This window comes from Epinephelus fuscoguttatus, linkage group LG5 (genome assembly GCF_011397635.1).
Source record: "Epinephelus fuscoguttatus linkage group LG5, E.fuscoguttatus.final_Chr_v1".
Classification (NCBI taxonomy): Eukaryota; Metazoa; Chordata; class Actinopteri; order Perciformes; family Serranidae; genus Epinephelus; species Epinephelus fuscoguttatus.
This window is the reverse complement of record NC_064756.1, coordinates 6,645,999-6,760,766: the sequence shown is the minus strand read 5'-3', so window position 1 is coordinate 6,760,766 and position 114,768 is coordinate 6,645,999. Positions and strand designations below refer to the sequence as shown.

Sequence of the window (114,768 nt, the reverse complement as noted above, 5' to 3'; positions counted from 1 at the left end):
CAGCCTGCATTCTGCTCCTCTGCTCTCCTCACTCTACCTGCGAGCCACGCCCCCCTCATCAAGATAACTCCACTCACCTGTGTCCTCATCCATGCATATAAGCAGCTGCTGCCTTTCCCTCAGTGCTCAGATTGTTCTTCGATTATATGCAAGACATTCCAGCACTCGCTCTTGGCTTGATTCTGCAGTACTGACCCTGCCTGTTCCTGACCTGCTTCCATCTTCTCTGCCCTGGTAATCACCTCAGCCTTCTGTCTGTGACTCTGATTCCTGCCTGCCCCCTTCCTGATTCCCGTCTGCTCGGCTCTGTGGCTGCATGGTGCAACACCAGTCCTGCATCCCTCAGACCCCCCTGCAACGGTACAGTCCACAACTCTCAAACTGCTTTCAAGTATTGCTTGCCTGCTCTTGCCACATTCACTCACCACTGGAACCTCAAGCAAGCTAAACCCAAAGACCCCCAGAACTGTTGCATATTTGTGTAAGCAATAAAGGTCATTACCAACTGTCTGCCTGCCTCTCTGAGTGCTGTATTTGGGTACAATAACACTCCGTGACAAAAACATTAAAACCAGTGTTGGGTGAAGTGAGTAACATTGATCATTTTGTTTCAACTTGACGCCCTCCACTCACCCAAACACCACTATGGGCTAAGTAACCCCAACGGTAACGGTACTCCCTGATGGACCCCCCCTCCCCAGCAGAAACATGCACCATGCCACACCACAAAAACTGCTCAGGATTAGCATGAGGAACGTGACAAAAAGCTCAAGGTATCGACCTGGCCTCCACACCTCCCGCACCCCAATCTGACTGAGCATATTTGGGAAGTGCTGGTACCCCACCCAACAAATGACAGGTCTCAAATGATCTGAAACCAATGCCCCTGGCGCCAGACACCACAGGACACCTTCCAGAGACATGTCCACTCCAGGGAGGCCCCATCGTAGATTAGGATTACCTCTGAGGTACCAGCACGTCCCATGGATGCTCGCTCAGATTTGGATCTGGGGAATTTAGAGGCCAGGTTGATGCCTTTAGCTTTTTGTCACGTTCGTCAGACCATTCCTGAGCAGTTTCTGCAGTGTGGCGTGGGGCATTTTCCTGCAGGGGGCCCTTGATCTTGATCTTGATCTGCAGAGGTGTTAGGTGGGTGGAGCACATCAAGTGGCATCCTCATGAATTTCGGGACCAAAAGTCCCCCAGATGTTGTGTGTTGTGTGTTACATTGTAACAAGATGATCAATGTTACTCACTTCACCTGACAGTGTATCTAATTTTTTGGCTGATCCTTGTATGTAGGGATGCAGGATAATATTGGCACGTCATCGGTATTGTCCAGTCATGGCTTTAAAATGAAATATGGGAAAAGGCAGACATTCTTGTTCTTAATTTGCACAGCGAATGAATATTACATACACTGAAAAGTATTCATGTCTCCATCTGCTGGTGGGCCATCGTGATAAGAGTATGCATGCATAATACGACAGAAGAGACTTGATCACTAAAATTAGGTGGGAAAAAAAGTGGATATATTGATATCGGATATCAGTCAAATGAGTTGTTAGGTATCATCATGTTGGATATTGGCAAAACATCCAATATTATGCATCCTTGTAATTATAACCTTTAGAAACTAAAATTAACTAATACAAATTGCAATTTAAAAAGAAATTTAAAAAGAGAAACAATATGCAGCACAATGGGACGTCATATTAAACAAACTGCTCAGTTCCATTAAACTGTCATGAGTGACAGGACATGCAGTTAAGTACAGTATACTCCTGACAACCAGGGTGTGCATCACTCAGAGCCACTGATGACATTTATTTTTAGTGAGCCTGAGGAGAGAAATGTTAGTGGAGTGTCAGAGGGTCAAATTGTAAATCAGAAATATATTGCTATGATCCAGCGTGTATAAAAGTTGCTCAGAAACCACATTCTCAAGGACTTTAGTCGAGAGACAGAGCTGAGGATGGACACACAAGTGTATGACAGCAAAGAATCAGTAAGTAACAGGGACAGTATAAGGAAGATATTCACAATAATGATGACAGATTTTGACACTAATAATAATGGAGTGGTGGGATTTAACCCTGACGACAAAGTGGAGACAGCGGGCAACGAGTCTTGGTGCATTTTTTTCCACTTATAAATCTGGTGGTCAGTCTGCCGCCTGCTTGTCTCTCTGTCTCCATTATCTACATCACACTGCCACTGCATGACACCGCAGAGTGAGCCATCACGCTGCCACGGTCACACCTTCATCATTGCTGTATTTCTATTGAGACACAAAGGGTGTAACATTTAAGGTAAATATTCATAATGCATGAGAGATATTGGAGAATAAAGACAAGAAATGACAGATGTTTACACCAGATAAACTGAATTATATCATTATCAGCATCATGCATCATGCATCAGGATTGTGTGCAGAAGGTTGCACTCCCTGCTCTCACAATTTCCACGTGTGTATAAATGTAAGGTGATGCCCTGGACATTATGGACATTGTTCCCAGCCGTGCACGTGCTTGCATGTCTGTGTTTTGGTGAGGTCAGAGCTTTATATCTGGGTCAAAGAGTTTTTTTCCCCAGTCATGATATTCTATATTCTGTAGAGTCTGACACTGCACGGTCACATTATAATGGTTGTGTGCGTGAGTGCCGTGCGCGTGGCCCCTAGCTCCTTGTGACTGTTAGTAACCCCTATGCAGTCACCTCGAGCCCTACTTCATCTGGCCCGGCCCCCAGCACGCGCCACCTCCATGAGTCCAATCATAACGCAGGGAATGCCTGACCCCCCCTCCCTCCTCCCAACTCGCTATCCATCCTCATACAACAACACGACGCGCGAGTCACTTCCGGGCTCAGACCAGGCTGCAGGGTGTGATATCAGCGTTCAGATGAGAGCCGGTGGATGTTGGGAGTCACATCTGTCCGCAGCTGGATCCTGGATGAACTGACACCTGTGGTAAGTTTCTTGTGTCGGTGTTTGTGATGCGCGTGAGAACCCAGATGTGCGTGATGCTGCAGCTGCGTCAAGTTGCACGAGGAGGACAGAGACAGCTGTAGAAGTCACGAACTTTAGTCTAAAAAGTAAAACATGAGACTTCACGTGTGCCTGAAAGTATTTGATGCTAGTGAATGCAGCACGGTGCCATTTCCTATTTATGTAATTTAATATTATCAGCTGAACCAAAGCGTAGGAAGAGAGTCACCAGTGTAGCCTACTTCATATTTTCAAGAGCTCTATTTAAATGGCATTGTGTTCAATTTTAAAATTTTCGTTAGATACAAGGCTGCATTTGGTTACCTTCATTACACAGTCATACGTCCATTGTTGGTGTGTTTATGGACGAAATTTGGTATTATTTCTTCTGGCCAACACCAAACATTATTTTACCATAAGTATTTATGAGCTCTAATTAGCAGCGTTCAAAAATGTAGCAACAGGAGTTGGAATATTTTATTTTGAAATTCTAAACCGGAAGTTATCATGTCATTGTGGTGTAATTGACTTGTTAATGAGCTTGGATGTTGCAGCTTGAACATCTGTGGCTTATTGCAGAGACCACCATTATAATATCATCTAAAATCAGTTTGTTTTCTTGTCATTATTAAGATTTATTTTATTTTCCTTATGATACATTAGTGTCTGTCAGTGTTTTCATCAGGGGCGTTTCTAGGAGTTTAGGGCAACCTACACAATTTGAGGGGGGTCTTGGGGGCTCCTCCCCCAGTAACTTTATCATCATTATTATTATTATTATTTATTTTCTACATTTTATTTTCCATATTAACTCTGAATTGTGATGTTAAAAATATTGGTCGTTGTCATTATTGATTAGTAGGCTATTGAGTAGAAACAGAATACTTGGGAACTGCTACCAATAATATTTAGTATATAATATTTAATTCTGAGGCACTTGTACTCGAGTACTTATGTTTTATGCTAATTTATATTCCAGTATATCTCCGGAGTGGGCGATATAACGACTATGTACGATATATTGATATATTTTGAAGCACTCCACTCACTTACAAGTTTTCCATCAACACTAAAGCGGGATTTAAACTTGTGTGGCAGATCGTATGCCGTCGCCTACACCGTTGTGAGCATTTATACTTGTGCAGTGGTGCGTCTGTGTCACTCTGCAGTTACACCTCCAAAACACTAGGCAGCTGTGGGGTTTCTGTGAAGTGCTGTAAAGTCTAGTTGATTCAAAACACACATCAAACACACATTAAACACACATCAAACACACATTAAACATGGCTTAATAGCGACAATTTCAAACTCAAGTACACAAATCAGCTTCATTATAACTCGCAGCATTCACAGACAAACACTTGTCTTTATCTGGACACATTTTCCCCACAAATACAACATGCTAACATTATTAGCACAAGACTAAGGCATTTTACATTGTATAAGTTAGCTAGCTAGCTAGCTAGTTAGTTAGTTACTTTTCCTCTTCTGAGGTAAATCCTGTGACAACAGCAACATTTAATAAAGGTAACGTTACAAAATTCAGCTCCATTACAACTCACAAGGTTCACTGACAAAACAACTGTCTTATACTAAACACATTTTCCAAACAAATGTAACATGCTAACGTTATTAGCACGAGTCTATGGCATTTTATATTGTATAAATTAGCCTAGCGACGAGCAGAGATTTCCTCTGCTCATACGAAGCCAGGATAAATCACACACAAGACTTAAAATGCTATTTTTGTGGAGGCTTTATTGTCTTCACAATTTATTGTTTCTTATCTGTGAAATAAAAGTAAATAAAAGCTTTGTTTCCACTGAGGGAAATGGTTTCAGCTTACAGAAACAGACAGGAGGTCTGCGTCACCGCAACGTGTAGTAACATTTCTGGGGAGGTGCACGTCACGTACAACTTAGGCTCTACATTTCAGAGGAAAATTGTACGTTTTACTCCACTACATTTATCTGTCTGCTTTAGTGACTTTGAAAACATAGGTTAATAATACAATATATAATCAACTAATACATGATGATGTATATTTATAGATTAAACTACTACAACAGTAGGCTATATTCAGCATTTAAAATAAGCTGCACCTTCACCAGTGCAAGTGAGGAGAATATAAGTCTGCATTATTTTAGTGTTATAAAACATATACTCTAAGTAAATATATTCGCACAGAGTGATGAGTGAGAAGAGTTAAAGTTTTCTTGGTTTTTATTTACTTCACTTGTTAATTCTGTTGTCAAGAAACTTCTATTGATTTAGTTGTTGTATAAATAACCATACATCTAAATCATTAAGAGACTTTACAGCAGAGAAAGACGGGGTTGGTGACCGGCATGTTTGCCAGTTTGTCACCACAAAGAGAAAAGCTGCAGTCTGATCCACGTAATCCAGCCGATTGTGTTCTGTGCTTTCACTCTCCATGAAATCACACTGAAAACTCTTCAGCTGTTTTGCAAGCTTTTAATTATGTCACCGTTTGAAATGAGCAAATACACTTAATATGTGCAAATCTGTCCTGCTCTCCCACACGCACACACAAACGCACAATCACACCACAAACATCCCCTCTTTCTCTTTCTGTCTCACACATACACACGTGCACACACACACACACAGTCTGACCCTTGAGACCGAGTCGTGTGTTGCTGCGTCGTTTCGCCACAATGGCCATGTTGAACTTTCTGCAAGACTGCAAGGCCTGCCTGCTTAGCTGTGTGGGTGAAGGCACGATGACGTCGCCGCACAAAAGACCTCATTCACACAATCTCTTGAGGAAGCGTACACATACACACACACACACACACACAAACGCCTGCTCACCCCACCACTACACAGACCATGTCACAATATTACTCAATTAATCCAGTGAGTGGAGGCTGCCTGCAAAGCGCCTGCTTATTGCATAAAGCACCCATTGAGCAACTGCTCGGCTACATATTGCAACTATACCTGCTTCTTACTATTAAAGGTAAGAGATTAGACTTATGCTTGTGTGTTGCTGTGGTGCAAAAGAGGGTCTTGACCTTTTACTGAGACAGAGAGGAGTTAGACTTGTTAATCAGATTGTGTGCTTGGATGTTTCAGAGAGACCCGGGCCAAGCGCCTGTTTGTCTAAACCTGGTTTGACCCGTTTCTTCTGGTTGATAAACGGCCAATCAGGGCTGCAAGTGACAAGACAAGTGATTATGATGGATGTTCTACTCACACAGATGTTTATTGCAAAGCAGTGTGATTAAATGTGGCTCTCCATCTTTATACAAAGCTTAGCTGACATGTCGTCACAACTCCTGCCTCCTTCTCTGACTGCATCACCTTATCTCTCTGGCCAGCTGACCAGTGTCAGTGCACACAGTAGTGCCTTCCACTGTTATGTCATACTGTCCTGACATAGTGCTGAAATGATTGTTGATGGAGAATTAGTCATTAGCTATTTTTTTTAAATCATCAATAAATTGTTCAGGACACTTTTTAATCCTATGAAACCTGGAGCGACATCACTTTTGCAAGTATTTTAACCTTTGAACCCTGAACAAATCGATGAGTGATTTCTGTCAAAGACACGGGGAAAAAAGGCATATAGCAACTTGGTAAGAAATGACCCATAAATTGCTGAATAAAAGATTTAGAATTTATTTTTTTAAAAATAGGGAAAATAGAAAAAAGCTAGAGAAAAACTGTATTTATGATTATTATTATTACATATTTAAAATTACATGTTACAGGGTTATTAGACTTATTGCACACTTTTTTTCAGGTCTTGTCCTTGTTTGGTTTTTTAACTTTCTTTCTTCTTTTTTTAACTTATTTTCAAGTTTTGAATTTTCTCCTTTTTACTAATTTCTTGCAAATTTTTGGGGTCATTTCTTTTTTCGCTGCTCATGGCCTTGGTCCCAGGTTTTTAAGAGACATCAGACAAATTTGTTCAGATTTCAAAGGGTTAAGCAACTCTGCCAAACATTTACTGCTTCTCACATGTGGGTATGTGCAGCTTTTTTCAGTTATAAAACATGTAATTTTAAAATCTTCTGGTTTTTGAATAATAGTCAGCCTAAATAAATAATATCACTTAATATCATTGATATTATAATATCAATATAATATAATATCACTTTGTGCAGTAGCATATTGTGATTGACTTATTTTGCAATTCTCTGACTAAGGCTGTTACGAAGGAGTATTAGGGAAAAAACTCGTAATATTATGAGAATAAAGTCATAGTTTTTAAGGAAATAAACAACAACAAACAGAATGGGTTAGAGGATGAACCTGCTTGTGGCAGCTGCTCTTTGTCTCAGGGGTGTTGCCTCGACACATGTAATATTACGAGTTTTTTCTCGTAATATTACAACTAAAATCTTGTAATATTATGGCTTTTTTTCTCATTAAATTACGACTTTATTCTCATAATATTACACGTTTTTTCTCGTAATGTTACGACTTTATTCTCGAGATCTCCATTTTTTTTTCTTCAATATGGCCCTAATACTCCATCGTAGGCTGCAACTAACTATATTTTTTATTGTAGATTAATTTATCCATTATCTTCTTTATTAATCAGTTTAAAATGGTGAAAAATGTCAACCTGTGTTTCCTAACACCTAAGACAATGTCCTCAAATGTCTTGTTTCATCCACAACCCAAAGATATTAAGTTAACTGTCACAGAGGGGTAAAGAGACTAGAAAATATTCACATTTAAAAAGATGGAGTCAGAGAATTTGTTTTTTAAAGATAAAGCTAATTTCGTTTGTGTACAAAAATGATGTGGTGGTCAACAAAAAATTAGTTGCAGTAATCAGAACATGTGGGTTGAAAGCTACAGACTCAGACGCAACAACTTCCAAACAACTTATTTAATAAATATATACAAATTTAAAAAGCATTCACGATTTTTGTGAATATAATATATTGCTACCCTGTTGTTAGAAGGACAGTACATTTGGTGAAAAGTATATAATCACTTGTTTCAGACTTGGAACTCAAAGTTTAGATCTTGGGACTTGTGTCTTGAGACTTATGGTCAAAACACAGCGGTGGTGAACACCGTGAGTCAAAAAATACACCCTTAGTATATTTAAAGCACAACTCAACACCGGCAGTGGCTGGACACACGTCACCAAGCGGCACTTCACGCTACTGTCCTATCTCCAGTCTCTCTGCCCCCTGCATTAAATGCATTTTTCCCCCACCTGCTCTCTGCCCGTACATACCAGCTCCCGTAGCTCTTTTTCTCTGCTACTATGACAGCTCGACTCCTCTCCTCACCACTGAGGCATAAAGAGAACTCTGTAACTGGTGCTGTGTCTTGTGTGTGATGGAGAATGGATGAGGAGAGACTTGTTGAGGTCGAGAAATATCTCGAGCTAAACAACCCATAGTCCCGTCATTATAAAGACAATGGCAAAAAAGATATTGTTTAGCGAGTCACAGCCCTGGAGACTGGCTCTTCAGGTGAGATTAGGGGCTGTCCATGATTTCAGGCTAATGCAAAGGTGTAAGTAAATAATAACTTTGTGTGGCCGTCTGTTGATGAGCTGCAGCGCAACACGTCCAGTGTGTGCTAGAGACGACACTTGACACGACACCAGTGTCTCGGTCCCACATCTGATGCCGTGTGTGGCTCTGAAATGAGCTTTCCAAGATATAAAAACATCATGTATTGAGTTTGATCCTTCAAGTTTGTAACTGAGCGCCTGAGTAACAAACTGTGTGGGTGGAGACTGAAGTTTAGAAGTGGGTGTTTACCATTCAGAGGGTCTAACCAAAGAGATTATGGGAAACCTAGATTCCAGTGTTTCCAGAGACTGACCCTGTGCTGCTTTGATTTTGACCAGACTTTTAGAAATCTCTCTTAAAGAGCACTACTAAATTGCTTGAGTAGCCCTTCACATTCAGTCTAAACCATCTCAAAGGCTTCAGATTTAGTGCATTTAAAACTGTTCTTGCAGCAGACCTCAAACTTCTGCACATTGTAAAAACAACAGTAGAAGACTCTGTAGTCTGCCTGCTCCATGCTCTGCTGATGCTCTGCTCTTTTCATCTGGTCTGATAGTTTGTTTAGTTTTATAGTTTGTTCCTCCTCTGTGGCCTCCAGTCCATCGACCTTGACTCTCTGCAAATTAAAACGAAACCAACGAGCAAACAGTGGATGATAGCGGGCGATGGGGTAGAGCATGTCCTCCACCAGGGTGCAGATTTGGTGAGCTGTGGCATCCCGTGATAAAGCCAGGCATCCAGGCTGGGAAACAAGACACCGAGTGAAACGACAGCGCTGCAGAGTCGGCGTCCCGCAGGGAACAGATGGTAGTCTGGGAGAGCGCTGTTGGTAAAATCCTTCATTTATTTATGAGTCTCAAAGGGACACTTGAGGGATGAGTGTATTTGGGAGAGACAGTGCATGTCAGCGGGCAGTTTTGTGAGGAGGAAGATGTGGTGCTTCAGAGGAGTCTCCCTCATATGAATAATGGATTACTGATGCTAGAATAGACTGCCTACAGAGTGTGTGTGTATGTGTGTGTGTGTGTGTGTGTGTGTGTGTGTGTGTGTGTGTGTGCATGCTCACACCATTTTGACGGGGGGGCATGTTTGTTTATTTAGCTGCATGATTGTAAAGATTGACTGAATAGAAATGTCAGTATGCATTATGGGTATTTCTCACACTGGTTGTTAAGTGTTAGTTTTAAACCTGTTCAAACACACCTAGCCGCACTGATAAGATGCTGTTCAGAACTCTGGACAGCTCCCAAACTCTGTCAGCACCTATCTTGTACGTTACAGTCTCCATCACAACCCAAGTTCATCGACGTCCAAAGATACAGTAGTGGTACAATCAAAACTAGGATGTAAGGTGAATTTTAGAAACAGTCATACAGCTGGGTTGCAGCAACATACTGGTTTAAAGGTATACCGTGATACGAAGGTGACGGTTATCATACTGAGTACATTTGCTTATGTATGATATTGAAAATAATATGCAAGTGGATGTAAGATCTCACCTTTATTTAGTTATTGTCAAAGGGGAGCTTTTTACACATGCTTCCATTTAACAACAAAAAGGTTTCAAGTTTGTGTTATGGTAATAAAATATTTGTTCACCCCAAAATAACCCTGGTTATCGTGCTGGGAAAATGTCAAATCATTGCAACCACAGTTGAAGAGAAAAAATACCAGCAGGGTTCAATGTTTTTTTTTTGTTTGTTTGTTTATGTTTTTTTCTTGCCTGGTCAGGCAAGTAGGTTGGAAATCTACTTGCCTAAAGACTTAAGGTAATTATCATGTTTAATTTTAATTTAACCTGCACAGAACCCAGTTATGCTCCAAACACAAATATTGTAATGGTGGATTTCTACCTTAAATGCACTCATAAATCTCAAAAGCATAAAATAAAATAAAATAAAATAAAAAGATAAAAAATAAAATAATTTAAATTAAATTAAATTAAATCAAAATAAAATGGATTAGGATAGCTTTATTTATTTATTTATTCATTTTGTCCATTCCACTGGACGAATAATCTCATTGCAGAAATCACTTACCAGTAAAAATGACAATAAATGGTTTTAACAGACCTTTTTTCAACAAAAAACATGTTATTATTATTATTATTATTATTATTATAGATTATTTATTTTTTATGAGTAATTTACTTATATCAATGATTAAAATGATGCTTTAAACCACCATGCATATATATTTTGCAAAGTATTTGTCATCACTGCTCAGAATATCTTCAATTTTTGAAGCTTCTCCAGAAAACAGTGTGTTGAAAAACTCCTGAGATGAATATTCTGTGTTCGTAATCAATAAAATGTATTATAAACTGATTGTATCATTAGAAAATCAAATCAGAACTGTATTTCCCTTGTTCATTTTCCAATAATTCAGATCCACTGTCTGTTCCAATGGACGGATATTTAGTAAAAAAATCCTGAGTAAAAGCTATAAATCTTTCATATGATATTTTGACATGTATACTGAATATGACATCTCATGTTTACTTTAAACACAGTTTAAACACAAATTGTGAGCTTTAATGATATGATTTAAAGACTGAAACGTGCCTTGTGCTTCCTCTTTGCCTCACGGTCGGCCATGCTAGTTTAAAAAAGGGGGCGTGGCTCACACTGTGATTGGTTTATAGACATCCCATTAAGTAAGTCTGTGCACTTAGGTGGCGTCAGACGACAGAAATCAGATCTAAACATCCTCGAAATCTTACATCCATTGGATAGGACGGAGGATCTGAACAGGTTCAGTAAATGAATCAGAGTCAGGTTACAGTGTGTGGCAGATGCAAAGCAACAAACATTCTTGCGTATCGAAAATGAAAGTTTGCTGCAAGTTTCTTCCCAAAATTGCAGCCAGCTGCTCAAAACAAAGTTGGAGTATCGCCCACATCCTCAAACGCCACCCAGCTAAACACCTGTTACCAGGATCCTGAAATGCTCTGCTCATACATTTTGTTTTTACCTGCCAATATTTTCAGCGAGTGCCCAATCAGTACCGTGCATCTCACAGCAGAGATGAGAAGGAGGCGAGATGGCTCACCCTTAGCTACTTCCATCATCAGCTCCGGGAAAAACAAGGCATTTTACTTGCAGTCCTTATTGTTGAGCGCTGCATCAAAATCCCCCCTAATCTTACATCAGGGAGTTTAATGGGTACCAGTGTGGCTACTGGATCCACTAAATGGCAGAACACACAATGAGCTGCAGCTTGTTCTTTCTGTGTCCTTATCTGTCCCTCTGTTGGCCCGCGCTTGCCGTCTAGTGGCCTGTATCCTGTCTCACACACTCAAATATGCTCATTCAGAGACCAGTCGTGCACCCTCTCACACTCAGTGTCGTATACAGCCTGTTTACTGTTTCTTTTTTCACTTTCTCTTCTGGTTTCTTCACTTTCTGTTTGTTTTTTCTAATCTCTTCCTGCTGCTTCCTGTCTTTTTGCTCCTGATACTTAACAGTCATGACTGACAGTTACATGTGCTGTACTCATGCTGCATGTGTTCCTAGTGAGTGTGTTGGATACAGGGGCTGGAGGAAGGAGAAGGAACATGTGAAACACAGACAGAGTGGGCCTGTTTGTCACACAGCGGTTTGCAATGCAACATTTTCCCTTCTGCTTTTTGTGAGTGCTGGAGTACATGTGACTGAATGTTTGGTTTTGGTTTCTGAATGAGCTGAGATCCTTGTACTTGTAGGTATCATTACGAGTACAGGGGTAATCTTATTTTGACACCAGTCAAATGCCAGATTGATGTCTTTTATTTTCCAGAAGTGTGGACACCAGGGTGTACGAATCAAGCTCTCTGAAAAAAGAAGGAAGGAAGACAAGGGGACAGAAGAAAAGACGGACCGACGACAATAGAGTAGGAACTTTTCTCACAGCTCGTCTTCCTCCACACTCTCATCTCACTGCTCTCCAACATCGTCACAGCTTCACCAAGATGAAGCAGAAGGAGGACCTGAACCCCATGCTGCTGCTCCTCTTCCACCTCATGGTGTGGATCTACACCTTCATCACCTTCCTGCCCTCCTACATCCTCAGCTGGGTCTCCAGACCCGACGGGGGCTGCTACGGCTCCGAGGAGGAGCGAGCCAAGAGGGCGAAGGCCCGCTCGGTGCTGGGACGTCCCGAGGGACCCTACCGGGCGGTGAGTGCCACCAAGAGGTTGGTGACGTCGCTGCACCCTGGAGTGGACACCCTGGATAAGGTGTTTGAGCACGCGGCCACGAGGTTCCCACACAGAGACTGTCTGGGGACGAGGGAGGTGATCAGTGAGGAGGACGAGCGACAGAGCAACGGGAAGGTGTTCAAGAAGGTAAAGAGTGATGCAGGAAGTGCGGTTATAGAAGTAACAACATACTAATAACATGCAAGGGAACACAATCTAATGAGTGCAGAGATAAAAAGGGCATTAAACACAATATCAGAGGTACTTATTAGCTTTCATTACAAGAGTTGAATGAAAAGATTGATACCACTTCCATATCTGTTCATTGCATATAAAGCTACAGCCAGAAACCAGTTAGTCTAGATTAATGTAAAGACTGGAAAGAGTTAACTTTATATTCAGTGTGCAGATGTAAGCATGTTACTGAACTCCTCATACAACTCTGCAAGAAGTCAAATGAGCTGATTATGCACTGTCAATATCATCCACTACAAGTGCTTTTAGTGGATGATATTGACAGTGCATAATTGCCATGAGTGGTGACATCACGGCCTGTTTCACTGCAGCAGCGTTCTCTCTACATCGTGTACCTGCCTTTCTGCTGCATTTGGTAAGGTGTCCTTTAGCTGTCTGTGAGTATCAGAGAGCACAGAGGACAGATTTGCACAGTAACATGCATTTCATCCTCACATTGAGTGGTGTCAGGGAGTTGTCTTCTAACAGGGCCAATCCCAGTGTTCAGTGGTCTGCCAAAGAAAATCTCAAATGGGCTGAGACCACATCTGCTGCAATACTGGAGCAACTGCAAAAAAATGTTGTCTCTGTTATTTGGACACAAAAACATGGAGAGAAAAAAAAGACCAGGTTGAAAAATATCAACGTTTCCCTTTAAAATTGTCACAAGAAATACACTTCTTACTGTGGTTTCCAGCTGTTTTAGGAGTTAGCAGTTAGGAGGATGAGCGGATGAGATGCCCATCCAGGGAGGTAATGTTATGTTGTCTTTTACTTGTTCACAGCATTGTTTACATAATGGCATGTGCTTTGTCTGTGGACCCGTATTTTCTCCAAAATCCAAAATATTTAGAAACTGCTGATATATTCCCAAGTAAATAAAGTTATCCTCATCCTCTTTCTCTTGGCTTCTTGCCATCTGCCAACAGCTATTTGATGGTGACTTTCAGAACAGAAGCATATCCTAAAGGGGACAATATGGATCGATGTTTTCACTTTGCATTGATGATATTGGATTTTTGATCATTTAATAGTTATATGGATCCAGATCGATGGATCATTACACCCCTATTAGCCACTGGTTGGACAGTGGTGTCAAGGCATTTGTTTCGCTGGGGGCAGAAAAAGGAAGACTAATTACAATCAGTAGATTTAAAAATAAGTGAGAAGGAACCTAGAAAGAAGGAGAGCGGACAGTCAAATCAAAATGGGATTCTTCAAATTGTAAGCAGCCCTCATTTTAACCAGGGAGCAAGGCAAGGATTGACCCCCAGCTATCACTTCCAGAGCAAACAGTCAACCACGGCGCAACTGTCTGACTGAGTTTAACCAGCCAGCATGGGATTAGACACCTGTGCACCTGTCCCATCCTAGCAACCTGAGCCAACATCACAGCCTCTGTTCCTCCTCCTCCCTGTATTAAAGGCATCACTACCTGGTGCACTACTGTTTCCTCCGTCCCATCTGAGGAGAGGAAACAGGATAAAAAGAAGAGTATGAAAAGTAAAGTACAGATTTGGTCCCATCATGCAGGCTAGTGGCACGTTTCACATCCATGTCATGTGCTTCCTTTCAGAAAATCTACTAATTTATTCAAACACCTGATTCACAGATTATCTTGAAAGCTATTTCAGCATTCAGTGTAAACTTTGCCCAGCAGAAAGCTTTGAAACGTATCAGCGTGCTGTTAAGGAGTTAACCAACATTACCCCACTAATCCCAACAGCCTGATCCTTCTAATCCAATTAAAACCCCACTGTTGAAACCTTTAATGCTGCAAGAGAGCGTGTCTTACTATAGCTGTTTACTGTTCCCAACAAGTGGAACACTGTACAGTACAGTCATCGTTACAGTGTGCCTCTTTGTGTGCACTACCACGCAGGAACCATTGGGAGCCAGTATAACCTCACTCATACATGCAGGAAGCTGCTGTGTGTTTGTGGCTGGTACCTGTCATGAGTGTAGCACTGAGAGGTGAAGAGTAAATCCAGAAGCCTGTGTTTATGTTCCTCTTGTGCAGATGATGACCATGAAACACTACAGCATGAGAAGAGGAAGTAGCTGTGTTTGGCAATAGTAAACTGTTGCTCCCTTTCCTGTGTCTTTATAATGTGAAACAGGCCAAACATGTGAGTGTGGGATGTGCTCCTGCGGTAAGATGTACCAGCAATCATGCGTATTGATTCAGTGGCTCAGTACATCCTCTAAGTAGTCACAAAAAGAACTCAGTGTGACACTGAGTGAACACTGGGAACTGAGCCTTTATAAATACGATGATTTGGAACATTGCATCCTTCCTGTATTTATATATCGCACTCTTTTATTCCCCTTGTGCTTCATAACTAACAACATGTCTCTCTCATATCCTCCCGCTTCCCTCTGTCCGCCTGCAGGTGGTTCTGGGTGAGTACTGCTGGCTCTCCTATGAGGAGATCCACACGGCAGCGTCGCAGCTGGGCAGCGGTTTGGCGTCACTGGGGCAGCGGCCAAAAAACAACATCGCCATCTTCTGTGAGACACGAGCCGAGTGGATCATCGCCGCCCAGGCCTGCTTCATGTATAACTTTCCATGTAAGTGCAGCTATGTGTGAGTATGGACACAGGAATACACAGAGGAGGGTCAATGAGTAAAGCTACCACCTCATGTAAAAGGCCGTTTTTGCCCTAATTTTTGGAATAAGGGCAAAAACTGGAACACTTTGTGCATGTAAGTCAATTCTAATGCCATTAGGTAAAGTTAGTGGTATCAATGGACAACTCACAACTGCACTTTTCCTGTGTGGCCCTCAATCACACGCCGGCTCCCTAAATTAGTAGTGAGTCATGAAAACTTTGACCTCTGCACTGTAGAGCACTTTCAGTTTTGGTAATACTGCAACTTTAAAAGCGACTCTGTGTACCCTTTCTATTCAGATTTGGCTTTCCCACTGTGCTTCTTCCAAATGTGTTTGAATTAGGCTGATTTATAGCTATTTCTGTTTATGCGTGCGTGTGTGTGTGCGTGCACGTTAGTGGTTGCAGTGCACAACTTGTAACACGCAGGGCCCAGCTGAGCAAAAGAAGGTCAATTTGTCCCTTCTGCCTCGTCTTACATAAGTATCCCACATCCTTCGCTCCTTTTTTTTCCCTCCATCCGTTTCATTTTCTTGTGATGGAAACTCAAATACTGATACTTTATACATCGTCACCACTTATGCTTTGGTTGTGCTTTTGACAGAAGGCGTATTTTGTACTGGAAAGTAGTTCTTTCAGCTTGTAAAGAAGTAATCCAAAGAGTAAAATGCTGTACCTGTCAGCCTAACAAAGTTTTTGGTTTCTTCAGGTGAACAGGTCAAGACGAATCATTCAATGCTAGCACAAGGCTGACAGCTAAAGGGGATATTTTTATTTTTATATTTAGAATTATGACGTTAAAAAAAAAGCAGATTTTCTTCAGCAAAATGATCTTCTCGGGATAAAAAGACGTTTTCCAAACCTGCAAACTGTGAGAACCCTGAGGGCTCGGTGCAGAATTACTCTTTAACATGTTTCAGCCAAAGAGTACTTTTTCTTACTATGAGCATCCACGGCAGCACTTTAAGCCCATTAATTCTTCGCGATTGTCCTCGCAGCACCCTTCATTTTCCCCGTTTTCTTGAGTTTACGCTCCATTAAACTGACATGCTTTTAAAAAAGCACTGCAAGTCCGAGCCAATAAAGCATCTTTATAAAGCGTCCTTCTCTCTTGCGAACACAAACACTGGCCCGAGGCGGTGCATAACACACAGCGCGGGGGGTAGAAAAGGAGTTAAAGGTTGAGGGAGAGACGGAGGGGAGTGAGGAGAGGGAGCGAAGTGAGGGGTGATGGCGTCAGAAGAGGGGTGAGAGGGTGTACGTGAGCATCTGATGTTGACAGAGGCATCAAGGAGTCAGCCAAAGGCCCCCAGTGAACTCAAACACCCGGTATGTGTGCATGTGTGTGTGTGTGCATCATATATTTACTGTTTATTAGCTCGTTGTTAGACGGAAAATCATCATCAGTGAGTTCTCTGAACTTGTCATATATGTGAGTTAGATAAAAGAGCAGCAGTTACACCACCACACTCTCTGCATGAGGCTGGTGTCACATAAAAACACCATAACTTCAATTTTGGGTGCTTCTAACATCTGAGCGACCTCGTAAAGACCCCGTTTGTGGAACTGAAAAGAGAGTGGCAAAGTTAACACAGGGATGAACATCTTACAAACTCTGTCCCTGCTGAGGAAAGCCTGGACCTCTGTTACGATTTCTTGTGTGTGTGTTTGTGTGTGTGTCGAGCTGGAGCCCAAACGAGTGTTTAGATCTCACGGCTGGAGGTGTCATGGCCCTCATCCACACTCACTCACGCACACACAGTAGCAGAGCAGGAAGTAGTAGAGCTCCATGACGCAAGACTGTGATGTCACTAAGCCCTGTCCCATAAACCCATGTGTCTGTGTCAGCGTGGAGACGCAGGGTTGAGGACCTCGTTACTTTGTGTTGCTCTACCTCTCCTGGCCTTTCTTCCTCTTTTCATTTGTCTATCTATTGTCATTTCCTCATGAGACCGGTGCTCCCTCTTTCTGTCTCTTTCACCCTCTTCCTCTGTGCGTCTCCTCTCGGATGCAAGGGATGACCCGGAGCCAGTTTGCTTCTGGTGCTTTGATCTTTCAACAAACACACACAAACACACGCACACTCGAGCACTTATTCGCACAGAAAAAGCCACTTTTTTTAGTCCCGCTTCACCCAAAAATATTTTGCACTTGAGCTTCACTGTGCAGAGAGTCTACATTTGACACTCGAAGATTGTTTTCACATTCAACGGATTATCGAGCTTAAAGATGTACTATACAAGATTTTTTCAGCTACTGTTTACAAACAGTATTGCCAGTGAATGTGACGACCAACCAGAAAGCATGAGCCCACACTGTAACTAACTGCACTCCCTGAAGAGATATTATCATGTTTTAGGAAAAATTGAAACAGTGATTCCAGAGAGAGGCAGACAGAGGGGTCTACAGTCTGTGTTTGAAGAATATATCCAGGATGTCAAACTGACTCAGCAGCAACAACAGGTTAAAAAGACAAAGATAGTTAGAAGCTAAAGCCGAACTATAGGCTGCAGACCACAGTGTAAAAGTGAACCTCCACATCACTGCTGATCACCACACAAGACAATGAATATAAAGGGAAATTTTGCTGATATTCAACCATCTGTGTGGCATCACAGTGTGTGCAGATCAACAGTGTTTGGCACCGCCTCTGTGCCGCTGCTAGCACCTGGACCTCTGTCACCGGACAGGCAGGGATCACATGGGGAAGTCAATGTGATGACACAGAGCTGGTCGACTATCAGCAAAGTTTCCCTGCTTCCCTTCACTGGTTCCTGTACAGCAGGGACGGTCTTTGTTTCACTGTTATAATCATTAAAGAGCAAAAGCAGCATGTGTATACGTTCAGTAGGCTATATCTTCAGTAGCTAGCTAGCTAACCCTACACTTTTCAGGGTTTGATTTTGGTTTTGGAAGAAAGGGGAAAGGGAAGAAACCAGTGGCGGCTGCTGGTCTTTCAAACAGGGGAAGCTCACGTTAAGTTTACATCATAAAATGTGTCATATTGTAGCGAGGCAGTAACTTATAAAAGGAACATTTAATTGAAGCTGTTTTTCAACCACACTCATGCCATAGAACCACAGCAACACACACTTTAAAGATCTTCAGATGGGTTTAAACACCTGTACTGTGCAAACGGTGAAAATGAGCTATCTCTTATGGAAATCAGGAACTCCAGACGGCACTCTGTCAGAAGACTCCACTCGCTGATGCCGGTGTGTATTTCCAAAGCACTGTCAATCACAAAGGGGTTCAGCCTTTTAGACAATTGCTCCAATCATCATGCAGACACTGAGCGTCCTCTCCCGCCTATACAGTTCCATTAGGTCCCAGGGAAGCTGAGCCTCCCTGGAAGTGACGATTTTGTCACATTTATCCAATGACCATCTCGCTTTGCTGCATGAAAAAAACCTGCTCAGTGCTGTCTCATAGGAATGCTTGGAGGCTCCGCATCCACCGTGCTGACACGAGAATGTATGACAGGGAGGTTGCGTTTGAAAACTGGTGATAAACAGCTAATGTTTGAAGATCATAGTTATGATGTGAAACGCATCCTAGCACTCTTATTTTAATGTAAATTCAATAGTGCATATTTGACCATTTCTTCTATGAAATTTTAGGGGAAGTTCAGCCTGCCTTGTTGTCTCAGAGCAATCGCCCCTGGAAGAAACGTATATCTTTCTCCAACCTCTCCAGGTAATGAGTATCATTAATACACGACGTGCCCCAGGCACAACATTTAGCTCCAAATCCACAAAACAGCCTGAAAATGGAGGAAATCTGAAACGACTGCATTAGAGTCAATGGAGCACAGCTGTGTTGCTGTTGGACCCTGGTCTGAGCCGGCCTGATGCTACGTTATGATTGGCCAGTCTGTGTTCAGGGGCGGGACTTATCAAAGGGTCAATGCCAATCCTTACATTTACATTTTATTCAGTGATGTAGCTTCCTCTTGGATGCATGCTGCCTACGGTCTGACACCTGGGGCCGTATTCAGAGCTTCCTACAAGATGTAGAAGATCTCAGTGCCGACCTCTAAATTATGCTCCACTGAGAAGCGGTCAGAGATGTATTTAGGTCATGCTCCCGAGCCAGCTGGACAGAAGAATATACGTTAGGGGCAGCTATAGATGTTAAGTTACAGATATCTGAGACCACACCTCTTGCCCTTCTTTAGCAGCTGATCCCACTCTGGACACGAGGCAGGAACTGCTCCTTCGTCACATTTCTAGTGCTCATGTGGCTCAATGGGAGCAAATCCCCACAGCCAGGTTCTATAATCGTGAGGAGAGCCTTCAACAGGAGGAGTGGAGGCTGTTATGGGAGCATATTGATGATATCGTATAGGTTTGTGAAGGCATCTTCAAAAGTAACATAGGGGTGCAATGTTGGGGTGTCCATCTCTTTCTCAGTGATCTAATGTCCTCTCGAGGAAACACAACGTGATTTAATCAAACCACATCATATGCTGAAGACACAGATGATTCAGTATCTGCATGCAATACGAGATATCAAACTCTAAGGCCGATGCTCCTTTGTGGACGCGTTAATGCAAGCACACATACCAGGGCTCCATCAGAAATATGCACTTAGTCACAACACACACACACATGCCCGTGCATACCAGTACTGTTTATATCCCCAAAAGAGTGCTTGTCGGGCAGTGAGAGCTTGTGTCCCATTGGCTCGCATGCCGTGCAGAGGCCTCTTGAGGTGCTTGATGATGTCATCGGCATGGGAGGGGCCAAGTCTGAACGACTGAGTGGTGTCGACAGAGCGCACGTACATGTTTTTTTTTTTTCACATAATGCTTCACTGTCTAAAGCATGACTGCACACACACACACGGACCAATCGATAAGCTATAAGACATTATTTATATTATTTATTGAGTCCTCTTTTTCTGTTGGTGTGTTTATCTATGTTTAATCCACTGCACAAAGCAGCCCCTATACATTATAGTGCAGTCCGATACAACAGGTCTCCGACAGAGTCAACACACACACAGCTACAGCCAACTAAACAGAACATTTCAGGTTAACAGAGGCTTCAGATCGACTGTATCTATCTCTGTCCTCTCAGCCAGTCGATGTACTGACTGCGGCTTCAAGCCTTCAGATCTCAGGGGTTAGTTCAGTGACACGTCCCTTGGTTCGGACATCTGGCTGACATTTTGGAAAAGGCATACTGGCATGGAGTCACTGCAGACAGCGAGCCAGATCGTACGTTTATTCCACGAAGTACTGTGTGACTTATAACCAGTAATGTTTTTTTCCTGTGAATTAATTTTGTTGCAAAAGCGTCACTGTCTATTAGTCATGATTTACTCGAACCAAGGTCTATGATATGTGTGTATTTGTATATCTATATTTGTATATTTTTTGAAGTGGTAAAGTTGCAGCTCTGCAGTTTGAATTCAACAAGAGAGAGCAGCTCTCTAAAATACTTTATACCCTTAATTATGTACGACAAAGTGAGTTCAGTCAGCAGGGTGTGATATATCATGTCTAGAAATGATTAACTTTGTCATGATGATGTGTAAATACAATGAAGAAACAAGACAAATGGAATATTTATTTCGTTTTTTTGGTATATTGTGTTTTCTTGTGGGTGTGTGTTGCAGTGGTCACCCTTTATTCCACACTGGGAGGTCCAGCCATCGCTCACGCACTGAATGAGACTCAGGTCACACATATCATCACCAGCAGAGAGCTCCTGGAGACCAGACTCAAGGTTAGAACACACTCCAACACCACAGGAAATATGGCATTTGTTTCAAAGCTCTACGTAGTCAGTGGCATTCAGGCATCTTAAGCACTGTGGCGTAATGGAAACGACACCTCATGTAAACTCCACTTGAGTATTTGGCCTCCATAGAGGGAGCAGCGACACTCGGTCATCTGGCTCTGAATTTGAGGCATTGCCCAGTTCTTCCACAGATGTATCATGTGCAACTGTGCATCGTTAGTTCAGACATTTTATTGTAACAGGCAAAGAACAATAACCAGCAGTGATGATTGGTAATTTGGTAATTAAGTTGAGTATCTAAATCAGAGTCCTGCACAGGTCCATTTTTGAAAACCTGCGCCCGCCCATACCCATAAAGGTCAGTACTAGAACCAACCTGTTACCCATCATTATGTCTAAGTCAAAGCCACACCTGTTCGCACACGTTAATAAAAGTCCCACGACCTGACCTACACCTGTGATTAAATGCACACAATCTACAGTCACTCACATTCAGCTGGGTTCTCCGTTCTTAAATAACAAATCCAGTGGAGGAGACGTGTTTTTTACCCGCTGCACTTGATGCCGGGATGGTGAAAACATGCACACTCACTGGATGCATTCAAGGATCCTTCTTGGGTGTCTTGAACTCAATGTAGGCTACCACCTCATCCTCGGGCTGCAAAGTTCCATGGCTGGAGTCCTCCACATCGGTGCTGAATGTGATGACGGGGTCAAAGGTTCAACTTGTGTCATTGACTTTCAAAATAAAATTAAGTGTGGCTTGATAATAGTGATTTATATGTCAAAATATTACACATATACTGCACATCTTTTCTTCTGAACAATAAAAAGAATATTTTTGATTTTACCCGCTACCCACCCATGCCTAGTTTTTTTTTTTTACCTGGTACACAGCTTTTTGCATGTTACCCGTGGGTAACTGATCTCAATATCAATATTTCTTGCAATAAATAAACAGATATTAAAGTGTTCTAATGTCTGCCTCTCTGCTGCTTTCATACACTGCTGTAATATGAACAAGTTGTTGTTAAATTCATAAAAAAAAGGAAAGTATTTCCAATTTTCTTTTATTAGAAAAAAAATCACATTGAATTACAAAAGGTCTTTTAACAACTTAAAAAATTCCCTGAGTGCAATATCACAGTCCACGATGTGTTTCATGGAAAAAAACTTTCTGCAGCCCTGCGCTAGAGGCCAACACCAGCAACAGCTTCTGGTCCAAAACTATCTTGTCCCAAAAAGCTGAAGGACATAATGAAAAAGTGGTAAGGAAAATGTAAGAGATCCACCCTGTGTGGACAGTCCAGAAAAATATTGCATGGTACTTTTCTGCAAACCATGAGAACAATGTACATTTGCACATTTTCATACGTTCAAATCAACGTTTCTAAAGTGACAGTTTATGAACTGACTTTGTTATCTGAAGGTGGAGGAGATGGTGGGTGGTGTGACACTAAGGCGACACCTGCCAAACTGCAGACCACTGTGTGAGACAGACAGCAAAATCAGTTGCCGTGTTTCCAGCTGCTTTTTAAGCGCCAGGAGCAGTTGCTTTCTACCCAGACGTTGTTGTATTTCCTGCAGGGATAGTGGCACAGAAAGCGGTTGATTTTTCTACCAAGACATCGCTGCTTTTCCTGTCGAGACTGTGGCCCCGAAAACATGTATCTTAAGCCCAAACATGATGTTTTTCTAACCATAACAGAGAAGATTTAGTGCCTAAACCTAACCACACTCTCACTGCAGCACTGTTGAGAGGTAAAGTTCAGACACATCCCTTACATAATAATGTACAAATGTAATATTTTAGTGGTTTGCAAAGATTTTTTGAAGCCGAGCTTGAAGTTTGAAAAATGTTTTCAACAACAAAATTACAGAAAGTCCAAAACTGTCATAAAAAATTTGATATAATCTGAAACACAGCTGTACATGTAAGATTATGTTTTAAGATACATTTCTCTTCATCTCAGTCTACGAAAGCTAAGTAAACTAAGCTGAGGTGGGTCTACATCGCTGGTCCAGAGTCTGTCAGTGCTCTGACATCAAATTGTCTCTGGTCCACCACTATCCATCAGAGAGAATCTGAGATACTGGGACAGTGCTTATCAAGGTGGAGGAGCCACGCAGAGTGTCACCACAGAGACATAAAAACAAGAAGCAGTGCACATGCTTGATATTAAGAGCTTTGGACGGGTGCGATCCCCAAAGACAAATCGTGCTCTGGCAATTCATCTCCTCTTTTATCAAGGTGGTGTAAACTCAGCTCCTCTGCTCACTCTCACACGTCCCCTCTCAGCCCAAATATTGATGAAGACGATGTGCATGGAGTTTGTAGAAAACCTGGTTCTTGTCATTTGTTAACGACGTGAACACGGCACGTGGATGCTTGTTATATTTGTGCTCGTGCTTACATTTGTGTCTGCCAGGATATCCTCATTGAAGTTCCGAGGCTGCACCATATCATCGTGGTGGAAAACACACCGACCTCGTGGCCTGGCTATCCACGTGGCATCAGCGTGCACAACATGGCTGCTGTACAGAAGCTGGGAGACAGGCCGGAGAACGGTAAGCTTCAAATGAAGACGTGTTAAAGCACTTTCAATTAAAATTTTTGTAGGTTTTATTGAAAGTAGTCGGCCAAAACCACCTCAACCAAAAGAGCACCGCCCCTTACACTAGATCAGAAGTATCACTATCAAATGTAAAGCTTCACCCGTGTGTTTCATACTGTGCATCTCTGTTGTTTCAGTAGCTTAGAGGTTAAGTTACACTCCTAACGGGATGGTCGTGGCGGATTTTTCTTGTGGGCGGATTGGTATCAGTCCCATTAGGTCATGTGAATGAGGAAGTGCTCACATCTGTGTCAGATTAAGGTCGATACGACGCTTATTCAGTTAGCAGACTAGATGGATGAGGACAAGTCTTCGCCCCCTCTTTGCCTTCTCTTGTGGCCCCTTGAACCGACTGACCCAAAACAAGAGAAGCTGGTAGTGTCATGTGCAGATAAAGAGAGAAGGAAGTAGGTTTAGGAAGGGAGGACGGAGCACTGGGATATAGGGGAGGATCATGTTTACAGACAGCGCTGTTAACTTCACATGACATCGACTCTCAGAGCTCGCACTCCTACATGCCGCATATCTGTGTAAGAGGAAGAAGAGGGGCTTGTGACTGTAATGTGATCTACTCTCCTTTATGTCTCTGTTTATCCTGCGTTTGGATATTCAGGCCCACTGTGCTCAGAGGAATGAGGAGTACACCGCTGCTCGCCAAGCAAACCACCAACTGGTTTTGTTTCCCACTTTAAACTGATTTGATCTTTACTTCTTGAGTCAGAGGGGAGGCCCAGAGACACGTGACTGTCTCTTCAACTGTCTTCTAGTTCTTGGTTTTGACCTGGATTTTAAAACTCGCAAATGAGCCTTCAACTTCATGCAACAGTGACATGAATCATGAGAAAGAGGGAAGCTGTCCTCAGGCTTCAAGGCAGATGTACTTAATCTTAAACCATGCGTTAGCGCGGACAAGCGGCTGCATCTTAAGTTGTTGTTTACATACTTGCCTATGCACTACACGGGTTACAAGAGGACTTCACCAGAAGGCACAGCAGTGAGCTGCTGGATTTTCACAATGTAAACAATAAACAAAGTGACACTCAAGGAGGTCGCTATATTGTAATTCTATGATTATTGTTTATTCAAGGATCCTCATTAGAAGCGCATGAACGTGCCCCTGGTCACACTGAAATACAGTACAAATATAAAATAGGAGTACAGACAAATTGAGATCTAAAAACAATCAAAATACCAAACTGATACTTAGATTAAAGAAATTAAGGATAATGTAAACACAGACTATATTAGACGAGCCAAACATACGGCCTGTGGGCCAGAACCAGCCCACCAAAGGGTCATATCAGGCCCAGTAGATGACTAAGAGGTGCCAGGTTTCAAGGGCAAGTTAAAATATAAGTCATCAACCCTGCCAGCACAGGGGGCTCCTGCAAAACAATATATGGTCGTCCATCTAAAAGTAGAACCTGGTGCAAGTTTTGCTGCAACACAACAGGACATCCTCCGCCAAGACTCTGTGTTGGCAAGTCACATGCAGTCGCACATTCCTGGTGAATTCCTTTATTGAAAAGACAATGTGTGCCTAATGTTTACCCCGTGACTGTCACAATGAAAGAGTGAATAGTTGTGATATCTTTCCAGAGTTGTAGGATCCTGCCTCATAGTTTTAAAAATTGCTGGGCGTCTGATGAGCTGTCAGATTCACAGATCGTTTATTTTTTATTTCAGTTGTTTATTTCTACAAGGACAGCGCACAATGAAAAGTAATTGCGCCAGAGTTAAAATAAGAGTTGAATACATAAAAAACAAAACAGTACATAAAAATCCGTCAGTGTGAGATAAAATCAGTATGATAAATACAATAAATTCATTCAAGGCAATCATTGGTGGCGACATGTTTGTGCTGACTTTAGCCAAAGCTTGAGGCTGGTCACACTGGACTTCCTGGATTGTATGTCATTGTCTCACCCCCAATCACCGCAGCCCCTTGCCTTGTTTTCAATCAGGACTCTTTTCAGTCTGAACACCAGCTTATATTTGAAGTGAAGTACTTGTTCAGTGTGACATTTCCACCCACTGTCACACTGTGGAGGTGAGAAAGGAGTCAGGGTTTAAACTTACTGGCTCTCTTTTTTATTTGTTGCACAACTGTTTCTGTCACTTTCTCATATGCACAAACAAGAGTATCATCATAAATTCCTTTGCAGACAGATATGTGCGTAAGTGTGTAACGTTATTCCCATTTGTAGGATTTGTTGCACCTTGCCCCTCGCTCTGTTTGCAGGATTTTTCTGCTCCACCTTCAAGTGTAGCTATTTGGAACGGCTACAAACACCTGTGCCTTCAGATGTGTTTGGATGACATGTAGTAAAAACTAGCTTGCACCACAGTCTGCACACACCTTTTAGTATCAACTGAAGAATCACACTTGTATGAGAGTACTTGATTTATTAGGGTACTTGAAAACAGATTCAGATTCAGGCAACTTTATTAATCCCACCAGGAGCAATTTGTTTGAACAGCTTGCCTTGCACACACTACAACACAACATACAGTAACATGTAGACACATAAATAAATGAGTGATAAGATAAGAAAACAGACATAAAGAAATATGCAAAGGTGTTCAGTGGAATAAGGGAATCTACAAACAATAAAAGTTAATAGACAGTTTATCATAAAAGAGATATAAAAACAAGAATTTACAGAGAATTTAAAAGACAAATTGCAGAGGGATAAAAAGATGTTGAATACTGGTTAGTTTTATGAGCAGGTAAAGCATAACGACGCTCTGACTGCAACAGAGAAAATTCACCTGCAAGAACATGTCCGGAAGAAGCTTAAATAGCTGTGGTAGTTTTCTGGAGAGCTTTTTAAAAAGTGTGGGCACGAAGACGGACACACAAGCGCAAGCAAACACAACCACAAGCTGCTCCCTGGTCGCACAGGAGGTGTGAGCGCCCCGGACAATTTGGCTCCTGGAACATGCATTGAATGCAATATCAAGGAAGATTCAGGCCTACAAGGTGACTTGAAGTCCAAAACACTAAGATGAAAGTCCGGCCTGGATTAACTGAAGAAGACATAGTGCCCTCCACATGTGCACAGTTTGAGTTCTGATAAGAGAAAAAATAAACAATGAGATTAAAGAGGAAAGAGTGGGGAGAATGAGAGGTAATGGAAGTGTCAGATAAAAAAGAGGAATAGGTAAATGGGGAAACAATGAGGAAAGACTAAAGTGGAGGAGAGTGAGAGGAAGACAAGAGATGGTGTTTCTGGCGAGCAGAGTCAGACACAAACTCCTCAGTGTGCCAAGACGGGCCTGGTTGTTTAATATTACAGCTGACTATTTTCCATCCACATGTTTGAACTCTTACACAGACTCTATTGAATTACACACACTTTAATATTTTCCTTGGCCTTCGACACCCTCTGCATTTTCTTTTATTTAATCTGTTTATCCAGCACACATGCACAAATGGAACAGACAGATGCATGTGTCTGTGGACAAGGTTTAAACAGTGATATATTTTTGTGCAAGGCTGTGACAGTTCAGTCTGTGTTGTGTGTGTGTGCAAGTTTTGAGGCACTCAGCTCACATGCGTGTTTATACATCTGTATGTGTGTGTGTTTTCAAATTCGCATTACAGCAGCACGTGAGCGAAAGCAGCCGCTGCCCTCAGACATGGCAGTCATCATGTACACCAGCGGGTCCACAGGCATACCGAAGGGCGTCATGATCTCCCATAGCAACATCATCGCTGGCATCACAGGCATGGCCGAGCGGATACCCAACCTGTGGTAGGCAACACAAACTCGTATCTAATAATCCTAATCCTATGTTAAGGAACGTGATATATGTGTGACAGACACTTTTTTCATCATAGTAGTATAGTGAGACCGTACACGCAGCATTTTTTCAGTGATGTTTGGTCAGATTTGTCGTCTAGTTTACTGTCTTTGACCAGATTTTAAGCACAACTTTCGTCGACTCAACAAAGGTTTGGCAGGAAGACATGTTCACATTCCTCAAGGAACAAAAACAGATATTGCATCAGCATAAAAAATGCTTATTTGCTTTCTTGTGAAGAGTATGAGAAGATTGATTCCACTCTCACAAAGCTACAGCCAGCATCTTAGCTGAGTGCCAGCCTATGGCATAGGCAGTATAGGTGAATGCTAAGGGCGCCATCATGCATAGGGGGCGCCAAACTACTATTATTTTGAAATATTACATAAGGACACAACAACATAACTACATAGCAAAGCCTGCTAAATAATAGCAGCAGGAAGAGAGCTGGTTAACGTTTCCTCTAAGCAGCCGGCGGCCCGATGCACAGCTCACAGAGGCTGCACAGATTTACATTGTCAAGTGTTCAAGCTCTGTTTCAGTATTTTTATAGAGTAGATTTCTGTGTTTCCCTGGCACAAAAGAAGAATAAATAATAATTTAAAGCTAGTCCATCCCCATTGGTAGCTTTGTCACCTTCTACCTATGCCAGTCCTCAATGCCTATGTGCAGTTTCACATAGATTGACCACGTCAGTGAGTAGAAAAACGTGGGACAGACAGAACGACTGACTGACAGAATGACACACTGACAGTTTTGCATGACTATGTACAGCATACCACACCATGACTTAGTCATACCAAACATTAGAAAGAAACACCAACATTGGTCCACAGGGGGAGCCACAGCGATCGGTCGCATTTTAGCCATTTTGAAGCATTTTTCTGTTGTTATAGCGCCACCCAGTTGCCAGAGTTAAATTTCTCCAGTCACTTTGAGGCGTCCTGTTCTACATATCTACCAAGTTTAGTAAAAATCCATATGGCGGTTAGGCCTAGATAAGAAATGAGCTCTCTAGCGCCCCCATTTTGTTTGATGGGGTCAATAATGGAGGGGTCCCCTCAGATTATGTGTGGTCATATGCCTACAAAGTTGCGTGGTGATGGGTGAAACCCTTGAGATGTTCTACACCTTTATGTGATGAGCCACGCCCTCCGCAATATTCATTGCCTTATAGAAGCTCAGTTTTAGTAAGTTTTCCAACTTTTGCCAAGAGGGAACTTTAGATATTGGTCCCTAGATTATGTTCACCCAGTTTCATGCAGATCGCTCAAACTTCCTAGGAAGAGATCCATTTGAAGTGTTTTTCAAAAAATTCAAAATGGCGGAAAATCTATATAAGCGGAAGTTATGGGTTCTTGAGGCAAATGTGTTCTTCATGAGGAGAGGCATCTCTGTGCAAAGTTTCATGTCTCTACGACATACGGGGCATGAGATATGCCCATTCAAAGTTTGACATTTCAATCGGTTGCTATAGCGCCCCCCTTTGGCCAATTGATGTAATATTGCTTCATTCACATCCTCCCATGACCCTCTACCACTGTGCCAAATTTCACATGGATTGACCAAGTCAGTGAGGAGAAAAACATTGAACACACACACACACACACACACACACACACACACACAGAGTTTTTGTCATTATATAGTTAGATAAAAGAAACACCAATATAAAAACATCCATATCGGCTGATCAGTGTCAGCCCTGAATTTCAAAATTAGTGCATCAGTAGTTCAATTAGGAAGTTAATGTGTACATTTTATTATTATTTAACAATGTCAGTGTTTTAATAATTATTGATTTATATAACACATGTACAACATGTTACTGAAAGCAAATTAGCACGTATTTTTATCTCGTTTTTTTTTTTTTTTTTTGTTAGTTCGGTTGTTTATTTGCATTTTGGTAATAAATGTGCAGAACTCTGTTGAGTTGCAGCACCAAATGTGCTGGGACCACCACTGGCATAATGACTGGAAACAGGGGAAACAGCTGGCCTGGCTCAGTCTGATGTGACAAAATCAGCCTACCAGCACCTCTAAAGTTCACTGAGCTCTAAAGCTCTTTGACTCAGGTCATCACTGTGAGGTTCAAGACAAAGTTTTTGCATGGACTGGACTGGATTACACATAATTTCTATTACCATTATTGTTCACCCAAAGTGAGCATATATTTGTTTGTTTGATATATATTAAGCCTGAGAATGTTTCCTCAGCTCAGTGTATCTGAAAAGGAAGCCAGCAGTTTCAGCACAGTGACACACAGGACATTAACGTCTTCACCACTGCGTAAATCTCCACTTTGACTCATCTTTGCTGACCCTGGCTATATGCTGTCGGCTATAAGGTCGAGTGAGAGCGATGAGTTTAAGGAGAAATGCCAAATGCTCTTTCGGGCTAATTTCTTGGCCGGGCTTTCCATGTCAACGGAGCACGTGCACAAGTATGAGTCAGCCGGCTCTTACCATCATGCAACAAATGTTTACATTAAAACAAAAAGCGATCTTTCTCTCTGGGGAATGAGACGGGGGTGGGAGGAAATGCAGAAGGAAGGGAGTTCAGTATGAGTGGAGGAAAGAACAGGGAGGGTGGGAGTTGGGGTGAGAATGATGGAGGTTAGAGGGATTACGGATGTCATGATTTTAATCAGACTTCTTATGAAAATAATAGCTTTCCTTTGGGTATTAAGTAATAAGACTGTGTAAGCCTCCTCCTCATGTATACTCTCAATTGCCAACATTTCCATTGAATGTAATTCAAGGAGGATCCAGAAGCACTGGTGTTCAGATAAAAATTGGACCAGTAGATCATTGTAAAGTCTAAGCAAAGGAAAGATGGCCCCCGTTTTGTGCAGATAACCTGATGCAAGGCGTTCATCTGCGAAACATTGCTATCGTATGATATATGACTCCAGAGACTGAAGCTAATGCTTGATTGAGACGGTGCAGATTACTCTCAGAGCATGTCTCAAAGAGTGCATTTGTCTTCACAGTGAGGAGGACACCTACATTGGCTACCTGCCTCTCGCCCATGTGCTGGAGCTCAGCGCAGAGCTCGTGTGTATTGCTCACGGCTGCAGGATCGGCTATTCCTCACCTCAGACTCTAGCTGACCAGGTAACACAAGACTGGAACTGGAATGTGTTTGCTCAAACCATAGCGTGTTGATTAATTTTTAGCTTCCTGTGGTTGCTTGGGTTATGACAGGTTTTCTAAATAGTGATGCATTTAAGAGCCTGTTACGTCCTGGTGTTAACATGCGTTTCAGTGACCTGAACACTAGCAGGCAGCTGAGACATGTCATAGTTCACACCTGCGTCTGTAATGCTTCTCGACCTGACCACCTGAGTTTAAATTTTGTTATTGGCTACGTCACTTACGCTAGAAGGTAAAAGGGTCCTGCGCAAAGTTATTACGACCCAGTCTCACTACGAAGTCGTCAAAAACCAGTGCTTGGTCAGTGACTTCCAGAGTCAGACAAAGGCGAAAACACCTGTCTTTTCACGTCGTTATGATGCACAGTTGGTTGCCGTTATTGTTAAACAGCAGCCAGCAGTGTCAGAGGGAAACATGGCGGGACAACAACGAAAGTTAAGGCGGTGGAAGTCCGAGTAGGGCTGGTGGAAGGGGCGGTGGTTGGGTTCAGTGACCACCGACTTTAACCTGGGAGAACAGTGTTTGCTTCTGCGTGGACAGTGTTTGTTTTTCCTAACTTACCACGTGCGTGTGTTGGCACAACGTAGCCATGTGTGTGTCCGTACAGAAGTGTGTTTTAAAAACAGACAATGCATGTAACCGGCTGAAGTTGACACGGCGTCCCAGAACGTCAGCAACCAACACACCCAGGGTACCTTGCACGTCATATCTGGACATGGGAAGTCCATGACCAAACGTCAATATCTGACGAGGTCGGTGTGAGAATGTGTTGGTTATTATATTGACACTCTCACTAGCATGCTCGCTAGTCACATTAGGGATTGTTTTCACACTGCTGGAGATGTCGTTGTCAGCTAAATTCAATACGTCTCCCTCTAAAGAACAAACTGGTGGATGGTCACACAACACTTCAGACAATCCGTCATTAAATGGGCAAATTATATACACTTTAGGGCTGACCTTCAACTTCATTTTAGAAAATCGAAGCTTCAGAGCTCAGAACAATTTTAAATCGAAGCCTTCGACGACCGGGGGGAGTGGGGAAAAAAAGTCCAAAAAAGGTGGAAAATGTCACCATCAGCACATTATTTTACATCAATAAAATCTATTTTATCATTATTTTGAGTCACATTGTTGAAAGAATTTAGTCGTCTGTGTTCAAGCAGGATAACAGGTCTCCATTCATTGCACGTCGGGCTTTCTATTTCCTTGTCGGAGATGTTTTCTTTTTTAATTACATGATAGCTATTCTCCCTCAACTCACCAGTAAAGAATACCTTTGTCCATTTCAAATAACCCGTGGCAATAATAATATCCCTGTTCTCTGATGTACTGTGAAACTTTTTAAGGCGATTCATGCAACAATCAGACCACATGACTTCTTTACTCAGCCTAATGGGGTTAGGGTTGCGTTCAAGGTCCCCCCAAAAAATGGGAGAAAAAAAACCCGCTGAATATTCGATTTTTTTTTTTTTTTTCACAATCAAATCCCGTGCCATCGAACGAAGCTTCGAATTTTTTGGGTCAGCCCTAATATAGTTAGTGCACCGTCACCAAAACACCCACCACGTTCTGCGCTGATGACATCGTCCTTGTCAAGGCCGCATCATGACACGTTAGCGTCTACACTACAGCAGATACGAGGTCAAATGTGTCCCAGACCACCTCGACAAGTGTTTTGAGCAATCGGAACACAATGCTTCTTGGTGGTCATTTACACTTGTATTTAGTCCACTTGTGATTGCATCATCCAAGATGCATGTCAACACCAGGTGTAAACAGGGTCTGAGAGGCTTGACTTATTTTGTTAGAATAAATCAAAGTTGAAAATGTTAGTTGATTAATCGATCAGTCCATCACCAGAGGATTAATCAGCAACTATTCTGATAATCGTTTGAAGCAATTCTTTGTGCAACAATGTCAAAAACGTAGTGGTTTCATCTTCTCGAGGGTGAATATTTTCCTCTTTGTTCTTTGATAGTGAACTAAATTTCTCTGGAAAATACATTTCAAGTCAAACAAGATGCTCCAAATCGGATCTGTGCAACCATTGTTGTGACTTTTCTTTTTCCCACTCCAAGTCAACCAAGATCAAGAAGGGAAGCAAAGGAGACACCAGCGTCCTGCAGCCCACTCTGATGGCAGCTGTCCCGGTACGTCAAGACGGTACACTCAGCCCAACACTATGCTCTAGACAGTATGTTTGACGAGCCTTAACCTGTACAGTATGTCTCACTGAGTCAGTCTCCCGCAAGTCTGTGTTTCAAACTATGCTGTTTGGCCTCGTCTGGCAGCAGGTCAGATTTCTCTCTGTCTTTGTTCATAGTTCAGCTGTGGTGTAGCAGCGATGGATTCCAGCCGGCCTGGATCTGCTGGATCTGTCTCTGGCCTGACTGTGGTGTAAATACTATCTGCGTCTTACTGCTGGCCAATTTCTGCTCTCCATCACTAAACAATGTGAGGGCTTAAGTATCTGAGGTTGGCTTGCTCTGCTTGTCTTTGAAGTATATTTGAGTGATTAATCCATTCCAGCAGTGATGACGCCAGGATGGTCTTTACTCAGAACCTGGCATCGCTGTATTTGTTTTGTCAATGAAGAGCAGAGTGGGTGTTCCATCATTCTTAAGTGTTTTATTAGTCGAAGAAGGACTTTACAATTTGGGGAAACATAAAAGCTGGGCACGTAGTATGAGCAGAGACGATACGGTACGATACGATACGATACGATATGATACAGTATATTTAAATACCCCCGTTGGGAAATGCTTCGTGGACTCAGAAGCTGCGCAAGTATTTTTACATTGGACGCTGTCTGTCTACACAAATCTATTAAACATGGATCTCTGTTATGCCATGTTAACAAGCCGCACACCAATCAGCTGTGTGCTCAGAGACCTCAGACTGGCAATGTGACCACCGGAAAGATGGGCGAGTACTTACTTCCTTGTTGTTCATATTCATAATAGTACTATCGTGTGTTTACGTATCATTGTTTTAGCTGCTGTACTATATCATACCACCATCTCCTCTTTGTAAAACACGCTAGCACACTACCTCTGCTGAGCATCACACATGACCAGAAACATTGAGCTCCCAGCAAGATGCCACCCCATTTAGGTTTCTGTAATGACATGAGAGGGTTTTGTATAGATCAGTGATTCCCAGCTGGTCCAGTCACGGGGTCCAGATTGCTCCTCAGCCATTAGTTCAAGGTCCACAAAGTTGAATATATTCAGCGTCTGCGAGCTAGTTTGCTGTCTCTGTTAAGTAGCTGTCTGTTCTTTACTCATTCGACAACAGGAAACCGCACTTCAGAATAAAAGCTTGTACCACAAATTCACTGTATTTCAAAATTAGTGTGTGTTTTTTACAAATTTGACATGTTCGCAAGTCACTTGCGGTCTGTTCAGAATGGACCCACGACCCACTTTCGGACTACGACCCACCAGTTGGGAACCACTGGTAAAGATAACTCTTCATTACAACTCTGTGAATCAGAAATCCATTGCGCTGCTTTCAACGTGGCATAAAGTACAAACGAGGTGTCTGACAGAAGTTCAGCTCAAAACGGTGCGCCGTATCACTCGCATACAGTTAGGACGTTCCAGTAGAAAACAGTGCAGTTGAACTGATTCAGTTGTTGACGCTCACGCTGTTTTTAGTTAGGACATGGTGTCATAGGGTATCCACACAGCTATTAATATGGTTGATGGATCATTACACTTAAAGATTTATATTTTCCAATGATTTATGCATTAAATGAATGGTAGCGGGCACTTAAATTGACAAACCACAGATGTTTATTATTTGTACCAGGAGGACAGACACTAACACAAGGCAAAGCAAATTTATTTGTACAGCACATTTCAACAACAAGGCAACTGAAAGTGTGGTTGGACTGGTCATTGGAGCACCAAGAGTGTTTGATTTGCTCATCAATGTCACTTTTTGTGAGCCAACCAGCCACAACTTGGATGGGATGGGACATTAAATAAACGTGCCGCAGCATACTTTGGAAGTGTTGAACTCACTGTGCATGATAGTTCGCACTCAGCATGAACAAATTAGAGACTAACCACCACGTAGATTATTTTACATGCACAAGGATTTCACGAGGAAACAAAACCTACAGAAAATACTAGTTGTGTATTTCTTAAGCCCAGTTCAGACCAATGATTCACAACAAGGCAAAACCATTTCAGAACGTTGCAGAGAAAAGTTGCAGCGGTGTGAACTGGTCTGAGCTCGACTCAGGCCGGCTGATGATGTCACCTGCGACTCAGCTGGTCATATTGCCGGCGGCTGCAGCAGGTGATCCCTCCCCGCCGAGCCCTCTGTTTCCTCACGGTGTGGCGGTATTGGATGGTGGGTCACTGCTGCTGCTCGCTGTATGTGCTTATGCCCCGCCCACACACACACACACACACACATTCTAAATGACTGATTAACTGACACTGCTTACTTGTATTATTGTGTTATTTGTTTCTGTTTCTCACTGTTTCATCACTACTACAAATGCAGCTGCAGCCAGTATCTCACTATCACTATCCTCATTCATATTTTAAGAAGCTACAAATTATATTCAGCCACAAAATAAACCTGAAAAGCTGCAAATCAGAACAGAAGTACAGAGAGTTGTTGCATTGAGATGATACACCGTCTCATCTAGCTGCATTAGTGTGAACCAAACATTGCTGAGCGACACATTGCAAGTAGCTGCCTGTTTTTGTCTCATGTCATCGCGAATCTTTGATCTGAACTGGGCTTTAAACTGCTGTATTGTCCAACTGAAATAGGAATTGGTGGTCTGTTGAAAAGTCCACAGCAGTGATTCAGCCCTAATCCATCCCTCATTCAAAGTACTTTATATGTCTGCTAAAAAGTTCACAGTTGATTCAAAGAGGCGGAGCTATCATAAAGATGGTTCGATTTTATGAATTCCAAACCCAGGTTGAGTAATGTGATGATTTTATATTAGTCAGTGAAATGTACGTAGATATGATGAAACTCTAACCACTGCCGTGAAGACTTTTGAAATTATTAAACCCCCTGACAATAGGAGATTATAATTCCATTGCTCATGTTGGCTAGACTGTGCGCCGGCCGGTTGGAGACAATACGCCCTTGCCGCTGTATTCTCTCCGTCTCTCTCACACCATGAGTTCAGCTCCACCCCCACCCCCCATCTCCCAGTGGTCGTAGTGTAAAGGGCAGAGGGCCCCAGTGTCTGGAACCATTCACAGCTGTAAACAGAACGTGAGAAAGCCCCATGTGGTTATCCCCACGACACACACACTCATACACGCTAACACACATACACATACAAATTGTTTGCTGTGATATGACGACGGGCTGCTGTATGAATCCTGTATCGACTTCCTCTCTCACTGCTTTAGCTTCACCCACAAACACACACACACACGCACACACACACACACACACACAGGGAGCAGCTGGCTTTTATTGTTTTTGGTTTTTGCCCTTTTACCCATTAAGTATGAGTCCAGCTTTTGAAGACTTTGCTGCTTTAGATGATGAAGTGTTCTTGATCTATGGGTTTCAGTTCTTCCCACTGCCGTCCCTTTGACAGGAGGAATCTAAAAAAACCAAGTGAGGCATGTGACAGTGTTCCAGCCAAGAAACAAAATCGTACCAATTCCTTTGATATCTCAGTTCCCAGCACCGTCATGTTCTTATCACCAGTTCACCCCATTTTATCCAGTGTTTCTCTGACTAAGAAAGCCAAGCCAAATACACAAATTCAAATAATTCACTCTCATAATCCCACATTACTCAAAATGCCAAGCACCAAACAGACTGCAGCGCGGCTCAGGCTGCATATTTCTGTCTGAACCCAACCTGAGCCCAAGAGAGCAGGAACAGAGTTTGACCCAAGCCTGACACAGTCAATGTAAGGAAAACAGCCCGCTCCGCTTCTGCTGAAACACGCAGGAGACACTCTTTACACCACCGTGGCCAGTTCCTTGTGTCACTGACAACAAACCGAAAGGTGACCCTCCTCCGTAGGGTGTCTGGGCTCAGCCTTAGAGATGGGGTGAGGAGCTCGGACATCCAGAGGGAGCTCGGACTAGAGCTGCTGCTCCTTCACATCAAAAGGAGTCAGTTTCAGGTATCTGCTTCGGATGCCTCGGGGCGGCTCCTGTTAGAGGTGTTCAGGGTACGTCCCACTGGTAGGAGGCCCCGGGGCAGACCCAGAACACACTGGAGGGATTATATATCTCATCTGTCCTGGGAACGCCTCGGGGTCCCCCAGGAGGAGCTGGGAAGTGTTGCTGGGGAGAGGGACGTCTGGGGTGCTTTGCTTAGGCTGCTGCCTCTGCGACCCAGCTTCGGATAGGCAGATGATAATGGAAGGATGGATGGACTGAACGCTAACGTTGCTCTGTGTCTGCTTGATGTTTAAGTAGGCAATAAATTGCTAACATGTAGCCATAAGCTGGTGATTTGAGGCGGCTGTGTGTCTTTCAGCTTTTTTCTGCCCCCTAGTGGCCAAATGTTGATTAATGCAGCTTTAAGGAATTTGTTGTTTTTTCATTTGCAATACTAAATGCAGTTTTACCAGATCACTTTTTTAGTTTCACTGAAATCTCTTTTACAATGTCTGTTTTTTTTCTATACAATAGTCAAACATAACGATCCTAACTATACCGTGGCCTTAAACCACACCCAGCATTTTAGGTTGAAGAAGTTTACTGCAGTTCTCTTCTGTTTTTCAGTAAGCACATCCAGAGACTGACTCTGGTGGATTCTCTTGGTTTTGTAGGTCACTTGTTGCAAAGAGTCCATTGGGGAGACTTGCTGTTATGCAACTAAATTTAAGAGCATGTGTGTTCCACATTGTACCCATTGGTTTCTCCGGACTTGTGTATAGAAAAAGTTGTTCTGTCCTGTTCTGGTCTTTACGAGTTCTGCTTTTTACGAGCCCCGATCCTCTTAAATTTATTATTTAGTGATTTTAACCATGGACAAATTTTTGTATTTAGTGAAAAAAATCCATCATGTGCTCTGAGACTGGGACAACAGACCCTACTTCAGCTTCCGTGAGCTTTTTTTCTTTTTAACCATCCCAATAAAAGAAAAATATTCTAAAAGCCCTAAATTTAAAAAACAAAAACAACACAATGTCTGTTGGTCTTGACTTCCTCAAGTATACATGTACTTCAGATCCAGTGTTTTGGTTTTGTCTGGCCTAATCTCCACTTTGAGGTGTTAGAGCTCTGGATGGGCCCCATATTAGGAGCTGTTACGGCAGTGCAACTGTGCTTCACCTCATATCTCAAACTTATGTCTTTTCACCAATTCAGAAACAAGACTTGCTGCCAACATTTATCTGTCTGACTGTGTCTTTGTCCGCATTTGCATTATCTCTCTGACATGTCCCTCCTCCTCACTCTATCTTATCTAGTCTTATTTGGCCTTCCTCTGCATCAGTCTCACATGGTGCCTCTGTTTTTTTGCTCTCATTAATTCATTTAGTCTCAACCTTTATCTCACCACTCTCGTCATTTGCCTCTGTCTCATCTCCGTCCCCCTCTGATTCCAGGAGATCATGGATCGTATCTACAAGAACGTGATGACCAAGGTGGAGGAGATGAACTGCGTCCAGCGAACACTCTTCATCCTGGCATACAACTACAAACTGGAGCAGTTCGCCAAAGGATACAGCACACCTCTGTGTGACAAGTGTGTAGATGAGTTCCTACAGATGGCATTCTGACGAGAGTTCTTCATGTTTGTCTCAAGTTAGCATACTGTTCCTGCCTTTTCTCCATCCAGACTGGTGTTCAGGAAAATTCGCTCTCTGCTGGGAGGACAGACGCGAGTGTTGTTATCAGGGGGAGCGCCGCTCTCCGCCGCCACGCAACGCTTCATGAATGTGTGTTTCTGCTGCCCGGTGGGTCAGGGATACGGCCTGACGGAGACCTGCGGTGCTGGAACCATTAGCGAACGTAAGCAGTAATGAGAGTCACAAAGTAGCATATGGTTAGAGAAGACTATATTGAAATAATACTAATTAAATAATCAGGAATATTGAGAGAAACTAATGACATTCCCATCTGCCTCAGCTGTACTTTTTAGTGTTGATTAGTAAACATTAGAATGCTAACATGCACGTTGCATCTGAGGTTGCTAAGCGACCATAACCAGCACCATATCATAGCCTACTTACCAGAAATCCTGAGACCTCTTCCTCCAGGTGTTGTTTAGTAGTGTGTATTTGGCCTAAAATATTATTGGAGTGACAGACGTAAAGCTCTGGCAGCCCTGCACTAAAATGATCAAATTCTTCTTTACCACAGACTGATATTTATGGAAGAAGGGAAAGATGTTTACCAGCTGTGGTTGGTTGTACCTTGTCACGTGACATGCGGCGCACGCTGCTGCTGTCCAAAAGTTGATCTCAGGGCACAGCCGTCATGCCTCAAAAAAAAGGTGCTTAGGAACACTGGAAAAAAGCAGTATCAGTTTAAGTGCGCTCTATATTTACAATATTTTCACCCCTTTGCCTTGCCATCAGACGGCCTTTCTGAAGGGAAACTGAAGCTATTGTCTCAAAGCTATCAGACTCCATTGACAAAATCAACCATTTTACTTTGCAGAAATGGGAGTTGCTGGTTTACGCCTGCCTTGAACGGTCAGTGGAAAGAAAATACACTGCTAAAAAAAAACTTAACACAGTATCATCACAGTATAACAACAAGTGAGTTACACTTCAGGGATATCAATCCGTTTAGGAAGCACAAGACCAAACTGTCAGACTCCATGAGGGTGGCACGAGGGCCTGACGTCCTCTAGTAGCACCTGTGCTCTCAGCCCAGCACCGTGCAGCTCGACTGGCACTCGCCAGACACCACCAGAAATGACAGGTCCACCATTAGCGCCCCATTTTCTTCACAGAGGAAAGCAGCTTCACACTGAGCACATGTGACAGGTGGAAAAGAGTCTGGAGACACCGTGGTGAACGTTACGCTGCCTGTAACTGCTGGCCAGTATACGTTTTGCTGCAGCCCCCATCTGCAGCAGTACATTGCTTAGCCGCCGTGCCGGTAGATTTGATTTATCAAAGAAACTAGCAAAGCAACACTTCACATAAAATAAGCACAGCAGAAATATCAGATGTGTCGGACCACCATGTTTAACTATGTATCTTCAAACGGTACAGTTACGGCTGAAAATTTCAACAGAAGTAAAACAAGTTTCCTGATTTGACACACCTCCAAAATTGAAATCAGTTGCCTGCTGTCTACCCGGATGTGATTCAGTCTTTACCTGCGAAACATCAGGATGCTAGCATTGTCATTGTGAGCTTGTTAGCATGCTGATGTTAGCAGTTAGCTCTATATCCCAGTTCAGACCAGAGATTCACGACGAGATGAATTGAAACAGGCAACTACAGCGCTGTTGTGTAGTGTTCTAAAAACCTGCCAGTTCACACCAATGCAACTAGATGCGATGGTGTATCATCGCTATGCAACAACTATCTGTACGTCTGTTCTGATTCGAGCTTGTCAGGCTTATTTTGTGGCTGAATAGAATTTGTAGCACCTTAAAATACGTTTTAAAACCAGCCGCCGGCGATGTGACCAGCTGAGTTGCAGGTGACACCATGAGCCGGCTTGAGTCGGCCAGTTCACACCGCTCCAACTTTTCTCGGCAATGTTCTAAAACAGTTTCGTCTCATCGCAAATCTTTGGTCTGACCTAAGCCTAACACTCTCTGCCACTGTCACAGAGCCTCTATCATGGCTGTAGGCTCTTAGTCTTGTTTGTCAGCAATAACTCAAAGTGAAAGGACAGCGATATGTCAACAATAACGACTGCTTCTTAACTAGAGTGAAACTGAAGTGAAAGTAAAGTAGCTCTAAATTAAGATTCATTAACTGGAACACTTGCACATTGTTGCAGTTATGGGAAGTTACTGGAGTTTCCACAACCTGCAGCTGCAGATAAAAGCAGTGGCAGGATGTGAAAATGAAAAAGGGCTGGGAAAACAGATGAGAGGAAAGTAAAAAGTAGATATATTGTGCGGGGGTAACAGTAAACAGAGGGGAGTAGGTTATGTTATGAAAAGGAAGGCAGTGGTGTGGAAAAAACAACAGTAGCCACAAGTCATCGTGCACTTTGACCCCAGTTAGCATGAAGCTAGCAGCCTGTCGTGAGCTGTTAAATTAAGACGGGAAAAGTTGTCGACCTTCATCGCAGCTTCTCGTAAATAGGGAAATCATTTTTTTTATGTCTTAATATTGTGTGTAAAAGAATGCCACTCATATCTGTGGCGGTGATAACAGTCCCAGTCATCTGCTTTGAATGTCGTCGCTCATGTATCGGCTTTCACTGCCAACACATTTGTCAAATTGTGGAAAAAACTCCCAGGCTTTCCCAGGCAGACTAAACCAACAGAGCGGCCCGCTGCCCGTCACTCTGCGCTGCGGTCATTTGAGCCAGGAAAACACTGTTCTGTGGACACTCCTTTGGGATGGGGTTTCCATGGCGAGGGAACAAGTGAGGTCGTGTTGCTATGGTATTAAATGTCGTGCCTTGATGCTAGTGTGCTTCCTGATCACGTGTGTTGTCTGTTTTGTTCTAGTGTGGGATTACAGCACTGGGAGAGTGGGAGGGCCGCTGGTTTGCTGTGAGATCAAGCTCAAAGACTGGGTGGAAGGTGAGTGAGAGTCACACACACACACACGCACTGGAGCCATGATGAAATAATACGGTGTAGCATGGACTCACAGGAACAGACTTCTGTAGCTGGTCCACAACCTTGTAAGGAAAACATACTTCTCTTCCTTCCACTCCTGTACAATCTCCATCTTTTTTACATAAGAGATCATAACTCATTTTTATTACGCCCAGTTAAATCTTGATACTTATCAAGTTGAGTTTATTGCCTGCTTGGCGCGCAGAGCAGAAATATAACTCAGAGTAAACACGCTGTTAGTTTTTTATCTCTGCAAAATCACTGCATATTGATCAAAACAACTGAGGGATTGATTTAAAAGAGTTATGGGTTAGAAAATGAGGACTGTATTATAAAGGAAATACAACACCCAAAGTCCTTAAACATGATGCAGGGATACAGTGGAACAAGATTCAAGGTGATTTAAGGGCTATATCAAAACCTGAGAGAATGTAAAGCCTTCTCAGCTGTGTACATCAAGACGAAATGGGAGGAACTGAACACTGAAGAATGGCTTGATATGTGCAAAACACAACACACCACTACAAACTCAAAGACATATAGGGAGTTTGGGTGGAAAAATTCAATACGCTACTTCATTGCACCTAAAATAAAGAGTAAAATAACTGGGTTACAGCAGTCATTTTGGTAAGTATGTGGGAATAGAGAGGCAAACCACTCATATTTTTTGGGAATGTCACAAGCTACACCAATGATGGGAAAAGGGCAGGTAGGCACACCAACATTTACAAACACTTGGCTGGCACTGCACCGTCGTGGAAGCTTAAGAAGCAGTCTCATTCCATCATTATAGGCCACATTGAATCTTTGCATGTTGCTCTTCCTATAGGAGCGCAGTATACAGAGGGGTACAAACTGCTCGACAAAGAGAGATCTTCACATTAACTGAACACATGCTGAATTTGTGGGCAAGCATATTGCATGCGCATACAACTTGCAACACTGCCTGTGGATGTCTTTGTCAACAGATAAACCATTGAAAATATAATGACGGAGATATTTAATCTCATTACGCACTGAGCAACACCTGATAAAAAGAATTCAGGAAATACTAATTTTCTGTCTTTATTTCTAACAATCATAATGTTGCTCTTATTGACATATATTTGATGTCAAAATCTGCACCATGGTCAGAGCAAATTTTCAATAGCTGTTGTAGGCCGGCATTATACAGGCAGAAAACTACCACATCATCTGCAAACATAAGATGATTTATTTAAATATTGCCAACCATACACACTGTGTTACATGCATTCAACTGTTGGGACAAGTCATTTATATATACGTTAATAAGCAAGGGAGACAGAATGAAATGAAACATGAAATGATTCAGATACAGAGCACCCCCGTCTAACCTGCACAGACTGATGAGCACACCAGTAAACAAGAATTCTAATTATCCAGTTAAGGACCCCTCTGTGATGCAATTTAATGAGTAATCTCACTATATAATGAGGGAAAACTCTGTGTGTGTGTGTGTGTGTGTGTGTGTGTGTGTCTGTTCCACGTTTTTCTCCTCACTGACTTGGTCAATCCATGTGAAATTTGGCACAGTAGTAGAGGGTCATGGGAGGATGTGAATGAAGCAATATTACATCAATTGGCCAAAGGGGGGCGCTATAGCAACCGATTGAAATTGCAAACTTTGAATGGGCATATCTCATGCCCCGTATGTCGTAGAGACATGAAACTTTGCACATGAGGAGATGCCTCTCCTCATGAGGAACACATTTGCCTCAAGAACCCATAACTTCCAGTTATATAGATTTTCCACCATTTTGAATTTTTTGAAAAACACTTCAAATGGATCTCTTCCTAGGAAGTTTGAGCGATCTGCATGAAACTGGGTGAACATAATCTAGGGACCAATATCTAAAGTTCCCTCTTGGCAAAAGTTGGAAAACTTCCTAAAACTGAGCTTCTATAAGGCAATGAATATTGCGGAGGGCGTGGCTCATCACAGAAAGGTGTAGAACATCTCAAGGGTTTCACCCATCACCACGCAACTTTGTAGGCATATGACCACACATAATCTGAGGGGACCCCTCCATTATTGACCCCATCAAACAAAATGGGGGCGCTAGAGAGCTCATTTCTTATCTAGGCCTAACCGCCATATGGATTTTTACTAAACTTGGTAGATATGTAGAACAGGACGCCTCAAGGTGACTGGAGAAATTTAACTCTAATTGGCAACTGGGTGGCGCTATAACAACAGAAAAATGCTTCAAAATGGCTAAAATGCGACCGATCGCTGTGGCTCCCCCTGTGGACCAATGTTGTTGTTTCTTTCTAATGTTTGGTATGACTAAGTCATGGTATGGTATGCTGTACATAATCACGGAAACTGTCAGTGTGTCATTCTGTCAGTCAGTCATTCTGTCTGTCCTACGTTTTTCTACTCACTGACGTGGTCAATCTATGTGAAACTGCACATAGGCATTGAGGACTGGCATAGGTAGAAGGTGACAAAGCTACCAATGGGTATGGACTAGTTGCTCATAATTAATGCAATTGAAAGCTTTAGAGGCATCTACAAAGCACATAAACATTGTGGAGATTTAACGATTATATTTATCTAAAATTTCCTTTAAAGCAAAACTACACGTCAGTGTCATGTTTATGTTTGAAACCGAACTGGATGTCAGTGGTAGTGATGTGTTTTTCCAACCTGCTCAGGAGGATTGTGCTATGGAAAAAATGATGATCAGCTTAAAGTGGGAGAAAATGTTTTTGTTAGTAAATGGAAGACACTGATGATTTATGACACAGTGGAAAAAAACATATGGACTAACTGATACGTGAATTTCAAGATACTGAAAATATTTTATATGTATATATGTGCCTTCCTTTAAAAATAGACATTTGTGAACACGACGGTTTTATTTTTAACCATTTTGCTCAGTTTTCCTATTTGATTGTGGAAAGAATGTTGTAGGTTGATATAAATGACACTTATGGTTGTGTACACAAACTAAAGCTCAATAAACATTAATGAACAAAAAAATACAAACAAGTGGAGGTTTGTTTTATTTCATTTTCACTTGCACTCCACTGAATTGAATCCCTGCTTTCAGGTGGTTACCGCAGCACTGACAGGCCACATCCAAGAGGAGAGATTCTGATCGGTGGACCCAACGTAACCATGGGATACTACAAGAGAGATGCCAAAAACCAAGAGGATTTCTTTGTGGATGAGAACGGGCAGCGGTGGTTCTGCACAGGAGACATTGGAGAGTTTCACGACGATGGGTGCCTCAAGATAATTGGTGAGGAGAGGTGGATGGAGGGATGAGGGTCACATGGAGAAGTGTAGCGCAGAGGATATGTACAGCAAATGGAGATTAGTACTCATGCTTTTTTCCAGACAACCTCTCTGCTCCACCTCCATCCATCAGTCTGGCAGGAAGCCTTTTAACAAATCAGATTGTACCTCACTTCCCAGAATTCCTTCACAGCTTTGTTTACTTTAGCCCACCAGAACCCCCAAATTCTCTCTGTTATCTAGATGACACTAGTCAGATATACACAGTTCAGTGGAAAAATGGGTCCTTCCCCCAGCGTCTTCCCTTGTTTTCAAGACACGCAAACATGGCCACGCTTGTGGATGTGCACATGGACGTACACGTTATCACAGGCAGCTGTCTCTGCTGTGTTTGCAGATCGCAAGAAAGACTTGGTGAAACTGCAGGCAGGGGAGTACGTCTCTCTGGGGAAGGTGGAGGCCATGTTGAAGAACTGCCCTCTGGTCGACAACATCTGTGCCTATGCCAACAGGTGTGTGTGTGTGTGTGTGTGTGTGTGTGTGTGTGTGTGTGTGTGTGTTTGTGTGTGTGTGTGCGCACTGATGGAAAAATGATGATTATAGCTGCTCAAACACATTTTTAAAGCTCCAGTGTGTAGGATTTAGGGGGAAATGAAATATAATATAGTAAGTATGTGTTCTTCAGTGTATCATCACCTAAAAATAAGAACTGTTGTGAACCTTAGAATGAGCTGTTTATATTTACAAAGGGAGCTGCATGGTCCTCGTCTGCGGACGTCCCCGTTACATTGCTATGTTTTTACAGTAGCCCAGAACAGACAGACCGAACATTGGCTCCCGGTAGGACTATTCAGATTTTTGTGTTTTCGTGTCGGCCACCGTAGTCAGCCCCTCTGGGATGAGACTGTTATCAGTGGAGGACAGAGAGAGGACAACCAGAATGAGAGACAGCAGTGTTTGCAGCACATGCTTAAATGAGCTCAGCTTGAGGAGACACACTCAGACACACCTGCCTTCAATCAGACCCAAACTCACAGCCACTGACTGAATCCAAATGTCCGCACTTGTAGACTTGCGGACTTTGCGGGCACGTTCACAGGAAGTCCGGGAGTGCTGAGGGCTCCAAATCCACAATTCAACCAGTCCACAAGGGGCCCCAAGCGGGCTTCCTGCAGACTTCCAGAGAGTCCGCTTGGGGTGCAGACTTCACTGATTTAATCACCCACATTTCATTGCAATATGGATGTGACGTTGTGGGTTTTAAACGTATGAATGTGTGCAATAGTTACTGATGGAAGGTTAGGTCTATTAAAATGCTACTTGCTGTAGAGGGACTGAAAATGCATTTTATTTTTGCAGCCTATCAGGTGGTGCAGTGAAATAGGCTCAAAAATTGAAGAAGGTTTCTAATGTCAGTAATACCCAATTTATTGAGTTATAGTCCTTATTTACAAACATTTCTGATTTTGAACACAGCCTGTTATATAGAGATTTTTGTCACAAAAATGAAAATACATGGGATTAACATCTTGTTATCTGCAGGAAGAGATGAGTAGGCACTGTTCATCAACTTAAATGACATAAATATGACAGCAGCGATAGCTGAACATTTCCACGGCAACAAGTAAAACAATCTTGAGGGCTGTCTGTACAGTCTCTGCCCTCACAGACTTTATGTGATGACGGTAAATACAACGTACAACTGAAGTCCTGCCGTCCCAATACTCACACTTCCCTCAAAATTAGCCCATGTTTTTGAGCGTTCTCGCGAAGGGCTAGGGTGGCCCAAACTTTAGGGAAGTGCTTTTCAGCCCTTAAAATCCCCACTTAATTTGAAGGGCCGTACGATGCACACTTACGAACCCATCTCAACTGAGGGGAAGATTGAATTTCCCAGGATGCATTGCGAAACTATCCAGCCAGGCGAGTTTTCCAGGAAGATGGCAGCCTCCATGAGAAAGCCATCGCACAATTCTTGGCAAAGGCGTCTTGTATCTGCTGCGTTTCTTCTCCGTTGATTTGTTAAACGAAGAAGGATGAAGACAGCCAACAAAATAGGCAGTACAACCACTGGAGCTGGCATTTTGGAATAGAGTGCAAGAAGCCTACGTCGATGATACACGTGGCGGAGGTGAACACATCTGTTACGCTAATTTGCATGAAGTGGCGTCCCAGTTTGTGGGTAAAATTCCCTGCCCCTCAACACTACCCCGTCGTCGCTGAGGGGAATCTATCTGGCGAGTGTACTTGAAACCAAGGGGTAAGGTTAAGGGAAGAGAAGTGGGATTGTTGGATTCAGCCCAGTTCCTCCACCCCACACACACAAAACACCTCCCCATAGTGTCAGCCAGCGTGACACTGACTAATACAGCCTGATTTTAATTCAGTTGTCTGTGCTGCAGATGCTGTTTTAAAGATATCTGGAGATTGTAAACTATTCACACTCTGCTCAGGAATGTTTTATTCCCATTCCCTTTTATGGGAAAATATCTCACTCGCTCCAGCCCCTCATTCGGCCGAACATCCACTCACTAGACTACACACAAAAACCAGTGTCACTCAATAACCACACTGTTTTTCTTTCACTTTGATGTTCCTCATGTCGTCTCCACTCCTCCCGCTCTGCAGTGATGAGACGTACGTGATTGGCTTCCTGGTGCCCAATCAGAAGCAGTTACTGGCCCTGGCCGACCAGTACGGCATCCGAGGCTCATGGGAGGAGCTGTGCACCAGTAAAGCCATGGAGGAGCTGGCCCTCAAGATCATCACTGAGGCTGCTCTAGCAGGTATGAGGAGGTCAAAGAGGAGGTTTCACCATGTTGGAACTTTTTAGGGTTGAATTAATGTCTTGTGTTCCTCTGTCGCAGCCCAGCTAGAGCGCTTTGAGATCCCTCGCAAGATCTGTCTGAGCCCAGAGCCGTGGACTCCGGAGACAGGACTAGTGACTGACGCATTCAAGCTCAAACGCAAGGAGCTGAAGACACGTTACCAGGACGACATTGAGAGAATGTACGGCGGAAAATAACAACAAGACCCAGCACAGCATCGTTCCTTCTCAAAGCACAGACCAACACTTGAGTGAACATTCCCAGAACCCTCTCACTGCTCCCTTACATCCCTCCCCATGAACATACGAGCCACAATAACCTGAATCTGTGGTAAAGAAAGAAGGTTAAGGACAGGATGTTACCGACTCCATCATGGAAGCGGCTTCTACTTGAATTTGTAACTAAAGACAGGCTGAAAAAGAAAAGACAAAATGTCCCTGTCCACTGCTGCCTTCACCCTTCTCTGTCCAGGTGTATGACCTCTTTGTGGGGAGCTTTATTGTTCCAGATGTGAGTTATGAAACAGATGGTGTGTTAGCTGATGTTGTCTGTTGAACTCTCTCTGAGTGCCACAGCACGTTGCTTTGTGCCCACCCATGAGACACTAGATTGGTCATTTGTGTAAAATTTATTTCGTACATTTTGATCTTCGTTTAACCTAAAGGATCCACACTCCTTCCTCCTGCAGGTCAGGACACGGTTAATCCTTCTGTTTTTGTCCCCATGTTTTGAGTTCTGTCAGTCGTTTATTTTGTCTCCCACCCACAGTCAGACTTTGTCTCCCACGGGCGCAGGACGTCTCTCCCGTCAGCACATCTTGAAACCAAAAGCACAAAGTCATTCGAGGGTAAATGAGAGCAGGTTGGTGACAGTGCGAACATATCTGGTCTAAAAATCTTTTTATCAACAACATGAAGGTCATCATCCTTTTTTAGGAAAATGAATAAATTGCACCTTGTAGTTTTATTTAAAAAGAAAAGGAACAAATTTGCACTGTTTAGTCTGTTCTATTTTCCTACAGTGATACTTTTTATGTGCTGTACAGAACACATTGTGCACCAATAATGCACATTTACTTGCTTGTATTACAGATGAAATGACTGTGTAATCATTGTCATGTTTGATAAATCTTAGTGCAATAAGAAAATGTATCATATCTGTCCTAATAAGGCATTTGATTACAGATAGGACCTAAATATAACTTTCTCACTGTGCGTGGGCGGGTTGGAGAAATTAGCACACTTTGACAAGTGCGACGTCTGTGTGTGTGTGTGACAAACATTTACTCTGCAGGACTGTCATCACCAGCTTTAAGTCACACATCTGCACGAGTATGACTAAGTGTGAGCGACTCATGGAGTCCATACACGGCACAAACATGGCCCCAGCAGCATCCCTCACAATGTGACACCTGTTGCCTTCTCTTGTGATTCTGAGTCACGCCTTTCTAATTCCTGCCTGATTTTTCATTTGATGTTTCTCCTGACGTGTACGTACAGTATATGTGGATGTGGAGCTGGGATCGGCAGAGGAAGCACATGTATACCCTCGATTTTAACGTAAGCTTTATTGATGTAAACCTGTTTTAGAGCTACACTCCCTCTCTGTACTGAGAGCCTGCCTTGTAACATAAGTGCATCCAGTTATTTATTTGTAATTTGCCTTTGGAAAATATGCCCAAATGAAGTAAATAAAGTGTGTTTGGTCTACATGCAGGAGCATTTTATTGTCTCTGCCGTTAGCTGTAATCTTTTTGTATTCAGCACATCAGCATGGTTGGGTGTGAAATCGATGCCTACGTGACCAAACGACAGACAGATGATGACATTTATTTATGTCTGTATGGCTGAGGGGTGAAATCAGCTCTCACTGATTCAATAATAGCCACGAGTGATCAGAACCTAATCCAATTCAACAATTAATACTCAGCATTTAGAAATCGATGCCTACGTGACCAAACGACAGACAGATGATGACATTTATTTATGTCTGTATGGCTGAGGGGTGAAATCAGCTCTCACTGATTCAATAATAGCCACGAGTGATCAGAACCTAATCCAATTCAACAATTAATACTCAGCATTTATGACAGTGTGGAGACGTACTGTACATTCCCAGAATTGTCACGCTGATGCTTGGCTGTCTGGTGAAAAGGGAAGAGTTCAGTCAAATTAAATCATGTTGAGATCACAGTTTTAAAGGAAGGGGAGCCACCCTTAGAATGACGACAAAAAAACCATCACAGTAAAAATCAACAACAGTTATGTCAACCAGTAAAAACACGTTCTCCACCTGTGAATTTGAGAAGAGCCTGAAGAGAGCTCTGATCAGCTAACAAACTCAAAACACCTGCAAAGGTTTCCTGAGCCCTTAATCTGTCAGCCTGGTTCAGCACACACAACCACATCATGGGGAAGACTGCTGATTTAACGGCTGTCCAGAAGATACTCTGAGAGGGTGACCCACAGAGGGTCGTTGCTGAAAGGACTGGCAGTTTGCAGTGGTCTTGGTGGTCCAGATCAAGGTCCCAGAGTCTGGAGGACGAGTGGAGAGGCACAGAGTCCAAGTTGCTTAAAGTCCAGTGAGGATTTGGGGTGCCATGTCACATGTCTGCTGGTGTTGGTCCACTGTGTTTCATCAAGTCCAAAGTCAACGCAGTGGTCTGCCAGGAGATTTTCGAGCACGTCATGCTTCTGTCTGCTGACAGGCTTTGTAGAGATGCTGATGTCCTTTTCCAGCAGCACTTAACACCTGCCCACAGTTACTGTGCTTGATTGAACAGCCAACTCACCTGACCTGAACTCCAACATTTAGAGGGGTGTGTAAAATACTCATAAGGGATCATCTTCAATAATATTTAATCAGGAGAGACTTGTTCTGAGAGAAAATATTTATTTACATGTGCACATTAGTATGAGAAATGTGAAAAGTCCAGACCCCATCATGACGTCATCTATTCCAGGAGGGTGGTAAAGTTAGAAGATTAGGGAGCCCCCCATCTGGAGTCTAGACACTGGTGGTGTAGGAGCCATTATTTGTCTGCTTATTTTCAGTCTGTCTGTTTGTTTATTTTTCAAGTTGTCACTGGGTGGCAGTGCAGATTAGGGTGGTGGTTTGGGTCCACGTCATGATGGGTGTAATCAGTATATAAGCTCAGGTGTGCTGGGCGGCCATTTTATGCATGGGTGACGGGGAGACTGCACGGTTTTTACCGCTCCCTAAGACGCCACTTTGCACCAGCCAGAACTATCACAATTAGTCAGATCATTCCATAAAACTTTTTGCCACGATGTAAACCTGCTCTGAACGTGACGGTAATAAATGGGAACCTCACCCGACCGTGGGCGTCGCTGTGGACATTCATTCATTCCTCCATTCATTCATTCAGTCGTCCAGTTAAGCACGTCGATGATGAAGAGGGTCAGGATGGGGCCTCTTTTATGTGCACATGTCAGTTAAAGGAGTGAGTTTGTGGAACATCTGTAGTGAGGAACTGAAAAAATAAAGAGAACATGAAGTAGGTTTAAACAAAAGCTTAAAAATAACATATTGAGCAAATATAAAAATAAATGATCAGACTTTTTTTGGTACTTTGTCTCGTTTGCCTGTTTTGATTTGTATTGTTGTTGATTTCTAAATATGATGTGCTGTTAAAAGTGTAGGTGTTAAAAGCTGTAGCTTCAGCCTCCACCTTTTTCAGACTGCAGAAGAGTCTAGTTTATGTTTAATTACTTTACTGTAATGTTTTGCACGGCACTATGTAAGTATCTGCCATTTTCTGTGAGACGCTGTGACTTCATTTACATGAATTTGTAGATTAATACATGATGTTCTCATTTGTGTTTGCAGACCTGGTTAAATTCTAAACTCTATCATTTTTAAGGACACTGAAACCTGCTGTGAGAAGAGGAGAGTAGGTGTATTCATCGTTTGCATAGTACAGAGACTTGATGAAAAATAGGAGGCACTGACAGAGTGCGACTGACTCTATTATTATTTCATTTTTTATCACCAGTTTCTCAGTTCTCTGTAAATATATATTTTCCATCACGTCCCCCTGGGTCTCCCTCTGTTGGCCTCTCAGTTGCTCAGTAACTTTGAAAGTCTGATATACTCATGGGAGCTTTGGTGATTTCATTAGAACCCCTCAGAGGTTTTAATGTTAAAATATGTTTGGAGTTTTTTTTTCTTATTCGTCCCTTCAGGGCTTCCATAGACGTAGGACTCATCTTACAATCTGTCCTCACCACGTGACTCCTGGTCTCTGTATAAATAACTTCATCCATTTGGAAGTGCTGCCAAATTCCAGAGGAGCTGCAGGAAGACACAAGTAGTAAAGGTTCACATGAGACGTAGCGATTCAGTTTGGTGAGTAGACACTTTTTGTTTATATATTTTTATAGACTGTTAGTTTTAAATAAACTACAACATTTAGTGTTGACTTTTGGCAGCTTTTTCTAAACTAGTTTTAAGTGTCTTCTCCAACACAAAATATACAGAGATGCCAAATTAAAACATGGGTACAAAACTTAATAAAATAATTATGATAATATTAATTTAAAATCAACAATATTTTTAGAAGAGTGAGAGTTTTTTAAGTGTCCTGATGGAAACTTAAGAATATACTTGGTATTATTTTTGCTGTTCATTGCGGTGACCAGGTTAATGCATACCAGGTTCACTTTTTGCTCTGCCCACATGACGCCAGTAGTGACATTTCATCATCATTAAACAAATCAAGAGGTTGAAAACATTTTTTGTCTATATTGTCATAGCTGTGTGTGTATGATGACTCATTTTTTTTCCTTCTCATAGTTTTTCATCACTTTGTAATGACTTGTACAGCAAGTCCCACTCACTGGGGACCTAATCTTGTGCGTAAAGCGCGCGCAAAGCGTGCGTAAAGGTGGAAAATATCCTCAAATTTATAAATGTGCCTCTTTATCTTTCTCAGCTCACCTTCCAGGACCTCCACACAGACTGCACTGAAAAAATGGAGCACTTGGAAAACTCCACGGCCTTCCCCAAACGCCTCTCCCTGCACACGCAGAGCACCGCGCACTCCCAGGCGGACAAAAGCGACGGGAACGCGTACCTGTACATACTAATAGTCATGTCTTTCTACGGAGTCTTCCTCTCTGGTATAATGCTCGGCTACTTTCGCTCCAAGAGGAGGGAGAAGAGAAGGACCAACATCTTCACGCGCCTCGTGCACGAGGAGGAGCAGCGGGAGTGGGGCGCGTTCCCCAAGAAGCACAGCCTCACCTTCCCGGTCGTTGCTTCGGGACTGCACTCAGTGGAGGTGTCCCTGCCTTTCTGCGGTGGCCACGGCAACCACTTTGGTCACCTCCACTACGAGGGCGCGCTGCCGTCCCCGCTGGCGTGCGCGCTGTGCATCGAGCAGAGCAGCATCAGCTCACTGTGCTCCTCCGCGGACACGCGCTTCGCCATAGAGGAGGAGTCGGACAGCGGCACGGCGGAGGGGTCTGAGGAGAACATGAAGGGAGGGTCCGAAAACAGCGCGGATGATTCAGGCTGAGAAAACCCGCGCAGAGAAACAAACCTGTGTGTTACACCACCGCGGCCCGAGAGATGAGAAACATCACCTGGAGAGAAACCAGGAGGTTCTCAGGCGCCTTCATGTCAGAGAGGCCCAAACTGTCCAACCATCGGCAACTGCTTTTCTATTAAAAACAACAACAAAACTTCCTCAAAACATAAACATCCATGATATGATATCCATCAAAGGGCTGTAACAAGTCACGCAATGTGCAATGTGATATGTATGTCAGTGATTAAGAGGGGGCATTGGACATGAAACCACATTCAGCCACATGTGGCCATTTTTATTTTCTCTATACATCACTCTAAATGACAAGATACTCATGGTGAGGGTGAAACATATGACTCTAATGGTCATTTCTATGTTAGGCTACATGTTGGCAAAACCTTTAGTGATGTAATTATTCAGTTCAGCTGTGTATGTATCCCAACAGGAAGTTGTATGCAGCAGCTCACCACCTTGGTTACCCACACATGAAAAGCTATATGCTGGAGTCAGTAATGAATACAATAAATACACACAAATAAACACTGTTTAGTTTTATACCATAATATTTCATTGTATAACTTTGACTTGGCCTCATTTGGCGGTGACCCCTCCCTGCTGGAGCCCCCTCCTTGCTGGAGCCCCTCCCTGCTGGAGCCCCCTCCTGACGCCACTCACCCTACAGGGGACAGAATGAGAGACTGACTTCTTTTTTTTTGGACTGAACTTGACTCGCTCTTGCCAACATGGACTTGAGTACTGAAACCTGGAACTCACTTGAAAGATTGTCGAAACTGAAATGTGTTTGTCGTAGCTTGGTGATCGACACTGTTCATAACACAGTCAATGATGTAGGTTTACTTGATGAGAGCAATGCACTGTACATATGGGTTGTATCTGTCACTTCAGAAGGCTTAGTTTCAGATGGAGTCCTTGTAGTGTTTTTGGAGAAAATAAATGCTTATGAACTGATACAAGCCTTTTGGTTTTTGTGTCTGTGCACTATGATGTTTCACCAGCTGGGGGCACTCTTGCAGAAGAATATGAAATGGAGATGAAGTGATGGAACGGCTGACTATCGTTATCTTGTTATTTTTAGAGACAGCCTTCATTAAATCATTAGGATGATGCAGAACAGAGCAGATAATTATTCAGTCATTGCCACCAAAGCACCATAACTCAGTTAAGCATGTTAACTCCTCTTTTTCTTACACACAGACACAGCAGACTGGGTCCCAATTATCCCACTTATGTCCCTGTTTTAAAATGACCACATTTAAACTTTTAATGCCTACTAAGGAGCCTGAAACAGAATAATTTAACCCCTTTTTAGTATTATTTTGTAGGTGTGGAGGTTTATAATCATAGAAAAGTGCCCCTAAAGTAGGAGTCAGCAAACTTTAGTATCAAAAGAGCCATTTTTGGCCAAAAAGACTTAAAAAAAATCTGCCTGGAGCCGAAAAACATATTCGAACCTTATACTGAGGGTAACAGTGAGGCTAAATTCACTCATCAACATTACTGATAGGTCTAAATGAGCCTTTATTGATATGTTTTATCACAAGGTGGCTATTCATGATTGTTTGGTACTTTAACTTTGCAGGGATGAATATGTGCACACACTGTTCAATTTTCAGTTTCTCAAAGACTTTTTTTCGATCTAGAATCCATAGCTAGCTCAGCCAGAGAGAGCCGATGGAAGATCTCCAACATCTTGCTGCACACATTGACAGATCTCAGCGTCCTCAGGAAGTCTGCTCATCCCCTTCTTGTACACAGCGTCAGTGTTGGCCTTCACGTTCAGCCTGTTGTCTATGAGAATGCCGAGGTACTTGTTGAACAGGAAGAGAAGAAGCCCTCCTCTTCCTTCTAAAATCGCTCACCATCGCCCTGGTCATGGTCACGTTCAGCAACAGGTGGTTTCCTCCAGCCCACTCCACAAAATCATCCACCAGTGCTCTGTAGTCCTCCTCCTGTCCATCACTTAAACACCCGACGACTGCAGACTCGTCAGAGAACTGCAGGTGGCATGAACCAGAGTCATACTGACAGTCTGTGGTGTACAAGGTGCACAGGGAAGGAGACAGAACAGTCCCCTGTGGAGCTCCTGTGCTACTCACCACCACGTCAGAGAGGACACATTAAAAACATTTTTCTTATTCTGTGTAGAGGCCTCACATTCTTACAATTCAGAGTATAAGAATCACTCAAGGCCAATGACAAACATGAAAATATTCTTTGCCAAAGCCACAGGGAGCCACTACTCCTGCCCTAAAACATCAAGGACTCCATTTAAAGATCCTCAGACTGAATTATCGCGTGTTAAATGACAGTAACTGAAGCTTCTCTCTCTTCTTTTTCAGTTTCTTTGTCCTGAAAATGAAAAAACAAAGAAACGAAAAAAGAAACAGGGAAGGATGTGAGGATTCAGCTTCAGGTTTTCTGTTCCCCTAAGGTGATGCTCATGTGTGTATTGCATCACCCAGCCCTGCCTCTCCCTCTCACACACATTCACACGCAAACACAGGCTGTTAACGGCACTACAGACTCTCAGTCCCACAACTAACTGCAATGACAGCGTGCCACACCTACATAAGCAACAATAAAGGCCAGAGGGAATACACTCATAGAGTTTATGATGTGTATTGACAGAGTAACAGCCTTTACAGTAGCGGTGTGAGGCAGTTGTCACGGGCCTCAGTGCACGCTGATTACTAGTTATAAGGCCCCTGTGTGTTTTCCCTCCCTTGTGATGACCTCACCTGTGTGTGATTGTCTGTCCCGCCCTGATTAGCCTACCTTGTGTCTCGTTATCCTTCCCCTCACCAGAGTATTTAGTGTGTGTCTTGTTTTCTTTCTGTGCCAGTTTGTCACATGAAAGATAGGGCGCCCACTGATATAGAAGGGTCAGCAACAAAATGTGTCTTAAGCATTTAAAAGAAGTCCCACTTTAGGTGTACACTATGTTGAGAGTATTTTGACCACTTCACTGTTGGACAGTGATTTTCTACAGGAAAATATAGCCGTTCAATCGCTCTCTTCAAAACCAGACTCCACTGAGAAAAACAGTGATGCACGTCACACACTGAGCGAGCCGCCTGTCAATGACGCTGTGGGCTAATGGGCATGTAGCTACTTCCATGTTTCAGATGATACGTCATGTTTGTAGTCGACCAATGAAGATGAGTTTACATATCACCTTGGGTTCGTCCTTCACCTTCTCAAAATGATCCCACACTTTGGATTTCCTGCCCGACATGTTATTAACTAGCCTGTGGAATAACCGCAGGTACCAGCCCTGGAAATTAGAGGCCGGACTCCAGCCTGCTTCTCCAAACTGGGGCCGTTCCAACCACCATCTCCTGTCTTTAATACACTCTCTGTGGTTACGTACACCATGAAACGCCACTTCAAAAAATCTGCACTATCCCTTTGTCAAGCTTCCGAGTCTACACGTGGCGTTTAATGTGATGGCCAGTAAGCTCAGTTTTGGTCTCACCAGAGTCTTCCTCCAGCTGACTTTGGTCTCTTGAGATGGAGCTGCTTTATCTTTGCCACTCTCCCATAAAGCTCTGACTGGTGTGGTGAAGCACCCGGCCAGCTGCTGCACACAGACACAGTGTCTCCAAGGCCTCTGAAGCCTTGAACTCCGTCAGAGTGGTCATCGGTCTGTGGGTGGCTTCCCTCAGTAGTCCTTTGTGTCATTCAGTTTTAAGCTCTGCTAGCGCCGTGACCCCAGGGATGGCAATGTTTGTCTGTCGCCAATTGGTCAGTCCAGTGTTTTGGTCCAGACTGAAACACTTCAACATCCGCCAGATGGATTTCCATGAAACGATGAGTTGGACTTTGGTGATCCCATGACTTTTCATCTGGCACCACCATGAGGCTGACATTTTGGGCTCTTAGTGAAATAACCCGTGTCCACCAAGGCAGCAGCAGAGAAACGGTTTCCCACTTTTTTACAATGGATGTGTGTGCAAACTGCCATCCTACCTTTTCACAAGTGAAGGATGAAATCACTCGCTTGAAGGCTGAGCTCAGGGAGAGTTTCTGTATCTCTCCGTCTGTGTCTTCCTATCTTGCGGACAGATTGACAAAGACACAGACTTGTCGAAGCATTTCAAATCCTATTTCCTGCACAACAATAAACACCCCACAGTAGAAATCACGTACAACAACCGCACAGTGAACCAGCAATTTGAACCGATTTTAGGAATATAGATGCTGCTTGTAAAACTCAGAATGTTGTCATTGTCTCCTCTACCTCCTTGTGCATGTATGTGTTGTATTCAGTCAGCATTAATTGTTAATAGACTGGAAAATTACATTTTGTTCTCTCTGCTCCATATTGAGCCTTCCATTTTAGCGTCATGTGTCCCACATTTGAGCCACTTTTCCATTTTTTTCACAGCTGAAAACAATTAAAATACCCACAGATTCCTTTTAGGCCTGCTTATCAGCAGAGAATTTGGCGGGGACGCACCGCCGCTCCTCCACCAAGGAGCACAAAAACTATGTGCAAGCTGCTTTGTCCTCTTTAATGGTTCAACAACAGCTGTGTGTGTGAGAGAGAGCAATAGCGGGACTTTTTCTCAGGAGAAAGAGTGAGTAAGCGTAAGCAGGGTGAGAATAAGAAGCAGATGTGATGCATGGACTGTCTCCTACACCATGAAGCAGGATGTTTGTCATCGGTGTCCCCCCTGTGGGAGTCGGTGGTGGGGCTTGCATCTAGCCTCAGGCTTCACACATACTCACCATTAATGAGTGTGGAAATGCCAACCCACTATCTTTTTCCATGTTTCTTCCTCCCTCCCTTCTGTCTTATCATTAAACTTCTTTTCATTGAGTTGAGGGGCGTCTGTAGTGTGACTACATAAACGTCTCATATTGTGCTGCAGTTTATTTCCACTGGTTGTCCACAACTTGCAGATGCATGATGAGACAACCAATCACATCTGTTAACAGAATGTGTCATACCTGGCAGCAGGTTTATCCACACCTCCTCACTAAGATAAGGAGCTTCTTTGCTCGGAGTTGCTTTGAGAATTCTTCTAAATCACTCCTAATCTTGGACTCCTTGCTAGAATTTTTTAAGCTAAGTGACGAGCTCTCTGAAAGTGTTCTCGGAGTGTCTGTGAATACAGCCACTGGTCCTTTTTCGCAGAAGATGGCAGAGACCAGAACGGAGCTAAAAGAAAGGAGAACACTGGAGTTACATCCATCAAGTCACAACAAACATCCATCCATTTTTATCCACTTATCTGGGGCTGGGTCGCAGGGGCAGCAGGCCAGGCAAAGATCTCAGACGCCCCTCTACCCAGCGACGCTTTCCAGCTCCTCGTCAGAGAAGTGTGTCCTAAAGTATGGATGCTAATACCCAGAATGCAATGTACAATGACGTTGTAGCCTATTCTCCATAGAGACCAGAAACGGTGCTTTAAAAAAATGTCTTGAAAGGTATTAAATTTAACTGCATGTACCTTATGAGTATGAATGTCTTCAGCTGGTAGTTGATTCTGTTAATGCTTTTGACACATTGGCTGATATGTTCTGAGTGAGTGGCAGCCTTTTGCAGGACATGTGAAGTGTTGTGCTGCACATAATGTTTCCAGAATCCTGATAGCGCACTGAACAATGCATTTGATGTCCAACAGCTAAATGTAAGTTGCTTCCTGACCACCAGGTGTCAGTGTTGACCTGCTTCCTCTAGCACACAATCGGCTCGATGGAGCAGATACTGAAGGATGACAACCTACTGGTGCCTGATTCCTCAAGCCAAAAGACAAAACAGGGCCCACTGCCAAATGTTTAACTTTATTCTGCAGCTCAAAACAAAGTCGTAGCCTGAAATGAAGCAGAAAGCTACACATAAACTCTTCCAACTAACGCTGAATAAAACTGATTGCAAAAGCAACAGTGAACGACGAAGAAGCCAGATGAATAATGACATAGCCTCAGCTGAAAGACACAGCTCATTTTCTGGCGTGGTCAGTAGCTCCAGTGGGACCAGCCTGAGTCAGACAACACAAGTATTTATTTCAGTCAGGAGGGATTCATTCAGAGTGGGAAAATCTGTATTCACTTGTGCATATAAGTAGGAAAAAAACGTAGTTATGTGACCTGGAGTACACGGATGAAGTGCAGACAAGGTTGACCAGTTTTATGCTTTTTTATTTTTTTAATCTCTCATGACTGAAGTCAGGCAGAGTTTAACCACTGTCTGACAACCTCTCAGAGAACTTAATGTTGCACAATAATGAAGACAGATACAGTGGCATTTCATATTGCTGCAATGTCATCGTTATTTAAACTGAGGTTTTAGTTCCTTTTTTGTAAATGTAGGCTACTCATCCAGTCTAGACTCTACTGTGCCTTAATATCAGACCTGTTAGAGCAACATGCCACATCTGTCACAGCCTCTGCTCTCTCAGTGTTTTTCCACTCTCCTCGTACTTGTCTCAACAGCTACACCCACATGAAACACTTTCCAGCACTTCTGACTTGCCTGATTTCCCGATAAAAACCCTGTTTACATTGCAGCCTGTGTCTGTGTTGTGCTCTCCTGCGACGATGTTTCAGTGTGAGTGTTCCCACCTGCTGCAGCTCAGAGGCGCCACACGCTGCCTTGTGTGTGTGTCCTCCTTTCACCTACCTGTCGGCACCTTGATCCATCGCCTGGCCTCTGCTTCCCTGCTGTTCATCCCTCATTGGCTCTGGTGCTTCCCTTGACTGCTCTTTTGGTTCCAGACCCCTCGCCTTCTCGATCACGCCATCAGTAAGCCCCTCTCCGTTACCTCTGCCTGCTAGCAGACTGAACTGTCCTCGTTCTCGGTCCCACTTCCGAATGTGGCCCCTGAACCCAGAGACTGTGTGTGGGCTCTGAGCCCGAAGAACGAACTGTTGCCAGAATATCTTCTTCAGCTCATGTTCCTGTTTACTCTGTGTATAGAAAAGGTCATTATCAACTGTCACTGACTTCTGGAGTGCTGCATTTGGGTTCACTCGTTACAACATCCCGCAAATTAAACCAAACTAAGTTTTTAACTTGAGGTAAAGCACCAATAATTATGTTAACCATTAAGGTTGGTTACGAATGCGTGGAAGAGAGTGTGTGACAGCGACAACAAAAGACAGCCTTAGCCAAACCAGCTGGTTGAGGCCTTGGAGGATGAAAAAAGGAACCTACAGGTGAAGTCACTTAAAGGTGCTGACACGCCAAACCGACATCAAAGAACTAGTGGCAACAAAAGCCAACTGTTGCATCGCCTCACATTGCCCTGTGTCAGTTGCATTTGAAAACATTAAAGTGCGGACACACCAAACCAATATTGGGTCCATGTCACTGGTCCGACAGCCCATTGGTTCGACATCCCATTAGTCCGACGGTCCGTGGTGCTGAACGGCTCACGGTGGGCGTATTTCTACCTTGATGGTGCGCCACGACCAGCTCTGGGTCAGCTGGGAAAGGCTTGAGGCGGAGCAGGCTCACAGCTTATGTGTTTGTCACTTTCTTTTTCATTTTAACCCACACCATGATCTTTTCCTGACCCTAACCAAGTGGTTTTTGTGCCTAAACCTAACCAGACCTTAACCACAGGGCATCATGATGATTTCGGAACAACGGGACTTCAGAACAATGGGTTTAATATGGTTGGAACAATGGGCTGTCGGACCAATGGGCTGTCGGACCAATGGGCAGTTCCCACCAATATCAAAGAACTATGGGCGACGAAAGCCAACTGTTGCATCGCCTCACGTCGCCCTGTGTCATCCGACGGCCAAGTGGCACGTACGTTCTGCGCCTGCGTGAGAGAGAGCAGAGTGAGAGAGTGGTACATCCTGTCAGCCAAGGGGTTTCCTATCTGTGCAGCCGAGCACCGCAGCACCTCCACGGACTATTATATTCAGACGGTCTCGGTGTTTCCTCCGCAGGCTCCACTTCACTCAGCTGCCCGACAAACCCGCTGCTTCTTCCCACTTTAACCTGAATAACAAACCAGGGCTCGGTGCTCCGGTTGGATCCAAACGGAGAGCAAGTGGAGCCTGAGGAGGAAGCCCTGGTTTCACTACACTCGCTACAAGGGCGAGGAAATAAAACCTGAACAGCCAATGAGAGTGATCTCTCTCACCGACAAGCTCCGCCGCCGATTCAACATGCTCAATTGGCCAAAAAGTTGCTAACAGGTGTCCCACTAGTGCCAACGGTGCAGGACACACCGCAAAAACTAGGACGACAGATGCTCACCAGCACCCGACATTGGCCAACAGCTGACCATCGGCCTGGTGTGTCAGCACCTTAAATAGACTGAGGCCTATTTACTCAGGTGTAGGCAGTTTCCTGATGTCCATCCCTGCTCTGCTCGGTGGCTACTCGGTAAAGGAGCCAAACCAACCATATGAGCAAAAAGCATAGGAGGGAGGGATGTCACACAGGTGACAAAAGACGTATCCCTCCAGCCCTGAGCAATGTTACAGGAGAATTTACAATGTTTGTGCCACCATTAGTGTGAATGATTTACTGGTGGTTCCACTGTAGAGGCCGTAAGTGTTATTTAGTGCACACTCAAAAGAGCACGTCATGACATTATGAATACAGTTTACAGTATTAAGTAGACCTACTGTGTAATGTGGTGTTAGCAAAGTTATTATAAGCCTCATCGTTTGAAGGACTGATCTGTTGTCTTGGAATTTTACTCATTATTTTGACACTTCACTTTCCCTTCCTGTTTGTCCAGCGTGTCTGCTACACATGAGAAATGGCAAAAAGGAACCAGCAAAACACCAAAACGGGCATTTTATTTTTAGACGGATGCCATGACTTCATTTTTTTTATTTAAAAAATACATAGCTTTGGATTGGATTTAACAGGCTATATATATAATTTCACAGATTTTTCACCTGTGTTTGTGCTAAAAAAAAAAAAAAAAAAAAAAAAAAAAAAGTTTTGAAGACTGTTGTATCAACTGAATCCGTATTAATAAAAAACACTGGCACCTAACACACAAAGAATTGACCCAAGCTGCACTGAAGAACACATTTAATTAACGGCACTTCAGTCAACCAACATAAAAGTAGAACACTGTCAGTACAATCATTTAACATGTGACAAATTTTCACAGCCAAAGTGAACATAACATTTAACTGGGGCAGCCCCTGCCAGGAGCAACACTGTCAGTCATTTGTATGAAAAATCTCTTTTGCTCATAACTAGAGGCAAACTCACTTTGGCAACAATAACTCTGAGTAAACTTCAAACCACAGAGTGCTTTCACTCTGTCAACTTTCAAGTGACGCAACCTGAGGGGCCAGCCACATCCCTTTGAAAACACCACAAGAAAATGTTGAGTGGAGCAGATGCGAATATTTTTAAGAGGCAACCAGATGAGTTTTACTATTTCAAGTAATCATAGCCAAAGGACTTAACAATGGTGGGGATTTTAAGAAGTAAAAAGACCAAGAGCATCTCTCAGGGGACTCCCCTTGACAAGGGGGTATTGAAATAAGAAATACAATTTCAAACTATGTCTGAGGGGCACACCAAAAAAATACTGATAAGAGCACAAGTGGACGGTTGTGAAACACGACAGGCATTACAGCTCCTTCCTGTATGGAACTACAACCAGAAAAAAAAGATTGTTGAGACATTGTGTTCTTTTCTGTCAAACAACCACCCATAACTAACAAACTGGCCTCTGGGTTTGCTGTAACATTAAGAGAAACCAGCAATCCTAACAGCCTTTGAGCCTTACGATCTGTTTTCATTACTCAGATATGATTTTGCTGATGTATGATTACGACAGGTTGCCTCATGGCTTGTTACACACAATTAAATAGCTACCAACTCAGCGACTTCTCGAGGTTACTTGTGCAATTTTGGACTCAGCATAAAGGGACTTAATTTCTGACGCAAAACATTTTTCAAGTCGACTTCTGCCTGAGGTTTAAAATACCAAAGAATGCAGTTTGGTTACATTCAAAGTGCGAGTATGGAACCTGCCTTTTGTGCACACAGCACATGTATTCTCTCTCGTAGTTACACGTCAGTACATTCTCCATCTCTGCGCGTAGCTCTGGGTAGGAGTTATATGTACAAGGTAACTAAACCAATCTGCAGGTGTGTGCAATCGGTCGACGTTCCAGTCCCTCCAAAGCCCACTTCATCCAACCCGTGTATGTACTGCTGTAAAAATCTGAGGGCTTGTCTCTCAGCTGGAGTCGCTGGACTGGCTTCAATCTGCTTCAGGACTTTCCTACAAGTTTTGTCTGCATACATGACCTGTATTTTTGCTGTTGTGGTTATGGCGGACCTCAGGAGTTGTCCTGCAGCCGCTGACATGTTAACAAGAGCATACTTTGGTTGTTGTATTATTTGTTTGTGGGCTACTTAAAGGAGGACGATCCAGCAGATCTAATAACTCATCCTGGCCATCACTGTCAAGGTCGTCCTGTAAAGCAGCCGTTATGAGCTCTCTCTCACACTCATAACGGCTGTAAAGCAGCCGTTATGAGCTCTCTCTCACACTGACTCAGTGTGACCCCTTAGCCAATATTCTTCCCACAGCCTTCCACTCCTTGGTGACAGGGACGGCACCCTCATTTCTGTCCCCTCTGCTGCAGAGTCCAAGAATTCTGTCGAAAAGGCAGCGTAGGCATCCCTGGCCACGCCATCTGCATCTGAACCTGCATCTGCACTCTTTTCAACTTCAAAGGGTTCCTAAGAACAGACTCGTCTTTGAACTGACTCGTCTTTGAACTGACAAATCATTTCCTCCAACAGATTTTCTCAGTGAAGTCTGAGACACATGTGACTCATAGCCCTCATCATAGTTTGCATTACCACTTGAATGGACAGCACGGTCAACATGATCTGCTAACACAGGTGAGGACGTAGCAAGGGCAACGTTGATGATAACTGGAACAGTGTCATCCAGTTGGCGTGCAGAGGTATACACCTTCTAGGCCACCTTTCAACACCTGGGAGAAAGGATCAACAACTTCAATTGTGGCGCTCATCAGAATCTGTCTGTCTCCGCTGCGCTCCTAAAGTGTCACCGTATTTGTCCATCTTGCCATCTACTTCTGAGTCAGATGTCCTTACGAAACACGTTGTGCTAGAACCGTAGACCGTACTGACTTCACCAAGTTGAAATTCCTTAGGGACATAAATATTGTGAATGAAGTCTTGCCATTTCCCTTTTTACGACTCATCATTTGGAGAAAAAAAAGCTCTTTGGCAAGAATCAAAAGGTCTTCTTTGGTTGAATTCTTGGATACCTCAAGTACCCTGGTGCCCCCACTTTCACGTTTCCTCACTTGTTTTCCCTCATGGATCCATCCTAATTCAATTTTTCTTGAATTCTTTAAAGCATTTTTAGCACAATAACTGCTTTTTTTCCCCACTCTTTGTTTGGGCCAAGGTTTCTGTTAGTAGAACAAACTTCTTATTATGGACACAATCAAAGTCAGAGAGTCTCAATGAGATGATGAGTTACAGAATTTTAATTTTCCCTGAAATAGTTGGCCTAATAAATCATTTCCAGTGTTCAAATACACCATAATCATATTCTGGGTTATTAAACTGTGAATCCACTGAAGTGAAATTAATCTGACCTCGTCTTGTTGCGTTTGGTTTTTGTTTTTCTCTGGCACACCTCGCTGTCAAGGAAAGTCCCAGAAACCTTGTTGTGAAGTTTGCTCTGCCATTTTCCACTCGAACACTTGGGGAAAAAATGATTTACAGGTTAGACTTCATCCAGTTAGTCTCCCATTTAGCAACAGCAACAACTCAGCGAGCCATGGATGTCTTCAGCTAAAGTTAGCTAGTCAGTTAGTTTGCCACGGTTTTAACATTAACAACATAATCATGACTTAATCTCATGTGTAATGATTTGATTTCTACCAAACAAAACACCAAAGCCACTGAGGGGCTGCTACCAGGACTTCTAATTGACGCGTCGTCTGTGGCGGCTCCATTGAATGAATCCATGCGTGGCTCAATTGTAGAGTATTTGCAACAATCGGTCCATTTAACAATGTAGCCTTTGTCGACCTACACAGACTTATTACCATTATAGTGGTATGCAACACAAACAAAAGGCTCAAAGTTAGGCCACTAAACAGCGGTCAAAAAACTGTGTGCTTCTCCTGGTAAGCAGCACACCTGTAGAGTAATTAACTCTTCCTCTACTTGTACCTTCACAGACATCATTGTCTACACGCCACCTACTGTGGAAACCAGTGACCCACACTTGATTGGACACAGATACAAAAATGGCTCTAACATCATGGTTTTTACTTTTTATCTCATAATTTGGCTCTTTATCGCATAATTTTGACTTTTCATATCATAATTTTGATATTTTTAATCTCATAATTATGTCTTAATCTCATAATTTTGACTTTTTATCTCATAGTTTTTACTTTTCATCTCATAATTATGACATTTTATCTTATAATTGACATTTTATCTCATAATCATGACTTTTGATCTCATAGTTTTGACTTTTCATCTCGTAATTATGACTTTTAATCTTATAGTTATGACTTTATTTCACAATTATGTCAGTTTATCTTAATTATAAATTGATCTCAGTTTTGACTTCTTATTTCATAATTATGATGTTTTATCTCGTAATTTTGACTTTTTTTTCTTGTAATTATGAGTTTGACTTCTTATTTCATAATTATGATGTTTTATCTTATAGGTTTTACTTTTTATCTCATAATTACGACTTTTGATCTCATAATTTTGACTTTTTATCTCATAATTATGACTTAATCTCATAGTTTTGACTTTTTATCTCATAATTATGACTTTTAATCTTATAGTTATGACTTTTTATCTTATCATTTTGACTTTTATCTCATAATTATGACTTTTTATCTCATAGTTTTTATTTTTTTATCTCATAATTTCGACTTTTATCTCATAATTATGACGTTTTATCTCATAGTTTTTACCTTTTATCTCATAATTATGACTTTTTATCTCATCATTTTGAATTTTATCTCATCATTTTGACTTTTATCTCATAATTATGATGTTTTATCTCATCATTTTGACTTTTATCTCATAATTATGATGTTTATCTCATCATTTTGACTATTATCTCATAATTATGTTTTATCTCATTATTTTGACTTTTATCCCATAATTATGGCTTTTTATCTCATAGTTTTTACTTTTTATCTCATAATTATGACGTTTTATCTCATAGTGTTTACATTTTGTCTCATAATTATAACGTTTTATCTCATAGTTTTTACCTTTTATCTCATAATTGACTTTTTATCTCATAGTTTTTACCTTTTATCTCATAATTGACTTTTTATCTCATAGTTTTTACCTTTTATCTCATAATTATGACTTTTTATCTCATAGTTTTTACCTTTTATATCTATATGTATGTACTAGAAATTACAAATTAATAGGCACATCGATTTTGAGCCCAAATCATTTCACACGTTTCAGAATATAATGAAACAGGAATAGCATTTCCGTTTAGCCTTCACTCCTTTGTTTTCACTTCCGCCTTTGAAGAGCGCGCGCCTGCTGCCCAATAGCAGGCTACTACTGCCCGCCTCGCGCATAGCCTCACGTACCTCTTCAGTTGAGAATCAGATTGTTTGAGACAGAGGCAGCGGGGTGTGGAGAGACAGCGGCAACAAGGTAACACACCGTTCATACATTCATGCAGTCATTTAAAGACGTAAGAGCTGGAACAAGCGGCAGTTCCTCTGCATCACACAGACACAGCGGGAGGAGAATAAAACTAGAATATAAAACTATATGAAATTTGTTTTAACATTTTCCTGCCTGTCGGCTTCATTTGAAGGAGACCGTGAACGTGCCGCGTGAGGAAAAGAGGAAACTGGCACGTTACAGCGCACCTTTACAGGTTTGTTAAAGCTTCCGTTTCAACGTTTTATTACTGAAAACACACAACGACCTGATGTGGAAGTTGAGAGTCACCTCTGTGTGTGTGTGTGTGTGTGTGTGTGTGTGTGTGTGTGTGTGTATGTGTGCGCGCGTGCTGGACAGGTTTACATTATTGAGACACTGTCACTTTACTCAGCGCCTGATTTGGTAAACTCAACTTCATTTTAAGAGCACCTCTCATACACACATGCAGCCCAAATCATTTCAGTCATTGCTGTAGGATCAGTGTGAACAAAAAGTAATCAGTTACTTTAATTAGTTACTTATTACACTATGTTTGAGTTACTTTCACCTCAGTATAACGAATGTTGATTTTAAATGGATGAGGCTCCAGTGCTGCAGGTCTGACACATTCATGTGTTCACATACAGTGGTTACACCTTTACATTAAAATCCCCAGCTTATATTAATAATAGTGTGATGATACAGAACAATTTAAAAACCTAGACCTTTTAAAATAAATGAGTAACCCTGGCCACAGGGAGGGTTAGAGATGAGATGTGGATAAATAATTGTGGGCCTACGATATGAAACACAATAAAACAAATACTAAGGTTAGCACAACTAACAGAATGGGGTGCGATTAAGTCACAATGACGAGCGCAAATTAATATACTGGAGCTGGAAGGCCGACCTCAGTGTGCCGGTAAATTACAGCAGCATAGAAATGGAAATGGAGCATGGAAACACATCCAAAACATACAAACATAACCCAGATGTGCTGATCACTGGTATGAGGAAAAAAACAGTCCGGAGGCCAGCTCCTTATCCCTGCAGCGTTAGGACGTAAAAGCAGAGCAGGATATTTTGTAGACGTTGCAGATGTTTTAATAGAAACACACTGAAAATGATCATGTACATGTAATCTGCTGATCACCGGTCCCCCTCTATAGTGTAGCGTATAATGACATGGCAACACACAACAACGTTCGTTTTTTTTTTTTTGTCAGCGTGCTGGTGGAAGAGGAGCAGTGTGGATGAATGAAAAATTTAAAAAATCAACAGTTTATTTCGGGTGGTAACGCGCTATGTGATGGTGTAATAAACAATATATTACTGTAGCATGTTACTTATAATGTGGTTAGCACTGTCGCCTCGCAGCAAGAGGGTTCCTGAATTCGAGCCCAGGGTGGGGAGCCCTTCTGTGCCAAGTTAACATGTTCTCCCTGTGTCAGCGTGGGTTTCCTCCAGGTGCTCCAGCTTCCTCCCACAGTCCAAAGACATGCAGGTTAATTGGTGACTCTAAATTGTCCGTAGGTGTGAATGGTTGTCTGTCTCTATGTGTCAGCCCTGTGATAGTCTGGCGACCTGTCCAGGGTGTTCCCTGCCTCTCACCCAATGGCAGCTGGGATAGGCTCCAGCCACCCTGCGACCCCTAACGGGAGAAGCAGTTACGGAAAATGAATCAATAAATAAATACATACATACATAACAGAAAATTATAAAAAATAAAAAGAAACAATAATACTAAAATTTATCAAGAAAAAATACTAGAAACTTCCTTAATCAGACGATCATGTGTAGGGGCGAGGCCAGTAAGGTTGTGAAGGCCACAACAGGGAGGCCGGCATCACAAGGAGCACCAAAGATGTCCGATAAAAAGTTCAGGGCAATGGTCACATTATAATCCTGGCTTATAGTTTCAGTAGAGAGGACTCTTTACACTGAGTTAACCCCTGGCGTCCACATATGGAGGAGGAGTGGACCAGGTGTTAAACAAGATCCCACTGTTCATTAGATAAGTCTGTTTGGTTTGAACAGGGAAGCTTGGATTTTCGCTCACCTGGTTAGGATCTGTAGTACCTATATTTAATGTACCACACAGGGGTAGACAGGCTGCGGCTCTGGAGCTGCACACGGAAAAATATCACATCACTGTTGTAGGCCTAAAGTCATTCTTACATTCTCCACCTGTAAAACAGGTGTAGACTATACACTGAATTAAAAACAAACAAAAAAGAAAGTTTAAACATTATATCAGTGACAGTAAAATGTGCAGCCTGGTGCCTTTTCTTTAAACTTTGTCAAACCTTAGTTAGGGATGTTCCTAATAATAAATACTAATTTCCCTGTCGACTAAACAGAAATTTTAAGTAAGACTCCTCGACTAGTCTGAAAAAAGGAAAACACTCAGAAAACAGTCTAAATTTAGCACAATTTATTAAGTATTTGAAACATTGTCCCAAAAACTATTGTGTGCATTAAGAATCCTTTGAAGCCTTTAATCACAGTCTTCAACAACCATGTCGGATTTTTATGTCAATTTAATCATGAAAAAAACCGTTTGGTTAAAACATTTAAATGTATTGTAGATATATTGATGATATTTTTCTTCTGTTTAAGGGTAGCCAGATGGATCTGATGGATTTTTACCATTATCTTAATAACACTAACAAAAATATAAAATTATCAATGGAAAACTCTAAAGAAAATATCAACTTTTTAGATCTAACCATTTATAAAGGGGATGATGAAAAATTACACACTACACTGTTTAGAAAACCCACTCACCGTAATTCTTTATTGCAGTATGGATCTTTCCATCCACCCCACCTCAAAAACAACATCCCATTCGGCCAGTTTCAAAGATTGACAAGAATATGTGATCAGGATTCAGATTTTCATACACAGTCTCTACATATGACCAAACGTTTTTTGGATAGATCATATAACAAGATAAGAAGGGGGCGGCAGTAGCTCAGTCCATAGGGACTTGGGTTGGGAACCGGAGAGTCGCCTGTTCGAGTCCCCGTCCGGACCAAAATATGGAGCGTGGACTGGTGGCTGGAGAGGGGCCAGTTCACCTCCTGGGCGCTGCCGAGGTGCCCTTGAGCAAGGCACTGAACCCCCCAACTGCTCGTGAGGCAGCCCCCTCACTCTGACATCTCTCCACTTTGTGCATGTGTGTGTCTTTCGGACCTGTGTGTAATTGACAAGCAAGAGTAAAAACATTGAATTTCTCCTGAAACTTATTATTTCAACAGCTCAGACCAAGGCAGCTTCCATTGCACGTTCCCAGCTCCTACAACAATCAAACACACAGAAAAGAAACACTTCGGGCACTTATTTTGTTACACGTCAACTAGCTCAACAAATTAAGATTATTTTGTCTAACTGGGACATCCTTAAAAGTGACCCCTCTCTAAAAGAGGTTTTTCAAGTTCCTCCTCCTTTCTGTTTTAAAAGAGCTCCTTCTATTAAAGACAGAGTGATGCACAGCTATCTCCCAGTTAAGAGGGCAGGCAGCTGGCTTAAAAGACCTACAGGAACCTTTAAGTGTATGCAAACCAGCTGTAATCATTGCTCTAACATCATACAACAGAAGGAATTTATTGATTTGAGGACAAATGAGACACATACAAATAAACATTTCATCAACTGCAACACCACATATGTGGTTTATCGTTTAAGTTGCCCATGTGACTGTTTTTATATTGGGTGCACAAAAAGACGCTTAAAAGACAGAGTGGCGGAGCATAAATATGCCATAAAAACCAAGAATAGAGATTATCCTATGGCACGCCACTTCAGTAACTTTCACAATAAGAACGACAGCCTACTGAAAGTGGAAGGTATTGAATGTGTGGAGCAGTCAATCAGAGGAGGAAACAGACTCAGTAAATTATTACAAAGAGAGACATTCTGGATTTTCAAATTTGATGCTTTGATGTATCCTGGACTAAATGAAGAGATAGATTTTAGACCCATTTTATAAATTCATCTCTGATATATTGTTTGTTGTTCATCTCTGAAAATATTGTTGTTAATTAATGTTTACATACTGCAAGCCCACCTGATGTGAATTGGTGATGTAATTGTCCCTTTCCTGTTTCCAATTACACCATTGTCAAGAGATCTATAGAACAAATCACAACCTCTTACCCGGGTTCACACATTTTCTCTGCCACGCCCGGAAGAAGACCTGGTGGTCGAAACCGGTCAGTGTTTTTTGTTTTTGGCATTGGGTCGTATGTATTTTAACTCTGACATGCCCAATTAAATAAAGGCTTTTTAATATTATTCCTTGGCTCAGTGCGTAGTGTGCCTGGAGAAAGCTCGAGTGGCTTACTCCTCTTTTGAACATGTCGGATTTGAGATCTATAGAACAAATCACAACCTCTTACCCGGGTTCACACATTTTCTCTGCCACGCCCTGAAGAAGACCTGATGGTCTAAACCGGTCAGCGTTTTTTGTTTTTGGCATTGGGTCGTATGTATTTTAACTCTGACATGCCCAATTAAATAAAGGCTTTTTAATATTATTCCTTGGCTCAGTGCGTAGTGTGCCTGGAGAAAGCTCGAGTGGCTTACTCCTCTTTTGAACATGTCGGATTTTAAATGCTGTGTTTTAAGTGCGGTATGAATGTGAACATGACGGCAACTCAGTCGAAAGTTAACCATTACAGGGCTCAACAAAAAGATTGCCCGATTGCCCAGGGCAAGTAAAACTCAAGGTCGGGCATGTAAACTAACAACTCACTTGCCCGATTGAGCAAGTTGCTAAAAATAGTAAAAGTTAATAACTAATTGATAAAATAAATGTATTTTAAAACGTGCTTCTTCTGCTCTGATGCAACGGTCTCTCTGCCTGAAGTCACAGGCACGCTGTGTAACAATGTCCCGCCCACAGCCTCCATTGGTATTATTTTGCGCGACAATTCATATAATAACATAACAATATACTATTTATGGTGTTATGTCATCGTGTCATTTCTGTCTCTATATGGTCACCCGTTAACAATTCTGCTCTGCTCTCTGTATCGCGCACGGCGTAGTTCCGACACACACTCAGGTGAGCACGCTAGAGCGGCTCGGGCCACATTTTCCTGACCAAACCTGACCCTGAGCCTGGTGCAGTTTGTCAGCTGACAAAGTAATTGTTATGGACACTGTGTAAATAACCAACAGACTGCTCCCAGCAAGCATTTTTTGGTTTAAAAACGTCTAATAGCCGTCTACATGAAGACCTGACGTCTAGGCTAAATCACGGCTGAATTTAGGCTGTCAGTGAAAATTTGGTAGACGTCTAACCATAGCCAAAGTGTAGACATCATCAATTATACGGCTATGTAGAGACCATGTCCAAAAAATGGAGATAAACATATTTTAATTACTGTTGACCCTCCATACGTGATTGAATATCATACAGCACGCTATCTGCAATGGCAAAAATTACATTTAATCAATTTCAGAATTAAATCAGCTAGGTTTGGGTTACATGTAGCTAGACTAAATCGGAGCTAAATATAGCCAATACGTTTAAATCACGACTATTGCTTGCTGGGCTGTTACGCACAGACAAACACACTGCTCACACAGCAGCGCAGTACAGCACTCGTGCTGAGCTTGTGTTGCGTTCAGGCGTTGTCACGTAAATAACAACTTCCAACACTTAAATAGGTCATAGCACAAAACAGCAGCATGTCATGTGACTTTTTACTTTATTATATTCAATAAAATTGTATGTTCCTAAATCTTGAGACACCTCATATGTAAGCTAGACAGACATTTCACCTGCTCATTACTGTGCACAAATGTACTGTACATCTGGTGCCAGTAGATACATAGAAACATCCCAGCAGGCTGTGCTTTGCAAGGATACAAAAAAGTTTAACGCATATGAAAATTATTTTTCATGCGTGTGCTTCACCTCCGCTGCTACAACTCCATCCTAGGGGAAACACTGCTGTGTGCGTTTTGTGCAACAGGTGGATGTGGTAGTCTACTGGTAGAGTAGAGAGAGAGCTAAGTAGCGTTGAAGTACAGTAGAGCAGAGCAGAGAGATGGAAGCAAAATATATTAAACCCGGTGTTAATACAGCAGAACTGGAGAGAGGGGTGAAAAATAAATAGAGGTGGGCATGGCTCCAGTAAGGCGCAAAATTATAGACGGAGAACGATTGACAAAGATTGCTGTTATAATGTTATAATTATCATAATTATTTAAGCACTATTTCCAGGTAATTTCTGTGTTTGTTTATTTTTAACTGTCTTTCTTTTCTTTTTTTTCCCCACTAATTTTCTTGTTTTTAATTTTCTCTTTTTACTGATTTCTTATTAATTTTTTGGGTCATTTTTTTCCCCATTGCTCATTGTCTTTTCCCCATGTTTTAAAAGATATCAAGCCAAGGTGCTCAGGTTTCAAAGGGTTAAGTGTCCTTGTACATGAATAAAACACTAGTTGGTTTAATCGACTAATATTTCTGGTCGCGATATTTCGGATGTTTAATCGTTAAGGTGTTTAATCACTTGCATCCCAAACCTCAGTAGTGGTGACTAGTCTTTGGTCTCTTTAGCGATGGATTCCAAACCCAAGAAAAGGGAAATACAGAGTTTACTAGTATGTGAACAGATTTTGTTTGCCCTCACTGACAGTGCTGCAGAGCTTCAATATAGGGCTCAAATATTTTGAAGCTCCAGACTGATGGCTCTGTTACTTGGGGTTGCCGCCCCCTGACCTGAAGTCACTCTGCGTGTGTGTAGTATTTTGAAAATTTGGCACCACCCACTGGTACCATGATAAAAGACATGTAGCAGGCAGACCCGAACGCCCTGTGGACATAAACTGTACTCATAAAGGCTTTCTTCTAGGTCTACCTGATGGCGACCAGTGACTGCTCCCCTGTTATATTTCGAAAAACATCTGATAACGCCTTCTACTTTCAAGGTAAAAGTGACTTCATATTTTACTCCCTCTCTGTAGATACTGTTATATGGTATAAATATTATCACAATGTTCATAAAGTCCTTTTTCTTTTTTTAATGTCTGTGTATAAAACCTGAAATCTTCTCTTTCACTGTCTCTCCATTTAAAGTGGTAACAAAAGCAGGTAAGGCAATTCTTGTGTTGTTTTTAAAATACACACTGTTTAAAAGCATGAAACTGATACACAGTGTTACGCTTTTCTCCTCCATCCTCATTTTTAAAAGAGAATACACAAGAAGTGATTGCAAGTGCATGATGGTAAGACGTGTTTTCCTCTCTTAGATATAGATTTGGAGTCCGACGCTTTTCAGGCCAGTGAACTGCCGACTACAAAATGTTGGGTCCGAAGCAAAGACAACAAAACCCTGCTGTTACTGAATAAGGAGCACTTTGAGGCACAGAATCTGGACAGCGGTGAGCTGTGTCAACCTGGTAAGAGGCAACCAATTACAGCAGAATACTGTGCTTTAAGAGATATTTTCATGGCTTGTTATAACATGAAAATATCTTGAAAAACATTTATTCATTTATCTTAAGACAAGAAACTTTACTCGAAGAAAAAAACTTTATAACAAGAAAAATCTTTTCATGTGTTAAAAATATGGAAGTTTGTCCATAAGATTGCAGTGGTGAAGTGTGTTTGGATTTTGTTCTTTTCCCATTGCATAAGAAGCAGGTTCTTTGCAATAATGAGACCATAGGATGGAAAACATTGCTGCGTGTTGCTTAATTTCCTGACATCATCAGACATTCCTAGAGTAATAATGAGGAGTTCAGGTTCCAGCTGGATTTCAAGTATTAAAATGGTGATCCAGTAGTAGTGTTGTCACGGTACCAAATTTGGGACCCGCGGTACGATACCAGTGAAAGTATCACGATACCACAACAAAAATGAGGCAGATGTGCCTTTTGTCATTTATAAAAAGATAAATCATTTTTCTATAATACATCAATGATATTTCAATGGATTAAATTACTTATTGACTTATTCATACTTCAAAAACAGCATCAATAAGTGATTAACATAGGGGGGATCAAAATAAAATAAATAAGTGAAATAAAAATCAACCAGCCACCCTCCTCCCCTGACAAGTAAAGAACAGCCCCTAAAGTGCGGTGAGGTTTGTGGACCGTTACCTGCCATAAAGAGAGAAATGTGAACGGCTCGTTTCTCCTCTGACACGTCACATACCTGTGTGCTGCCACGGCTTGGCTGTCCAGGTACTTCTGGGCAGTCACGACACCGACGAAGAGGAAATTATTGGACCTGGAGCCGGGCTTCTCGGCCGCCGGTAAGCCGTTATCTTGCGGTGGCCATAGTGCTCCGCGTATTCCTGTCTGTGAACCCACAACCGGCGGGATTCGCCTTTTATTTCTGCTGCTGGTTGAAATCTGTACTCACACAGCGTGCTCCTGAATGATTTCTTTTGCTCGCACAAAACTATTTTTAGTCGCAAATGCAAATAAAATGCTTGCACGTAGAGATCTGTGGAAAACACATCACTGTAGCATATATAAATAAATCTAGCCTACAAGTAAAAAGAGATAAATAACAGGGCTCGACAGTGTGAGCGTTTCACTTGCATTTGCGACTAAAAATAGGTGTGTGCGAACTGTAAAAAATATTTAGGGGCACATGTGCGCATGAAAAAATCAGCCGAAGCAGCCTATATTTTTGTCAATAAAAAAAATATGATAATCTAACCGCAAATGTTAGAGGAACCCCCGCCTTCCCTCTTCCCTCTTCTCTGTGTGACACGGTTATGGGCGGTTTTCCAAGCCACTGTCGGCACAATGAATATAAGTCCCACTGTCGGCAGCGTGGACATAGCCTAAGTCAAAGTGTGGAGGAGATGGACCGGGTGGATCTCCGGGGAAGCCTGCTCCGTTCTCCCCGTAGTTCAAATAATTTCAACTCTGAGTGCAGCGCTCGGCTGGAAAATCAGAGCAGTGCGCGACGCCAAGGGTAGCGATGCCGCTTTGTCAGGCGTTGCTGCCCTCTCCATAGACAAACAATGGGACAGCCAGCGCAAAGCGGTTTTACAGCTGATCATGTGTAGAGGCCTTTAGGGACTGTTTGCCACGGTACCGCTGCTGGGCAGGGTGGAAATAAAGCCCTTTTCACACAGAGCGCGCAAAGCGCAGACCTCCGCCGATGAACCCATTCATTGTGTATGTGCTACTGCGGCGTTTGAATTGAAATTTTTTAATTTCACCGCAACGCGATGTGACGATACCTCGGCGCCGCGCGTCCAATAGCAGAGAAGAGCCTGATGTAGACCCGGAAGCAGTCACCATGGAGCTGTAGCTCCTGAACGAGCCTGTACTCCCCCAAATCCTGTCCTCTGCGCCCTACCCCCCGGTGGGCGCCGCGAAAGCTCTGTGTGAAAGAGGCTTCAGACCTGCAGAGTTTCAGAGGACCTGGGGAATGTTTTAGGATAGTAATAACATTATATAAGATAATCATATTACAAAGATAATATATATAAGATAATAACATTAAAACAAAATTAAATTGCAATACTTTTTCAAAACTTGATGATTTTATCTTTCTGTACATTTTGTATACAAATTCATTAAATAATTTTGCTTGTAAATGTCTATTTGCACCACGTTTATTACAGAAAACACATTATTTGATCAATTTACATTGTGCCCCTTAAGTTCTTTGTGCGCTCCTTACTTTTTCAACTTAGGAGCACATGTGCTCCTTGGGAAAAAGGTTAGCGTCAAGCCCTGAATAATAACTTTCACTGCTTAAAGATACTCAGTAGCTCAGCTAATACCTGAAATGTCACTGGAAAACAAACCACTGCAGCAGCATATTGAGTGCCAGGTGGCCAGCACGCGCCGTTATTGGACGGCGCATGAACACACACCCTCTTGCGATTAGACTTTGAACTTATCCAACAGTAGTGGTACCATGAGGTACCGTGGTACTACGGTACTCCAACGTCATGGTATCATATGTACCGTGGTGTTTTTGTACTACGGTCTACCATTGGTACCAGTATACCTTGCAACACAAAATATTGCAGGTATTTCCTGTCGTAGTCTCTTATTAGCAAGCATCTGAGGAAGTGACTTCCTGGTCTGACTTCCTCAAGTCTCCTATACTATCCAAGTCCACATTGTTAAAGCATTATCTTAATTAGCTGCTGCAAAGGCTGGGTTTCCAACAATGGGTAAAGGGTGGGATATGGGTTCCACATTAAAATGTGATTTGATTTGTTTCCAGATTCGTAGTTATTAAGTTGTTTTCAAGGGAAAAAAAGTTTATCTTAATTATCTATGAAATGCCAAATGTTGAAAAACATTTGTCGACTTCTACAGGAGTGAAACGACACGTGGAAATCCAGTGAATTCTCAGAGGAAATCACAGATACAACTGCTCTTGCATATAGTGAGGCACCTGTGTGTGTGTCAGACGACCAAATGCGAAGAGCATCAAGTGTTTTTGCATTAGATATTAGTAACATTAGATATATTAGCAAGTTTTCTTTAGTGTATAATGACCTGAAAATAAGAATTGTTGTGTTTTCGTCACCTCAGAATGAGCCGTTTATATCTACATAGGGAGCGGGTCTTTGTTTATAGAGACTGTCATGTTGCACCAATATGTTTCTACAGTAGCTCAGAACAGACAAACCAGACAATGGCTCAACATAGTGCCCTTTGTGTTTTCGCCTTGGCTACCGTAGTAAGAAGCCCAACTGCAATAGGCAGCGCCAGACTTAAACTGATTTGTACCGTGAAACTGCTTTATTTAGACCTCTGCCGATAATTCAGCTAACTCTTACTGACTTCACCTTTAAAACTGTCTCAGATCTTCTGATGTCACAAAACAAAAAAAAACACAGATGAGCAGACGTAACACTTTACATAGGCCACACTGTGAAAATATTCTTTAAATGACTTCAATCATTGTCAGGTTTTGCATGTCTTGTTGATCTTGTGTTTCCTTTTTTAGACTGCCATTTCAAAATCAAGACTTTCAATCAAGTCCCAGAGGAAAGTAAAGTGCCGGCAGCCATGCTATATGTCACTGTAGACAATGAGAACATGGTGGTGTGCTGTGGAAAGGAGCGGAAAATTTATCCTGAGAAAAAGGTGAGTTTGAGCATATGATATGCAATTATTTAAAGTTGGTGATGCGAGGGTCTACTCTGAGTGGGTCTGTTGTCAAACCAACGACATACAGGACCTAATTTATCTTGTGCAGGATTTTCTAACCTTAGTAAGCCCTTAAAGAAATTGACTCTCATCCCTTGGCGAGGCCTCCTGCTTTATGTCATGTTTAAAGAGTGTGTAAGATGTAGGGGGATTCAGTGGCATCTAGCTGTGACGACTGCAGACTGCAACCAGCTGCAACTTCTCCTGGTCTGAGTTCCTTTAGTGTTCATGATTCAGGAGGTTTTGACTGGCAGCTGAATTGACCTATGGCTAAGCCACGCCCCCCTCCTCTCACTCGGACAAACTATCAACATTCAGTGACCGGCGCTATGGCAGGTGTCACAGTACACGGCATTTCGCAGGAGGCAACTGATGATTTTTGGAGACATAACGATCAGATGTCATTGAGAAGTAACCAAAAGGGCCTAAACTACGCATTGAGGGATATATTCATCATTTTATTGTTGAGAAGGTCGATGAAAAGCTTAAATTACAAGCCAAAATTTACAGGTCACAGTGTACGCTTGTGAACCGCATCTGGTTGCCGTCACCATCAAAGACAACAAGTTAAAGTGCCACTGAAGTTCAGGTTTTTGGCTCAGAATATGAGAAAAGGATAACGGCCTTTTTACCATCTTTACCAAGAGTGTCTCTCCGTTAGTTTGGTGCTACAGTATTTACACTGAATCATTCAGCATAACGTTTGCCAACCTTTGTTATCTCTGCCATTACAGATAAGTTAATGAAGCTAAGCTCCAGAAGTTAACGTTAGCTTAACTAGAGCCCTTTGGACAACAGCTAACAATGATGTACCATCACCAAAGTACAAAACTAGAACAAAATAGGCTAATGAACTCCCAGCAAACAAGGTGACATGATGAACAACGCAGCTAGGAGCTAATGTTAGGCTAACTTTAGCTAACGTTAGCTAGAGATGTTAAAGATAACTTTATATCTCTTTCCAGCAAAGTGACAATATGTTGCCTCAAACACAATGTTGACTTACCTTACCTGTACCCCATGCACACCGTTTGACCATTTTTAAACTTCAAATCTCAGAAAAAGCTCATAAAACCGAAAAACTGACCTTCTGTAATGCATTTCAATGGACATCCAGGCAGAGAATGTCCGAGTGTATGGGAATGGCTATACGCACTGTGATTGGCTCATTGTGTTTGAGGGCGGGACTTAGCCATAGGTCAGTTATCCACAGAGATCTCTTCCTCTCCAAAACAAACAGACCAGGTGATTAAAACTGGGAAAAATACTAATTAAAGTAGCTCCACGTGACAATAGGGTTTCTCTTACACTGTTTGGCACATAGCAGACAGGCCACTAAAAAACAAACCACATCATATTTTATTCCATTGCTGCCAGTATATCCCCCTAAATCCTGCACACTGGACCTTTAAAGTTCATCCTGTAGTGCTTAGGCTTTCCTTTCCGTTGACTGCAACCTGTCCACCGTGTAGAGGTGTAACGAAACAGACAATTAAATCAGGTTTGCTGTGTGTTTTTCTCCAGGATATTCCACAAGGAATTGATGGAAACAAGAGCAAGGAAATATTCTACATGACCAAACTCGAATCATCCGGCTGTTATGAGTTCGAGTCCTCTGAGTACCGAGGGTATTACCTGGGATTTCAGCCTGATGCAAGTGATCCTTCTTTCATCCAACTGGTCTTGCATCCTAAATGTGGAGGTGAAGTGGTTGACGCTTGTGAGGTGAAGATACAGTACGTTCAATGACTTTAAAATGTCATCACAACAACATCTATCTGAACAACCTTCTGTACTGCTTGTCCATAAGTTTTTTCTATGTGCAGTTTCACAAAATAAGATCGACCCATTTCTACTCGCACATACAAAAAAAAGACTTGTGCTGTACCACTGATAGAATATAGAGCAGAGATGCTCAACTTGCTTTGCCTGGGGGCCACTTTTGCAAAATGACAGAAGCCAGGGGCCAATTAATGAACAATTATTTATAATGTTTTTCTGTTTCTAAAGGAAATGCCTGTTCTCAACCGTTTGACGACACGAATCCAGTCACAGCAGGCTTGTGCAGGTCTTGTATTGGTGTCACTGGGATTTGAGGACAGAAAAAACTGTTTCGATAAAGAAGCTCAATTTTATGGCTTTTTATTAATGTACACTGCCACCTTATTTACATTAAAAGCACACTAAAAACTAGAGTTACCGCCTCGCAGTTGTATGCCTCCGCAAACCATTCAGGTTGAACTTACATTTTACATCCATGTCAGTGAAAACATGGATGCTTCCCCGGCAGCGCACAAGATCTATACAATCAGGACAGTTTTAAGTTCAGTGTCACCAATTCACAATCTGTTGTTCAATATTATTTGTGAAATCTGGTCGTAGTTAGTGTATGAATTCTTATGGCACAGTGACTTTGACCTTTGACTTTTGACCACCAAATTGCAGTGAGTTCATTCTTAAGTCAAGTGGATGTTTGTGCCAAATTTGAAAAAAAATCCATCAATTCATCATTCAGGAGATATCACATTCAAGAGAATGTGGTCACAGTAGTTGACCTTTGACCACTATTATGTTTTTATTTGGTCTTGAAACAACAGAGGAGCCAATACATGAAATCCTTGTTTGCCTTCTTGAGATAAGATTGCATCAACAAGAGTGAGCCTAATTTGTTCTCACTGACAGACAGTTTTCATTTCAGCCTTTCAAAGCCATCACTAACAAAGCCATAAAAAAGTGAATCAATTTATTTTCATTGTGAATTGAAACAAAGTGGTGAGTTTTCTAAATGAATGTCCCACGTTTGTAGATGTAAATATCAATTTTAAATTGTGTATAATTAATGTAGGTTTAATGGTACAAAGACACGTAAATAAAACCCTGTTTCCACCAAACACTTTCGGCATTGTACCTCTGGAACCAAAGTAACCCTTCAGACATGGTATTTAGACCCTAGTGTTTCCACCACAGACAGTCCTCTTAAATGTTGGCGGGGTTGTTGTCACTCACTGCTCCGTCCAGCACTCGCTGTATTTCCTCATCAGCAGTGACACAGATGGAAGTCTGCACCTGGTTTATCGTCCACAGAACGAGGCTGCACGCCGACATTTTCAGAACAAAATAGAACAGGCTGCAGGGAGAGTCTCTCTCCATGGGATATTTAGAAATAGCAGCGTTGTGCATTTAGTCCTTCTCAGGCAAGCTCAGGGGTTTAGTATTGCTGTGGCCCACAGGAACGACGCTCTGCCACATTTATTTTGGATTGAAGATTTGAATATATGCAGTTAACATAATCCGGTTGAAATTAAAATATATAAACTCTTGAAGATCCACTCATTACTAAAAGTGTGTGTCATATAAAACTAAACTAATGGTCAAAGTTGTCACAGTGAAATTTAAGGTGTGCTGATGGATTCACGTCATCAACTCATGCATTGAGTAACATTACAAGTTCATGTTCCACCTTAAAAGTTGCCGGCAGTCGGCCCAGTGAATGAAGTTGTTTTTTCTCAGACTCCAGCTGCTGTGAGAGGCAGCAAAACATCCTTTCATTTTATAGTTACAGTTCACTAATAAAACTCTCCACAGTATGAACAGTGGTTACATGAGCCTCAAAACCAGACACAACTCAGCCCTGAGCAGAGTGACCGTCCTCTACTGACCAATCAGACTGCAGTGTTCACAGCTCCACCTTTTAGTACCAGATCTGTGTGCTAGGTACCCCAACAGAGGGGGGACCAAACATGGGGACGATACGGAACGGTTCCATTGGTACCATCCACAACTTTTCACAGTGGAAATGAAGAAAAAAAAAAACAAAAACGTGCTGAACTAAACTGATCTGTACCGCTCGGTGGAAACGGGATTACAGAGTAAAGATCTTGTGTGTCAGAGTTAAGCACGTCCAGTAAAACTGAGAAAATTGTGTCATTTTGTAATGAGGAACCCCAAATTGTTCAATATCAAATAAATAATCATCTCAATAATGTTTGTAAAATATCTAAATGAACCAACAAGCTGTGAAATGTTTAAAGAAAAAAAAAGAAAAATCAATTCATCATTCTGAAATAGTATGTCATTGTGAGTTTTTTTTATAATAGTTTTACTGGTTGCCATTTATTATGTTTTTATTTAAAAAAAAAACAACAGAGGAGCAATACATGATATCCTGATTTTATGGGCCGAATTAAGATGCCTCGAAACAGCCATGGTAGCCTAATTTGTTCTCACTGCTCTGTTTTCATTTCAGCCTTTCAAAGCCTTTTAACAATAAGATACCGAATTTTAAAAGTGAACTTCACTGCCTTACCTACCCACATTGTACCTCTCAGACAAAGTGGTTTTTAAAAGTGAATGTCCTTTTTTTGTTTGTAGATGTAAATATAATTTTAAATTGTGTTTTTATACGATACCCTTTGATGACTGATCAGTAGCAGTATCATAAATTGCAGATTTCAATAACCGATTTTGACTGGTTAGAGTTCCAAGTCAACATATCTGTGTTATTAGACTATTAGGTCATCAGGTTACCAGTGATAAGTTTTATATATATTTCAGTTTTATACACGTTGAGTTTCCTGTCCGTTTACACACACTGTTTCTGTCCTTGTCATAGATGTTTCATATGTTTCAGTTTCTGCCCCTTTAGGTGCAGGTTTGTTACAAAATATAACAATTCTTATTTTATTTCACTGTTGTTTCTTTTTATTTGGCATTGAATTAAATGTTAAAAGGGGCTTTCCATTATTTTTATTGTTGTATTTAACATTTAATGTGTAAAAAATTCAGATAATTTGTAAAATGACTTTTGCATATGTAAACCCATTAACCAAAACATTAAAACCACTGACAAGCGGAGTAACATTGATTATCTTGTTTCAATGCAATGTTCAGTTGGGAAACCTTGGGCACTGACATTTATGTGGATGCCACCATACACGCTCCACCCACCTTAACACCAGTGCAGACCAGGCAACGCCCCTCCCCAGTGGCTGTGCCCCCCCAGCAGGACAGTGTACCATGCCACATCACAAAAACTGCTCAGGAATGGTCCGAGGAATGTGACAAAGAGCTCAAGACGTCAACCTGGCCTCCAGATTTGCCAAATTCCAATCTGGTCAAACATCTGTGGGACTTGCTGTGACACCACCTCACGACCCATGGGACTCAAAAGATCTGAAGCTAACGCCCTCCAGAGGTCATGTGTCCATGCCTTGACAGGTCAGAGTCAAGTCTGGTCCAAGGAGAACCCACCGTGGATCTGGGGTACCTCTGGGGTACCAGCACGGCCCTCAGATATTTGATCAGATTGGGACCTGGGGTATTTAGAGGCAAAGTTGACACCTTGAGCTCTTTGGCATGATGCATTGTCCTGCTGGGGCCACTGCCATTGATAAGTGCTGTTTTGTCTGCAACCGTGCTCGGGTAGGTGGAGCACGTCAAGTAGCATCCACGTGAATGCCAGGACCAAAGGTTTCCCAGCAGAACATTGTACTTTAACAAGATGATCAATGTTATTCACTTCACCCATCAGTGGTTTTCATGTTTTGGCTGATCGGTGTAATTTCTACATGTAAAACATATATGTCAGAACTGTTTTACAGATATCTTAAATGAACTTGTTAAAATGTCCACTAGTGAAAACTAATTTGCTACTCATCAGCCCTGCTGGTTAAATGTTAAAAGGGCTTTCCATTGTTTTTTTCATGTGCAAAAAATGCAGATAATTTCTTAATGTGTGTGTGTGTATATATATATATATATATATATATATGTATAAGCAATTTCATATATTCTAAAGTTTTTGAACTCTTCTGTCTGTTGCATACATGGTGTATATTAACTCATAAAATCTCAAAATGTGAAAACATCTGTAAAGCCAACTTTATTCCGCTGAGGCAGGAACAGTGCACTCTCTCTTCCCACACCTCATCTTGTGCGTATAATCTGAAGACATTAATTGAACAGAAATTACAAATTGACAATTGCTGTAAGAAGCAACCTGACCAACACAAACTTATAAGCCCTCAAAAACATTTCCTGACTCAGCACTGAGACATCAGACTGAATCCAGTCAGCTTTTTACAGCCATTAACTCAATCTGTAACGCCCCTTCCAGCTGTACAAAAATAACTGTTGGTATTGGCAGCTGCATGCAAGGACTGCGCGTGTGTACACTAAATGTAAGCTATGGGTAAATGATCTAAGATTCAGGGTTCCCACATGTTCATGGACAAAATTTCAAAACTTTCCATGCACTTCACTGTGTCTGCTGCACTTGTTGGCCTGGTTACTGTGCTTCCCTACACGCACGCACGCACAGGAAAGTCTCGTTTCCCATAACAAACGCCGCCACACTACGTCACATATACACGTAATGTCTAAAAGCAGGCTTGGTTAGTTTAAGTCGTGGAAAATGAGAACTGCAGGTTTTCCATTTGTATCAAGCATAGAATAAGTTGACTTTATTTGCCTTACTTGACACTGCACGTCCTTCGATGCTTAAATGATATATCCTGCAGCCCTAATATTAGAGCTACATTATGTCAATGGCTAACTGACAGAAAATATATTTACATTTATGTTACATTATGTGGAAAGTTATCCCTGGAAGATTACCGTAACAATTAGTTCCATTACAAACAACAAATTCAATGCGTTTTCCAAAACTTTCAATGATTTTCACCAATTCCATGACTTTTCCACGCCTGGAAAATGAAATCCCATGACTGTGGGAACCCTGAAGATGACATGACAACAACCACAGTTTTGATAAGCCAGCCATATTGAACCTTATACAGTGCCTTTAAGTAAGTGTTTGCCTTTTTGCCAAGAGATAATAAACTTAAGAAAAAGAACGTTTTACATGGTCAAAATAAATGTACATTTTTAAATATTTTCCAAATGTGTCTTTTTTAATTTGTTAACTCATTCACACAGTGGAAGGAGTCTGTTATCCATACATGAAGTACAACACAACTCATTATGTTACAGAGACGTCACTATGACTGTCTTGAGTGATATTTTATTGGCAGAGGACGGCATTCTGCAGCTGTTAATGTCAGACCCTGCTGTGGATTAAACACTGTTAGCTGGCAAGAGTTTGCACGCTGCCAGACTTCATCAGCCACTGTGCTGGAGTTGCACAGGCAGGTTTGAGTATTGCTAGATGGCTTGAGTTTATGATGCACTTCAGATCTAGCGTACCTTACCTTCACTGAAACTTCTATAGAGCAGCAGAGCAGATCCCCTCCTGGATTAAACATGTCAGTACAAGCAAATGCAGTCTGCTCTCTGCACAGACCACAGCACCGCACACTTGACTGACAGGTTAAACAACAGTTTCACACCTGCCGACAGCATCCTGTCAGTCAAGGTGCAGTCAAGTACGCCCGAGCCGAGTGACACGATTACCAGGTGAATCATTTGTACACTGAGGGGAGGGGGCTTAGTGTGGAGGGTGATGTGAACATACAAACACTGCTCAGATCTGGAGTGCTGCCCTGTTATTCCTGATGGGTTTACGAACAAGAGGCAGTATGTACACATTGTGATTGAAACAAAAATACATTTAAGATCAGCCACAAAAAGGACCTGGACATGAAATACAAAATAAATTACACATCGAACAGCAACATCCTGTAAAATCTGTTTTGTTTAAAATGAACGTCCCCAGAAAATATAACAATTACATGCCAGGATGTTGGATATATATCATTCATAGAATTGGGAGTGACATTTTAAGTAACCAGACATGGTGTTGCTTGAGATCAGAACCTACAGGGTGACGCAGCTTAGATTTAGTCCACGTTGAACTTTAACAGAAGCTAATCTCCCACATTGAAGAGAAAATGGAGGCCAGTGGATGAACAAGAACTTCATACAGACACCAAGCCTGAATTGATGGACATTAACTACAATTACACTCTTGTGAATCACCGTGATGTTGTCGAAAATGATATATTTATAAGAATTTACATAAAACACCTTGAATTTTTACAATCAGCTGGGACGAGACTGCTCCCATCCCAGTGTCTAGGTCCTCCCGAGCTTACAGTCCACAGTTATATTCATTTGCTCCAGAGCAGGGCGATGGCTTTGCAGATGCCCACGTCGTTGTAGTTGAAGTAGCAAAGACCAGCGAAGGTGACCGTGGACAGGAGGAAGAGACCCGTGTTGGCCATCTTGATCTTTGCATCCCCGTGAACGTAGTCTGTGAGCACTTGCCCGATACCCCTAGAGACAGAAACATGCAAACAGAAAAGGTGGACGGAGAGTTAGGAGAGGAACGGATTTTGTTCTGCCTCTGCACCAGCAATAGCCGTGGCCAGAGGCATTATGTTTTTGGGTTGTCCACCATTACCCAAAGTCCGTCCATCTATGTGTTAGTTTTTCTGATAAGTTTGGTTTTAATCAGCTATTAAATGCTATGAAACAGGGATTTTACAACATGACTGACAACTGTGTGAGCCAATCAGTTGGTCGGGCGGATGTTTGGGCGGGAACCTTGATACCGAGGCAGCTGCTACTGCGCAGTCTCTGGCTCCAAATGATGCCACCAGAGCAAGATGGCAGCTTTCATATCCTGGATATTTTAGCTTCACTTCTGTACAGTGGGGTTAAGTGAAGACGCGTCATCCATCTTTATAAACAGTCTACAATATAAACACACGGGCCATATCCTACGATATATGTTGTATCATATAAGGTATTACTGTTATCGCATCAGGGTTATGTCCACTTTCATTCCTTCTGCACACTGATATATACCATATGGCATTGTGGAATGTGTCTGACCAACCCTGGCGTTCTTTCTTTCTTTCTTTTTGAAAACCTTAATAAAAATATTTTGCAATAAAAAACACTGTGAACTGTGTTCAAACTGTAAAACTAAGCATTGCTGATTATTTTTTTCCTCCCCACTTTGTTTAACAGTTTTTTAATTTCAGAAAATGTACACAAAAGTACAGAAAAACAAACAGACGGCACAGTGGAGCAGTGGTTAGCATTGTCACCTCACAACAAGAGGGTTCCCAGGATGGAGGAGTCCCTCTGTGGAGTCTGCATGTTCTCAGAAAATGAATAGAATCTAAAATGAAACAGACAAAGTGTGTGTATATGTGCACACGTGTGCCCACGGTTTAGTTCCTCTGTAGCAGATGTTGAAAACAAGCAGTGCTACAACCTCACAGCTGTTCAAGCAGATATGTAATGAAAGGTTGTCTTACACTGCTAAAACTGACCTTACAAGCTGTCAGAGTAAGCACTGAGCCCACACTGTAACTAACTGCACTCCCTGAAGAAATATTATCATATTTTGGAAAAATGAAAGAGTGATTCCAGAGAGAGGCAGACAGAGGGGTCTACAGTCTGTGTTTGAAGGATATATCCAGGATGTCAAACTGACTCAGCAGCAACAGGTTAAAAAGACAAAGATAGTTAGAAGCTAAAGCCGAACTATAGGCTACAGATCACAGTGTAAAAGTGAACCACCACATCACTGCTGATCGCCACACAAGACAATGAATATAAAGGGAAACTTTGCTCATATCGAACCTGCTGTGTGGCATCACAGTGTGTGCAGATGAACGATGTTTGGCTTTGCCCCCCTGATGCTGCCAGCACCTGGACCTCTGCTGCCGGAAGTCAAACAACGTTCATCTGTGCACAATGCAATGACACACAGCTGGTTGACTATCAGCAAAGTTTTCCTGCTTCCCTTCACTGGTTCCTGTACAGCAGGGTCGGTCTTTGTTTCACTGTTATAATCATTACAAAGCAAAAGCAGCATGTGTATACATTCAGTAGGCTATAAACCAGCCTGAAAATTTAGGAAATCTGAAACAATTGCATTAGAGTCAATGGAGCACAGCTGTATTGTTGTCGGACCCTGGTCTGAGCCTGCCTGACGCTACGTTATGATTGGCTTGCCTATGTCTGTGGGCGGGACCTATCAGAGGGTCAACAAACTTTATCTTTTCTGGGGTCAATAATTGTAATGTTCTGTTAAATCAGTTTCAGCTTCCGCCAACCAATAACAGCCCAGGTGGTAAGCTTGGTAACTGGAGACTTTGTGCGGAAATGCACCTGGGGAGGTATGGTTAACTGCTTGCCTTCCATTTGTATGTACAAAGGTTTGTACCTTTAACTTTTAAATTTAAAAAAATATATAAATAAAAAGATATTTTCTATTACAGCTAGACCAAAAATATGCCAGGCCTCTACCACCTTAATTTATAAAGCTTAATGTCTTGTTGAAGCCATCAGGTTGCCACTCAGTTCCAACATTCCTTAGTGCTATAAAATCCTGTTAGGCACAGACGATGCTTATCCCCAGTACCAGCTGAAAAGAGGAAGCTTTCCAACATTCTCATGCTTCAACCCAGGCCAGCGCCGCCGCCAAATGACATCGGAGCAGTCGTCTAAGGGACATGGCTTGACCCTTTGAGATGCACACCTGCCCTAAAAGCCGACGCTTAAGAAGACTTATCACTACTCATGACTGGGATTTGTGGCCTACACCTGCCATGCTGTTTGGTCTGCGCTTTGACTGATGGAAGAACACATCGCTGTGACACTAAGCTAAAGCCACCTTCTCAAGTCTGCAAACAAAGCCGGAACTAACCTGGGCTGAATTAACAGCTGCTAACAGCTGCTGACAGCTGCGGCAGGATGGCTGAGTCCCCCTCCACCAAAACCCCGTGGCACAAAGTTTGCCTTTTGTCCCGTAAGGGTCAGTGAACAAGCTAAATCTTTGCACTGGGTAGAGACGTTTGGGAAATAAGTTTGTGGAGGGTTCAAAGAACTTTCAGTCGCACTCTCCAAATGCTCTTGATCTGCTAAGTCACAATCTGATGGTGTATGACCAGAGGTGAGGATGACTGTATTTAACCTGGATGCTGACAAGTCAAAGTAATACCCCATTGGCACTGGACTACAACTCCCTGTGGACCTCCATATAAAGGAATTTACCAACCACTTTTGTGTTTTCCCAGGATGAGAGAAGGCTGTGAGCCGCTCAGATTTACTGGTGATTTTGAAGGCTGTAGTTTGTGGTACTGTTGAATTGAATTTATACTAAGAGGTGTTTGTAAAGGCCAATTTCCACCAAGCAGTACGGTACGGTTCAGTTTAGTTTGGTAAGCTTCATTTTTGTTTCCACTGTGAAAAGTTGTGAACGGTACCAATGGAATCGTTCCTAACCATCTCTGTTTTTGGTCACCCCTCTGTTGGGGTAGTGAGGGTCAACAACTCCGCCCACATTCAAGAGTTCTGTTTGTGGTGGAAACGCTGAACGGACCTAGGGTCTAGGTACCACGTCTTAAGGGTTACTTTTGGTTCCAAAAGGTACCATACCGAAAGTGTTTGGTGGAAACGGGGCTTAATATTCAGTCTATCCTCACTAACATAAGCAGGGTGGACAATTTAAAGTTAGAAGCACCTCTCAGCCCTCCAAATCACCCTAAAGTTATTCAACTTTGCCTCTCTAAAACAGTTTCAACCAAAACTGAACATTATAACCTTAAAAGAGGGGAGGATTTATGTAACTAATAAACCAGTAACCGACTGTATGTAGAGCAGTATTCAAGAACGAGAGCAGCCTGGCCTTCCTCTGGCCCCAAACCAACCACAGGATAAAGATCTTTGCTGTGCATTTACCACATAAACAGGAAGTGAAACTATTTCACTGCGAGGTAGGCATGGTGGCAATTATGTTAAATGTCACAAAACTAAAATTACAACCTTGTGGTCGCGTGCCGCTGCAAAGCGGTCAAGTTGCTGTTAGAGTTTACATCCATGTCTTTCCAGACTCAAATGTTACCATGATGATGCTTCAAATATGAGTGTTGCTTCTTAAAAGCGACAAGTTCTAAAACATAGATGCTTCACACTTTTCCCCACTCGGCAGGAGAGGAGATCGATACCATCACCACAGTTTAAGGAAAGACAAGCAAGATCTGGGTCAGTATCTGACCAAATGTCTCCTCATCTGTTCCTGAGATATGACTTTGAGTAATGGCCAGAAAAGTGATTTTGCTGTACATTATGATGTTACAGTGAAGTTGACCTTTGACCTTTTGGATTTCAAATGTCATCACTTCATCATTATATCTCCTCAGATATTTCTGTGAAATACTGTCGTAATTAGCGAAAGAACTCTTCAGTTTTGGCTAAAAATGTGATTTGTAAATTCTAATCAGTTCGTCCTTTAGTTCGAGCAGATGTTTGTGTCAAATTTGAGGAAATTCCCTCAGGCCTTCTTGAGATATCACATTCACGAGAATGAGATGAACCAGAGGTCACAGTGACCTTTAACTTTTACTAGTAATGGGGGGAAAAATCAATACAGCACAGTATCACGGCATTTTTATGTGGCAATAGTGTATTAATATATGGACGATAGGCTTGGGCAGTATTATGGTATGGCAGGGTATTTAAAAATCCCAACGGTATGATTTTCAATACTGTCAAAAATACAGATGTTCATCTTTCGAATAACCTCATACTGGAGAGGCTGTACTGAGGATTTCTGCATGTAGTGCACATCATGTACCTCCAGAGGTCAGTGTGGTGCAAGAGGCAGCTGGGCAGACTGAGTGGAAATGTTCTGTGAAAGAGAAATTTCAATCTAAAAAGTGTACGGTTGTATTTTTGTTTAATTAAGACCATGAAATATGAAAAGATACATTTTCTGACATCTTTTGTATATTTATTATACTGGAAAAGTTGAGAGAGCTTGGGTAATGTAGCGAATCGCTGGTCGTTGGATACCATTTGATACCACCTAAGCCTAATGTAATCTGTTATAATTTCATTATATGAATCATTAATACTGCAAATACAAATTAAACATCTGGTAGCCTATTAGAATAATAAAATCAGCTGCTTTTTCAGTCCAGTAGATCAGTGGTTTTCAAACTTTTTGTGTCCAATGCAAAAATCTCAAAGCACACCTGTATTTATACCTGCACACAACAAACTCTTTAACGTGTCATCACTATTCTAACGACATAAATGTTTGTTTTTATCTACTAATATCAAACAACAATTGACAACCAACTATTGATCATGAAATACTCATTAATAAAACGATTCAAGAACTCATTTTAAACTTTTTAAAATGGCATTAAAGCATCAATAACACATCCATTTATACACGAAATAACGTAAAATAACGTGATGTTGAACTGTGTTTTAATTATAAAATTACATTTATTTATCATGTACATACATATAACTTGTATTGCCAATGATTTAAGTTAGTAAGTAAATTGTTATACTTGATCCCAGACCATTTTCTGGCCCCCCCTTGGCTACGGGCCGGGGTCACCTGTACCCTCTGACCCCCTCCTGATGACGAGCCTGTGAGCGCATAAAACTTCTACCTTTAGAATTAATGCAACCAGAGTTCAGGTCATCTTACCAGTGTCCATGCAGGGTCAGCGCAGCAGCCAAGGAGTAGTCAATGGCAGGGCCGGGGTGGAAATAGGCTACAGGTCCCATGGCCAGCAGCAGGATGCTCAGCACCCTCTCTGCTGTCCAGTGCAGAGAGGCAGCTTTGGAGCCAGAGCCCGCTGTGGAGCGAGAGAAACAGCAGAATATCAGCAGACTGCAAAACCACTGTTTCCCCCTGAATGAAAACCTGGATATCTAATCTGGTTTAGACATGATTCCCTTTGCTAATGGCAAATGTAATCCATAAAAATATTTAACACTGATTTATGATTTATATCCTCCAATTTATGGAATTAGCCCTTTCATGAAATATACCAAAGTGCTCAGTGCATCAAATGCTGATATTTGATGATCCCCACACATTTTGGTCAGGACTCACATATTACAGGGGCTTGATAAAAGTTTGAAATATTTCAAAACCTCTGCCAACACTTCTCTGCATCAAAATAGGATGTTTAAAATGTTTTCCAGCTGTGGGGGACTTGTTCCCCTGTGCAGCCACAGCCTTCTTTCTCCTTCCTCCTTTGAAAAGGTCAATGTAGCGACATTTGTGCTAATATCCAAGTCTTTGTAAAGTTTAAAAATGGTAAAGTCACCCCCCCCCCCCCCTGAAAAATAAAGAACACTCTCTAAGCTCAGCAACCTTTGGTAATTCAGATACATTTGACTTTCCAGAGAAACCCTCCACCCTTCCGTCGTTTTCTAAATGTCCCACTAACCTGACAACAGTGGGTCATAGTGGGTGAAACCTGCTAACATTAAGCCGTTCACTGTACATGAACCTGGTGTCAACATGCCGTCACCTCTCTAGCATTTATGGTGCTAAATCTGGCCCACACAACACCTGCCCTAAACCACTGAGGCCGTCAGCCACTTTCATCTATGTCAAAACAGAAAAACTGCTCCCTGCAAAATATAAAGTACACACATGTCATTTAACAGAAACTAAACAGAATCAATAATGGCAACAACTAATTAAGAGACACCCTCAACTGTTCGTAGGTATTACTATTGGACCATTCTCTGCAGCCAGAGTACAGTATGCTGGACTTCAACCATTTCAACCAACAGATCACTATCACACACATTACACATTGCATCGTCCTGTGACACTCGTCTGAGCGTCGCCTAGTGAAATGAAATCTCATTTACATCACTTTGCACTGATAACAGAGTCCAGCTCAGAAAAAAGTGTAGCTTATCATGTTTACTTGTTGATGACACTGTGTCACAGGTGTTGATTTCACGCTGTGGTCACTTCTGAGGTCGTGGTAAACGTCACGCTATTGGTTTGCTGCTCAACACTATCAAGGCCCAGACACACCAAACCGACCACAGAGAACTAGCGGCAAGGAACGCCACCTGCTGCGCCCCATGTTGCCGTGTCTCCGTCAAAAAGTTGTGACAGCAACGTCTCTATGGAAATCGAGATGGCCCTCATTTCCTTTATCTGTACCTCAGTAGACTTTGATGGATCACACACAGTATTTAATGAAGACTCCATCAAAGAGAATCCCACCTCAACATACAGGGTGCAATACTGCATCTGTCATCCAGAGACTCTTAAGGGTGTCCACGCCCAGTTCTTGTATTTAACCCAAACATAGTCCCTTGCGAGTTATCCAATGTTCCCAAACAAGGTTATCCTGTCCTGATCTATGGCTTTGTGAAGTTTCTTTTGATTACTGACTTTAAACACCGAGCATGCTCACCTGGCTCGCTCTAAATCACCTCGACTGTCTCTAACAAAATGCACATATCAAAAAAGAGATGCTCGTCTGTTGAGCCTGGAGCACATGGCAATCTCCCTTACCCTTAACCTTGGGAGCTATGGCAACAGAGACAGCTAGGCACCCTTATCTGAGCGGCTGTACTCCCTCCACCACAAGTGGGAGATGATAGATAGAGTGTGTTCATGACAAAGGTCAAGTTGCCCCAACCCTTCTACACATTCTTACACTGACATACTGACTTTGTTCGAGACATGTCTCTGTTTCAGCAACACACTCTTGCGAGATCTGGCAACAGCTAACGTGATCTTACACTCGGTTAATATCAGACATTAAGCTAGCAGATGAAAACGAGTGTCAAAGAAAGGGACAAACATTACATTTGTATTGTATATAGTGTTGTGTTGTTTTGCCAACTAGCTTGTATGTTCTGCACCTATGTGAGAAGAGATAACTCTCCACACTGACATATAAAGGCCCAGACACACCAAACCAACTTCAGAAAACTAGCAGTGACGAATGCCCCCTGCTGTGTTGCCTCACGTTGTGTCTCGAGGAAATAACTCTCCACATGAGCAGACAGTGGTAGTCTGTATTTGTCATTCACTAACAGGCTCCGCCGTCACCAATTCAACATGCTGAATCAGCCAAAGGTACGGGACACAACACACCGACTCGGGTAACAGACGCTCACTGGCGGCCAAACACTGACAGACAGCTGACCGTCCACTTGGTGTGTCAGGGCCTTCAGGTTTTCCTGTTGTTCTATAAACTATCTACTCTATATTCTATATACTCTCTGTATGTACTACTGCGTGCTTCCATTTGTCAGCACTTACCGTACAGAGCCTGTGACGCATGGATCCTTGCTGTCAGCTGGTACGGCTGCTCCTGGTATTTGTGCGGTACAACCAGCGGCCTGGCCAACAAAGTGCTTTGGTAGAACAGGGCTGAAGAGAAAAGGCAAAAACAAATCAGGTTTCCAAATGATGAAATATAAACACAATATGAAGTGTAAACTACAAAATAAACTATAATATGCTAATGATATCAGCTTAATAAAAAGCATTTTATTGATTATATACACACAATTTTTATTGATATTCTGAGTAGAGGTGACAAATACAATGCAAAACACATGTGCAATGTGTGTTAAAGCATCACTTTATTCATTGATAGGAGTCGTCCATGCATGAAAAAAAAAATAAATTCATGCGTTTTTGTTGTTGGAAAAAAGTAAGTTACTATCAGGAAACTTGTGTGTTCAGATCCTGTAAATCCTGTTCTGGTCTCTGCATTGTTGCACCTTCATTCCATCTATCCACCTTTGACAGCTCATTTCTCTCATTCCCATCCCACTCAAATTCAACTTAAACTTAACCTTTACAGTGAAATTGTTGTGAGCCCTGCAGCACTTTATTACCTTACTAATTATATTCATATGATACATTATGTCAATGATCATCTGTATTATATTGCACTGTATGTATTGGTTTTGTTGTGTTTCTCAATCCATTTTAGCACAACTCCAACAAGAAATCCTGTTTCTGGTCCTTGCATTGCTGCACCTCCATCTCATTTATCCACCCCTGACAGTTTCATCTCTCCCAATTTAACTTATTGTAATTTAATTAAATTTAGACCTTTACTGTGACTACTTCTATGGACACTGCAGCACTTTATAACTTCATATATCATATACATATATATATGCCAATGATTCAGTGAACTTGCATTGTTTCATCTACTCACTATCCATAGCCCTCGATGAACTATTTTGTACTATATCACATTGCACTGTACGTATTGGTTTTTCGTTGTGAATTATTGTTTATCTGTTTGTTATTTGTTTTACATATTATGACTTATGTGTTCCTGTTTTTGTTTGTTATTTGTTGTTTTATATTTTATGACTTCTGTGTTCCTGTTTTTGTGTTTTTTAATGGCCTGAGGTGTTTTTAACATCATGCCGGAGGACTACAGTTGAAAATTGGCCTCTGGCTAACACCGGCACATTTACAGCAATGTTCGTTAATGTGCACTGTCCTCTAAATAAAATTAAAAATAAATAAATAGATTCTCCATCCACTGGAATGGACAGAAAAAAATAAAACAATAAACACACAATAAAGTTACCTGATAAAAAACAACAACTTTTTGCTGATGATTTAAACTATTATATTTCAGAATCAAAATCAGAAATACATTATTGATCCCTGAGGGGAAATTATGAAATTATGATTCATTACAGTCACTCTAATGTAAAGAATGAAGCATTATAAGAGATAAGAATTAGATTGTAAAATAGAAGTACGTACATATAAAGCAATAAAACTAAATAAAATAGATATAAAAATGTGTAATGTGCTACACTGTACAACACTAGCAGTTTAGATAATAAAAATTATATATACCATCACTGTGCTGAGACTACAAGTGTGAGGAAATGTACAAATATGTGCATTGGTCTACATTACACTGTGTAAACTAGTGCTACATTCAGAAATACAAACATGTATTATGCTATAATGGTTATTACAATATACATCAATAGAATAAAAACAAGAATGGGAATAAACATAGGAAATATACAGTTATGTGCATTGTATGTTGAAAAAAATATATACACATTTACAAAGTTTTTTGGTGTGAAGTGGTTAATAAAGGTGTTTCTACTATGCCAGCCTTTTAAGCAACATTATAACAGGTTTTGTTTGCTTGTTTGTTTGTTTTTGGTGCAAATAAATCTTTAAAATAGTATGTCTGATGTTTTCATTTGGGCTGGGAGGCAATGTTTTCTCATTTTAAAAATGGTTTTGAATATTTAACTACAGTAATAAACATTAAGTTACATAAAAACGTAGTTCACTGGTCTTTCCAGTTGAAAACCATCAACCAAAACAGTCAAGGGAGGGCGGTCTCGAGCAGTCTTAACCTTAAATAACCTTTTACCAAAATAGACACAAGGCTCTCTCGTTTGACTTGGTTATGCCGAATTAAAAACAGAGTCTTGTCATCTCAGAAAATGTCTGCTGTAAAGTTTTAACTGATGTGTAGTTTTGTGAAAAAGTGAGTTGACTTATAAGTCACGAACTTCTGAATGGAGTTTGGCTCACTGTACAAAGTCTTTAAGGCGAGTAATAACGTCACGATGGGGCAGTCTGATGTCATCGTGGCAGCAGATTTCAACCCCACCTCTGTGTGCATCACTATTAACCCGTGTGACAGATTTACTAACCGCTAACTAACGATAACTAGTTGGTGCCCAGTATTAAGCTAGCACACACTTAAGGGTTGTTAAACTAGAGTCGTGAACTTGATAGTAGTAGGCTAGTGACTGCCGGGCGTGATTTGCTCGTACACAACTAATACTCGACTTCTCTTCGGCCCAAACGTCCAGCTAAGAAACTGCGCTAAAGTTAACACATATATTCAAAACAAAGAGAAACGCTGAAAGCAGACAGAAGTACTCACGTTTGACTCCTCTGCGACACACAGAACTCAACCTGACGATAGCCGCCATGATGATCAACCAATGAAGGTCACCACAATCACCCGGATGTAGTTGTTGCGTCGGCAGCGGCACAAAGATGACGGAAGTTTGAGGAGATCGACAGCTCTACCCGGAAGTACGTCTTTTTTATTCATGTCCTGTCATACAATTTATGAAAATAAAAATAAAAATATCAGTGATTTATGAAAGTATGAAAAAATAAAATATCACACCATTTGACGCACACCAAATTCTAATTTACAAAGATAACCTCTCCAAATATATATCTGATATGGTCATTATCATCATCATCATAATAATAATGGCTAAAAATCATAATTATTCATGTAAATGGGAAAATCAGTATCCCTCATCAAGTTGGTTTCAAAATTAATTTTAAAAATATTTTCTACAAATATCAACTGAAACATTTGTACAAAAAGTCTATCACACTATGTCATAATTTGGTATTTTTAACAAAATAGAAAGATTGCTTTGTCTTATTTATTCACTGGATTGGATCTACATCATATGATCTACTGTGTGAATTACCTAAAGTGTCTCAAAGTATTGCCTTACACTTATTGTCACTGTGTACATGTATTTTTTTAATATATGTATTTCTAAATATGTATCTTTTTTATTTATTGTAGATACTTCCTTGGAGGGTTGATTTTTGTCTGGAAATTGTTTTGAACAAATATATTTAATATTGTTTGGAAGAATGCAGGATTCTATTTTCCTATGAGAATTTGTACTGTTAAATTTTTCTAAATTAAGTTTAAAAAAAGTGTCCTTTTGATTGTTTTTATAAACAAATTACTCACATTGATCAATTCATTAATTTAACCTCAAACTCTGGTCATCATTATGGAGGGTTTTTGAATAGATTACGGGCCATTAAAACAGGCACTGCATATTTTATTATTTGTTTTTTTCTGACATGAACATTTAAATGCATTTTAAATAAACTTTAATGAAACAAAGTATAGCTTCAGTAATGTTATGTTATGTTATGCACAGAGGGGAACAAGATGATAAAGCATGATTGGAAGGGACCAAATCCCCAAAAATTACACCATTTATCATAGCCAGAAACATTAAAAACATAGATTAGCTTGGATTTTAAAAAAAAATTCTGACAGTCCATGGACGCATGTGTGACGAAAGCTTCCATCAGAAAAAAATAAGATAGTCATATTTCATCAAAATAACTTGATTTTAGGTCTCATTTAAAATTTGGCCAAATAGTTTTTGTTTGCATGAACTAACCAGCATGCAACTTACATTCAACTAACCTTCAAACATCAAAATGTAAGTTTTAAAATTTAATAACTAATTTATAGTGGTGGAAAGGGTCATGAATTATTGGGGAAGCTCAAGGAAAGATATTTGTAGCTTCAGCGAGGTTCAAAATGAAAAAAAAAATCCATTGATAAATAAAGGACAGTCCCTAAATTCATTTATTTATTATAATGACTCCATTTAAGTTAAGTGTGTGGTTACCTTTTATATAATAGCATTTTTTTTTTTTTTTTTGCTTACATTCATTTTTTAATCATCAATTTATTTTTATTTTTATTTAGCTCCTGTTAAACATGAAATATCTTTGGGAGCGTCACCTCTTACGTCACATCCCGCGCGCAGATCTCCAAATGAATCAGGGAGGAGCCGCCTCTGAGTGAGACCCGTCACATAGTTTGTACATCAGCGTAGTTTGAGACGCTGCAGCGCTCAGTCCCGGTGAAACCGAAGGTCACCTCCTCTCAGCAGCCTGTCAGCGGATATACAGAGTTATTCTGTACATATTAAATAACGCCATGGACAATTTTGATAACTTCAGTGCGTCGGAGAAAGCAGAGGCGACGGAGCTCCAGCGTATGATCGCGATAGAGCAACAGAAAGCACAGTTCCAGGCCCAGGTGTGTATGCTAACTATGCTAACCATGCTAATCTGTATCCAGCATGTCGGGACACGAGATACTCACTCTCTGTAAGAGAAACTACCCTGGACACTGTTATAAGGTTCATTTGCCGTTTGACATGAAGACGAGGGAAGTTGTAAAACACGATCTGAACACATGATACGAATTGTTAATTTAGCTACATGTTGGAAATACTGAAGCGAGCAGTCCCTCCAGGGGCGGATTATCAATCAACGGGCCCCTGGGCACGGATATGCCAAAGCCCCCCTCTCCCCCCCCCATAGGAGCTGGACACACACACTTTACAGTTGTACGTTTTTGTTTTGTATCTGTTTGTATTCGTTCTGTACACAACATGAGTATAAAGGTATCACGTAGGTTTGAAACATTTAAAAATCTTTGTTGGGGGCATTAAAAAGACGTTTTCATCTGTACACAGAGCATCAACAGAGAGGCCGAGGGAGGGAAGGAGACAGAGACACTTTGTCCGCGTTATATGTATATCAAATGTCTCTGTTATTGTTGCGTTTTTAAACTAATCTGTCGCCTGCATCAATGTCACAAAATAGACTACATCTACCAAGAAGAACAGCGACGTGCTATGAGCCACCTCACACACAAACTAGCAGTGCAGCGCTGTCGTGTTCGTGTGCTGCTGCAGTAACTTCATTCATCTTACAGAATGATTTAGTGAAGCACATGCAACAGCTGGGCGGAGAGTGTGAGAGAGGAGAGATGCACACTGGTATGCATTACGTAATATCGATATAAACAGTATTGTCTAAATCTATATCTTGCTTGAAAATATATTGATATATTGTACAGAGTTGTTATATCGCCCAGCCCTACATCATGCTTCTGTGATGCTGACATGCTGTGAGTAATTAATAAAGTTTTCATATTTCTTCCAGGTGCACACTTTCACTGACGTCTGCTGGGACAAGTGTGTGGACAGCCCGGGCTCGAAGCTGGACTACCGCACAGAGACATGCCTGGTGAGCTGCGTGGAGCGATTCATTGACACCACCCTGACCATCACCAACCGCTTCACACAGATGGTGCAGAAGGGCGCTCATTGATGAAGGACTGCAGATGCCAATCGGACTGTGAAATGATATTAATAAGATGTTTTGTATCTCAAACACGCTGATGGGAGACGATGTGAAGAGGACGTGGTTATTGACTGTTTAAGCATTTGACTGGTGGCGCCGGGGAATGGGGAACTGTGCATGGCTGCAGCTCCAAAGATGCAAGACGTACCTGTTTGAGAAATCATGTAATGTGACATGAGTAAAGTGAGGCAGCGTGCTCATGTTCACCATCCTGTCTGTGATCCATCTGAAATGAAATTAGATAAACTGTTTTCCAGGACTGGAAATAGTTTGGAATTAACAGGATGTTTGAGAACAATTTGAATATACATCATTTTGGCTGTTGTGTAAAATAAATTCCTAAAAATCCCAGAACATCTCTGACGTGATGCAAAAATGTTCGTGTAATACCAATTTAAATCTGGTGCTGCACTGAATGTTGAAACATCATTAGTATCACATGATTCATTGGCGTATAGCGTCAAACAATATGAGGAAAGTATGTGAAATGCAATAATGTTGATTATTGTTTTAACGATATTACTTGCAGTAAATAAACATATAAAGTGTACTCAGGTCTGCCTGCTGCTTTCGGTATACTGCTAAAAGACGACACATTGCTTGTTGAATTTAAAAAGAAATGAACGGACATTTTATACACCAAACAATTCATTGTACAATTGCACTCAGCAGATTTATCAGTGTTGAAAATAACTGTTAATTGCAGCTCTAATTCAGAGTTTAAATATCCTGTGTTCTGTTACAGCAGAAGGTCATGGAAAATTCCCTGAAACATCATAAACACCATGTAATAGTAAAGTCCTGCAAATCATTATTATTAAGTCATATTTCTGCTAATCTCAGTTTCTCTTCAGGAAGTCAGTTTATGGGCTGCCGATAGACAAGCCTTGTTGTGCTGGTCAACAGATAGACCTAAAATACACATAACACAAAAAACATCAGAGCGCTGTCGGATTGTACGGAGCATCAAAGTGCCGAGCAGAGTGAATGTGCGACTAACTTAATCGTTCGTTCAACCATATAGAACTATAATGTTTCTTCCACCAACAGGGCTCTCATTTTAGTGTAGAGCGTCAGACTGAATTTACCAACGCACCATGTCAGGTCACTCACTCTCCGGGACCGCCAGTGTTACTTGAATAAGTAAACACTGACCAACGGGACCAGACTGGCCGACCCGTATGCTCTCACTCAGTGGATGGATGATGTCACAGGAAGCCAGTCTTACAAAGGAGGACGACACTTGAATGGCTCCATTTTGTTTTGCTACTGAAGCTAATGTTAGCTAATGCTGATTTTTTCCTCTTAATCCCTCCCCAGTTTCTGATGAGGTGGACATGATAACCCTTCATACACATCACGTTATTCATCCCTACAACAGGAAATACTTTCTCCCTAACCTGATATGAAGTGTGCGCTGCACATGTGAGCATTTTTGATGATGGCCTCCGTCCAGTCCTTTGGTCTTATCACATTTAACCGTCTTTGTTTTTGTTGACGGGCAGTGGCGGCTGGTTTTGAGCCATGACTCCTTCTATTCTGGCTCCCAATAACACAACAAGACAAACACATTTTAAGACTCCTGTGTAGCCTACAGCCCTGTGGGGGAGAGGCAGCTGCACCTCCAGCTAACAAACTGACATCAGTGTGATGTCGGCCCTAAAATGGGCTATAAAGGGGGGTTAATGATACACCAGTATTTATAAGATAAAACCAATGTGTTAGACAATCATTGATGACAAAGGAACATATGAAAGCAAAATATTTGCTACACATGAAACTAAACTGTAAGGCTGTTAATATTTTTAGCTGCCCTGAGTGCAGACTTCATGGCAGTCTCAATCCACCCATGTGGCATTGCTGTGTGTTCTCCTGCAAAGTGCACCCGTCCCTCCCTCTGGAACAGTTCTCTGGCGTAGTGTCCCTGCTGGTAGGGCGTGAACAGGGCGAAGGCTCCCAGACTGTAAGGATCCAAGCCCCACTTCTTCACCAGCCCCCCTGTGCACAGAGGCCTGATGTGCTCTCCGTGGATCTTCACCAAGTCCTCCAGGACCACGGCCATCAGCTCCACCTCGCTCAGCCCTTGGAAGAGGGTGGAGTCATCAGAGCAGGTGTAGGACGCCAGGAGGGCCCCTGCAGCTGTACCGCGGAAGCTGTGGCTGGGGTAGTAGATGAAGCGAGCGGGCCTGTCTGTGATGCTCTTCCCTCCTCTGATGCCCTCTTTCTCCCAGAACCGCTCCCTGAAGCTGAGCACCACCTTGGTGGAGCTGGCGTAATGAACTGAGCGCAGGGCCTCCATCTTGTCCCCGGAGAGAGGGGGCTGGAAGTCAATGAAGACAGTGGCCTTGGCTGAGGCTGTAACCAGGGCATAGTCCACTGTTAGGTTGGTCAGGGAGCCTGCATTACGCCAGTCCTGGTACGTTACCGTCACATTGCTGCCACCTGTTTGGTTGATGAGCTTGACCTTGGAGTTAAGGAGGATCGTGGCGTTTAACATCTGAAAGAAAGCCTTCGGGAGGTGGTCAAAACCATCTGTCACTTCAAAGTACCTGGAAAAATAAAACACAATAAAAACCTCTTAATCACAAAACATCATTAAAGATTTATGTGCAGGGTTTAGTGACATCTAGTGGTGAGGTTGTAGTTTGCATCTCACTGAAACTTTTCCCATCGGTCTTCAGGCTGCTAGACACATGATAAAAGGCTAAAATGAACAGTTCTTACTCAACACTGTCGCTGATGTCCGCCTGTATGTACAGCATCTCTATCAGTGACGTGTAGAAGAGGCTGTTTTCATTCAGGATGTCCCCGATCATCCTCAAGGCACCTCGGCTCAGGTTGCCCTCCTTCACCAGATATTCCTGTCAGCAGTCAAATGTAAGCTGGTAAATGTTTCATCAGATTCAAACCATAACCTGTGTGACAAAGTCAGAATAAATAAATCTTTACCTTCACTGTGTAGGAATCATATTTATCCAACATGGCACTGCAGCCGATCGCCTTGACGTCATCCCTCACCTGTGCACAGATTGCAATATGGCAAAATCACGTCTTTATCGTTGTGCACCATCCTTAAAAATATGAATATATGCAAACATAATAAAGACATATGAATGTATACAAACCTTCCAGAGCGCCTCACTGAAGAGCTGAGCAGCTGACTTCCCCCTCTCCCTTTGGTTCAGGCTGTAGTTGAGCACAGCAGGGTTGTTTTCCACAGTATAGGTTTTATGTAGCAATCCATTCACCAAAAAGTAGGTGTTGATGTCGTCTTGGATGAATGGGTTCAGGGGAATTTGTAATTTGGAGGCAAAGGAAAGCAGAATTCTGTGGAACAGATATTGTGTATTAATTATTTTATATATGCAAGAGATGTGTGAATAGATACGATTGATCGATTGTACATTGTTCCTTTAACCCTTTGGGGTCAAGGGCATAATCGGCCGTTTTTGATTACTTTTGATTTTACCTTTAAATTTCACCTTATAAACAGTCTACCTTGTCTTGTTTGGTGTCATTTTTTTCAGCACAACCTCACCTGTGTGACTTTAGAGTTATTTTTTCATTCTCACATATTGTATTAACACATTGGACATAAAATTAGAATAGCCTGTTTTTACCGTTTGTTCCTGCGCCAAACATGACGACAATATTCAGGAAAAGCATGGCGTGAATTATTTATCATAAATCTGGTTTTACTGGGCCTATCAACACAATTTAAAACTGGTATATAGTTTGAAGTACGGACTTTCGACACAAGTTGAAACGGAGACTCAACAAGGCTGCGTCTGGCTGCTACGTTATCCTAAATCGGTCATGTGTTTGGACGCACCTGCATGTCTGGTGACTCCAGAGGGTTAAGGCAAAAAGGACAAGACTGCCGAGACTTTAAGGCAAGTCACTTTTGGTCCATTCAGAATAGATCCGCAACCCACTTTTGGACTGCAACCCACCAGTTGGGAATCACTGGTCTGAAATATGTTTCTGAAAACATTTGAGGAGAGAAAATGGCAGTGCAGTGACTGCCTCTTGATTCATTTTTGAGGAGGAACGTGATTTTTTTTGAGTGAAAGAAGCAATACCACACTTAAAAAAACACTCAGTTACAAATTAAGTATTCCAACTTTTACAGCAATAGCCTTTTATTCAAATTGTGTTGGTATCAAAAGTAAAATTTGTTAATATTATTATTGGATTGTTATTACTTGTAAGTAAGTAAATTTGGGTACCACTTTGTGTCATAATAATTACTAAAACAGTCATAATTCATACATCAGTAATGACCGACTTGGTAGCGACCCGGTCTCACTCCGAAGTCGCCAAAATCCGGCGGACTCTGACAAAAAATCTGTTGGTGGCGCCAGGGGGAAACGCGGCAGGACAACTGTTCTTTTTTCCTAAACCCAACCACTTGCATTAATGGTTGAATTAAAACAAACGTCAATTTGTTGTACCGACGTAGTGCTTTTATTTTGAAAGAGACTGTATGTAAATGTTACATTCCCTGTGAAAACGGAAGTGTATTTTGAAAGAAGACATTCTATGTAATAGGCAGAACTTGACACGGTGTCCCAGAATGTCGACAACAAACGCACCCAAGGTACCTTGCACGCCGTATCTGAGCGTGGAGGAAAGTCCACGACCAAACCTCGATATGTGACGAGATCGGACTGAGAATGTGTTGCCAATTGGTGCTGGTGTGCACTGTATCTTTCTGCAGCATCACCTGCTTCATAATCTTAGTGAGCAGTTTAAGTCATGTGGAAAGCAAAGAGCTTAAAATCGGGGCTGTGGGGCATCCAGACCAGAATCCATTTATTTACAATCTATTGGCATTGACACTGGTTATCAGAAAACACTATGTCACCTTTATCTATAGCTGTCGAGCGGACTTAAAAAGTACAGTATTTCCCACTGATTTTTGAAAATAAAAGTACAAGTACTTCAAAGGTGTACTTTAAGATCTGGTGTGTAGGGGTTAGTGGCATCTAGTGGTGAGATTGCAGAACTGAAAACTCTTGTGTGCCTAGTGCGAAGGAGATCTCCGGTTGTGTTAAATCATCAATGCACTCATGTCACTGTCACATTATGGCACAGCAGACAGTTGAAAGAGACTCACTTATGAAAGCTGGGGATCCTCATGGCGCCCATTTCTGCATACCAGCCTTCTTTAATGTTCCTGAAGGTCTCCACACGTCCCCCAATACGGTTACTGGCTTCTATTATGGTCACCTTGTTGTACACAGGGACACATCATCATGTTAGAAACACTGCACAGCATCTTTTTTAGTCGTTATTTCCTCACTATAAAAGACTTCACCTTATGTCCAGCGTCTTCTAAAAACTTTGCAGCAGTCAGTCCAGCGATGCCCCCGCCAATGATTGCTACATGGCGCGGTGTCTTAGCGGCAGGAAGTCCTCTATCCACAATGTCGAGGAGCTCACTGTAGTCGGTGTCTTGGAGGCACTCGTACAGAGGGTCTCCAAAAATCCCACTCACAGCAAACACCACAACCCCGACGAGAACCAGAGGAACTGACGGAGAAATATCAACGTAAGAGATTAATTCAAAGCATCAGGAGGCAAATTCAGAAGAGGAGGAATATTCCCAACATTCAGACTTTAAAGGACCAGTGTGTGGGATTTAGGGCGATATATTGGCAGAGATATAATAGAATAAGTATGTTTTCTTTTTTGCCATGTTGCACTGCCATGTTTCTACAGTAGCCCAGTATGTTCAAACAAACACTGGCTTCACATCGGAACATTTGCCTTTTTGTGTTTTCGCATCGGCCAACGTAGTAAGAAGAGCTTCTTACTTATTACTGCAATGAGCAGCGGCAGAGCTCCACTGATTTGTAACATGAAACTGCTTTATGCAGTGTCTCTGGCACTTAAAATCACCTGGTCAGTTTGTTTTGGAGAGGAGGTGACCTTTGTGGGTGATTCAGCCCCCGGTAAAAACCTCCTGAATGTCTGGATCTTATGATATTGAAGGAAAAAAGGTGATCACATCTTTTTAGTTAGTGGACAGAGAGTCAACCATGTTGTGCAGTTCCTGTGATTTCACGTCCACTTACTTGTCCGTGGTGTCTATTCTCACCAGCACTGCTTGCTCTGAGGTGGTTATCACCGCCATTAGCATGGCTACTATCATGACCACGAGGCTGAACAAATTTTTCTCAGCTTTTTGCACCAAACATTGCAAAAAGTAACTTTAAATTTTCAACACAGCTTACTATATTGTTATAGCTGTTCACAATGAATTAGCAGAAGACTTTACATTATCTACATGAAAGAAAAGTTATCTCTGTGGAGCAACAGGCTAATGTGTCCTCATGCTGCTGCTCACGAGCATGTGTTGGGCTAGCACCTGCAGCGACAAGCCAAATTGCGTAGGAAACACATGGATTTGTAGCGTGAAACTGTGTTTGTCTCCGTTTTTACTAGTTTAAATCACCTGGTCTGTTTGTTTTGGAGAGGAGGAGACCTCTGTGGATAATTCAGCTCATGCTAAAAACCTCCTGAAAGTCTGGATCAGAAAAAGGTCAGCGCACATTAACAAAAGAGAAACGGGGTGAGCACACGTGTGCATGTTGAGGTGAGCCGCCCGTCTCCGAGATACCAAACAGCTTCTGAGAAGCACTGATTTGCAACATGAAACTGCTTTATTCGGTCTTTCCAGTGATTTAAATCACCTGGTCTGTTTGTTTTGGAGAGGAGGAGACCTCTGTGGATAATTCGGCTCACAGTAAAAACCTCCTGAACGTCTGGACCAGAGAAAAGTGAGCACACAGTAACTTAAAAGAGAAAAGGGTTGAGCCTTCTGTCTCTGAGCAGCATCATAAATGCACTGATTTGTAACATGAAACTGCTTTATTCAGTGTTTTTCACGGTTTTAATCATCTGGTCTGTTTGTTTTGGAGAGGAGGAGACCTCTGTGGATAATTCAGCTGCTGGTAAAACCTCCTGAACAATGAACACTGAAGAAATAATAGCTGGGAGAAGTTTCAGCTGGCTGCAATCTGAATTTCACCACTGGACGTCACCAAATCCCCCTAAATCTCACACACTCGACCTTCAGCTGAGACGGGGAAAGACCACAAGTGATGGCTGAGTAAGCACCAGCTTCCACTTTTCTTCACTGCTGAGCTCACAAACAACTGAATCACAACTCTGAGCAGATCTGAGGCTCTGTAATCCACTTGTATTGCACCATCAGTTTTCTGCTCCATGATGCAGATTTTATTATGGTTGTATCCAATTACATGCCAAACTGTATTAAATTAACTATTAAATGAATGTATAATGTCATTACAGATTATCTGATACTTACAGAACTTGCACAGAGCCATGTGAGGGATCATCTTGGTAATGGAGCTCCACAGTCCTGACTTCTTCCTTCTGCTGTTGATGCTGACACTATCAGAGGAGAAGGAAACCTATGACACACAAACATGTTACATATTTAGGAGGAAATGCTCAGGCAGTATTATGTGAACAAATACTGGTTAAACATTCAGCAGAACTACACAGATTAAAAAATTTCTTTCTAAAAATGCAGAAAAAATACATTGGATTTGGTCCAAATGTGATAAATTGTTTCAGTTAATTGCATTAAGTGAATAATCTAAAATGAGAGGAGACTAAGACGAGGTCAGACTATCTGTATTCCACTCACCTCAGCCAAAGGCAACGTCTTGTAAGTTGTCATAAGCCTATTCATGACTGAGGAGAAATGACCGAGTCCCTGATAAAGCTAAACTTTCTATGCCTTCTGTGTCCATACGAAAGCAGCCTGGAAAACCTGGAAGCGTGGTATGTGTGAAATTGCACACAACGTAATTTTAATGAGGGGACTGTGTGGCTCCTCAGGTCTTCCAGAAATATTTTCCCACACCGGCTCGAGAGTCAACCACACTGAACAAATCAGATTAGTGAGGGTATACTAGTCATCAGCATACCTCATTTCCTCCATCTTCACTCATTTCAATATCTGACCTGAGAGTGCTCATTCAGAGGGATCCTAAACTCAAACTTAAAGCTGCACTTCATCAACAAAAACACACTCAACAACACAAGTCTTCATTTCTATTGTTAAAAGTATCCTTTATCTTTTTTAAATCGTTTTGCAGCTCACCTGAAAAAAGTCTTTAGTCCCACTCGTCCAGCTTTCTCTGTGCCCGGCATACAAAGTACACAGAGAGCTTTTATAGGCTGCAAGAAATGAAAGTAAAAGCCACAAGAAAAAAAAAAGGGTTTCATTTTCCTGACAGAAGAAACTGCTTTATACATTTGCTTGTAGTCGAAGCTAACGGCAGAATAATTACATTACATAATGTTATGTTTACTTAGCTGCGACATTTTATCTATTGTATTTCATTATAACTGCTTTGGCTGAGATGAGCTGGGTTTAGTTTAGTTTTGTTATTTTCCAACTTGTAGGCGACAATTCAAATACACACACAATGTCTGAACCCAGGGTGGGGGAGTTCCTCTATGCAGGGCATGTTCTCCCTGAGTCAGCATGGGTTTTCTGGGGGTACTCCAGCTTCCTCCCACAGTCCAGAGACAAGCAGGTTAATTGGTGACTCTAAATTGTCCGTAGGTGTGAATGTGAGTGTGAATGGTTGTCTGTCTCTATGTGTCAGCCCTGTGATAGTCTGGTGACCTGTCCAGGGTGAACCCTGCCTCTCACCCAATGTCAGCTGGGATAGGCTCCTGCACACCCAAGACCCCAACATGATCAGCAGAGGTCAGGGGGTCAGGGGTCAGCAACTTTTACTATCAAAAGAGCCATCAGCCAACAATGATAATAACAAATTAAAAACACAAAACATATTTGAGCCTTATGACAACACTGCGTATTTAGTCTAAATTAGCCTGTCAGCATTAAAAATATGTTTTACCACAAGATGACTCCTCTGCGATGGGCTGTTTATGATTATTTGACACTTTAACGTCGCAGCGCTGGTGGTGAAAGCAAACTAATCTGGCAATCCACTATTAAATTCTGTAAGACTTTCACTTAAATGGATTTGGAAGCTAATGCTAATCCAGCTAGGGAGACTCAAGACTACCACCGCTGTTGAGGATTAGCAAAAGATGCCAGGTCGTAGAGACGTGACGCACATTTTAACTGATGAGATGTTAATTACTTTTTTTAATTCAGTGCACAGGCTACAAATTTCACCCTTGGAGAATATGATATATCTTACTGTATAATGATGAAAACTCTGTGTGTGTGTGTGTGTGTGTGTGTGTGTGTGTGTGTGTGTGTGTGTGTCTCTGTTCCACGTTTTTCTCCTCACTGACTTGGTCAATCCTTGTGAAATTTGGCACAGTGGTAGAGGGTCATGGGAGGATGCCAATGAAGCAATATTACATCAATTGGCCAAAGGGGGGCGCTATAGCAACCCATTGAAATGTCAAACTTTGAATGGGCATATCTCATGCCCCGTATGTCGTAGAGACATGAAACTTTGCACAGAGATGCCTCTCCTCACGAGGAACACATTTGCATCAAGAACCCATAACTTCCGCTTATATAGATTTTCCACCACTTTGAATTTTTTGAAAAACACTTCAAATGGATCTCTTCCTAGGAAGTTTGAGCGATCTGCATGAAACTGGGTGAACATAATCTAGGGAGCAATATCTAAAGTTCCCTCTTGGCAAAAGTTGGAAAACTTACTAAAACTGAGCTTCTATAAGGCAATGAATATTGTGGAGGGCGTGGCTCATCACATAAAGGTGTAGAACATCTCAAGGGTTTCACCCATCACCACGCAACTTTGTAGGCATATGACCACACATAATCTGAGGGGACCCCTCCATTATTGACCCCATCAAACAAAATGGGGGCGCTAGAGAGCTCATTTCTTATCTAGGCCTAACCGCCATATGGATTTTTACTAAACTTGGTAGATATGTAGAACAGGACGCCTCTAGGTGACTGGAGAAATTTAACTCTAATTGGCAACTGGGTGGCGCTATAACAACAGAAAAATGGCTAAAATGCGACAAATTCACAAAAACTCTTGAATACATTGCTCTTCTTAATGGGTTCAATTGAGTATTTAATATGCAATTTCCTATGACCTGTATCCCAAACACACACCATGTGAAACTGTATGTGGGCAACTGTGCACTCAATGGGTATGGACTAGTTTATTTATTTATTTCTTTTTTTTTTTTTTTGTCAAAGCCACCGAGAGCCACAAGAGAGGGCCTAAAGAGCTGCATATGGCTCCATAGCCGCAGGTTGTCTACCCCCAGCCTTAGCTTATTGCACTTACTCTTTCTGCATGAACAGTTTTGTACTATTCTCTTAGTAGTACAAAACCTAATACCTAAAATACCTAATCTATGAAGTGTTTTACACATTTTTATTTTCTTTACAAACTATTCCACAGATTAACTCCTTGGACGTTGTCTTTGTTTTGCATTTGTTTTAATCTTAGTTTTTGTGATCATAAAAGTTCCTCTTATTTCGTACTGACACAACCTCTGGACTCTGGTCTGGAAGCATCTTATGAGTCATCTTATGAGTCATTTGTTGGTTGGTTCACGATAATCAACTGTGTTTATGATTCTCACGGCTCTCTGCTGTAGCTTAAAAGTTTGATTTTATTGTTCTGTATTTCCCCAAATCTCCACACTGTAGATAATAATGGAGCGATAAAAGTATGACACAATATATGTATGTAATGAATCTGGATTGCTTTTTGTGAAAGTTGTGGAAACTGACAGTGACACAACTGAAAAAATGAGGAAAGCTTTTGATTTAAATGGACAAAAACAAAGGATAACTTACAACTTGAAGAGAACACACACTCAGGAGCTGATGATGCAGATGTCTCTATTTCCAAACTCCAAGATTTCCAGGACAGCCTTCTTGATTCATCCCCAGCAGTCTGGTTCCTGGTTCAGTGGAGCCCTCAAACAGAGAGATGCTTCCCTGCTTATCGTAGCTCAGGTGAGATTCCACATCACAGGTTTCAAAACTATTAAGCAATATATAGATGATGCCCCGCTGAACGCAGCATAGTCTGAGGTCAAGGGGCAGGTTTTATTTCACATTTCTGTCAGAATATGTAAAAACGCTGAGGTCACTGACCCGACGAGGCTCTGGCAGTTATGTCAGCCATGTTAATGTGTAATGTGTAACGTACAGCTCTCACAGAACCCTGAGACATCACACAGAGGTCTTAGCTATAGAGTCAGTTTGATGGATCTGATGTATGCAGCTATGTGAAACAAAGTCATCATTTTGCAAGTCCCAAGTCAAGTCTCAAATCCTAAACTTAAAGTTTCAAATCCTGAACAAGTCATATTGCACACTTCACCAAATATGATGCCATTTTAACAAAAGAGTAATAATATATTGAATCTACAAAAATCATGAATGCTTTTTAAAATCTGTATTTATTTGTTCAACAAGTTTTACGGAAAGTTACTCAGCTGTTAATTTACATTCTTGTCCCAAGTCGTCACATGTCACCGCTTTGTCAGTGGGCTTTCACGTCTACATATAACATGCTAGGTGTCCTCCTGTGTCAGCTGTTGATGTTCCAGGACGCCACAACCAACATCAGGAAGTCAACAAAAACCTGTGCTTAGGTTTAGAAAAAACCCCATCGTGGTTTGTCTCCACATTCATACAGGAAGTGAACACTGGGCTCCCAGCTCTTTATATTATGTCGTTACCTGCAGCGTTTCATCCGACATCAGCTGTTCTTGTATCACGCAGATGCCGTCCAGCTGTGTTATGAACTGACACCACCTGTCAACATACCATTCTGCCACGACAGGTGTCTTCCACCCAACCAGCAGCGTATCATAACAACACGAAAGGTTCTCAACTCAGATTTATTTATAAAGCACATTCAACAGCAGCTCACGTTGAGCAAAGTGCTGTACAAAAGGAAAAAGCTGCATTACAAACTGGAGTCACAGCCGTGTAAGGTGGATTTTGGCGTTGGTGTCTGACGCCGAAATCGCTGACGAAGCGACAGAATTTGACGACTTTATGCAACTTCAAACGTCGACAAAGTTGGAAGCTGTTGCGTCTCCATCTGTAATTTTTGACCCACATGTTGTGAATACTTCTATTAGTTTTGTGTGGCCACTGCTTACTTTTTATACGCTAATGAAATTGTCTTTGGTATCATGTTTACCAACTGGTGCTCAGTAACGTCATGGTTCTCTCATGCAACTTGACCGTATGCTGTTGGATCAGCTCAGACAAAGATAGATATTGATTTAAGTACAATTTTCTGAGAGTGAGAAGAGAAGATCACCAGGAGTCTCATGTCTGTGTGTTCAGTATGTGCCTGGAGCAGGGAGACGTTCAGCTTAGCGAAGCATAAACAGTGGAAACAGTGTGACACAGCAGGCCTGGCTTTGTCCAAAGTTCAAAACTCTGTCTACTACTAAAAGCTCTTTAATTCACACACTGTATAATCTGCACTCAGTCAGTAAGGCAAAGAGTTACACCATGTAGATAACAGTGTGTTTAGCTGTGAGCTTTAGAGTTGCTGGCAGGACCTTGTTTGAACGTTGCTGTTTGAGCCTGCCTCCAGAGTTTATGCTAAGATAAGCTAAGCTAAACTAAGCTAATCTCCTGACTCCAGATCTGTATGTAGCACACAGACACAAGAGCGGTATCTCCTTAGTTTTCTCTCAAAAAATAAGCATTGAATTATTCCTTCAAGATGGACTGGGTGTTTCATTAATTTCTGTTTTGTGATATTCTTTGAGTTCAAGGTTTTGGCAGCATCACACAGTTGCTTTTAAGGCCCAAAAGTCAACAAAGACAAGTTGAGAGACACTTTTGTAAGATGAATACTGCAGAAGGTAATTTGCATGCTCTGCAGATTCAGTGAGAAGACATTGCCACGCTTTGTTGTGCCACTTTAGTTTCCTTTGTGGCTTTATAGGTCAGGGTAGCCGTAGTTTCTTTTGTTAGCATTCAACATGCTCTCAAAAATACCTGCAGTCAGAAGGATTCAATTCTGTCTACCAGCACATCTAAAGCTCTTTAATTCACACACTGTATAATCTGCACTCAGTCAGAATTGAAAAAGTTACAGCATGTAGAATACAGTGTGTCTAGCTGTGAGCTTTAGAGTTGCCGGCAGGACCTTGTTTGAACGTTGCTGTTTGAGCCTGCTTCCAGAGTTCATGCTAAGCTAAGCTAATCATCTCCTGACTCCAGGGCTGTATTCACAAAGCTCCCTATGGCTAACAGTCACTCCTAGTGACGAAATTCTTGTGACGTTTTCTTAGAAGTTCCCCTTAAAGTTAAGACTAGGTCCTTATAAAGATAAGTTAAAACTGATAAAGCTGTTAGGAGTAGGGAGGAGGACTTGGCAAGAAGGTTAAGAGTATCTTAATAAGAGGAGAAAATGACAGAAAGACGAAGTATATTCTCTAAACACTGGATGAGAGTGAGTAAATAGGTCATGCAGGTGTAATATTTGTGGTCAGTCTCATTAGGGATATGCACACACATTTCACACCTAACGCTATAACGCCAGAAACAAAATGATCACAACATTGAGATATTTGGAAAACTGGAAAAATGCAGCAGTGATGACTTGAGTCTGTCTCAATCTTCCATCAGCAGAGTGATCACAGTCAGCAGTTCATTTCATTTCCACTGGGTGTCCACACCTTACAGTAGTGTTGTGTCGTTCGCGAACGAATCGTTTAAAAGAACAAATCTGTTGAGTGAACGTACTGAACTGAATCACTTCCGGAACTTATTCGTTCATTTCTCAGTTCAGTTGAGCTCAGCAGCGAGTGTGCAGGCCGGGAGTGGAACTGCCGGTTCAGTCCGTGCGAACGATGAATCAGTCACGATTCGTGAGGCAGCCAGGGTGCAGGGAGGGACTGCCTACCACGTGATGAATCACCTGGTGAACGAATCACCTGGGCCCAGTATTTCAAAGTGATCTGATAGGATTATCCTGGTCGGATTGGATTAAATCCTGATCTGATCTGAAAACTGGGTATTTCAACACAGATCAAGAGGATCCTGATCCTGAGGATTAGGATTCAGATCTGGTAATCCAATCCTCCCTTTAATCCAGATAAAGGCTGCATTTGGGTATTTCAAATGTTAAGGCAGAGATCTGGATCAATTTGATAGCAAATTTCAGGATTATTTGGATCCCACCTCAGAGGTGGATTTGACAAAGCCTCAGCTCCACTTCTCCTAGATATTGATACTCAAGATGTTTGTTACACTTAATCTAAATTAGTGTTTTAGTTGTAAGTAATTTCAAGCATAGAAAAATATTGTTTGGTCATACTTCCTGAAACTGCTGTAAATAAGAGTAACAAATACAGACCTATTTCTCAACGTCTAGTTTCACCTAACATTGTAACTTGTTTGTCCCAAAACATCCAACATATGTTTGTGGTCAGACAAAGGCAAGGAAATGCAATGGAAAGCAAATTTATTTGTATAGCACATTATTTTCTTTACATAGAGTGCAAGAAACAACACAGGGATTAACATAATAAGCACATGGACAACAAATCAGTGCTCTGACACTTCTGAATGAACCGCATAATACATACTAGTACTGTGTATTTTTCCAATACTACAACAGTCTGCTCTGCACACATGTAATTTTTTATTTATTTTTTTTTTTAAAGTCCGTTGTGTTGGTGTAGTGTATTATCATTCGCTCTGAAGGTTTGGAATAGATGACCAGTAAGGGGCCTAGGGTCAAAAACAACATATATGGTTAGGGTCAAAAACAACATATATGGTTAGGGTCAAAAACAACATATATGGTTAGGGTCAGAGAAGATATTTATGGCCCAGGTTTAAAGATGGGTGATGTCCAACTAGGGTGACCCTCTGTTGTCTGTTTGACTTTGTCTCACATTTCACAAACACCACCAGGTCTATATAAGCAGGGAATTTGGGACTGTTTTCCAGAGCAGTTCATATTGGCATCGAACCCTCTCCAAGCATTCTAGATGCTTGATAGATGCTGTGTTACTTGTAATAA

The 114,768-nt window shown here is 41.9% G+C and overlaps 6 protein-coding genes across 8 annotated transcripts; 4 read left to right on the top strand and 2 right to left on the bottom strand.

Annotated features, from left to right (window-relative positions):
• Positions 1–2,836: 2,836 nt before the first annotated feature.
• On the top strand, positions 2,837–49,470 carry LOC125888251 (fatty acid CoA ligase Acsl3-like). Of its 3 annotated transcripts, none has more exons than XM_049575489.1 (15): positions 2,837–2,971; positions 12,277–12,823; positions 15,304–15,481; positions 21,146–21,255; positions 23,700–23,838; positions 27,493–27,643; positions 30,685–30,808; positions 32,929–33,000; positions 38,412–38,551; positions 38,645–38,817; positions 41,456–41,530; positions 44,647–44,838; positions 45,232–45,346; positions 47,463–47,620; positions 47,702–49,470. In XM_049575489.1, the coding sequence occupies exons 2-15, from the start codon at positions 12,449–12,451 to the stop codon at positions 47,857–47,859; spliced, it is 2,160 nt and encodes a 719-aa protein (XP_049431446.1). In that variant the 5' UTR covers positions 2,837–2,971; positions 12,277–12,448; the 3' UTR covers positions 47,860–49,470. The 3 variants fall into 3 exon arrangements, with proteins under 3 accessions (XP_049431446.1, XP_049431448.1, XP_049431447.1); XM_049575491.1 differs by lacking the exon at positions 2,837–2,971 and adding an exon at positions 5,893–5,972; XM_049575490.1 differs by lacking the exon at positions 2,837–2,971 and adding an exon at positions 8,778–9,328.
• Positions 49,471–51,925: 2,455 nt separating this feature from the next.
• On the top strand, positions 51,926–54,191 carry kcne4 (potassium voltage-gated channel, Isk-related family, member 4). The gene is made up of 2 exons (XM_049575524.1): positions 51,926–52,030; positions 52,617–54,191. The coding sequence occupies exon 2, from the start codon at positions 52,656–52,658 to the stop codon at positions 53,199–53,201; it is 546 nt and encodes a 181-aa protein (XP_049431481.1). The 5' UTR covers positions 51,926–52,030; positions 52,617–52,655; the 3' UTR covers positions 53,202–54,191.
• A 12,565-nt stretch (positions 54,192–66,756) lies between these two features.
• LOC125888267 (uncharacterized) lies at positions 66,757–80,509 on the top strand. Its single transcript, XM_049575523.1, has 8 exons — positions 66,757–66,879; positions 67,046–67,108; positions 73,740–73,815; positions 73,964–73,978; positions 74,137–74,286; positions 77,825–77,964; positions 79,552–79,763; positions 80,038–80,509. Exons 3-8 carry the CDS (start codon positions 73,749–73,751, stop codon positions 80,060–80,062), a joined length of 609 nt encoding a protein of 202 aa, XP_049431480.1. The 5' UTR covers positions 66,757–66,879; positions 67,046–67,108; positions 73,740–73,748; the 3' UTR covers positions 80,063–80,509.
• Positions 80,510–82,148: 1,639 nt separating this feature from the next.
• On the bottom strand, positions 82,149–96,800 carry LOC125888269 (succinate dehydrogenase [ubiquinone] cytochrome b small subunit B, mitochondrial-like). Its single transcript, XM_049575525.1, has 4 exons — positions 96,684–96,800; positions 94,049–94,159; positions 91,448–91,598; positions 82,149–86,259 (listed from the first exon to the last, which is right to left on the bottom strand). The coding sequence occupies exons 1-4, from the start codon at positions 96,730–96,732 to the stop codon at positions 86,094–86,096; spliced, it is 477 nt and encodes a 158-aa protein (XP_049431482.1). The 5' UTR covers positions 96,733–96,800; the 3' UTR covers positions 82,149–86,093.
• A 1,603-nt stretch (positions 96,801–98,403) lies between these two features.
• On the top strand, positions 98,404–100,289 carry timm8b (translocase of inner mitochondrial membrane 8 homolog B (yeast)). The gene is made up of 2 exons (XM_049575527.1): positions 98,404–98,624; positions 99,539–100,289. The coding sequence occupies exons 1-2, from the start codon at positions 98,523–98,525 to the stop codon at positions 99,704–99,706; spliced, it is 270 nt and encodes an 89-aa protein (XP_049431484.1). The 5' UTR covers positions 98,404–98,522; the 3' UTR covers positions 99,707–100,289.
• Positions 100,290–100,396: 107 nt separating this feature from the next.
• Positions 100,397–107,897, bottom strand: il4i1 (interleukin 4 induced 1). The gene is made up of 8 exons (XM_049575497.1): positions 107,880–107,897; positions 107,076–107,181; positions 105,060–105,274; positions 104,859–104,971; positions 102,865–103,066; positions 102,689–102,757; positions 102,464–102,600; positions 100,397–102,288 (listed from the first exon to the last, which is right to left on the bottom strand). Exons 2-8 carry the CDS (start codon positions 107,104–107,106, stop codon positions 101,520–101,522), a joined length of 1,536 nt encoding a protein of 511 aa, XP_049431454.1. The 5' UTR covers positions 107,107–107,181; positions 107,880–107,897; the 3' UTR covers positions 100,397–101,519.
• Positions 107,898–114,768: the final 6,871 nt, after the last annotated feature.

What these genes read in the sequence shown, in the direction of transcription:
- LOC125888251 (XM_049575489.1), top strand. Translation starts at nt 12,449, where the DNA reads ATGAAGCAGAAGGAGGACCTGAACCCCATGCTGCTGCTCCTCTTCCAC. An exon ending in CTCAGACTCTAGCTGACCAG is followed by an intron (nt 30,809 to 32,928) that starts GTAACACAAGAC and finishes TCCCACTCCAAG; the next exon opens with TCAACCAAGATCAAGAAGGG. An exon ending in TGGGTGCCTCAAGATAATTG is followed by an intron (nt 44,839 to 45,231) that starts GTGAGGAGAGGT and finishes CTGTGTTTGCAG; the next exon opens with ATCGCAAGAAAGACTTGGTG.
- kcne4 (XM_049575524.1), top strand. Translation starts at nt 52,656, where the DNA reads ATGGAGCACTTGGAAAACTCCACGGCCTTCCCCAAACGCCTCTCCCTG.
- LOC125888267 (XM_049575523.1), top strand. Translation starts at nt 73,749, where the DNA reads ATGGCGACCAGTGACTGCTCCCCTGTTATATTTCGAAAAACATCTGAT. An exon ending in AAATTTATCCTGAGAAAAAG is followed by an intron (nt 77,965 to 79,551) that starts GTGAGTTTGAGC and finishes GTTTTTCTCCAG; the next exon opens with GATATTCCACAAGGAATTGA. An exon ending in GCTTGTGAGGTGAAGATACA is followed by an intron (nt 79,764 to 80,037) that starts GTACGTTCAATG and finishes CTGTTTCTAAAG; the next exon opens with GAAATGCCTGTTCTCAACCG.
- LOC125888269 (XM_049575525.1), bottom strand. Translation starts at nt 96,732, where the DNA reads ATGGCGGCTATCGTCAGGTTGAGTTCTGTGTGTCGCAGAGGAGTCAAA. An exon ending in GTGTCGCAGAGGAGTCAAAC is followed by an intron (nt 94,160 to 96,683) that starts GTGAGTACTTCT and finishes TTTTCTCTTCAG; the next exon opens with CCCTGTTCTACCAAAGCACT. An exon ending in TGCGTCACAGGCTCTGTACG is followed by an intron (nt 91,599 to 94,048) that starts GTAAGTGCTGAC and finishes CTCGCTCCACAG; the next exon opens with CGGGCTCTGGCTCCAAAGCT.
- timm8b (XM_049575527.1), top strand. Translation starts at nt 98,523, where the DNA reads ATGGACAATTTTGATAACTTCAGTGCGTCGGAGAAAGCAGAGGCGACG. An exon ending in AAGCACAGTTCCAGGCCCAG is followed by an intron (nt 98,625 to 99,538) that starts GTGTGTATGCTA and finishes TATTTCTTCCAG; the next exon opens with GTGCACACTTTCACTGACGT.
- il4i1 (XM_049575497.1), bottom strand. Translation starts at nt 107,106, where the DNA reads ATGATCCCTCACATGGCTCTGTGCAAGTTCT. An exon ending in TAGAAGACGCTGGACATAAG is followed by an intron (nt 104,972 to 105,059) that starts GTGAAGTCTTTT and finishes GTGTACAACAAG; the next exon opens with GTGACCATAATAGAAGCCAG. An exon ending in TCAGTGAGGCGCTCTGGAAG is followed by an intron (nt 102,758 to 102,864) that starts GTTTGTATACAT and finishes ATCTGTGCACAG; the next exon opens with GTGAGGGATGACGTCAAGGC.